At 38.0% G+C, this 101,478-nt stretch overlaps 1 long non-coding RNA gene and 1 other non-coding gene across 2 annotated transcripts; one reads left to right on the top strand and one right to left on the bottom strand.

Moving 5' to 3' along the window:
* Positions 1 to 13,740: 13,740 nt before the first annotated feature.
* LOC144225869 (uncharacterized) lies at positions 13,741 to 67,039 on the bottom strand. The gene is made up of 4 exons (XR_013333448.1): positions 66,998 to 67,039; positions 25,015 to 25,102; positions 14,764 to 14,871; positions 13,741 to 13,955 (listed from the first exon to the last, which is right to left on the bottom strand). It is a non-coding gene; the product is annotated as an uncharacterized LOC144225869 (long non-coding RNA).
* Positions 67,040 to 74,165: 7,126 nt separating this feature from the next.
* Positions 74,166 to 74,327, top strand: LOC144226047 (U1 spliceosomal RNA). The gene has a single exon (XR_013333511.1). It is a non-coding gene; the product is annotated as a U1 spliceosomal RNA (small nuclear RNA).
* The last annotated feature ends 27,151 nt before the right edge of the window (positions 74,328 to 101,478 follow it).

Raw genomic sequence — 101,478 nt, 5'->3', positions numbered from 1 at the left:
ATAACTACTTATAAAATATATAACCATATATTACAAATTTATAGATATATAATTACATTTTATATATAACTAAAATATATAGTTATATACAAATGTATATTCATACATAGAAACATATGCATAAACATATGCAAATATAGAAAATATATTTGTATTATTATTTATTCATATCATTTGTGCATTCATTCAGCAAATATCTATGGAGCACCAAGTACTGTCTAAGTGTAGTAAAATATTAAAAAATCAGTTCCCTGTGTTTATGAAATAGTAGGGAGAAACATTAAAAGATAGTGATAAGACCACAAAATGTAAAACAGGATAACCTATTAACAAGTGTCTGGGAAGAGGAGCAGTCTACTTTGGAGCAGGTCAAGGAAACCTCTGTGAAGGTTGCAGTTGAGTTAAGACCCTAAAGATGAGATGCAGCAAGCAACATGAAGCCATGGGGCAGAATGTTTCAGGCAGCGAACAGAGCAGGGATTCCAAGATGGAAAGGAAACTGGTATATTTGAACAACAACTAAAAAAACAACTAAAGCCAAAGAGGGCTAGAGAGCGATGAAAAGATGATATGATATGAGCTTAGGATGGTAGGAAGGGTAGAGATGATAGAGTGGCTTACAAGCTATGGAAAGGAGTTTTTATTTTATTCTGTAATCAGTGGGGAGCATTGAAGGGATAAACAGAATCGCAGTATGTTTTGCTTTGTATTTAAAAAAAAATATTGACAGTTATGTCTGTCCTTAAGGGGGCAGGAATGGAGGTGGGAAGATCAGTTAGAGGTTATTGTATGGTAGAGAAAACAGTAGCTTGACAAGGGTGAGAGCAATGATGACAGGTAGCACTGGACAGAGTCAGGATGTTTTGGAGATAGAAGTGTCAGAACTTGCTTGTGGATTATTTCTGGAGCGGAAAAAAAGAATCAGATACAGCCTGACTTAATCAACAAGGTGGGTTGATGCTACTTTCTGAGATTAGGAAAGAAAAGCTTTTTTTGGCAGCAGGGAGGAGAAGTCAAGTCTCCTGTTTTGACCATGATAGTCTTGAGAAAAGCCTGTGACACCTTTAAATAGAGATCCTATTAGTCACGGAAACAACATAAAGCCCACTGATAACATAAAATTGTTAGTTTTATGTCACTTTTGAAAATGTGAGATATTTAAATTGAAGAAACTGGGGTTACTGTGACTCAGAATTACCTAGCAAGCTGATCTTGGGAAACGAACATGTCTGAACTCTGAATCCTTGTCTTTAATAAGAGTTCAATGAGGGATATTGTTCTGTATTGATGGGTCATTATATGGTAAGACACATTTTAAAGATATATTTTAAGAAATGTTTATAACATAGTCGTAGGAAATTACAGAGGAAAAGATTTCTTTCTGTAATAATGGCATTTGAGCTATCGTCTGCAAACCAAACCGTATTCCAAGCACTGAATTCAAGATAACTAAAGAATGATGGGGGAAAAAGAACAGATTCTACTCTGGCAAATATTCACAGGAGTACATGATTGCTAGATTGTATTGCAGACAGAATATACCATATTCTTCGGCGTTCTTGCAGGTGTATTATATTTTGTTACTGTAAAAATAAGTTTAGACTTATTTAGAATAATGAACCACAAGGCTCAGTAACCTAGTCTTGCTTATAATATCAGAAATATGTGGTATTCACTACCAAAGCTTTTATTTTTATAGTGCTGTAAATGTACAGAAGACTTTACAATAGATTGAACTGTGTGCTCCAAACCAAAAAAGAAGCCAATCATTATAATTTGGGTTCCATGGGAAGCTGACTCTGCAATGGAGATGTGTATGCAGCTGACTTATTGGGACTGGTCTTGGGAATGGCACTTTTAATGGGAAGAGTGAAACTGGATTGCATAGAGGGAGAAGTTGAACTGCAAAGCAGTTGTAACAGAGCCCTCAAGCAAACTCACATGGAGCTCCCAAGCTGGAATGACTCCTTGGAGATGTCTTGGATTGAAGCAAGGAAGCTTTTGTAACTGTTCATTCACTAGTGATTTAGGGTGAGTGTAACCTTGGTGAAGGAGCTCCCCGTAGCTAAGCCGAATCCCTGAGGAGGGCTGTCATCAAACAATACGAGCAGCAGATGGGAAATGAGTGCCTCAGTTATGAAAGGGGATGCCAGAATTCACCTTTGGTGCTGCTCAGATTCAAATGCCTTACATAATAGGTACATCCTATCTAGGAATATCTCTAGGATTCCAGTTGATCTCTTTCCTTGGGGAAACCTACTACAGTAAGATTTGTAATATAAACCATAGCCACCATCACAGCCTCAGGGCTGCAACTTGATATCATCTCCCTCCTCTACAACCCCTTCTATCTTAGCCTCAACAGGCACCTCTGCTAATCTAGGTGGTTTATCTGGTGGGTTGACTCAGACCTTAACTCTAGAATGGTCACCACACCCTTCTAGGTCAAAGCTGGTATACTTTGCATTTATTTTCAAGTTAATGACACCTTGAAGAAAGTGGTTCCTTTCCTTACTTGCTGGTCACTTGCTTCAAGAGGCAAGAGTGCCTGGGCAGTGACTTAAAATATGGTGGGAATCTTGCTATCTCCACTCATGGAAGCATTCTATTTCAATCAATTCCAGGCAAGATGAACCGTTGCCAGCAAGAGAGAACAACACTGAACTCTGGATATGCCACAGTCCCTTAGGGAAACATTTTTTCCATGGCAAGGCTATTATTATATTGGACCTCTTTCATCTTGGAATTAACTATATTATACTGTTAGGATAGAAGGGTCCATTGTAAACTGACTTGCCACCATGTGATGTTTTATTTCTGTAAGGGAGGATGCCATAGTGGGGGCTTGGTTTTGTTCTTATTAGTGGCAGACTGTCCATTCAGAAGCAGAGTAACTAGATAAGCCTTAGTGAGTGGAGAGTCCATGATGTTTGGACCATCGGAGCCTCAATCCCACTAATGTGGCTATTCTACAAATACTCATGCAAATATTGTTCTGACACTGGGGTGGCTGATAACATAAGCTGTGTAGTATCCTCTACTTAAATCACCTTGTCTACTTTGTTGATTAGTACCCCTTCTAAGATGGGTGATCTCCGGGGGCATTAGCACATGATAAAACTACCTTTAGACTTTTTACCCATTCCTATATCCGCATATCTCTTGGACTCATTGTACTTATCTTTCACTCTTTTTCTTTTCAGTCTCCTGACCAACTAGCCAGACCATCTGCTACTTTGGGTAATATACTTGCCTCAGGCCACTTCATTTTTCACACAAAGTGGGTGACTAGTTGCACCACCTGGAACTCCACTGGGAAAATTTCCTTAATGATATTTTTCAAGGCCACTCTGAAAGTGAAGTGGCACACCATTTTTGGCTTGCATCTACATATTAAGCTAAACCACCATGATATTCTTCTTCATGACCTGGTCCAAAGGGGACACCCTGCTTTCCAAGCAGTCGCAGGCATGAGATGAGGAAGAGATGCTGTAATAGTGCTGGATGCCCTCTAAGGAGCTATGGAAAGTAGGGCTGAGCAGAGGGAGAAGTTAAACTTCTGACTCAGTTGCAAGAGAGCCTTTAGCAGACTCCATAGGGATCAGGGATCTAGAAAGCTAGTATGGTTCATTAAATACATACTGAATCTCAAATTGAAGTCACTGGATGTGGACTGCCTCTATGGAGAGAATGTATACCTTGAGTAAGGCAGTTTCTTTCAATTTAGGGGAATTCCTGGAGTGCAGCTAAGCTGTGAGTTCTTCAAGCAATACTCCAGATAGCAGGAGGAGTAAGCACCCAAGTCTTGAAGTGGGAGATCTTGGTGGCACACCAAAAATCAATTCTATTAACCCTAAACCATGCAAATTTTCCAAGGATAATTTATAGCATAGGAAGATATAAGATATATACTGGACTAGCTGAAGCCAAAATAACATACATACAAGTAGCACTTTGAATTTGGGAGACTACTGGGTATTTCAATCATCTCAATAATTGGACCTTATACAGGTAAATGAGGAGAACTAAAAGGCAGAAAAGGAGGATCAGAATATTAGGGTCAAAATGAAATGTGTTATCTATGTCCATCTGGAGTCTGAGCTACCTCCCCTCATTTTCAAACTCAATGGAAAGCACTGAGAGAGGCACCCCCATGTATGCAGTCACATGAGACAAAAACCTGGCTACTATCTCTCTTTTCTCGCCTCCACATTAGTTTCAATCACCATACCATGTGTATAGGCACACTGATTTTTCTTGAACTCACCCACTCTTTATACATATTGCTTTAGTTCAGGCTCTAACTAGTATTACCTGGATCATAAAAACAGTCTGTTTCCCTGCCTTCAACCTCACACCTTCCCTGGGCTTCTTAAAATACATTGTACTACTTTAGGTAGAATGATTTTTCTAGAAGGTAAATCTGATGATATTATGTCCCTTTTTAAAATTCACAAATGACTATTTATTGCTGACCTCATAAATCCCAGTTCCTTAAATGGAATACAAAGCTTTCCTGACCTCTCTCTGCCCGGCCCATTGAATCCTCACTCATTATTCCTGCCTTGTTCCCTTTTGTTTTAGCTTTATAAGGTTTGGGGTTTTACTCACACTTACTGTTCTCTGTGCCCTCTGGGCTTTTTCTTGGCTATTGCCTTTGCCTAGAACTCTCCCTCAGAAGTCAAAACAATGTTTCCCCGAAGACATCTTCATCCTTATTCCTGCAAGCTATGAATATGTTACCTTAAATGGTAATTTGCAGATGTGATTAAGTCAAGAGCTGTGAGATGCAAAGAGTAGCCTGTATTACCCAGATGGGACTAATGTAATCACAAGGTTCCTTATAGTAAGGAAGGTCACAGTCAGGAAGGTTAAGATGATGAAGGAAGCAGAGGTCAGAGTGAGGCTATCAACAAGAAGGGGGCTGTGGACCAAGGAATGCTGTAGCCTCTAGAAGCAAGACACGAATTTCCTGAGAGCCCCCAGAAGCAACGCAGCTCCATTGATGCCTTGATTTTAGCCTAGGAAGACTCAATTCAGATTGCTGACTCCCAGTTTGTAAAATAATAAATTTTTGTTGTTTTAACCCATGTTGTAATTTTATACAGCAGCAATAGGAAATACACCTCCCCTGTGATTAAATTCTATTAACTGTTTAAGACTCAAGTTTAGCAATAATTCTGGTATAAGATATTCTCCCCTATGTTTCAAAAGCTACCACAATATTCTTTCTACTCTTTGTAGTTATCTATTTATTGTCCCTCTCCCAAGCTCCCCTTTTCAACCTCCTACACCTCCTTAAGAACCTTATTTGCATCTGATGATCGTTCAGTCCCAGCAGCAACTGCCCAGCAAATGGGCGCAGTGAGGTTATAATGTGTCTCCTGCCACTGTCATTTCATTCCCAGGTGTCCCTCTAGGCTTTGAAGCCGACACTGCCTCCTGGCTGTAAGCCACGTTGTTTTCTGTTCTGAGGGCTCAGGCTTGTTTGGGATTTGTGCAAAAAGAGAGGACAGCAGTTCCTGCAAGTTGGCTCAGATGAGCTTAGAAAGTCTCAGGCAGAGCGATGGGTCCTTTTGTGGAGGGTTCATGGGGATGCACAGGCAGCTGCTGAATGGAAGTCCTCACTTCACTGCATCACAAAGACTACTCCACATGACTCTTTCTCCCAGTTTTTGTGCTGTGCTCCTGGAATCCTGAGCGGTGGCTTTCAGGTTTCCATGAGGCCCCTGGCACTGGCCAAAGCAGCTCTCCCCAGTTCAGGGTGACCTCTTCCTTTCTGGGGCCTCCAGGCTTGTCCTGCCTCAACCTCCATCCTATCTGTTTCTCCATTTCTTTATTCTTTCACCTGTTCTATTTTTATGGCTTGAACCTATTCGCTTCCCTCAGGCCTTCTCTTCTGAGCCTCTAGAGACTATTTTAGAAATTAAAAACAAATATCCAAAATTGACTTCTCCTCAAGGCTATGTGCTTGCCTCTGGCTGACTAGGGGGAAAGTCACAGGAGTTCAGAAGAAAAACACAATGTTCCAAAAAAATATGACTTGCTACATTCCAGTTTCATTATAAATAAATATTTGTGAAATGAATGAGTAGTGAGAGGGAATGTAAGAGAATATCAAGGTTTTGGGTGGGGAAGTATTTTTCAACTCTAGGCTTTTTTCTGGATTCCACCCGATGGTCCTTATGCCACTGGTTAATTACTGTTTTAGAAAGCCTTCAGACTGAACATTTTGGCTAGAAACTTATAACTTGGAGGATGCTGTCAAACGTTAGAGTGAAGAAAGCTCTGGTTTTTAGGTAATCAGATGGGAGAAGATACAGCATAGGTAATCTAACCATCCACCTCTTCTATATTCTCTTTCATGGATCACGTTTTTCCATATGATGGGAAAGAGGATGGTTTTTGTCTTGGCTTCTCTGTCCTTCTCAGCACCAAGAGCCCTCTCTGTCACCTCCCTTTCTTCTAGGCTAAGACTTCCTTTGTTGTGGTTACCCTCTTGGATTCCTAAATTGGGCTCAAGGTGACTCGATGACAACATGCTCTTTGCCAAGAGAGCCTGGCTGTGGGAAGTCCACATGTCTTATACCTTCATAATCCACACCACTGCCAGACTAGGACTAGAGGTGACTAATATTAAGATGGATTGAGTTAACTAAAAGCAACAACAACACAGCAGGGGAAAATGTGAAGCTGCTGTAGGCAGTTCCCATAGTCCCTCAAGGATGTCATCTTATATCAGTATTTGTGATCTTACTTTCTTCAGGTCTTTTGGTGAAATCAAGTGCATACTTATATGTCCATCCTGAGTCACTCCACCAGCTTTGGGGAATTCTACCCTGTATTTGTGAGGTTTGGTCTGATCTCAGAGTCTATCTTCCTCCTTCCACCCCCTTCCCTTCTGTAATGCAAAGATCCATTCCCATGACATTGAAATGACAGCCCGTCAAGACTTCATTACATTCTTAATTTGGGGCCCCCAGTGTCCCAGTCTGTCTCTGGGGAAGCAAGGGGAAAACTCATTCAGTCCTCCAGCTATATCTGTCTCATCTGCAGATGGCAGAAAATCCATGGTCATCGCCAAACCTCTGTTTAATTGTTTTTAGTGGGTAAGAGCTGAAGTTTTCAAAGGATTTCTCATCATTACACTGGAGGGAAGTGGGTGAAAAGTAGAACATAAAACTATGTTTTATACTCTGGTGAAATCTTTATCCAGAGTTGGGGGGAGGGGTCTTTCTTTCTATTGCTCAGGTGGGGCACTTTTATTCTGACAGTTGTCTAGCTTTGTTCCCACAGAGAATTTCTCTTGCTCTCTTTAAAGATGATAAGATTAGATGTAGAGTGACCCTCTCACCTCCTTCCTTTTCCTTTCCCCTACTGCTCAGAAGCCTGGTATTTCACCTAGTGATGTGGCCCTGGTGAGTAAAAGTCACAGTTTTATTGATTAAAATCTTAGTATAACATCCATAATTGGAGTTTTCCTGTAATTTGGTGCCAGGTTGCCTCACCATTTTCTCTAGGGACTATATATCAAATGCTATTTTTCATGCTCCTGTTTGCTGATAAGGGCTTCATAAAACCACTAGTTTGACCTGATATTAGATTTCCGGAGATGAAAGCATGGGTACAGATTGCCAAATGTCCTCAAATACACTGACAAACCATTCCAATATTTTAAAAATGACTCAGGAAAAAAAATCTTTAGGCTATCGTGTGTGTTTATGTTTTCATTCCCTACCTTCAGCATGTATTTTTATCCATTGCAAACAATTTTCAATCAATAATTAAAATTGGTAAACAGATCTACAGGGGAAAAATCCTTCAGTTTGAGTTTAATAGATTGCCTCTCAAAGTCACTCCCTGACACAGCAAGTTGCTGAGGGAGTTTGTGCCAGTAAATAGGCAAGGATGGGGTTGATTAAAGAGCGAAACAACACAAAACCTGACATCCTGTTGTGAGTTTAAAAATAAAGCAAAATGACTATTAGCAACCCATGTTGATTTCTGTCAAACTATCTTTATCTGTGCGGTAAAGACAAAGGAATAACACAGGGCTTCTTGTCAGAGTAACTTGGGGCTTTATGGGAATTTGTGATTTTTTTACCCTCAAACTTCTGTCTTTTTTGTTTTGTTAGGATGTTTCTCCTGCGGAGACTCGTGAGACACCTATTAGTAGTCTGGAGCCTACAGGTAGTATGTGAGTTGCTGCAGGAGGAGAAATGGGATGTCTTTCGGCTTTTCTTTCGTGTAGATTTGTTGCATGTTTACCAAGGTGAAAGGATTAGTGCCCTGGAGATCATTTGCTTTCATAAGCTTTAAACTAGAGCAGCAAAAGTTTCATGCCTTGATTCTCTTCCAACAGCTCTTTCTCTCAGCAAGCCATAGAGGAGCAAGCTGAGACCTACAGATTGCCAGCAGACTTTTCCAACAAAATTGCCCTGTCTCAATCGGTTAGACTGGGTGGGAAGGGAGAGCCTCTGCCAGTTTTCTCCCATCTCTTCCACCATGTGGAGAGACACCCGAAGCATTCCACAGGGCTTGATAATCAAGATGAAATTCTCCAGATTTCCAAGTCTCAGTAATACCCAAACCCCAGACCATATGTATGGATAATTCACGTACTTGCTAACCTTTGCGTTTTGCATATAACCTCCCTGTCAAACACTGGTTTTCTAGAGATTCATATAGAATTAAAAGTTAAGAAGCAAACTGAAGCTAAGCACCATTTCGGTTTAATGGAAAAAAAAAGTAGTTGGTATAGAAGCTAAAATTTTTGTTCTCTAGCACTTTATAGCAGGTGCTTTCCCATATGACTGGCATCTAAAAGATAATGATTTCAAATGCTGGTTTTGAAATGGAATATAATAGAAAATAGAATGACAGCTGCAAAACAAACAAAAACTCCAAATCCGGATTGAAGCAAATTCAAAACCAGGTAAATGCGAGCAGGCCCTATTCCTGAATTACTTTACTTAAGAAATACAATAAGGAAAGAAAAGCAAAAAGAAAGAAATTAATATATACTCTTCATAGTGACCCTCTCCCATCTCTCCCCTCCCTCTGGAACATAGGGTGTGGCAGCAGGAGTATTTATGTGGTAATGGCAGCATACTCCTTTCTACAACACAGTGATCTAATTCCCAAATGAACTGATTAAATGGCCGATGCCATTTTGAGCACTGGAAACAAAGAAAGTATAGGAAAAAGTAAAATAAATTTCCACTGTGAATTCCTCTAAGTGCTAAGTAACCTCCCACTGGGGTCTGATTAAAGTTAACTTACATACATATATAAATCACACTACTTATTCTGAAGAATTTTAAAGTGTATTTGTACCTAGTTGTCTAATAGTTGTCCCTTCTCTCTATTTCTCAGCTCCTTTACCATTTACAGCTCAATCCACTTTCAGCTGGCTTTTATCTCCATGTCCAACAAACTGGTTTTCTCTAAGGTCATTAATAACCTTACTGTCAAAATATCCAGGGGATGCATTTCACTCCTCATTTCACTTAACTTCTGGTTGCATTTAGCACTGCTGGTCACTTCCACTTTCTAAATACCATACTCTATAGGTTTTCTTCCTGCCCCACTAGGCTGTCTTAGCTTCCTTGGCTGGCTCCCCAGGCAAAGAAGATGGAAAACGAGCCGAATGGTTCATTTCTCCTGGACGACTTCCCTAGCTCACCTCATAATTATTATCTATTGCTCCCACCAGAAGATGATAAAAGAACTCAGAACCAAGCTCTGGAGTGTTCCAAAATCCAAGGTCAACTAGATGCCTAGGAACCAAGATAGGAGTCTGAGAAGGGTTGGTCAAGGAGGTATGAAGAAAACCACTACAGAGTGGAGAGCAAGGAGTATGTTTCAGGAACAGAGAAAACAGACAACCATATTAAATGCTACTGAGAACCCAATTAAGATGAAGTCAGAGAAGTGTTCAAAGAATTAACAATGTGGAGCTTGTTGCTGGTGGTTGTGATAACAATTATCAGTGCAGTGGTGGGACAGAAAATAAATGTCTGGGGGCAATAAAAGGGAGATAAGAATGTGAAAATTTTTTTTGGTGTCCATCTTCGGCACCGAGAAAGACAGAGTCAACTGCTCGTTTCATTTCAAAATTGGAGCATGTGGTCATGGAGACAGGTGCTCTCCATTGCAAAATAAACTGACCTTTAGCTAGACCATCGCCCTCTTGAACATTTACCGTTAACCCTCAAAACTCTTCCCAGTCTGCTGACGGCTTGCGCTGCGCCATGAGCGACATGGAGATGCAGGAGCACTATGACGAGTTTTTTGAGGAGGTTTTTACAGAAATGGAGGAGAAGTACGGTAAGGTGGAGGAGACAAACGTCTGTGACAACCTCGGGGACCACCTCACAGGGAACGTGTACGTCAGGTTTCGCGGTGAGGAATTATGTGTCTGTAAATTGGAGCAAAGAAATGAATGGATAGATAGAGGGGGATATGGGGTCAATGAGTGAATTTTCTTTTTTAAACATAAGCAACATTGGAGCATGCTTGCATGCTGATGAGAAAGAGCTAACAAAAACGAAGAAACTGATTGTGTAGTAAGAAGAGTGTTAAATCCTATAGAGGATGAAGAAGGGCACATTTTTATAACACTAGTAGAGTAACTGGCTCCTGAGAGCAACACAACAGTCCTTCAGATGAAAGAAGGGTGAAAAGAGAAAATGGTTAACTTGTTAATTTTAGAGGTGAGATAAATGTGGATCTAGTAATTTTTAAAACTACTGGGATCTTTAAGTAGCTGGAAGGAGGAAGAGTTTTGCCTTCTGTCAAAATTGAGTCAAGTTATCTCTGTCAGAATGCTGGAGGTGGGTTGCTACAGGTGCTCTTGGACAAAAACTTTCCTTATAATATATGAAACTGTGATGAAGAATATCAGTGGTGTGTGTGTGTGTGTGTGTGTGAAGGGTGTGAGATACTGTATATTCTGTACTTTGACAGGACTGGGTTAAGACAGACTTGTTTTGCTTATTAAAAACTTACATTTTACTGTATGATTTGAAAGGTAACTGTTTCAGTGGAAGGTAATAGTAACAAAAGATGATAGTAATAAATAACTCTTGATTCAATACAGTCACTTCCTTAACTGCCAGGTCAAATGACAGCAATGGTGATACCATGTTGACTGACAACCTTCTGTCCACATAAGAACAACCATGGCAGCTAAACAGAGGTAGGCTTAACAAGAGGAGTGTGCCTTGCTCTCTGCCTGTAAGAACTTCAACTGAAAAAGATGAACTGTAGTATTTTCCAAGTTTATAAATAAGTGGTTTTGCTACAAAGTTTACTGCTGTCATCACACAGGACTCTCTTGAGGGAATGCTTTTTGGAGGAGAATTTAAAAACACCAACCATAATTGGCCACTCCACTGGTTAAACAGTCTCAGGCAGCATCTTACTCTCAACTTTTTCTTCATTTTCCCTTTAACTAGGAACAATTAACTCTTAGTTGCATTTTCCAAAAACATGGGGTTTTTACTACCATTTGGGAGAAATAGAGCCAGTGTTTAAATTTTCATGCATGAACTTCCACTAAAGTATTTTCCCTCAAAGGTAACTAGATATTCATGTTACTACTGCTTTTCCTTAGAAACAGAAGTCTCTCAATCATAATTATAGGCTTAGAGCAAAGGAAACAGTAGAGAAGAAACTGAGAGCTCTATAAACATTACCGAAGAACCATGCCAAATATATATGTAAGTTCAGGTATGGGGTAACTCTGGGGTTAGCATTCTCAAAATGATATGTGAAGAGTATTTCAAAACATGGAAGTTTTAGAAGAGCTTTAAAATTTTTTGTTTTTAAAGGAAGTTTTAGCCTGTCTGGTTGTGCAGATAATCTTCCCTCCCTAAATCAGTGCCTCACTGTTTTGTTAAGTCCAGGGCCCAGCAGACTGAAACAAAAGGTGTGAAGTTCTTCTCATCCATCTTAATGGGGTGTTAATGACTGTAGAGGATGACTGTGACCATTTAAATGTGAGCACTATTAATCACCTAGAAAAAACACAAACACCCAGCTTAAGCCGCTGAAATGTAATTGCAAGGGACAGTAGGGCCCAATTTTGCTTTTGAATGAAGACTTGTATTAAGGAAAAATAGCTGCCCCCATGCCAGCCTGGCAGATTTAAAGCTAAGCCAACACGTAAAGGCCTTCTAACCTCTCATTGAGATTTAAAGAGCTGGTTTCTCCCAGGAACTTGCAGTTTAGCTGTTCTGCATCCAGTGAATAACTTTTGCCAGTGGTGTAAAAGCAGTGTTTCTGCAGGCAGTCACTTGCCAAATTATATCTCTTTCAGAGAAACTTTCTGTGTATCTTTTGATTTGAAAGTGTGTGCGCACGTGCCCGCGCGTGTGTGAAATGCTTCAAAGATATTTAACTCAAAGTTTTAAACAATTTTATTTCTACAAGGAGCTTGCTCTGACTCTTCCTGCAGTGTGCTTGTCTGCTTTTGAACTGTTATTGTTTTTCAGGTTTTTTTTTTTTCTTTTTTTTTTTTTGAGAGGGGGAAATCATGACTTTACCACTGGCAAAGTTGACAATATTTGCAGGACTCTGAATTTAAATCTGGAAGACAAGGTCTTTTATTGCTGCTGTTCTGAAGGTGGGCTAATGGAAGAGTAAACAAATCTAATTTCTAGAAAATCAGAGGCTTCTACGTTAGTATTTCTGTTAACATGTTAAATTAAGAGAAGTATGAGTGGAACAAGCTTTTTGCTGGGAAATGTGCAGGTCAGTGTGTGCCATCTAATTTGAACCTTGCCTAAAGTTTGAGTTTAGTCATCAAGGGGTGATTTCTGTTTACGTTTCTATAGATAGCCTTAAGACAATAGTCTTAAGAGGATGCCAGAGTGCACAATGTGACTTGGGGGACCTGGCTATGGGAGGCAAGGGGCCGCATCTGGTCCAATGTGACACTATGCCTCCATAGCAATAACTACCAGTGGGAGTGGTGACCCAGCCTGGCCTTATCTGATTCTGCTTCAGATACAAAATGCAAGTTTGGAGGGTATTTATCTCCACTGCTGGACATATTGTTGATTTTTATTTTTTGACAGGAACAGCCAAGCCACTTTTTGTTTCTTAAATTCACCCCTTGCATGTTGCCTAGGACAACAGGCACTTGGAAAGTTCACAGAAGAAATAAAACACTTCATTTGCCTCTAAAGTTAAATAAAATACTCATCTAGCGGTTACATGAGAGAGGCAGAGAAGCTGTGGATTTCAATAAGGCTAACATTCTAGGTTTGGAAAAGGTCAAGTGACCACAAATGCCTTTTGATGAAGTATTTGTTTTTTTCCCCTGTGTAATATTTGAATCTTAAAATGATACTTAAATTATTTTTTAGAAGTTTATTAACTTCAAATAAGTAGATTCTAAGGGGCTAGAAATGCCCTGCTCTCTCTGAGAGCTGTCACTGATGCTGCCATTGAGACTTCTGGGGGCGGGGAATTTAACACATTTGGGATACTGCTAGCTCCTTCCCCAACAGTTGGTGGGGGGAAGGTGGGGGAAGAGAAGGCAATCTGAGTTGGGACCAAGTAACAACAATGTATACATAAAGTACAAGTTATAGATTGCTGCTTGTCTTCATCAGTTGTCCATTCTGAAAGCTTGGTGAGTCTTTGGAAAATCCATGAATGTGACCCTCATTCTCTTTTCCTCCTCCTGTCCAATTGTGGGTTTCTCGAGTCTCTGAGTTGGTATGTTTGGAAGACTTCATATGATTCTACTACTTCTAAGTTGATTTTTAAAACTTCTGAAGTTGCTTCACTAAGGCTGTCTGTGTGGAGGGAGAGTGGAGGAAATGGACTTATTCACTTTTTCCACCAGGAGCCCTGGATTCAAATATTTGTTGGTTTCGTGGTTCTGCATCTGTCTCACTGTGTGGTCTTGGCAGGATGTTATGTTTTTGTCTCAGTTTCCCTACCTGTACAAAAGGGAATAATAATTACACTAGCTTACTCAGTAGGTTGTAGCCCTGGCCAACAAATGATTGCAAAGTACTTAAATCTACAAGAGAAAGTAGAAATTCTAAGTGTTAGCCTTATTCTCTTACAGAAGGTGATAAAGTAAAAGTGAGGTTTAATTAGTTAATATAAGCAAATTGAAATTCTCAGATGAAAGGCACTGGAGAAGTTCAAAGTCATTTTATTATTATTAATAATAGGTGTTGTACCTCTCTCTTTCACCTCCCTCATCTAATCAGCATACATTCCTTGGTTTAAAGGGAGTGTTCTCTCTCCAAATGACTTTTATCTACAGTGTTGAGACATTCCTTATCCTGTTTTATGGATATGGACTTTTAAATGACTATAAACAACTCCCTTTTTCATAAGCTCTTTTTTCTCTTAAAGAAGAGAAGGCAAATTGGCTCTTGGTTCACCTCTGTAAGCATGTGAAAGCGTTTATATGAGCCTCTTTTACAGATCTGTTCTTCTTTGGGATATCAAACGCCCCTTGCCTGCAGGCCCATGTTGTTCACCTCATGGACATTCTCAGGCAAGTTTCCCTCGGTCTACGTGGAAAAACCCACCTTTCTTTATATATTATTTATGTATCTAAATATATATGTAGATAGTCTTGAGTTGCATCTCTAATTTTAGCACCAAACCTCTAGGTCAGAATAATAAGTAGGGGGCATATATACTTTAAAAATTTGTATGAGTAGAGAATAAAAAGTCAAAATTTCTCAGGTGAAAGTAACTTGGCATATCTCTGACAAATGTGAACCTCACCTGGCTGAAGGGATGAGAAGCTATGGAAATAGCAGTGGCTTTAGTCAGAGTGAGAACTGGCAAACATAAATGCTCGGCTTCCAAACACTGTAGTTCTGGGTCTTTCACCTGCCTGGTAAAAACCATATTGAATAAGTATGAAACATTTATTTGCCCAAAAGAGTAAACAGTGCCTTATTTAAGTAGTATCTGGTAGAAGTTCATTGGCTCTTTTATTCAAAACATCAATAAGGATCTGTTTTATCCCATTGAATGATGCTTGGATTATGAAGAACAGAAGTTTATTTAAAATCTAATGAATAGGGGCACCTGGGTGGCTCAGTCGGTTAAGTGTCTGACTTTGGCTCAGGTCATGGTCTCACAGTTTGTGAATTTGAGCCCCGTGTCAGGCTCCGTGCTGCTAGCTTGGAGCCAGGAGCCTGCTTCAGATTCTGTGTCTCCCTCTCTCTCTACCCCTCCCCTGCTTACAATCCGTGTCTCTTGTTCTCAAAAATAAATAAACAAGAATAATAAAATAAAATAAAATCTAATAAATACAACCAATCTAATGAATCTAAGAGATAGCAAGACCATTTAGATGCGTTAAATAATGACAGGAATGTTCCAAAAGCAGATGATTAAATGTCACAGGACAGTGGCAGATAATGAACGCTGTGGACCTGACCTGGAACACTGTAGGTATTCAAGAAATCCTTCTGGATGAGTTCACAGGAAGTAAATGTCATGAGGGTAGGATAGCTGCAAAGTCTTGCCGGCAGATGTAATAGCTGAGCTGACTCTTGCTTCAGGCTTAGAAACTGAGGTAGAGAGAGGCTTTCTAAACTTCCCTTTAGATGAATCAGTTCTGGAGATCTAAGGTCAGATGGTGACTATAGTTAATAATATACTGTGTGGGAGACTTGAAATTTGCTAAGAGACTAGATCTTAAGTGTTCTCATTGGGTACCTGGGTGTACACACAAACACATGGAAACAGTAACTATGTGAGGTGATGAGTATGTTAATCATTTCACAATGTTACATGTATCAAATCATCATATTGTGCACTCCAAATATGTACAATTTGTCAATTATTTTTCAATAAAGCTGGAGTGGGGAAGTCATTCTAAATTGGAAGATGGTGAAGGGGAGTTATAAGGAGGGATGGTTACCGTGTGTTCATGAAAAATGAGTAAATCTGTGAGTGGAGCAAAGGCGCTGCAACTCTTTAACAAAGATGCTGCAGTGTGGACACTATCCGTGGAATTGTACAGTTTCTGAGTACTTCATAATTTCCCATTAGTTGCTCAAGGCTAAAAACCTACAGAATGGGTTGGAATAATTGTCTTTTGGGACACTGAAGCTGTGCTGCTGGCACTTAGCAGAAAGATGCAGTCTGTGGATTCCTATCCAGAGAAGTGATAGCTAATAATATGCAAGTGTTGGTACTTTAACAGGATTTGAAGCCTTAAGCTAGATACATTTCTCCTCTAAGGCAATTTCTTTTTTAATTTGAGAGAGAGTCAGAGAGAGGAGAAGAAGGAGAGAATTCTAAGCAGGCTCCACACTTGGCAACAGGGAGCGCACCACGAGCTGGATACCACAACCCTGTCATCATGATCTGAGCCAAAATCAAGAACTAGATGCTCAACTGACTGAGCCACCCAGGCTCTCCTCTGAAGCTGATTTTTTAAACAATTTGTAAGATTTGTAAGAGCATGCAAGTGAGCAAAGCAAAGTCATAGTGGAAGAGGCAAGGACGTTAGTCTTTAACTTTACTGTGACCAAAATCATACCATAGTCAACCTCCTACACTTTTTGGTATATAGAACCTTGCCTCACAGCCTCTGTATGAATGAAACGATATTGGGGAAATGGCTGATAATTGGAATCTGAAACCAGAATGAAGAATGGCTTTCCAGTGACCAACTCAGTATACCTGTTCTGAGTTGATTTTTACTAACTGAAGTTTCAGAATCTCATGAATGATTTGTTAAAAACAGTGACCTGCAAAACACTGTGTTGTTTTCTTTCATAGTTCTGTGGAAACATAGCCACCACGTAAAGAGTGCCTGTTACTTCAGGCTCTGCATATGTGCTTTCAGATATTATCTCCAATCCTTCCAAAAATCTCCAAAGGAATGTTGAGACTCTCCTTTTACAGCACGAAAGCTAGGAAAACAGCCTCAGAGAGGTTGAACAACCTCCTCATGGTTACCCAGCCAGGATTCAAAGCTATGTAAGTCCAAGTCAGTACCCTTTCTGCTTCGCCGCTCTGATTCTTCTCTGTGTAAAAATTAATTTAAAAACGTATTCTTACTCCTCTAAAATCTGAATGTGACATTACCTAGAGTACCACAAGACTACTGTTACTGTTATTATTATTATTGTATTCCTGTTATTTATTTACCGGTATATAAGTCAGAGGCATTTTCACACAGAAAGGCTAAATGTACTTATAGTCTGCACTTGATATTTATTCAATCCAAAGTTGTTCTATAGGTGGAGATTTAGAGGCAGGCACAAAAAATCCCTTGCCCCTCTCCCTGCTGCCGCTGCCTCCCCCAGCCTGTTGCACTGAACAGAGGCTGCCAGAACCCATGTGTCCATGCAGATATCAGTCTTTAACACAGAAGTTGGCAACGCTTGAAGAACAGAAACGGCTGCAGATGTTGAGGGCTGGGGAGTTCAAAAGCAGCCTTGCTATGTGGAATCCCACATTTGAGACTCTTTCTTTAGGCTGGGAAACTAATAACCCTCCAGTTTTTAGTTAAAACATTGTGCTTCTTTCAGCAGAAATATAAAAGAGCACTTGCCTTCTCTGCCTAGGCTGAGGCAGCCCTACCCTTTGTGGCTCGTGAACCTTGTGCTTCAGCCTTGGCCCCAGATTCACACCTCCTCCTTGTGACTGGCACTGGTTGAAAGGAAGGATTATGGCCAAGACGTGATCTGGCCAAACAGAAGGGTGTGGTGCCAGCATGGAGCCCCTCTCTCATCTCCAGCCCCCATCACTTCATCAGACATAAGCTATTTCTTAGGCTTCCAATTCTTCCATTATTTTTTTTTTCAGACTTGGCATTTTTAAATTCAACAGCGTCCCCATTATTTATTAAATACAATTCCTCAAATATGAAAACATCAATAGATTGCCTATGTTCCACCTAGTTCCTTTTTCCTTCTACTGCCACTCCCTTATCCCTCAGGAAGAATTCATGATCCAAAATCCACTGAACAAAACTCGATCCTGTTGTACTTTCCAGCACACCCACATGTTCCCTTGAAAATCCTTTCTCTTAATTAGGTGTTGGCCAGGTATATGTACTGTCTTTGTGGAACCTTGTGCCCAGTGCCTGTATGCGTATACATCTCAGTCTGGTCAACCAGATCAATCTCTCATCTGGGTGTCAATACATTAACTACACCACCCACTCATCCATTTTTGAGTTTCAGTCTTTCATTTCTCAATTTCTCATTTATGTTCAACTGCTCATACGACTCAGTGAATAATTCCCTTTGTCTCTCTTCTCAATTACCTTTTGTCCCAGGAATAAAATTGGAGGCTGTGACTTGGCCCTTGAATCAGCTTGAGGGCCATGTGGTAGAATTAGATGAGACCTATGGAATGGGAATCTGGAGAGAAGAGTACTTTTTCTGGTTCAGCAACTTGACTTTGAACATGCCAGTTTGCCTTTCTGAACCTCAGTTCCCCCTTCTGAAAGGGGGCTGGATGATTGATCTCTAATATCCATTAATTCATTCAAAGAGTGGCTAATGAGTGGCTAAGAAGTGGCTAATGAGTGGCTACCTTATACCTGCCCTGAGCTAGGTGCTGTGGATACAAGGGTGAGAACAAAGACATAGTTTCTGCCTTCATGGAGCTCACAATGTATGGGGGTCAGCTGTCAATGAATAATTCCATAAATAAACACGGATTTATCAACCATTCTAAATGCTATGAAGGATAAGCATAGCATGCCACTTAATAAGAGGCAGTGACCCAGTGGGAGTAGGCATGCGGAATGTATCAGGAGAGAAATATGGGAAGGTGTGAGGGGGATGGTGCAGGGGTTAATTAGGCAAGGAAGAAGAGAGAGAAGAGTCTAGGCTGAGGAAATGGCAAATGTAAACTCCCTAAAGCAGAACGGAGCAAGGTATGGGGAGAAATAAAGACCAGCAAGGCTGACAGAGACCACATCAGGAACAGGGGTTTAAAATGAGGCTGCAGCAGCTCCTGGGTGTCTCAGTCAGTTAAATGTCTGACTCTTTTTTTTTTTTTTTTAATGTTTTATTTTTTATTTATTTCTAGGAGAGAGAGAGAGAGACAGCGTGAGCAGGGGAGGGTCAGAGAGAGAGGGAGTCACAGACTGAAACAGGCTCCAGGCTCTGAGCTGGCAGTCAGCACAGAGCCCGACGCGGGGCTCGAACCCACGAACCGCGAGATCATGACCTAAGCGAAAGTCGGACGCTTAACCGACTAAGCCACCCAGGCGCCCCTGTCTGACTCTTGACTATGGCTCAGGTCATGATCTCACAATCATGATTTCAAGCCTTGTGTCAGTCTCCATGCTGAGGGTTGAGCCTGCTTAATATTGTCCCCCTTTGTCCCTTCCCTGCTTGAGCAAGTCCTCTCTCTCTCTCTCTCTCAAAAAACCAAAAAAAACTGGGGCACCTGGGTGGCTCAGGCAGTTGAACATCCATCTGACTTCGGCCAGGTCATGATCTTGTGCTTTGTAGGTTCAAGCCCCACACTGGGCTATATGCTGACAGCTCAGAGCCTGGAGCCTGTTTCAGATTCTGTGTCTCCCTTTCTCCCTACTCCTCCATCCCCATCCCTCTCTCTCTCTCTCAAAAATAAACTTAAAAAAAAAAAAACAAAAACAAAAAACCAAAGCTGCAGAGGTAGAGAGGCCAAGGTAAGCCAAGCTGAGAACCTTGAACTGTATGCTAAGTATAATTAGAGAGTTTGAAAATGGTAGAGTAGCATGAGACTTGCATTTTAAAAAGGTCACCCTACCTCTCTGAGAAGAGAATTGATAGGAGGCAGTGGAAACAAGAGTAGGGCATCCTTAGGATTTCTAGGCAAGAAAAAAGTAGAGCTTAGTGGTGGTGGCAGAGAATGGAAGTAGACTATGCTTCCAAGCTTGACTCTGATGCCCTTCCTTATGACTATGCCCTTCCAGTCACCATGGAGGTGATCCTGACCCTTCCTGCACTCCATCTTTATTTTAACCTCACATATGGCACATGTTTATTCTACTTTGTCGTGGTTACTCATTGTTTTATTTCCCCCACTGGATTGGAAGCCTTATAGTAATTACATCTTTACATTTTTTTAGGGGGCTTCCCCTTTCACAGATGCCCACAAATTCTACTACAGCACAGGAAATATGTGCCCATGGGTGTGACCCTTCCAGACTCATGTAGTGGAGACCTTGTTACCTGTCCTTGGATCTATATCTTCCTTATCTTTTTATTCCCTAAAAACAAAACAAAAACAAAAACAAAAACAAAAACTAGCCTTACGTATAATAGGCGCATAGTGAATGTTCAGGTGGGGTCTATGCTTATCTTCATGGACAGCTTTGTGAGTTGGTGTGACACCAACCCCAGAATGAAAGCCAAGGGATTCCTTGGCAACCTGAGTGGTCTCTGGCCTCCATATAAGTTAAATTGTCTCTGTCTTGGGGCACCTGGGTGGCTCAGTTGGTCAAGCATCTGACTTTGGCTCAGGTCATGATCTCCTGGTTTGTGAGTTCAAGCTCCATGTTGGGCTCTGTGCTGATAGCTCAGAGCCTGGAACCCGCTTAAGATTCTGCCCCTCCCCTGCTCATGCTCTGTTTCTGTCTCTCAAAAATATACAAACATTGAAAAAAAATTTTTTTTCTCTGCTTTCCCTGAGGAAACAGAGAAAGGGGAGGGACTGTGGTGGGGAGAGGAAGAGGAAAGAAAAGTGCTTTCAAGATCATATTTCAGAGTCATATTCTTCCCAGCTTCATGTTCTCCTGCAGTGTGCCTGCCTATGGTATTCTCACACACACAGTTGTGTGGTTGTTTCATTTCAAGTGTTGTACAACAGGGGGAGAAAATTCTGGAATGTCAGGATCATAGGCTGAGGCAGATGAAGCTCCCTTACCTGGTGCTGAGTTAAAGGTTCAGTTCCTTCTAGGAGGTTATTACTCACTCTCTGAGCTTCAAGGTGTTGTCCCGCATGGTTAGGGGTCCTAACCATGTTCACATTGTTCCTCTCCTCTCCTCTAACGCTAAGGTACCTTCTTCAGCTCCTTCATGGTCTTTGGCAGAGCACAGTCCTTTCTTATTTGGATCCCAGATCTAGCCCCTTGGTGTCAGGTTGAAGTTCTTGTTCAAGCTGCCAGTTTCTTCAAAAATTAAGAGCTCTGTGTTGGATTTTCCTTCATGAATTCCATTTGCTTTAAGTTTCTTCTCTCTTGTATTCCTAGGGACATATATTAGCCATTCCTCCAAGTTCTGGGATTTCAGGACAGCTCATCATATTTTTTTTTTCCTTTCCCTCAACTGCTTTGTTAAAAAAAGGAAAAAGGAGGAGAAACCTTAGCTTCCCTCAGTACCCCTCCTTTTTCCTCAGAGCCTACTTCTGATGCCCTCTACTATAATCTTTTTATGGGGCTCTGTAACAGATGATAATGTACTAAAAGCAATCTCTGTAAGACTCTGGGAAGTCCTTATTGTCTTCAGTTAGACTCTTTACAATTTTTAAGAACCCCCAGGCACATTTAAACTTAGAAAGCTGAGACCTTGTCTGAGATTACCCCTTATTCCATATTTATTTTCTGATGAGAGTGATATTTTTCTCTGGCTGATAGTTTTTCAGTCTAGAATTAGAAAATACTAGCATTAGAAGTAACCTTAGAGACCATCTAAATTCTTATCCACACTCTCATCCTATTGTTGAGAAATCCAAAGGCCTGGTGAGCCAAGCAGTTTGCCCTAAGTCATTTCATTATTTAGTACTAATCACTAGAATCTTTGTTTTCAAAGGCATAATTCTCTACCCTGTGCTTTATAATTCTCTTCTTTAATGCTCTACAGAAAGTCATGCAGCACAACAAAGGCAATGTGTACTCACAGGGCAGTGCATCATTCATTCTCTCAATCATTCACCAAGTATTTATTGAACACTTATATTAGCATGACGCCATGCTGATACACAGCTATTTCGCATAAAGAGCCTGATTTAAATGTAAACCACATATGATTAATTTCTGTTAAACCCTACTTATACACATTTTAAGTTATTTTCTTAGGAGCTGAAGAAGTTAAAAACAAAAGAAAATTTTGTAGTTCTATTATATACAGAGTGTCATTTTAGAAAAGACAAAGAGAAATCCATCTCTTTCTTGTACTGAGTTATAGATTTCTTGTGTTTTATGTAAATGTTTTAGTAAAATAAGAGACAGGTTAAGTTTTAGTGTTTGAAAAAAAAAAAAGAAATTAGTGGTAATTAAGGCCATTCTCAGAACAGTTACATGGTGGAGAAGAGGCTGTGAAAATTGAAACTTAGAAGGAAACTGCCAAAATGTTAGTTCTCCCAGAGAACTGTGATCAGATTGTCTATTTGTTTAATTATTTTAGAGTTCCCTTAGTACCGTAGCTTGAAAAAAGTGGTTATCCGAGTGCTGTCTGAAATTGCTCTTGACTTTATTGGAGGGAATACAGAAAGATGGATGTCTTTCTCAGTAGTGTCCCTATTAACTGCTCCCTTCAGATTTAGCTGTCTGTGGTCATTTTAAATAGCAAGGAATGGAGACAATAACCAAGTCTGACAGTAATTGCAAAGGTAGAAGCGACTGTGTCCAAACCACAACCCAGGGTCAAAAGGATGTTCATCCTTCTTAAGGTAAGAATCCTGATGTGATGCTGAAAGAGCACTGGTATGAAGTCAGAAGTCCAGAACTGACTGGTTCTCTCTAGTTCCAGCTCTTCACCACCGTGTGACATGGTCAGGCTACCTAACCTGGTTGACAACTCTCCTCTCAACTGTGGATGAAAACTCCTATCTTTCCATGACATGGTGTTGTTTTGAGAATCAAATAAGATCACTGATATACTAAAAGTGCTTTGAAAACTCAGAGACCTTTAGAAATATAAGGCAGTTTGTTCCAAAACTCCAGAATTTTGACCAGTAACAGCAGTATTTACCTTAAAAAAATTAATATTTCCTTCCTTTGTGTGTGATGGGAGTCTGCATGTGTATTTCACTCTGTTGAAGGGACTTGTTACCCTTGCTCTGAAACTGGCAGGAGTCTGTCAGTGCTGGTGGAAAGGGCAGGCTTCTCTTATCCCTTCAAAGAATTGAGAAAAAGACTGATATTTATTGGGAAGGTTTAATCCAATGGACATGCTTGAGGCGGCATCCATTGACTGCCACTAGTCATCTCCCATTTCTACAGAGGCATGAGAACACTTTGCAGATAAGTGATATGAGGTTCTGAGTTGTATTTACAATGTTTCCAGGTGGCAGCTGATAGTAAACTTTTTTTTTTTTTTTTTGCCAATGCTATAGAGTCAGTTGTATCATAGTAGAAAGGACTAAAAATCCCTTTGTAATGCTGGATTGCAAAAAACATGCTTTTCACATTCCATTGGTTCATTCAATGAAAATTCGTTGACTGGGCACCCATGCTGGGTGCTAGAGATACAGGTCAGTGTGGTTGGGACGTTTACAGGGAATAATCACATCACATGGTGATACAGTTCTGGGCTGATATAATTAAAGTTGGAATACATCCTCCATAACCTGGAGGATGTCCTCTAACCTGGCAATTTTATGTGTCCCAGAGAGTAGAGCCACAAGATGATGGAGTCTCTGTTAGCCTGACCTCTGTAGAACATATTTTCCACCCCTACTCTACCACGCTTCTGGTCAGCATTCAGCATTATAAAGATAACAGAAATGAGGAATAAATTTGGGGGTTGCCTGAAGTATCAGCGAACAGTTGATTATCTCAATACCTTTATTTGGCAGATGTATAATAAATAAGCAAGATCTCTGTCCTCAATCAGCTTAAATTCTTGCTAGGGACACAATGGTCACACAATATAGAAACTCCTAACCTGACACAGAAATTTTATTGTAAAGGGCCTACAATAATACACCAAATATATTCTGAACAAATGATATCCTTGTACATATATATGCTACTACTCTGTAAATGTAGGAGCTTTTGTGATTAATAAAATACAAATCCATGTAAAAGTTACTATTTGTCCGTTTATAATTTTGTATTTTACTTTTGCCTGTGTGATTCTTTTATTATATGTCTTTCCTCACCAGAATGTAGGCTCCATGAATCTATTTCTATACTCCATCAAGTCCCTGGATACTCAAAGAACGTTTGTTAAATGTTGATTAAGTATATTTTCTCAACCAACAAGTTGAGGAATTACAAATATCATGTGCTGCCCCTTGAAATTTTATAATGTTAAAAAGGTGCCATCCTTTGGGTTGAGGTTGAGACTCTGAGGGTGGGTCAATAAATGAAAGATAAATAAAATACAGAAAAAAAAACCCAGACCCAGATAGAAGGGGTAGGGTACAACGACATAAAACTAATGAATGGGTCAGAGATAATTGGCTATGGGGATGTCATCTCTGCCTTTGTCTCTCATTGTCTTGTATTGCTCCATACTTTTTACATTTCCAAAAATTCTGACAAATATTGCCTCAGATGAGCATTATAATAACGTACCAGGTGGGGTGGGGGGCAGACAGAATGGCCGCTGCCTGGTTCTTTTCTCTTAAAGCTTTACAAAGCTGCTTATGCTTGGAAGAAAAGAGTTGGCAAGCACTGAAGAGATCATCATACCCTACAAGCGTCATTTTATACTGAGGACACAGCTTTCCCCAAACACTAGGCTCCTGTCCAAGGTCATACAGCTAGATGGTGGCAGAGGCAGGACCAGAATCTAGTCTGACTCAGACTCTTTCCACCACACACTGCTGTCTCTTTGCTGGGGTTAGTTTCATCACCACTCAAATGTTTGATCTGGGAGGAGAATGTGATACAACTTATAAATTAAGGAAGTAAGGATTCGAATTTATAGTTTATGTCACCGGCCTTCTGTTTCACTCAGTCTGTTAAAATATATGCTCCACCAAGCTTGCAACAGCTGAAGAGCCAGCCAAAAATACAATTTTGATTGTAAACTTAATGTTAACATTTATCTAATTCTATAGATCATAATCTTTAGACTAGTATGTATTTATTCTGCTAATTCATTATAAATATGCTACTTGCCTTAATAAGAGTGAGTAAATATGTTCTTTCTTCATCATCTTTCTATACAATAACTCCCTTCTGAAGCCAATATCATTGCTAATTCTGCATTAAAAAAGATAAAGACATAAAATGCAATGTTACAATAAATATCTGGCTAGCCACAGAGACACTATTTTAAAGGAAAATTGTCTGAAGACACTTTAATGCTTTCTATTGCTCTGGTTGCAGAATTACTTGAGGGCACATTGCTAAGGGGACTTCTATTACATCTATTACTGAGATTTATAAGAACACTAATAGGTAAATCCAAAACTAACTCCATCAATAGTGATGCAGATTAATGTAATTCCTACTATTCAACTTGGAGTTATAAATATTTAGGCAAGTTGTCTATTATAATAAACAAAGATTCTGCACGTTCTAAGTATATGCAAAATAACATGGTGTATATGGGGCCATCAAAACAAAAAGCAAATTATTACCTCACAGAGTAAATATTCTGCTCTCAATTAAACATATAACTTCTAGAGACACACATGCTCTTATTGGTGAAGAAGTGTATACTACCAACTAGGTTTAAGGACAGGCAGTAAGAATATTTTCCAAGAACTTTCAATGCCATTGACCCAGAGTCTTTGTTACTAGCCCGAGTAGTACTTGTAAGACCATCTGCTGGGTTCAGAGGAGCATCCGTCATTTAGAGAATGTTCCAAGTCAGAATAATTAGGAGACTATACTATATTTTCTAGGTTTATGTTATTAATTGTGTACTTTTAAGAATTTTAAAATTATTGAATAGCTTCTTTTTCTTTATGGAATATTTTAAATATAATTTTAGAATACTATTTTATGTTATTATTAAGATGTGATTCATGTTTGGGTTGCCTGGCTGGCTCAGTTGGCGAAGCGTCTGACTCTTGATTTTGACTCAGGTCATGATCTTGTGGTTTGTGAGTTCAAGCCTGATGTTAGGCTCTGCATTGAGTGTGGAGCCTGCTTGGGATTCCCTCTCTTTCTGCCTCTTTCGCACATTCTCACTCACTCTGCCTCTCAAAATAAACAAATAAACTTAAAAAAAATATGTGATTCATGTTTGTTTAATGCTTTGGTCTGTGTTTTATCTCTAACAGCCCAATCTCACGTGGCATTGTGATTTAAAAGGTAGCCATTGGTGTTGATGTTATATGAACACACTGAAGAAAAGCCATGTTGGACACACAAATAAACACTCTTAAATATAAATCACTTGATCTGTGATTATTTATGTGTGTTTGTATCTTTTTTTGTATGCAGCCATTACTTTCTTTTTATTTTACACATTTTAAATCTCTTGTCTTTATCATCTCCCTCATGTTTCTTCTGAAAACGTCTTAGTTTATCTAATGTTCCTTTAAGGGTATCTTGCTCTAAAATCTAGCTAATATTATGTGTACTTCTGTTCCAGAGGGTTTCCAACCCAGGAAAGGCATCCTTCTCTACTCATGACAATACTCCTTGCAATTCTAATCCATAAATATCTGACTTGCAGATATATAAGACTTGCAGATAAATATCTGCAAGTCAGATATTTATGAATTTAGCCAAACTACCTAAATGTTAGAGACATACGAAAATGAAGGATAGCCAACTAGTTAAATCTCTTCTTACCCTTGGATTTTCCACACCTAATAATCACCACTGTCTGTTTAAATAAATTTGACTACAAAATGGATTTTAAAGAAGTAACTTTTATGTCCCTCTCCAGAATTCTTTCAAAGTATGTCCTTTTAGTTTTAAAAATATATACATCGTGCAGAAACAGCAGCAGCAGTTCCAAACCAGAAAAAAAATTATAGAAGAGAAATAATGAGATATAGTGAAAGAATCCCAAATCAGTACCAGCTGCTGAACAATTAGGTTCAACTGTTAACAGGTGTGTGGAAGAGCCCATGTACAATGTTACCGTCTGTCAATGTGGCTTCCAAAAGAACTTTTGGTTGTTAAATTCCCAGAGTGTTTGGACTGTTCAGAACAAATGCTTTGTGTGCGTATCTGTGTGTCATTATCCATCTAAGACAAAGCTTATTGAATAGAAATTAAATACCCATATCATATAGGTCATGGAGGCATGGGGTAGGGAATGGAGAGAGTGGTGGTATTCACAACCTGCGGTCCTTGATTCTGCAAGGTTTGCATGGAAGTCTTCTGGGATGAGAAATCCTTTGAAATGCATGTACAAAAATGTTTTGTGTTAATTCATGGATGAGGTTTCAAAGCTGTCATCAGCTTTCAAACAAGTTTGTGATTCCCCTAGTCTAGTTTAAACTGGTGGGGTAAAGAATATAAGAACTTTTAAGGTGATTAGCCCTGTGTTAGACTCTGCATATTACTTGACCTTTCTGAACACATATCTTCATTTATAAAATGGGGATAGTGTCACTGACCTTTTTACTTATTTGCTTACTTAAGGCAGTGTTTTTCAAACTTGAGTGTTCATACTAACCATTTGGGAGCTTGTTAAAATGAACATTGTTTCAGCAGGCTTGGGGTGGCACATGAAATTCTGCATGGCCAACAAGCATCTAGATGATTTGAAGCTGTTGGTCTGCATACTACCCTTTAAATGATAAGGATTTCAAACACCACTTCTCAAATTTGACTCCACATTGGAATCACCTGGAAAGTTAAAAACACAAATAAACAATGATATCTGGGCTTTACCTCCAAAGTTTCTGATTTAATTGCCATGGGGTGTGGCTGCACATAAGGACTTTTTAAAGCTTCCCAGATGCTTTGAATATGCATTAAAGTCTGAGAATCACTAACTTAAATCTGTTATTTACAGTGCCTGACTCATGTTACATGCTCCACAATCATTAGTTTCCTTAAGAGGGTCTTCAATTATTGGGGTAGGGTAATGAAAAATAAAACATTGACGTATTCTTTTCAGTGGTATAAGAACTGAAAAGATTGCTAGTGACTAGGGAAGTTGAATCTAATTCTGCAGGATTTGCTATGAGACCAGGGGTGTGGTTTCTTATCGTTCTTTTGTGTTTCTTATATTTAAACAATTGGGAGGAAAGGGATAATTATACTTTAACCTCACATATTTGTTAAGAAAATTAATGTTTATAAAATACTTTAAGACTCATGGATAAAGGGTATTCAAGACATTTAAAATATACAAAGGGAAAGGATGGATACTCTTTAAAAATTTTCAGTAATTCGTCAAAACAAGGGCACAGAGTATTGGAGAAATAAAGGAGGACAGTGGTGAAGGGCATGTTGACGTTGGCCATGTTTTCTTTAGATATTTGGAGAAGTGACACGCACAAAGTTTATACTGGTTCATTTTACTGGCCCTGATAATCTTTAAAGACTTTCTTTTCTAGTGGGAGCCTAAATTTCAACTCAAAATCTAGGTTTCTAAAGTCTTATCCAGGCACAGGCTGTGGGGAGCCACCTTTAACTAAGCTGTTGTTATTATCAATCCTTGCCAGAAAGAACTCCCAGCCTTTCATAAGAGATCCTTTGGGAGTACTTTAAGCAAATGCTTTGAAATTTGTAAGTGTTGATCTCATTTATGAGTGTCCAAATTCCTTGAGAGTGAAGTTATTTGCCATTACTATAAAACATCAAATATTTGGAAAGGCCATTTATTGAGGCGGGGTCCAACATGGTGTGTGTAAACGGGGTGAGCTCTTCTGTGCACCGGACTCAAGTTGATGGAATGTAGGGATAGGGATGCCAGGCCAGAATCTTCTATTCCCCTTCCAGATCAAGACTCCACTCTGCTGGGACACCTGGGTGGCTCGGTTGGTTAAGCCTCTGACTTCAGCTCAGGTCATGATCTCATGGTTTGTGAGTTCAAGCCCCACGTCAGGCTCTGTGCTGACAGCTCAGAGCCTAGAACCTGCTTTGGAGTCTGTGTCTCCCTCTCTCTCTCTGCCCCTCCCCTGCTTGAACTCTGTCTGTCTCTCTCTCTCAAAAATAAACATTAAAAAAAAAAAAAAAAGACTCCACTCTGCTTTATCCTGCTCTTAGATCTGTAGGCTGATGCTACATGAGTGGCTCCCTTGTCTTCTGGCCTCAGGTTGGATTTGGTCAATGGAGTGTCCTGACAGAGGAGACACAGGGAGCAAGGAGAGAGAGATGGGAGCTTTTGTTCCTCTGATTCCACTCCTGATTATCCCCTTGGGCTGACTGAACTCCTTGACTAAAAATCACAGCTTCTGTCAAGGTGACCCTCTCTATAGGGCACCCTCCTTCTTGGTTTTAGTATCCTTCCCTTTACTTGCTCCTTGAGATCTATGAAGATCTAATAATAGCTATATATTAATGGACCCAGAGTACTGCACTACTCCTTACAGCTTCCCTTCATGCTGCCCATGACTTTGTAAATAGCCTTCTATTAAACCCTCCTTAGGTTACTCTTATTTGGCACAAACAGAAATGCTGTGAGAGCAGGGACCTCATCTCTCTCATTTGCTGTTGTATATTCATCAGTATTTCCTGAAGGAACAAATAAACAAAATGTTTGAGCCTCTTTTCAATTGGCTGCATTTGTACACTTGACTTAAGGGTATTGATTAGTTATCAAGGGAGTAGCTCTGTGAGCAATAATGGTAGTCTCCCTGAGGTTAAATTTATCTAAGAATTAAGACCATATATAGAACTTCTCCATGTTCCTTTTGTTTATATTTATTTTTAAATTCTAAAAATTAAATGGAGTGGGGTACCTGCATGGCTCAGTTGGTAAAGCATATAGCTCTTGATTTTGGCTGAGGTCACGATCTCACAGTTTGTGAGACACCTCTGTGTTGGGTCCTTCACTGACAGTGTGGAGCCTGCTTGGGATTCTTTCTCTTCTCTCTCTCTGCCCCTCCCCTGCTTGTGCTCTCTCTCTCTCTCTCTCAAACCTTAAAAAAATTATGTTATATGGAGTTTTGAAATTCTCATGATTATAGGAATTACGCTAAAACAAACACTTGTTTTTATTCCTCTCACACACTTAATTCAGTAGGTTACCCTCTGACACAGCAGAACCTGCAGCAAACTCTGCAATGCAGCATCATTCAAGAAAGCAGTGGGGCCACATCTCTTAAACCCCATTGTTCTCAGCTGCCCCTTCAGCTTCTCCACTTACTTTTTTTCTCCTTTGGCAATAAAAGTTTTATTCACATTCTGAGATGATGATTGGCATGCTTCACTTACTCATCTTGAGATAAAGACAAGTCACATTTTCTTTGGTGCTCAAATTAAGCCACCATTTGTTCAAATTAACCAGAAATTCTAATATTTTCTAGTAACTCTCTTCCCAAATTTTTCTAAGGAGCAGGTTAAGCAAGTTTGTAAGTCAGGGCTCCTCCCAAGGAGCTTTGAGGCACTAGTGGAGTCAGGCTGCTGGATTTTGGACAGCCCCTTCTCTGCTGTTGCTTGACTCCCCTTAGCACCTCCTTGCCGTTGTCACCAGAAAAAGTTCTGCTGTCCATTGCTGGAACCTCATCTCGGGCGATTCTATTCTAACATTTGAAGATAAACCTGGTATTATTAACTGGATTATGTGTACCCAAATTCACACGTTGAAGGCCTAACCCTCAGTGTTTCAGAATGTGATTATATTTGCAGAAGAGGCCTTTAAGAGGTAATTAAAGTAAAATGAGGTATGAGTGGACCCTAAACCAATGACTGGTGTTCTTATATAAGGAGATTGGGACACAGATGTACACAAAGACCACGTGAAGACAGAGAAGATGGTCATCTACAAGGCAAGGAGAGACCCAGAAGAAATCAACCCTGCTAACACCTTCATCTTGGGACTTCTACCCACCAGAACTGTGGGTAGCAATAAATTTCTGTTGTTTAAGCCACTCAGTGTTTGGCACTTGGTTATGGAAGCCCTAGAAAACTAATACATCCGGTATCTTGAAGCCTCCATGATCATAGCCAATTCACTAAGACTTAGATGGCCTCTGCAGGAATAAAATGTGTACCATGTTACTCTTAAGCAGAGAACACTAGAACCCAACCACTATGGACCAGCCACTTTAGTTCAGGTAGGTGAATTTTATAAGGCAGTCATAAGAGCTTTTAGCATCAGACATCTGTTGTGCCTACTCCTGACATGGCCTTTCTCCTTGAGTGAGAACACAGATCCACCAGTGTTCAAAATACCAGTGGGGTTAGAACTTAGATATGACTCCTTGAAGATGGAGACTTAATTCACCAAGTAGTTTTTCTGCTGCTGCCATTACTAATATTGTCAAGATTCTATTTCTTGGAATCTGGATCCCAAACAGGAATATGTTCTTTCTCCCCCAGCTTTGAGGCCTGCCCTATTTTCTGTTCTATGGTTTACCATTACCCCTGATGACAGGGTGAATGCATCTTTGTTGTTCAGGGAAAACTGCCACTAACCAAAGTATGTTTGACACCAGTGTAATTCCCAAGGTATATACCTTTTCATAGACTTTAACTTCCACATTTAAATTAAAGGTCCTTAAAGTCCACAGTGAAAAAGCACAAAATCCTCCATTTTGTCCCACTTTTAATCTGGGTAATCTAATCCAATAATTCCTACTTTTAAAACTGATGCTTTTAATGGGTCCCAGATTTAGTTAATTAAGAAACATTCTCAGTTATCCTATCTTTGCATGCTACTTTTCTACCATGTCCTTTCTTCTTATCCTATGGAATTTCTATCAGATGACTGTTCAGATTCTCAATTTATGCGCCCTAGAAATTAGCTGCTCTTTTCCTTCTGTTGTTACATTCTGAGTGAATTCCTCAGCAATGTCTTGTAATTTATTTTTTTTTTGAAACTTTCTAGTCTAGAGTATAACAAGTCCATTGATTTTCTTGTTTTAATAACTATAATGTTCATTTCAGGAATTTTTGCTTTTTATATTCATTTGTTCATTTTCGTATCTTTTTTAATCAAGGAGAATGTTCCTTATTGCTTTAAGATTTTTAAAATATCTCTATTTTAAAATTATTTTCAGATTGCTTTATTATTTTAATTTGGTACTGAAATTTCAAATTGGTGATTTGGTTGGCTTCATTTTTTTGTAATAATTTTTGCTATGCTTTACAACTTTGGTGTGCAGGCTCATCTTGAATGGGATTCTCACCCCCACCACCATCCTCTTCTCTCTGGACACCCCTATCCCTATCTAGTGATTTTGTGGGTGTGTCCAACCAGCTTCCTAGGAACCTGTTTCCTCTAGCCAAGACCCAAGGTCCATACAATGTTAGGGCTACTACACATTCTGTGGCTGACTAATGGACAGCTTGACTTGGAGCCTGACTATGAGGCTGCGTTTGTGTCGCTTGCCTCCCTAGTCATTGTATTAGTTTGCGAAGGCTGCCATAAAAAAGAACTGCAGATTAGGTAGTTTAAACAACAGAGTTTACTTCCTATCAGTTCTAGAGGCTAGGATTCCAACATCAGGTTGTCAGCAGGGTTGGTTTCTTCTGAAGCCCTCTCCCCTTGGTTTGTAGACAGTCATCCTCATCAAATGTTTTCACATGGTCTTCCCTAGTGAGTGTATCTGTGTCCTAATCTCTTCTTCTTATAAAGACAATAGTCATATTAGAGTCTATCCCAATGATCTCATTTAAACTTAATTGTCTTTTCAAAAACCCTATCTCCAAGCACAGTATGAGGTACTACTAGGTGTTAGGCCTTCATCATATGAGTTTTGGGATAACACACTCAGCCCAGAAGAGGCATGATATTTTATATAAGCTGTAACCACAGAAAATATTAAGTTTCAGTTCTTTTCAGCTTCCTTTCATGGGCATGGAAACCTATATTGGCTCTGTTTTCAAGTAAAGTGACAGGCTTCAACTCCCATATCCAAATGGATTTAGTTTCATTATTCTGTGGGTATCAAAGTCCTGGTTGTCCCTGGCCTGTTTCTACACAGAATCTAGTGTGACTGTCACTTCTACTCCATTGACTTCTTTGTGCTTAGCTCATTTTGCCTTGTTTTGAGCTTAGCTATAATTTTTTATCTTTCTCTTATTATAACTGATCTATTATTTTTGTAATTTTGGATTGTGGCAGAGTTGTCAAAACATGACTTAATAGTATTATTATAAAAGGGCACCTGAGTGGCTCAGTTGGTTAAGCATTTGACTTTGATCTCAGCTGAGGTCATGATCTCACTGTTTCTGAGTTCAAGGACCACACTAGACTCTGTGCTGACAGTGTGGAGCCTGCTTGAGATTCCCTCTCTCTCTCCTCTGCTCCTATGCACACCCACTCACTCTGTCTCTCTCTCTCAAAATAAATATGTAGAAACTTAAGAAAACAGTACTATTATAATGAAGTTGTCAAAATTATTTTTTAAAGAGAAAAATTAAAAAATTTTTGAATCCAAACATTCACAGGAAATTCAAATGTGACTATTTGATCAAGTCTGTAGTTAGATGTATATTGAGATATCTTACCAAACCCACATGATTACTAAAAAACATTAGGAGATTAACTTGAATCCAATAATTTTCTTCCAGATATATATCCAGTTTATCGAAATACACAGTAGTGCAATTTGAAATTTTCAAGCATAGCCCAATTTTAAAACATTGCATAATGTAGTCAGTTATTTTACAATTTGAACAACTGGGGCACAAATCATTTTGGAAAGTTTGAATTATTTATGCTAATGGGGGGAACACTGACAAGGGTAATGCAAGAATGGTAAATTGCAAATAATTTATATTTTGTTCTGCTCTGTATTTCTGTACTCTATTTAATCCAGGTGTTTGATGTGTTGGGAGTTTACACCATTTCCATTCAAATGATGAAAACACACTCTGAATATCTGATTTGAAAAATTCCCCAGCTTCCTATCCTGTTTTATCATTTGCCAAGTCTTTCCTATTACTGATTCCACACTCAAGAGAGATGCTGGATTGCTTCTGACTGATTCACAACATCTGGAGCTCACCTTATCTCTTTCTAAGCTCATCCATTGTCTGACTCACATCTTCCTTAAGGAGCATATTGGAAGGTAATGATGTGTTTTGGCTTCCATGGTTTTATGCAATGTCTGACCCTAGGAGGAAGAGAGAGAAATGTTCTAAACTCCTGCAGAGGTTATATGTAAACTACTAAGTCAGTAGAACATAAAGCTTATTGTATCCTCTGTGAATAATCCACAAAGGGGCTAATTCATGTATAGATCTGACTGCTAAATCAGTGAGAGTTTATTGTGATGCTTTTGACAAAGACTTTAAATTACTGTGAACCTGCTCTAGTTCACCTGCACAATGAACAGAAAAAGACAAGTGAATAAAACCATACTCAGAGTAACTATGATGACCATAAACATTATATAACATCTTGACATGATTTACCACTTTCTGATCACAAACCACTGACAGGTCCTTCTTGCACATAAAAGAATGAATCCACCTGACTCTTTCAAAAAGTGCACAATGTTTGACCTTGATCTACAAAAATTTACCAACATAATATATACTCTTACAAATACATATTGAGCTCTTATTATTTCTCAGAACTATTCTAGGCACTGAGATACAGTAGTGAATAAAAACAGACTCCAATCTGGGAGGTGCTCAGGGCTTGATGTTTATGTTTTCCAACTGAAATATGATCAAAACATCTGGAACCATTAACAGAGCAAACTATACAATGCTTTTCTATAAAAATGCTTATTAAGTGCTTTGAGATCTGAATTTTTGAATTCTAGCTGAACTACTTTGATGTCTATGTAGATGAGTTGTGGTCAATTTTTCTGACAGAACTTTATGATTCTGATATTATTTTTCTGTAACACACAGATCCAGTCAGTGATAAATATAATGGTTGTGTAAATTAGAGAATCAAAGCAATTACCCAGGCAAGTTAGAAGAAAAGATGTAAGGAAAATCATATTTTCTAACTGAGAGTCAAGCATCCATTACTCAGATTCAGAGAAAATTACATAAATTTTCATTTTGCTTTATGCATATGGACAAAACCTGGGAGAAAAAAATGGAAAAGACAGAGGACAATGAGTTTTCAATTTTTCTAATGTAAATAACTCCTTTTAAAAATAACCTTATTAGTTTTACTATTCGACAGTATGCCAACAATTTACCATAGTAAATTTGTGCTGTGAACACAGTCCACGTGGACATTGGCTTCTGAAGTTAAAAATGCTCAGCCAAATTTAAGAATGGGCTGATCAAACTTTGCATGGAAATTTTATGTGGTTCTGAAATTGTGTATATGGATTTAGAATTTGACTTGCAATTAGTAATTTTTAGGACATTTTGTATGCAAAATATTGCTGAAACATATCATATATAGCTTTGCAGATCATAAAGTTTCTCCTGTTATTTGGTTATTAAACCTTAACTCATGTTTCTCAAACTGATTTTTGACTCTTCTGCTTCAGAACCACTTGGCCAGATGCCTAGGTTCCACGTCAGAGCTTCTGAACAAGGATCTTCACAGCTGTACTGATCCCTGGAATCTATATTTGAAATAAACTATGCTGACGATCCTAATGCATACTAAAGTTTAACCTCCTCATTTCATAAGACACTTATTTTTTGAGATTGTCTTCTGGCTTAATATAATTTACATTGTTTTATTAATTTAAAAATGTTAACTTCCATTTAGGCAATTGAAAAACATCAAAGAAAATATGCATTATTGAAGGTTTTTTTTTTACATATTAAAGAATATCGTGAAAAAAGGCTGCCTACCCTCATCCATATTTTACCAATGCTATCTAATTCTTTTATTTTTATTATTTTTTAATGCTTATTTATTTTTAAGACAGAAAGAGAGAGAGGGAAGGGCAAAGGAAAAGGGAGACACAGAAGCAGAAGCAAGCGCCACGCTCTGAGCTGTCAACACAGAGCCCAAAGTGGGGCTCAAACCTATGAACCCTGCGATCATGACCTCAGCCGAAGTCAGATGCTTAATGGACTGAGCTGTCCAGGCGCCCCTAGGTTGATTAATTCTAATAATTTAATTTGTAAAATATGGCTTTCTAAACTAATAATAGAATTAACCTCTTAAAACATGGGACTATTTTCCTTTGACTTGTGTGATAAAACGGGAATCTTTAATATGTACATTTGACTAGAGTAATTAAGCTTATAACTCATCTGTTTTTTAGTCAATTACATTCCTTTGTTACCCAAATAAATCTTGCAGCCTCAGTTGGCACAATTCCTATAGAGAATCATATAGTTTTTAAAAGAGTGTTCAGCCAACAAAGACAAATAAGGATGAATTCCAATGTCTACCTACCTCCTTCATAGTACTTTGAAGAGAATTTTTAAATTAGGTTTCTAAAAAGTCCTTCCCAAATTCTCCAGCTCTCTTGCTACCCTGAAGTTGTTACTTGAACATCCCACATCGTGAATTTGAAACTCACTTTCCATCACCAAAAAACACAATTATTTTCTTTTCCTTCCTGATTCTATTATTTACATAAAGTCTCTGCAAATATCCCCTTTTCTCCTCACTTGTATCTCATGATTACTGTAAGTCAGAAGATCTGAGGACTTGATTGATAGATGCTCTCTATTACTTGCTTCTAATACTTCTAATGTGAATAATTAGGAACTGACTGAAAATATGGTTACACTCTTGGAATGTTTGATGGTAGTTTGAGATTTAAAAATTCCATCCGTTGGGGCGCCTGGGTGGCTTAGTCGGTTAAGCGTCCAACTTTCGCTTAGGTCATGATCTCGCGGATTGTGGGTTCGAGCCCCGCGTCGGGCTCTGTGCTGATTGTCAGCTCAGAGCCTGGAGCCTGTTTCAGAGTCTGTTACTCCCTCTCTCTCTGACCCTCCCCTGCTCACGCTGTCTCTCTCTCTCTCCTAGAAATAAATAAAACATTAAAAAAAATTTTTAAATTCCATCATCAATATGTCCTTAATATTACTGTCAACAAGTGAAACTAGCTGTGTGAGTTTTCTGAAATAAAAAATATTTTCATTTTTGTAATTTTGGCACCTAGTAAGTAATAAGAAATTTTGTGGTGTATAATTTCAAAACCTACTATGATATATGATGTGTAATTAAATCTGGAATGCCACACAGTACATATTCGTTGTTGATTCCAGACTACAGCAAGAGTCTTTTCATGTTAATGTTGGTACTTTCACAGTTAAATGTGATTGAAGCACCATGGAACCATATATGGACCTCAGATTTTTGCCACGGGGAAATTTTTATTACATGCTTTGCCTTCAATTTATTTTAATAACATTTAATCATAATATATTGCATTATGTGGCACCTTTTAGCCAATGATCCCGAAGCACAATATAACATTAATTCTTAAAACTTTCTAGAAGATTAGTATTTTTAAACTCATTAAAAATTTTAATAAAAATATAAATGCATGGTATAGCTGAAGCTAACATATTAAATGGCTTAGTTTGCTAGAGAATAGAAGCTTTACAGTTTTAGCTCCCGGATTTTGAAATTCAGTGTTTATTAAAAATTTTTAAAAAGGGTTTTTTTTTTCCTTAGTGCAATGTAATATACATTCATTGCAGAAAAATTTAGAAAGTACTTAAAAATATGAAAAAGAATATAAAAATTACCCACATTCTTAACAACACAGAGATAAGCACTCTTAATATTTGGTATACTGTCTACAAATCCTCTTTACAGGCACATATACAGATATACTTTTGACAACATATTATCATTAGACATATTTTTCACCTAATATAGTATTTTCTAACATGTTGAAGTATTTTGAATTTATGATTTTTCAATGACTACATAATAAATCTTAGGTGAATACATAATAATTTATTTAGCCATTCACATATCTTTAGATACTTAGGCTATTCCAGGCTTCCAAGATTATCAGTAATCTAGTAAGGGCCATCCCTATGCAAACATCTTCCTCGCTGTTTATTTCGTTAGGGTACATTTTACAAGTGGAATTACCATGTAAAATGGCATTACAGTAACAGGCTATTTGTTAAGAATTTAGTTTCCAAAAGGATTTTACTCTTTTACTTAACTACTTGTTAAGTCTTTTACTTACAAAGTTAAAACTGGGTTTAAAACACATGATAAGGGGCAGCTAGGTGGCTCAGTAGGTTAAGCATCTGACTCCTGATTTCGGATCAGGTCATTAACCTCACGATAGTGAAATCGAGAGCCCTGTGGTTGGGCTCTGACCTAAGGATGGAGCCTGCATGGGATTCTCTTTCTTTCTACCCCTCCCAGTTCACATTCTCTTTCTCTCTCTCTCTCTCTCTCTCAAAAATGAATAAATAAATATTAAAATTAAAAAAACCCATCATAAAATAATCTGAAGCTAAAGAAAAATAAGATAATATCACAATGATTAAGAAAGCTGGCTTTGGAGTCAGTCATTCTGATGTTTGAATTTAACCTGTGTGGCTTCTGGCAAAATAATTAATTTCTAAGTCTCAATTCTACATCTGTAAATTGGGGATTATAATGCCTATTTTATAGAGTTGCTATAAGCTTTAAGTGAAATGAGATATACAAAGCAATTAGAACAATTCTGGAAATTTCTCACTGGTTAAATGTCTCTTTTATTCCTGTGGTGTTAAAATTTACTTATATGCTGACAAATCATAACGATACAGCTGCAGCTCACTGTTTTCTGTTTCTGAGTTGTGCATCCAGTTCTCTACTTGACATCTTCATTTGAATGTCTCACAGGCACCCCAGTCATAAAACTTCTAAAACTCTGGTATTTGGTATATTTTTTACAAGTCTTACTTACATGCACATATGCAAATATATTTTGTTTTACAATATCATATCATTATGAACTGTGTTTTTCAGGGTTCTCCAGAGAAACAGAGAAATCTATGTCTATGTCTATCTATAGAGTGAGAGAGTGAGTGAGAGAGAGAGAGAGTTTTAAAAATTGGTACATGTGATTGCAGGGCGGGCTAGCCCAATATGTGCAGGGTAGTTTGGCAGCCTGGAGACACAGGGAAGAACCAAAGTTGTGGGTTGAGTCTGGTGGCAGAATTTCTTTTTCCTCAGAGCTCTCAGTCTCTTTCTCTTAAAGCCTTCAGTTAGATTAGATGAGAGACTCAATTACATTATAGAGGATAATCTGCTTTGTTCAAAATCTACTGATTTAAATGTTAATCTCATCTAAAACATACCTACATAGTAATTTCTTAGGGAGATGGTAGAGCATGAGGACCCTAAACTCACTACCTTTCATGGATACAACTAACACCCACATCAGTGTAAATAACCCAGAAAACAACCTGAAGACTGGCAGTGTACATTCCCCATAGCCAAATGTAGAGAAAAAGCTACATCAAAGAGGGTAGGAAAGGTGGGGTCCTGACCCACCAGACTGTCTGGCCAGGGTCCTGGAGAGGGAAAGAGACAAACACATGCCAAGCAACCCTAGCACAGGGAACCCAGCATTTGGTTCTGAAGCCAGAGGGTATAATTTTGCAAGTTCTTACAATCAGTGGGGCTTAACACCTGGAACTTTAAAAATCAGCAGGCTCAGCTCAGAGAGCCAGGAGGGTGAAAGAAAACCAAGTCCCTGCCCTTAAAGAGACAGTAAACACAGTCCAGAAGCGATAAAGCATAGAAGCAGCAGCTTGAAAAATGTCTGATGTATATGGGAGGGAGATTGGTTTACCAATCTCAGTGCATGTGCTGGTGATCTTTGGGAGACTTCTCTAAGAACAAAAAAGCTGGGTGGAGCCATTTCCCTCCCCTGCCTCCCAGCCTAGAAGCACAGACACCTGTGGGAACCAGTGCAGTGCCAACACTCTCTATCTGACTTGCTAACCGTGAGCCTCGTGTTAACTGCCCATGTGTTCTCCTGTGGACACACCCTCCCTCCAATATGCCCTTGGCCAGAGCCCATGTGAATAGGGGCAAAAGCCTGGCAACGTGTAAGCAGCCTGACCGGAGCCAGCACCACTTCAAAGTGACTTCTGTCCCAGGGAAAGGGAAAGATAACCACACACCTCAATCTGACTGCAGCCCTAGTAGTGGGCTGGGGGCAGACATTTTGGTTTCACTGCAGGCCCTATCCACCAATAAAAGCTTCTTAGGGCACAACACAGGGAAAACACCCTGCAGTTTGGTGCTATCTCATCTCTGGCAAATGCCTGGTCTGATTCAACTCAAGCTCAAGGTGGCCCCAGACTGGCCCACTAACAAAACAGGGACCAAACCCTGCCCATTATAGGCAACAGGAACCATTGCAGACAATGGGACTGAAGGCAAAAGTAGCTCAGCCACAACAGCAGGGCATATACACACAGGAGACATATCTGAAGTACCAGATCCTGGTGAACAGGGGACATTACACTGCAGGCCACTACAGTACCTCTTCTTCATACAGTCATCACTTTCAAAAGCAGGACATGTAGCTGACTTTCCTAACATATAGAAACAAACATGGAGAGTTAGATAAAATGAGGAAACAGAAGAATATGTCCCAAGTGAAAGAACAGGACAAAATCACAGCAAGGGAACTAAATAAAATGGAGATAAGTAATATGTCTAATAGAAAATTTAAAGTAATAGTCATAAAGACACTCACTGGACCTGAGTAAAGAGTGGAGGACTTCAGTGAGACCTTTAACAAAGAGAGAGAAAACATAAAAAAGAACCAATCAGACATGAAAAACTCAATGAATCCTTGTAGCCAAGAATAATCTATCAAGTAAGACTATCATTCACAAAGACATAAAGAGTTTCTCAGAAAAACAAAAGTTAAAGACATTCATTACCACTAAACCAGCCCTCCAAGAAGTGTTAAAGGGACTCTGAATGGAAAGGAAAGATCATAAGCAGGAGTAAGAAATGTAGGAAGCACAAAAGCCGTAAAACAACTATATCTATAAAAATCAGTCAAGGCATTCACAAAATAAAAGGATGTGAAGTATGACATCATATGCCTAAAAGTAGAGGGGAAAAGGAATAAAGAATGGGTTCAAACTTAAGTGACCATCAACTTAACATGGACTGTTATATGCATTAGATGTTACATACAAACCTATCACAACCAATCACAAATCAAAAACCAGTAATAAGTATGCAAAAATAAAGAGAAAGGAATTCAAGCATATCACTAAAAAAGCCAGCAAATCATGAGAAAAGAGAGCAAAAGAGAACAGAGAAGAACTACAAAAACAGCCATAAAACAAGTAACAAAGTGGCAATAACCACATACCTATCAATAATTATTTTGAATCGATTAAATGCTCCAATGAAAAGACAAAGGATGACAGAATGACTAGAAAGCAAGTCCCATCTATATGCTGCCTTCAAGAGACACATTTCAGACCAAAAGACACATGCAGAATGAAAGTGAATGGATGGAAAAGTATTTATCATGCAAATAGAAGTGAAAATAAAGCCAGGGTAGCAATATTTATAATGGGGGAAAAAAAGACTTTAATATAAAGACTGTAACAAGAGACAAAGAAAGACACTATATAATCAATAAGGGGACATTCCAACAAGGAGAGCTAACAATTGTAAATATTTATGAACCCAACATGGATCATCCAAATACATAATTCAACTAATAACAAAGTTAAAGGAGTAACTGATAGTAATATGATAATAATAGAGGACTTTAATACCCTGCTTAAATCAATGGATAGATCACCCAAAGAAAAACTCAAGAAATAAGCACTTTGAATGACACATTGGTCCAGATGGATTTAACAGATATATTCAGAACATTCTATCCTAAAATAGTAGAGTACACGTTCTTTTCAAGTGTATATGGAATATTCTCCAGAACAGATCACTCATTAGGCCACAAAACAAGTCTCAATAAATTCAAAATCAGTGAAATCGTGCCATCCATCTTGTCTGACCACAACTGTGTGAAACTAGAAATCTACCACAAGAAAAAAAAATCTAGAAAGGACACAAATACATGGAGGTTAAATAACATGGTACTAAACAATGAATGGATCAACCAAGAAATCAAAGAGGAAATCAAAACATACATGGAGACAAATGAAAATGAAAACACAATGGTCCAAAATCTTTGGGATGTAGCAACAGCTATTCGAAGAGGGAAGGTTATAGAAATACAGGGATACTTCAAAAAACAAGGAAAATCTCAAATAAACAATCTGACTTTATATCAAAAAGAGCTAGAAACAAACACAAAAAACTCAAAACTAGTAGAAGGAAGGAAACACTAATGATTAGAGCAGAAATAAATAAATTAGAAACTAAAAAAAAGAAAAAAGAAAAGTAGAACAAATCAATGAAATCAGAAGCTGGTTCTTTGAAAACATCAGCAAAATTGATGAAAACATCACTTCAAAGTGACTTCTGTCCCAGGGAAAGGGAAAGATAACCACACACCTCAATCTGACTGCAGCCCTAGTAGTGGGCTGGGGGCAGACATTTTGGTTTCACTGCAGGCCCTATCCACCAACAAAAGCTTCTTAGGGCACAGCACTGAAAAAGACAATCTTTTTAATGGTGCTGGGCAAACTGGTCACCTACATACGAAAGCAAGAAACCAGACCGCTTTCTTATATAATACACAAAACTAAACTTAAAATGGACTACGGACCTCAATGTGAGACCTGAAACTATAAAATTCCTAGAAGAGAGCACAGGCAGTAATTTCTCTGACATCAATGATAGCAACATTTTTCTAGATAGGTCTCCTGAGGTAAGGGAAATAAAAGCAAAAATAAACTATTGGGACTACATCAAAATAAAAAGCTTCCACACAACAAAGGAAACAATCAACAAAACTAAAAGACAACCTACTTACCTGGAGAAGGTATTTGCAAATGACATATCCAGTAAAGGGCTAGTATCCAAAATAAATAAAGAACTGATATAATTCAACATCCAAAAACCAAATAATCCAATTAAAAAATGGGCACAGGATATGACCAGAGATTTCTCCATAGAAGACATACAGATGCTTAACACCACTCATCACCAGGGAAATGCAAACCAACTATAATGCAGTATCACCTCACAGTTGCCAAAATGGCTAAAATAAAAACTTCAAGAAACAAGTATTGTTGAGCCTGTGGAGAAAAAGGAATGTTTGTGCACTGTTGGTGGGAATACAAACTGGCGCCGTCACTGTGGTGAATAGTATGAAAGTTCCTCAAATAATTAAAAATAGAACTACCATATGATGCAGTAATTTCACTACTAGGTATTTACCCAAACAATACAAAAACAGTAATTTGAAAAGATATATGCACCTCTATGTTTACTGAAGCATTATTTACAATTGCCAAATTATGGAGCCAGCCCAGTATCCATCCATAGATGAATAAAGAAAATGTGGTATATATATATACATATACATATATATATACACATATATACATATATGTATGCTTTGCCTACATATATATATATATATACACACACACATATAAATGTGGTACATAGACACACACACACACACACTGGAATATTACATAGCCATGAAAAAGAATGAAATCTTGACATTTGCAACATCATAGATGGATCCAGAATACAATGCTAAGTGAAATAAGTCAGTCAGAGAAAGACAAATACCATATGGTTGCACTTTACATGGAATTTAAAAAACAGAAAAAAACTAGGAAAAGAAAAAAAGGAGAGAGAGAGAGAGAAATCAAGAACTAGACTTTTAACTCTAGAGAAAAAAACTGATGGTTACAAGGGAGGAGGTGAGTAAGAGTATGGATGAAATAGGTGAAGGGAGTTAAGAGTACACTTTCTATGATGTGCACTGTGTAATGTATAGAATTGTTGAATCACTATATATAACATTGTATTTTAACTACACTGGAATAAAATAAAATAAGTAAATAACAAATAAAATAAAAAAGAAAAGGAATACCTTAATAGAGAACTGATTCAACGACACCAACAGGTAAACCACCGAAGAAATATAAATGGATAATAAATGTATTAAAATATTCAATCTCATTAATCAAATAAAGGTTAATATGCTGTTTTCATGCCCCCCCACACCCCAGATACCTTCATAGCTATATCTAAACTGATTTGGTCACCATAAATATATGGGCACCATAACCTAGCCAAGCTAAGACATAAAATTAACCATCACAGTAAATGTCTGTGTGCCAATTACTAATTAAATGACTCCTTGTATCTTGATCTTATGCCTTTGGCAGTTTTCACCATCTCACTGTAGCCTCTGAGCATTTACCCACTTGTACAAGCCACTGTACCTAGAGCTGACAGTCTTCTCCCTTATAACCATAATATGTCCTTTACTAGGCTTTATATATTTCACTTTCTTTTCTTTTCTTTTTTTTATTTTTTAAAAATGTTTCATTTTTGAGAGAGAGACAGAGTACAAACAGGGGAGGGGGAGATAGAGAGGGAGGCACAGAATCCAAAGCAGGCTCCAGGCTCCAAACAGCCCAGAGCTCCAAACAGGGCTTGAATTTGTGAACTATGAGATCACNAGAGTGCTGCTATGAACACTGGGGTACATGTGCCCCTATGCATCAGCACTCCTGTATCCCTTGGGTAAATTCCTAGCAGTGCTAGGGTCATAGGGGAGTTCTATTGTTAACTTTTTGAGGAACCTCTACTCTGTTTTCCAGAGGGGCTGCACCCATTTACATTCCCATCAACAGTGTAGGAGGGTGCCAATTTATCCACATCCTCGCCAGCATCTAGAGTTTCCTGAACTGTTCATTTTCGCTACTCTGACCAGCATGAGGTGGTATCTCAGTGTGGTTTTGATTTGTATTTCTCTGATGATGAGGGATGCTGAGCATCGTTTCATGTGTCTGTTGGTCATCTGGATGTCCCCTTTGGAGAAGTGTCTGTTCATGTCCTCTGCCCATTTCTTCACTGGATTATTTGTTTTTTGGGTGTAGAGTTTGGTGAGTTCCTTATAGATTTTGGATACTAGCCCTTTATCTGAAATGTCATTTGCAACTATCTTTTCCCATTCCGTCAGTTGCCTATTAGTTTTCTGGATTGTTTCCTTGGCCGTGCAGAAGCTTTTATCTTGATGAGGTCCCAATAGTTCATTTTTGCTCTTGATTCCCTTGCCTTTGGGGACGTGTGATGTAAGAAAATGCTGTGGTTGAGGTCAAGGAGGATGTTTCCTGCTTTCTCCTCTAGGGTTTTGATGGTTTCCTGTCTCACATTCAGTTCCTTTATCCATTTTGAGTTTATTTTGTGTATGGGGTGAAAAAATGATCTAGTTTCATTCTTCTGCATGTTGCTGTCCAGTTCTCCCAGCACCATATGTTAAAGAGGCTGTCTTTTTTCCATTGGATACTCTTTCCCGCTTTGTCGAAGATTCGTTGGCCATACATTTGCGGGTCCAATTCTGAGTTCTCTATTCTGTTCCATTGGTCTATGTGTCTGTTTTTGTGCCATGTATTTCACTTTGTTAGTGTCACTCTAATCTATTTCCTTCTTTCATCCACTGCTACTGCCCTTGTCCAAGCCATCACTGCCTCTGGTGTAGACTACTGCACTATTGCCCTATCCAGTCAATTTTTAAGCTGGCAAACCAAATCATCCTTAAAATTCCCTGTTTTTACTTTAAAAATCTTCAAAAATGTATTCATCTAAGAATAAAAATTTGATTCTCTACCATTACCTACAAGGCTATTCATGCTCTGGTATCTGTCCATTCTTCTGAACACATCTCTTGCTTTCCCCCCTAAACTCATTCACTCACTCTCCAACACTGCTGTCTACTTTAGTTCCTGGAAATTGTCTCACTCTTGATTGCTTGAAGGCCTTTGCATAAGTTGTTTCTTCTGCAAGTTCCCTTGCTGTTTAATTCTTTGCATGCCTAGGTCCTTCAAATTCCAAAGTCTTAGTGTAAGTCCTACACTAAGAGCAGCCTTCGCTGGATAGTCAAACTACAACTTTCCTTCATACAGTACCTTATTCTTTTTCTCATTTAAGTGACTAAAATATATTGTATGTAAATATATATTTAGTTGTTTACTGGATATCTTTCATACTAGTCTTTAACTTCCATGAAGGCAGTATGGACCATGACTCCTTGATTCACTGTGGTACATCCAATGCCTAAAATACTGTATGAAGAAGGCATTTGTTCAGTATTAACTAGATGAAATAATGAATATAGACTTACTTAGTAGGTAAAAGCTGCTAGTTTTGTGAATATGACTTTATTTGGAAAAAAGATTTTTGCAATTGAGACTCTCAGGATGAGATCATCCTGGGTTATTCAAGTGGATTCTAAATCCAATGAAAAGTGTCCTTATAAGAAATAGAAGAGGAAAAGAAACAAAGAGGACAAGTTCATGTGAAAATAGAGGCAAGGACTGCAGTGATACAGTCACAAGGAATGCCAACAGCTACCAGAAACTGGAAGAAGCAAAAGATTCTTCCCCAGAAGCTGCAAAGGGATTATGGCCCTGCTGACACCTTGAATTTGGACTTCTGGCCTCAGAACTGTGTGAGAATAAATTTCTGTTGTTTTAAGCCACTTAGTATGTAGTAATTTTGTATGGCAGCCCTAGGAAACTAATGCAGTGGTAGAGCCTGTTAGTAAAGACTAAAAGTTTCTAATATTCTGGAAGACTAGCATTTTGATATTTTTAGCAACCTTTTAATATGAGAATGTTCATAGCATTAAAACCATTGGGGTCAGCTGGGTGGCTCATTTGGTTTAGTGTCCAACTTTGGCTCAGGTCATGATCTCACAGTTCATCAGTTTGAGCCCTGCATCAGGCTCTGCACTGACAGCATTAAAGCCATTAGAAGGGTTACATGTATAGGGGCACCTGGGTGGCTCAGTTGGTTAAGCATCCAACTTCTGCTCAGGTCATGATCTCACGGTTTGTGGGTTTGAGCCCCGCGTTGGGCTCTGTGCTGACAGCTAGCTCAGAGCCTGGAACCTGCTTCGGATGCTGTGTCTCCCTCTATCTCTGACCCTCCCCTGCTCACACTGCCTCCCTCTCTTCCTCTCAGAAATAAATAAAACATTTTAAAAAATTTAAAAAAAGAAGTGTTACATGTATAAAATCCTGACATTCCTAATTCAGAATATAAACCACTGTATTGTAATACTCATTATCATCACCACACACACAATCTTACTACCTAGTAGCTGAGATGAAGGAATATTTGCAATTTTCTTTATCTCTTTATATCACTAATTCCTATTTTTATAGGTTTTTCTTCCCTAAAATAAATGTATCAAATATAATTATAAAATGGGTTCCATTTTTCATTGTGCATACAGGGGAGCTTAAATAGATTTAGCCATAAGTTGTAATGAAACAACAATTATTGCTATTTAATACTTATAAGAATCTAAGGTATTTTTGCTAATTGTGTAAGAAAGAAAGCAGACATTCACAGAGATCCACAGCACTACTAGTCAGTGGAGAGTGGCACTTGGATAGGGGTCTACCTAACTATTCTGTGTTCCCAGACATCTTAACCCATGTAGTGGATGCTATGTCTCTTCTGTAACTCATTTGAAGTGACTTGAAAAACCCATTCATTTTAATTGGTTAGAAATTCAATGTAATAGTTCCTCTAGGGACACTTTTGATTTGAAAGAAAACCTAAGTACTAACAGCAGAACTTCTGATAGGGAAAGATATATTTAGGGCATTCCTTTTGAATTAAAGCCAATCTACAATATGAAATTGCTTACTGTGCACACATATAAGGTTGACCCTGAATCTGTAGGATGTGACTCACTTGAAACAGATGGAAAATTGAAATCTGATTCAGTGATCTGGGCTGACTGTACAGTTTTATTCAATGAATTAGCTTCATATATATTTGTGTGGAACATTATCTGTTCTATTTGAGGGAGGAGCTTAGAGATATCATGCCTATATTATAATGCGGACTGCCAAAGACACTTATGTGACCTGTGGCTGCACTGATTAATGCCACACAGCTCAAAGATGGGAGTGTGAGAGCCTTCTACCCTTCCAACCATTGATGTTCTCTTAATCAGTATATTTTTCTAATGATTGAAGCAATAAGCTCACCTTGCAAATCCAAAATCTTACTTGTAAAAAAAAAAATTCTGCTTTATGTACAAATTTTCACTTTGTCACTTACTAGCAGTATAACTTGAGCAGATGAATCAACTTCTTGGAATTTTGGTTCCCTCATCATTAACATACTGATGAAAAAATATCCTGGTGTTATTAAAAAAAAAGGGCCCAAACATACATGTATTGAGTAACATGTATTATATATTAAATTCAAATTAATTTCATTCTTTGAACCATTCAACAAATATCTTTTGAGAACCTGCTATGTGCCAGTCAGAAAAAAAGGATCATTAATTGACTTGTGGCTAATGTGGAAATCTAATCAAAAGCTTTTAGAGGCACCTATCCTTTCTTTTGCTATCTCTAACCACCCAGCTCTGGGGAAGTTGGAGAAAATTAACTGGAGTTCAGTGGCTTCAGTGGAAGACTGGCCCAGTAGACTGCCATCAGAAACCCAATGCCCCCTCTCAGCCAAGCCATCAGTGGGCATTGAGCTGGAGACCAACTAATGAAGAGTATTCAACATCACTTTGTCAGTAATGCTTTTTGATAGCTGTCAATTCCTAGAGAAGTCTAAATGGACAGGAAACTGTCTGTGTAGGCCAAATTATGTGGGATCAGAGACAGAGTTGTAAATGACACCTCAAATCACCTACCCATGTCAATGTAATGGAATTGGAAATGGTACTAAAAGATGTTGGCTGGATTTAGGTTCCAATACCATTTTTTTGCTTTAATGTTCTTCTTTGGTCAATGTTTTGGCTAGCTATAATTCCAACCTTCTATTCTGACTAAATCATATGATTATATCTTCTTTAGTTACATATATAACTTGGCCAAAACAAAAATATTTACATAAGTTACTAAAATTGCTCTGTGACAATAAAAAGCTCAAAATTGACAAACCCCAAATAGGTATACATTACTAACAGGTATAGAGTTGGCTTGTCAAGAATATCAACTGAATGAGTAGGGCATACATTTAATGAAAGAAGAAACAAGAAGCCTGGTTCCTCTGGGAGCTTGCAAAATAACACTGGCATGAGGAGAGTCCCATAAACATATATGTAGCCAATGATAACTTTTTCAAGGGTAATGAGTGTTATTAGAAGGATAGAATAAAGGCAATGTGAATCTGGGAAGGCTTCATGGAAAATCTGAGTTTTGAATTAGGGTTTGAATGTTTTGAAGGGATAAGGCTTGGCAGAAAAATTGTTTTGGGCAACACAGGCAATGAAAATGTCGCAGGCAATCTCTTCTCATTTTATATCCTTCCTACATCCCTAGGCTACATCATGATTTCAAGCACTTCTTATATTGAATATCCCCAAGCTTGCATATACAACCCAGTAGATCCAATGGACTACTGATATATTTACTTGCCTTCTCCAGAAGATTCATAAATGCAACCTATTTAAAACAAAACTTATCAGTATCCTGCTCCCTACTCCACTTTCATATTGCCTCTCTCAGTGAGGGGCATTACTATCCATCTATTGGCTTAATGAATAAACTTATGACTCATTATTGACACATTTACTCCTTCACTTCTGATTCCAATCGGTGGGCAAGGTCTATCAATTTTACTGCAGAACTACTTCTATTAACTACCTACCTTTCTCCACCCTCCCAGCCACATTACTAGTCCAAGCCACCAGCAAGAACCTCCAAATTTGTCTTTACGTAATTGCTTTCATCTCTTCCAATTCACTTTTTAGCTTTTACTCAGAGTGATCTCTAAGTGCAAATCTGATCATATTTTCTTGCTGCTTAAAACTTTCACTGTCTTTCCATTTTTAATAGGTTAACACTCAAACTTATTACCATGGACTTATAAAGTTGCTTCACGATATGGCTTTACCCTCCTCTTCACACACATTTAGTGCCATGCTACCTCTCCCTCTCTTGACTCAGTTATACTGGATTCCTTTCAGTGCCACAAATAGGCCATTATCATTATCTTCTCTGATTTCTCACAAAATCTTACCTGGAAATACATTGGTAATATTGCTTCATTCAGAAGTAAATAATTACAAACCATGATGAGGGCGATAAAAGAAAAGTACAGGGTGTGATAAGAGAATCTAATGAGAATGGAGGCTGGTGGAAGCTGATGAGTATGAATTGGCAAGTGTGGGATAAAGAACATTCCAGAAAAAGTGACAGAATGTTCAAAGGTTCTGATGTAGAAAGAGCATGTCAAGTTAAAGGATATGTAGGGAAGTAAAAGGATAGTGAATAAGAGGGCAAGTGGGATGAGTTGAGGCCGAAGTAGCTGTAAGCCAGACAATAAAGGATCCCCTGATCAGGCTAAAGATTTTAGGTATGAGGAAATATAAGTTGTTTCTGTGTGATGGGTAGTTGGGATCAGGAGAATCTGGAAATAGAGATATTTGTTTGTAGGGTCACAGTATTACTGCTGACAGTTGTCATTTAGTTAGGGAAACAAAGAAGTGGAGGTGTGGCCACATGAAGTGCAACTTAGGAAGGATGAATTAGTAGAATTGGTGCTGGGTCATGGGAGTAGGTGAAAGAAGAGGGACTGAAGAGGGCTCTGCAATTCTGTTGCTGGTGTCCAGGCGGGTAAGGGTGCCCCTTGACCGTAGCAGACAAGCTGAAGTCCGGCAAGGGTTCTAGAGAAAGGATGCTGGTTCAATTTGATAATAATTAGTTTTAGATCTTGGCAGATGACCAATGAAAGTTATTTTGTAGACAGCACAAAATATGTCATGAGAAAGAGGATGAGGGGTCAAGACCTGAGGTATTGATCTAAGAACCGTCTGTGTTCAGCAAGGAGTAGTTATGTTGCTTTGCAGTAAGCAAGACAATGTGACAATATAGAATTTATTAGACCAGGTCATCTGGGTTCCTGGATTTTCATTAACAGTGCTTAGTTGCATCAGCACGGGGCACAAGTATGGACAGTGGTGCTTACAAGGGAAAGGCAAAGCTGAAGGAGGGGAAGGTTAAAGAGAATAAGGAGCATATACAAACCCAGTGTTCACTGTCAAGGGTCAGCTTTAGGGAACAACTAAAGAGAAAACTGGGTTCACATCAACATTTAGGAAAGACATGGGGCTCCTGGATAGCTCAGTTGGTTAAGCGAATGATTTCAGTTCAGGTCATGATCAATCAATTTGTGGGTTTGAGCCCCATGTCAGGGTCTGTGCTGACAGCTCAGAGCCTGGAGCCTGAATCAGGTTCTGTGTCTTCCTCTCTCTGGCCCTCCCCTGCTTGTGCTCTGTCTCTTTCTCTCAAAAANACTCCCTCTCTCTCTGACCCTCCCCTGCTCACGCTGTCTCTCTCTCTCCTAGAAATAAATAAAAAAAAAAAAAAAAAAAAAAAAAAAAAAAAAAAAAAGAATAAAAAACATTTAAAAAAATTAAAAAGGAAACATTTAGGAAAGCCTTGAATAGTAACAGAAAGAATGGCAGTATCAGAACAGGAGAGCACATGGGGGGAAAAGTGTATGCAGGTGGGAAGAATGAGCTGATGATCAGACTTTGAGTCCTGATAATGTGTTGATTTTATAGTAGGGCTATGTGTGTTTGAAGTATTACAGGTAAGTTGTCTCTTCCTTCTTAGTTTTTTTATATGTTTGTTTTAGTGAGAATCTTGCCAAGACATTTATTAGCTTGGTGATCTTGGTCAAGTCACTTAATCTTTTGTATTTAAGCTCCATGTGTTTGAAATTAAAGAAGAGAATGCTATTCTATTAAGTGGCTATGAGCTCTAAGTGAGCCAGTGTATGATGAAGTGACCAGCAGTGCGTCTGCTCCATTCTGTCCCTCCTAGTTCCAACAGTCATCAAGGGAGTAAGATCACTGCTTCTAGTTTCTACTACTGCTGCTTTGTTGGTGTTGGAGCCCTTACACTATTTTACAAGGCTTCTTCATTTAGGAGGAAATCAGATGCCATCTGCTTGACAACTTCTTAGATCTATTTCCATGAAAGAGATTATTGCCACAATTTTTGAATTCATGAGGATTTCATCGAAGCAGCAATGAGCATCAGTGTCCTTGATGATTCTTTCATCTCTAGGTTACACAGAATAAGACAGCACCTGTAAACTCATTGTAATTTGCAGAGCTGCACATACCTTTGAAAAATGATTTGTAATTCTCATGGCTAGCTCTCAAAGTATTTTTTAAATGACTGCGAGCTGAACAAGGACAAGCCAACCATGTAAGGCTTTAAAGAGGCACCTGACAGACACAGATATCACACATCTGTTTTGATAGTCACTGGAACACTGGGAAGAGGTCTAATTCCACTGATCACAAATTTATTTCACAAGGACTTATACTTGGATTTTTTTCATATCCCTCATATATTCTATAAGGATGTGTTACTTTTTAGTATTTTACTTTCTTTAACTTATGGGAAAAAATAGGTTAAAAATGATCTTAGGTTTTTTGTTTTTTTTTTAAAGACTGCCATGGATTCCAAAAACATTTATAAGCATAATAACAATGGAAACAAAGATAATGTTATAAAGGCTTGCTATGAATGGATGCTTACTTATTTCTGACTACAGCCAAAAGATACCAACTATTAATCTCCAAATGTCTTCGCCATAACAAGCTTATTTATTTATTCAGTTTTTTTCTGGGAACATTTAGAGTTTCTACATTAGGTTGTCCTAAAATACATTTTATTTTTTTGAACTTGAGATCAGGGCAAAAACATATGTAAATGACAAAACCTACATCCTTGAATGATCAGGACACATGTAGCATTCAAGTAGGAGTTACTGGAGAATTTGTTCTTATGGAGGGTGAGAAATGGGAGTGTTTGATAGTCATGTTGTGCCAAGGCCAGGGGCTGTACCTGACCTTTTTCAGTCGGGCTTGGATAGGGAGTGGGGGTCAAAAAAATCTTAAACCTCACCTACTACAAAGAATTACCCTTAATCTTCTTTTTAAATGTTTATTTGTCTTTAAGAGAGACAGAAAGAGAGAGAGAGAAACAGAGCATGAGCAGGGGAGGAGCAGAGAGAGAGAGAGAGACAACACAACTCCAAGAGAGCTCCAGGCTGCTGTGTCAGCACAGAGCCCAAAGCGGTGATCAAATTCACGGAAATCCTAACCTGAGCTGGTGTGGACCTTAACCAACTGAGCCACCCAGGTGCCCCCAAACAATTACCCTGAATTGGCTCAAGGCAAAACTGGTTCCTGTACTTCTTCAGAGAAGCCTCAGGCAGCAGATACAGGCTTTGTTCATGTTTTATTTGAGGTGGTCCCTCATCAACATTACACTCCGTATTCTCTCGTGTAAAAATGTTGGAAGGATGATGAGAATTAGCAAAAATTAACTGTCAGTTTTAAAACAAACAGGATTTTTGCCTTGAATATTGTCTTCATTCTTAGCAAGAAACTATAATAGTTTTACCTGAAAAATATGGATTGATGACTATTGTCTCACTCCCAGAGTGATAACTTTGAACTTACTATTAATTAGTAGCAAAAGGCATAGCACAAAATAAGAAACACAAGAGGGTCACCCACATAAAGATTTCCTTATTATTACCTTATGGGTCTAGCCGATTAAAAGTCATATTGTTCCTAAAGATTCTTTGACCAGCTCTTTTTTATTCATTGTCTTCTTTTGTAATCTGTTTTCTTGTTTCTAGCTAAATAATCTATTTAAAGTATAGTATTACTTAAAGCATATGATATTAGCATGATTTGCTCTGAGGGTGTTAACCTAATTTTAAAAAATTTAAATTCAGTTTTAATATCTCAGTGGTATTATGCTTTGTTAAAACTGCATTTCTGGAAAAACTCAGTCATCTGTAACAGTTTAAACATGAACCCTTTACCTTATATACTATATTAGCTGAGTAAAAAATGAATTTCCTTTTTACTGTTTTTCTTTTCAATACATCTTGTGAAATCATAAGAGAATTCTGCAATTTATACAGAGAAATTTGGCTGCCATTTGCTTGGACTGTGACATATGACTATAATTTGTAACTTTCCTTCCAACACTTGGTTATTTGTTATCTGAATATCTGAGTTTCAGTAGTATGAATTAGTGCATGAACAATGGAAAAGAAAAAAAAGTACTCTATAATTCTCAGGAGTATGGTGTGCTACTGTACTTAGAAATATGGGCTGAGAAACACATTTAGGTACAGAATTTGTATTCAGCTTATCTGGATGATTTACATGACTGTGTGACTTGCATCTTCATTTGATATTTACATTTTTTTATTTGTATGTTGTTATTCATTCTGTTTTGTGTTTGGGACTGTGCATGTCTTTGGCTGTTTCCAATTGTCTTTGAAACTTTATCAAAATCACAACCTTATTTTCAGGGTGCATTTGAAAGGAAAATATATTAAAGGCATATAGGTCTTATAGTATAGCACATTTATTCCTTTAACAAACATTTATCAAGGAGCTGCTATGTGTCAATTGCTGTATTAGGCACTGGGAACACAGATTTAAAAGGCAGACATGGTCCTATCTCAAGAGGAATGGTTTAGTGGACATTACAGAGGAGCAAACAGGTGATTACACATATGATATGGTAAGAAATAGGTGACAGCACTAAGGCATATAGGAGGGGCACCTGTCCCAGAATTGGTAAGTAAGGGAGGGCTTCCAGGAGGGAGTGACTCCAACCAGATATTTGAAGGATAAGTAGGAATTAGGATAATAAGGAGTTTAGGGTTTGGAATAGAGGTAATGGATGGGAGGATAGTGTTCTAGTAAGAGGGATAGCTTTGTTATACAGAAGACTAGAGGTGACAAAGAACATCTTTATGCTTCTGAAATATTAAAATTAGTTCACTTTAATTGTGGCAGTAGAGTAGTAGGGATACAGTTGTGAGATATTTGAGAAGTAATATTCAACAGAAATGATAATTATTGATTGGATATGGGCCTGGGAGAGGTAAAAATTAAGGATGATGCCCTAATTTATTGTTTGAACAACTGGATGATTTAAGAAGAGTAGGTTAACTGGGAACAAGGCTGGTAAAACTAGTTTGGACATGACAAACTTTTCCAACATTGAAAAACACTGGGACACTTAGGTGGAGATGGTGTAGGCAGACATGTAATTGAGATGGGGCTCGACTTGGATGGCTGAAATTCCTTATCATACAGATGGTATTCCTTAGCATATAGATGGGAAGTCAGTATAATTCAATGACATTTAAGCCTGGATAATAAATGTATAAAAGAGCTGGTTCAGAGTCCTCCAAAACAACTGAGGTTCATGCTTTATGGGACCATGCCTTAGACAGTTAGAGTAAGTTGTCATCAAAAAGCACATGAAAACCACAGAGGTTCTCTGATGGTTCCTACTTAAAGGTCCACATGAACAGGAATGCTATAGCAATATAGCTTTAGCTTTGGTTTATGTTACAGATGGAAACTACCCTCAAAGATGGAGATACAAGCATGATCTGAATTGAAGTCTAGAGATCCTATTGGATGGGTCCATCAGAGTGCCTGCCATATCAATAACTTCCTTCTAAGGGAAAGTGACTTACCCACAAATGGGCTGTGGGAGCTGCCTTGGGTGGCCACGAGTCCCCTTCTTACTAATCCATCTCACTGGACCAGGGTGGTCCTACCCCTAACGAATGCCTAGGCTGGCTAATGTCCTATGAGATGGTTTGGCATGAAAAACTACCCAAATAGGCAAAACGGTCATTAGTTGGGTCAGATGTTCTGGCTCAGGAATTTGAACTAGGGCATCTGAGGAGGGAGTCAATTAGTTGGTTTGGGGAGGGAATATAAGCTAAAAAGAACCACAAAAAGAGGACTTGTGGCAGCAAGAAAGATGAGTAAACTGATGGCATAAGTAAACAGAATTTATGAGTAAGTAGAAACTGAAACAGAAATGATGGAGAACAGAGGATAAGGTGGCTAAATGATACCAGTGGGAGGCAGAGATCCAGTCAGAAACGAGCTGAGTCACCACCAGAAAGACGATAAACACAGTCCTGCTACTAAAGGGCCAATAAGGTAGCTACTGGAACCATATTGGATTTTTCTTATTACCAAATATTCTCAACACGAAGGGTGTTCTATTTATTCCTTTTGTGCCCTTGAATATACTTACAATAAGTTCCTGTTAATTAAGGTAACCAGAATGAGTATTTATTTATTGGAAACAAGTTACTTTACTAACAGAATCCTTCAACCCCCAAATTTCTTGCAGGCTTGCCTGACACACAGCATGATGAAATACACCATTAGAAATGCAGTCCTTTGGGCTAAGAAATTGGGGGCTCAAGATCGTTTAGTAAAATGTAAATGTTACTGAGTGGTGTAATGTAGAAAGTCATTTTTCAACATAAGAGCAACTGTTGAACCTCTAATATGTATTGAGTATTTGTGTGTGTGTGTGTGTGTGTGTGTGCACGCACATACGTGTGTGCTGTGCTCTTGGGCACATTCTCACACTGAGATGGGGGTGGGGATGAGGGGGGAGAGGGTGACAGAGGTAGGAAGCACTGAGAAATATTAAGTATGCATAAAATAAAGTTCTTTTCATTAGAAGTTTACAGTTCATTTGGGGACATACTCAGGACTGGGAAGAATGTTAAAGGTAAGCTCTGGACTAGGGATGGTAAACTTAATGGTCTGCAGGTATGAGGTTAGTAGAGTTGAATGAAGTGGGTGAATAGGGAGTCATGGTGAACTGCAGGATGGGCTATGCATGCAATAGTTTCTGGGCAGAAGGCCTGCCCTGTGTTTATACATCAAAACTTTCAAAAGAGACTCAATTTTTATACAGAATACCCTAAATTATAAATGTTGGTATGTACTTCAAGTACAAAACAAAACAAAACAAAAATCTTTGGAGCCAAACAGAAAAACTCTGTAGGCAGGATTTGGATCATGGGTCAGTTAGTTTATGGTTTTTGTTTTACTGGGTTTCAAAATGTTTAAAGATTTAGGACCTGCATGCAGAAGAAATTTTATACCTAAATCTAACACATAAATATAGAAAAGCAGTAGTACTGGGGTTGAAACTGGGTGAGGAGGCAGAGCTTTGCTACCCTCATCTTTCTTTCTTTTTAAAAAATTTTTTTAATGTTTATTTATTTTTGAGAGAGAGAGAGAGAGAGAGGAGGGGCAGAGAGGGAGGGAGACACAGAATCTGAAGCAGGCTCTAGGCTCTGAACTGTCAGCACAGAGCCCCACATGGGGCCTGAACTCACGAACCGCAAGATTATGACCTGAGCCAAAGTTGGACACTTCCTGGGCACCTCTCATTTTTCACTTCACTCTAATCAGGCCCAAAAGGAGCTTGACTAAATTTTGAAAAACCACTGAGATAATTCAATCCCTTAGTTTTACAGATGAAGGACAGGGAGGATCCAAGAGTCAGTGGCCTAAGTAACAGCATTTTGAGGATAACGTCCATTTTTACACAATGAGGTATAAGCTGTTGTATGGTGGTTAAGTGTTATGGTCCTAGAGCTACAACTGCTTGGATTTGAACCCACTTCTCAGGAGCAAATTTAAGAAAGTAGCATTCAGTCACTCTGCCTAACTTTCCATATCTGTTAGATGGGAATGATAAATAATATCACTAACTTCGTTAAGCTGTTGAAAGATTACATGAAATAATACATGCACTGCATGTAGTGTAGTACCTGGTATACTGTACGTGTTCAATAAGTGTTAACCATTTCTACTGTAGAGTATTGTTGCCAGTCATTAACATCATAGCAAGATTTACTGCATGTGGCAATTAGCTGTCACCAACAAAATAGTCTTGGAGAAAAGACATGAGTTTCGATGAGGGCACTTTATATATGGAGCATGGGGATCTTATAGAGAGGACAGACACTGTGTGTAACCTCAACCTAGGAGGTTTGTTTGTTTGTTTCCTCTGTAGCTCTAGTCCTTCCAACTCCTTGGATTTGAAGACTTCACAGGTTACTGGTAGGTTTTTGATGTTCATATGAACACACAACCCATCATTGATCTAAATGGCTACAAAGCTACCTAGAATCAGATTTGATAAGCTGAGCAAAGAGCTTAAATATTTGAGGATTAAGTCTTTATTATACAGTGAGTGGTTTAACCAAATTTGTAGGTCTATCCCTCTTCTCAGCCCATAAAGGCACACATGGTCCATTACACCCCTTGTCAAGTACCTGTGGAAGAGAGCTGTAATTGTTTAGGAGTCCAGTTTAGAGGTCTTTCTCAATAGAGATTGTCTCTGTTGGTAGCCTCCATGGGATAATAATCAGTGTGGACATTCAACAAGTGATTCTTGAATACTTTCCATCTGCCCAACTTTAGGGTTCAAGTGTTTCATTGTTTCCTGATCAAGATGGCTTTGTCAGTCCCTAGTTGGTCTGGATGGTAATTCCAGAGCCTAGTGGGCACCACCCTGCACCGCACCCCTCTGCAGTGCTAGTCATTTTCACGGCAGTCACGTTAGGGGCATCTGGTCAAAGAAGAGATTGGAGTTTCTTGGCAGAAGGAAGCCTAACAAACAACCATAAAAGGATTTTCTAAATATGTCCACAATCCAATATAACCCTCGGTAATTTGATTTGTAGGAAATGGAGAGCAGAACATTACACACAGAGTGCTTATCTATAATTCATAATAATTACTGTAATGGGGAATCTATTGTATAGATAGATGTAGGAACACAAGTTACACCCCCAGAAGAATGCACTGCTGGCTGACAGAGCCGTTCACGCCCTCCTAATCTGCCTACCCTTTAGTGCACATCACTTAGCTGCCCAGCAAATTTAAAGCTTTGGAGGTTACCTGTTGAAAGCTGAAGAGTTTCTCCTTTTGATTAGAGAAATCACTGACCCATTTTGGAGGAACTCAAGCACTTCCTTAGCCTGGTTTTTCTCTAGTATTCTGGGTTTTGAGCAATCACAACATAACATTTGAGAACTTATTTATTTGTGATATTGGTGATCTAGTGTTATGACAGGGACAGTATCCCTTCAATGGGAGTGATAGGGCCTCTTCAGTTCCTTATGCCCCTGAAGGTTCAATCAAGCTGAAGACTGATATGCCATTAGGGGATGTGGCCCCTTGAAAGGGGGCTGCAGAGAGAAACAAATTTGTGAAGAACAACAACAACAACAAAAAAATGGAAAGAGGTAACTTTGTGTTGAATGCAGACTTTAGAACTGCATATTCCTTTACCATATAAGTCTGTTTATCTTTGTTGAATTGTGAGATACCTATGCCTATCTATAAATAAATACATATTTCCTGAGAGTAAGGGTAGAGTATGCTACATATTTCACAAGAAAATAATTGTGGTATCTTTGTTCTTTTACTTTAAGCATTATTTTCATAACGGACAGCTCTCTTTCCCAGATGCCCCTTCTGACCCTTGAATTCCACCCCAAAGGGCTTTGTATAGCTGCTACTTCAAACACTGATAATAGTCTCCTTTAGTTGTTCTTTTTACAGTTTATAATTGTCCATCATCATTTGCTTTTGGTCTGTCTGGGAGACATTCAAAATCTGGCCACGACTTTATTTTTAGTGGCAGAGCGTGTCTACTCCTCAGCTGTTGGGAATGCTGGTCCTGGCTGCGAATCTTGTTTGCTTTAAGTTGCAATGCTTTTTTGCCCCATGTGTTTTAGTTTTTGGAAGCAGCTGTATTGGTAAAGCTTCTGGCTGAATTACCGGACAAAGCCCGCATTATAAAAATCCTCAACTTATTTGCTCTTCACTTCAAAAAGGCTGTGGGCTGCCAGCTTGTCATACTCATATTACCCACATGCCTGTTTAAGTTTTCACCAGCAGGCATGAATCTCTTGGTCTCTACTTTTTTTTTTTTTTTTTTTCGCAATTGGTTGGCCTATAGCTATTTGGTTTGATACTGATCTGTCAGAGACAAACCATGAAGTGGTTGCCGTAAGACAGCTGGCAGTCTGTGGCTCTCCCATTAGCAAGGAGAGGGATTTGGATAGAGGATTTTACTTTTTCCTCTGGTCATCGTCTTCCGAATGGAGCTGAAACTGGCATAGAAGACTTCTATTGGCTTTTGTAAAGCTGACTGCTCAGTCCTTAAACTTGAAATGCAGGTGGGGTGAGAGTGAGTCTGTATGTCAGCATCAGGGACTCTAAAGCAGTAAAGCGGGATATGGTAGGGAACAGTCTTATGTGCCTATACATAGAGAGGAGGAAGAAGTTTCAGTTGGTTGGTGGCCCATAAAAGCACCGGCTCTCATGCTATGTAGTTGTTCAATTGCTTAAATTGCCACCATCTCACTGCTTTCATTGCCTCTAAACTAATCCTTCTGTTTCTCTAAATCTCATAATGCTTACTGGGCCTTCACTGCCATTTCTGATTTTTATTACCACCACAAGCTGTCTTTCATCTATCCTTATGATTGTTTTCTGTCTTGGAGAACTTCTGGATAGCTAGAGAATTTAGTGGATGGAAGCTGAATTGATCTGCAGTTGGTTATTGGTATTTATATCGGATATCATGGATTCCATCCTCCAGTGTTCAAGATAAATGATAGGTGACAAGAGAATTAGCTTTCTCTGGGTCTTTACAGAGTCTGGCTCTGACAAGGGATGTCAGTGCAGACTTAAAGAGCAGACCTCTGGATTTAGCTTTTGGAAGTGTTCTCAGCATCAAAACCTTGGTTTAAATAGTAGTAAATCTTGTGCTTGAATTAAAAGCAGAAAAAAATTTTCTGAGCTTTGCCAAGACTAGAGGTGCAAACTCTCAGCCTTTGGAGCTGCTCTGGTTCACAGATGAAATTTTGTTTAGCCTGAACGTTTATACTCCACCAAATGATTGGTTTTTCCCCCCTTTCAACTGAGTTCGTTGTCATCACCTACAAACCTAAAAATTGGGAGACTCCACATAAAACTCTTAATTTCCAGCTTCTTGGGAAACTGTAAATTCTGGCAATACTGGGCTTATATTTTTTCCTGCAAACAACTGATGGAGTTTCATAGTTGCTGTCCCTTTTAAGTCAACAAGTTCAGCCCAGGCTCCACAAATCCCTGTGAATTCTCTGTTGCTAAGGCAAGTGTTAATTGCCACTCATCCTAGTTGCAATTTTGCTACTTTAAAGATAGTGTTAGGAATCTTTAACACTGTGTTCAAGTCACCTTGTTTTCTTCTCCCATTGTATTTACTTTCTTAGCCCCTAAAAATATTTGCTTTTGTGGTGTCTACCTTCATCTCTCTATGAAGAATAGGAAAAACAGAGCAAAAAATGACAGCTCCTCTTATCAAGACACTCACAAAATGGGTCTGTTGGATTTATTTTGTGTGCTGTGTTTCTGTAAAATTCTGGTGTCTGAATACTTGTGGTGTCAGGAATAATGTCTAAGGCAGATGCAAAAGAGACTTTGTTATCTCTGTTAGATATAAGCGATTCAGGATGGCAGTAATACACTGGGTGAGAAGTGAGTCTGAGAGGTCACAGGATTGTGGAAAGCTTAAGTATAATGAACTGTGAATCCTTTGAAGAAAAACAAGCCCTTCATATCCTTCCCTATGCTGGAGATTACAAAAGAAAACCCAGGCTTGAACCCTACCTCCTTTCCAGACTGCATCAAATAAGGAAATGTGAGTCATTGTGTATTGTCTTGAGGCTCACTCTATGTATGTAGTGCAGACTTCCCAGGTGACTTCTATGTGTGTATGGAGGGAGAGGACCATGGATGGAAGAACCTGTTAAGAATTCATTCACTATACCACTTGTCCCTTGGTTTTGGGACATTCAATGCCCATGGAGCCTCTTCGTGGGAAGAGACACACCAAGGAGAAATCACACAAAATATCCTCTGGGTGCTTGATAAATATTTCAAAATGAATGTGTAGCACAATGTTTGTTTGTTTTTAACAAGGAACTCAGAACAAAAAGTGATCAGCTCCTGGCTTTTTAAAGATTGGCTCCTTAGGAAGACATTGCCATTTGAAATTACTTAACATTTTTACCCCAGTATAAATGCTTAAGGCAAGAACTAGATTTTATACCTAGCAAAAAGCAATGTAAATGTCAAAGAACATATTCCAGAGCATTACACTTACAGCTCTTAAAATGGCATCTTAGAATGGTATTAATCACTGTCAGTTTTGCATACAATGTTTCATCAATTAAATAGCAGGAGGACCTGTCCTTTCATGGAAAGCAAATAACACATATGGATTTCCTCTTAGCAATTAGCCGAACATTCTGCATTTCCTTCTTGCTTGCAAAAAGGGTTTGGACTGAAACCATCAACATGTTTGTGTTCTTCATCGGTAAAGCAAAGCAGATGTGTAACAGCTTCAGTAGAATCCAGATTCATTTATAAAGCATCTTGTGAAACATCTTGATGTGGAAGCATTTCTGTATCGTTAGATCTTTTAGAGTTGGATAGAGGGTGACACCCTATAAAAGTTGCGAAGTGCTTTAAACTTTGTCGTGTCTTGAGCTGAGGTTTTCAAGACTGTGTCATTCTGTGTTTGTAGAGGGGAGTTTAAAACTTTCAAGCTTAATGTGAAAAATTTGTTTCCAGCAGGGACTAGTTTCAGCTAGGTCTATGGATTTATAAAATGATGAGGCAATTTTATGCAGCAGAGACTGATGATAGAAATGCAGTTTACATAAAATGGCAATGGATTAGCACTTAAACCACTCTCCACATATGTTTAAACAATCTTCCACGACCCTCAAAAATCTCCTTTTATAAACTTCATCATTTATCTGGGATTAAAAGGGCCATGTTTTGACAACATTGTTGATTTACATGTAACTCATCATTTGTTTATCATTTATCTGAGATGATTAGTGCCTGAACTTCATAGGCCTGGAATGTGTATTACACTTGTTTACATTTTTGGTAGCTGATGCCCTTTTTAATGTACTTTTTAGGGCTCAGGACAGTTTGGTGACTTTGATGATCCTACTAGTACAGTCCCATCTAAGCCTGAGGGAAGTTGGAGATTTATAACTTTTCAGCACAGCTGAGTTTTAGTGATAATCCATCAAAGTTCTTAGTATTCTTCTCAGACCCTAGTCTCAGACCTAGTCTGACAAGATGCATTGGTCTCTGAAAATTGGCCCTCAGGGCCATGAAATCCTATAGAGGGTCAGGAATACAGCACCAGGTGTAAGTATTCTCAAATGTGAAGATGTAAGTGAACAAACAGAAATGTGGAAGAGATACAAAAACAGAAACTCTATATTCGTAAATTACACACACATAAACACACACACACATATATTCTAGGTAAGATATAATTATTATATTATACTTTAATTATCATCTGCCCATCTAAAATAGCTTTTGCATTCATTTATATTTCCAATGATAGATAATGCCTGTTGCCAACTATTTGTTCTTATTTTTCCCCGCCTAGGACCATCTTAAATTGATACCATAGCTTAAAATAAGGAGACATTCAGAGGAAGTAACTGAAAATAATTTCTATCTGTAGAACAATTTCAGTGGTTAGGTGAATGATTGTACACCTACAGAAACTTACAGTGTAACAGGTGGTGAATTTGTATTTTTATTTCCAACAAAATCCTTGTGAAAGCTGTCTATTAGGAGAAAAAGCATTCTGAGCAGAAGGCAAACTCTGCTCTGTGGGTGCTGCAAAAGGTATGGGGATGCACACGTTGGGAGCTCTAGATGTGTCAACTATGCTGAGCAGAGTAAGAAGGAGAACATGGCAGGAGGTGAGTATGGAGAGAAATGAAGAGAGAGAGAAAGATGGAGGAAGAGGCAACTCCCATGAGAGGGAGAACTATGGTGAAAGGCATCAAAAAATAATTTTTAGGAAGAATTCCTGTGACATTTGTGTAAATTCTCCACATTACCCATTAAAGACAATTCACAATCAAGATTTATGTAATACTTCAGGTCTTCTGTGGCCAGAGTGCTGTTTCATTGAATAGAAGGCTATTCAGAGACTGATCCAAGTGGGAGTCAGCTATATACCTAGGTTACATATGGGGTTTTGGATACAAATCATTACCCTAGAAATAGGTTCAAAGCACATCTTCACTATGAGCATTTATGTTTTGTTATTACATGGAAGTAAATATTACAAAATTTGGACTGTATAGTTATTTCAAGTGAACAAAATACAGAAAATATGGACATATAGGAATGTTTCTTCTATTGTGTTATATATCTGCCCATAGAAATATATCTGTAATGGGGAAAGGTAGAGCAGAGATTTTGGAGAGATTTAGTAGTAAACCATTTAGTTCTATAACTGGATCAAAAACAGGAAGAAGTAATCTGTATCAATATATACAATGCCCAGACAGAACTTAGAGTCAACAGTATCTTCTTAAATGATGTATTAACAAAATTATTCATAGAAGAAGAGCTAACTGAAAGGACTCAGTCTGTCTTCTAGGAGATAAGAGCCTCTGGATGAAAAGGTCATGAGGTAGCAGTAAGAAAATGGTAAAATAAAATATCCAACAGCTAGAACTTAAGGTGACACGGATAGAGTGGTGAATTGCTGGTGGAGACATGAGGTAAGAAGAGGGAGAGAATAATTTCCTTGTATTATTATGTATAAGCCAAATCATTCATTCACTGTGTCATTGATTCTTGGCCAGATTCTAACCGGCTAAGGACTGCTCTTAGAGATAAAGCTCTTAGACAAAATAAAGTTAAAGTAGTTCATGTAATGGCTACAGTTTCTTAAGAGCAAATATGGCTGTTGCATCTGGCTAGCTTGGGAACAGTCCTCTGGTTGGGGTTGATATGGTGCTATTAGTCTGTGTTCTATAGCATGTTGGTTGGTTTGAGATTAATGGCTGAGAATCAACAGAGGAAGTCTTAAAAATTCCCTCGTGAACAAACAAGCTAAAAATTGATTTTTAACTTAGATTCAATGGACATCCATTTACTGAGAAAATTGGAGTTGCTCTTGGTAAGGAAGAAGAGGTCAGTAACAGCCAGGCTTGGGCTTGTTCAATGCTTTTGAGTTACCTCAGTTGACGAGAATAAATCCCTGGGGACTTGGCTGTAACCGTGGGACTGGAATTAAGCAGGCTTTGAAGCCCCCCAGTTGAGGCCAACTCTCCTAGAAACTTGAAAAATTAGTAGGAGGTGCTATGCCAGGCACTGGAATAAAGGCCTCTAAATGCTGTTAGAGAAGCCACTGAAACAGAACAAAGATAAATAGCCTCAGAGCACGGAAATGCTACAGACTAAGTGAGAGTCTATGGTCTTTCAGGTTATCCAGAGATGCAAACTCACCACCAGGCACTGCCCCAGAGAAGAGCTGAAATTCACATTTTGAACTGACAACCATGAATCAGTGAGACCTCAGTGTTCAGGCTGAAGCAACTGGAACTGCAGGCCATCCACCAGGGGGCAGTAAATTGAAGCATGCATGGTCAATCTGACTCTTGAAGGAAATTTACTATTCAATAGGCAACTTTTTGGATTTTATTACCAAACCAAGGAGCCATCACAATTTTTCCTGGGAGAAACAGAGGCAACTCTAGGAAACCTCCAGGAACACAAAGGCCTGACATACTGACATGATTTGGGAAGCCGGAATGACAGTTAATGCTTTAGTTTTATGGTGTCTGATTCCCCACAAATAAGGTCTACTTAGGCCAGGACAAGCAGCTTGCAAACCCTGAAGAGGCTGGTTATGACTGGGTTGGAGATTTGCCTCCTTGTTTGTTTCAGGCGAGACACAGTGATAATAAACAAAGTTGCTTTGCTTTTCTAGCCATCCACTCCTCAGGGTTTAGCAGACCTCAGGGCACAAAGGTTGCTCAGAAATTTGGGTAGGGGGAGGAAGAAGAGATGATCCTATCTTTGTTTTTGTTGTTTTAGAAAGAGCTTCCAGTGGCTATCAGCTCCCCGAGGGAAAGAATTAAATGAATACACCTTTTTCCTTCTATTACTAGCAACACTGACTCTGCAGGAGGCTTGGGCGGCCTCAGAAAGCTGACAAGTTTTGCTTCTGGATAATGCTTAGAGGAGCTTCGAAGGGTCACAGTGCCTGAGAGGAATCATGAACAGCTCAGTAAAGGAAGGGGAATCCAGAAACTGAGTATAAGATTTCATGAAACATGAATAGGAAGGGTCCCAGGGTAGCGCATATAGAGATTGGGACAGTCTTTGTGGAATACTACCATGATATAACCAGAGAGATGCTGTAATAGTACATGCTAACTAACATTTATTTTGCATCTGCCATGTGATGGGCACTGTTCTAAATGCTTACCTATAATGATTTATTTAATCCACACAATCCTAGGGTGAGATACTATCATGAATGAATTTTGTAGATGGAGAAACTGAGGCACAGAGACATAAAGATCTCCCAAAACAGGGCTCAGTGACTCAGGCTGTGCTTTTAGTATGCTGTTCTGCTTCACAAACATGGCAGACGATTCCTTCATCAGGGTTTCAGGGGGGCAGAGTACCAGAGTTTACTACGAGAAAGGTAACTGTGGGGCACCTGCGTGGCTCAGTCAGTTAAGCATCCAACTTCAGCTCAGGTCATGATCTCACAGTTCATGAGTTTGAGCCCTGGTAGGGCCCTGTGCTGACAGCTCAGGGCCTGGAGCCTGCTTCAGATTCTGTGTCTTCCTCTCCCTTTGCCCCTGCTCCATTTGCACTCTGTCTCTCTCTCAAAAATAAATAAACATTAAAAAAAAAACAAAAAACAAAGAAAGGTCGTTATAAATTTGGGGTAGAGGGAAACTCATCAAATAAGATATTTAGAAAGCATTTTATGTTGAATACTATGTATGCCCTGTCTCTGACACCCCTATACTTCAGTTTTAAGAAATTATGACTAAAAAAACTATATTATTTTTCAGTATATATGGAATTGAATTTCTCTTTGAATGTAGCACTGTGTAAAAAAAAAAAAAAAAATGGTCCATGACTCAGGTTGCAATGGTTGTCTAACAGAAAAACTTCTGTCACTAGTTAAGCAGTTGCTATTTTTCCTTAAAGTTATTAAAGCTCTTTAAAAGTTGGAACTCCAGAATAATAAAGACTGCAACGTGAGGTGGCACCACTGTGGCATAGTAGTTCTAAGCACAGTGTGGTGTCTTACCCTGTTTTGTGCCCCAGGTCCTCTTCTGAATAGTTGTGTGACCTCAGTAAAATCACAAGAACTCTCTGAGCCAACGGATCTCTTCTGTAAAAGGCAGGAAATAATCTTTACTTAATAGGGTTTTTGAGAATATTAAACGAGGTTATGATTGTAAAATGGTAAAATGCCTGGCAGATAGTTAAGAATATAATGTAATATATTACTCTTGTTATTCTTAGCACTTCTCTTTTTTGATTGCTAGTATCATCTTTAGTCTGAACTTCAGAAGCACATGGAGTTAGGCTGGATACCAGGTGATCTGGCCGTAGTCACCTTCTGCTGTAGCTAGTCACTAACAGTTGTCAACACTACCAGACATATTGACAATCCTCCATTTTTTGAAATAAGTTTTTCACCTGGCTTCTGATGTCCCCTCTACCACAGTGGCCACTTATCTCACACCTAATTCCTATTCATCATCCCATCTTCTTAATATCAAAGTACGCTAAAGCTTCGTTCTTGGAACTCTCCTTTATCTGCATTTACTCTCTTTGTCTATCTCTTGTTTTATAATCTGAATGTCTTAAAAAATTGATTAATTAAATCCCAGTATAATGAACATATTATACTGGTGTTATATTAGTTTCAGGTGCACAATATAGTGGTTCAACAATTCTGTACATGTTACTCAGTGCTCATCATGATAAGTGTACTCTTGATCCTTTTCACCAATTTCCTACCCACTGTCCCTCTGGAAACCATCAATTTGTCCTCTATAGTTAGAGGTTGGTTTTTTTTTTTTTTTTTTTTTTTTGGTCTTTTTTTTTTCTTTGTGCTTTGCTTTGTTTCTTAAGTCCCACACAGGAGTGAAATAATATGGTATTTGTCTTTCTCTAACTTATTTCACTTAGCTTATACCCTATAGGTCCATCCATGCTGTAAAAGTCAAGATCTCACTCTTTTTTATGGCTGAGTAATAGTTCATTGTATATACATACCACGTCTTCTTATCCAGTCATTTGGTGATGGGACACTTGAGTTGCAACCATAACTTGGCTATGGCAAATAATGTTGCAATAAATATAGGTATGCATACTCAAATTAGGGTTTTGGCTTTCCCTGGGCAAATACTCAGTAGTGGAATTACTGGATTATATGGTAATTCTATTTTTAATTTTGTGAGGAACCTCCATACTGTTTTCCTGAGTGGAAAAACCAACTTTTCTACCAATAATGCACGAGGATTTCTTTTTCTCCACATCCTTGCCAACAGTTCTTCTTTCTGGTGTTTTTGATTTTAGCCAACTTGACAGGTGCAAGGTGATATTCTGTGGCTTTGATTTACATTTCTCTGATGGTGAGTGAGGTTGAGAATCTTTTCATGTCTGTTGGCCATCTGTAGGTCTTCTTTGGGAAAAATGTTTGTTTATGTCTTCTGTCATGTCATTTTTTACTGTTTTTTGGGGTTTTTTTTTGGTATTGAGTTGTATAAGTAATTTCAGTATCTTTTTAATGTCACGTTGACATTGCTCCTAACTTTATATCTCCCAACTAAAACCCAGTTTGGACTCACATAGTCAATTGTTTATTAACATCTCCACTCAGATGTCTAAAACACACATCACACTAATTATGCAAAACCCTTGACTTCCCTCAAAAACGTACTCTATCCCACTCTTCCCTATCTCTAGTTTCTAAAAAAGCAACAACAAAAACAAGTAAGAAAAAAACCCAAAACACCAGAAAACCTGAAATCATTCTTTCCTTCATGTACTACACATCCATTCCATTCTATCAGAAAACCCTACTGACTCCATCTTCAATATTTCCAGAACCTTACTTCTTCTCACTCAGTAGCTCCTCTGATGCCATCCAGGTCCAAGTTACCATCATCTCTTGTCTTCATTTTTGCAAATGCCTCCTACTTGGCTTTATTGCTCCCACCACTGCCTCCCTCAGTCTGTTCTCAACACAGTATTTGAAGTAATCCTCTTGAAACTTAACTAAGATACTGTCATGCCTCTGTTCATATCCAGTATCACTCAAACCAAAGCCAATAATAATAACAATAATAATAATAATTATTATTATTATTGAGGCTGCTTTCCTCTTCTAACTTCTCGGACTTTCTTCTATTGCACACTCTTTAGCCATATTGGCATCCTTGATTTTCCATGCATATGTCAGGCTCACTCCTTTCTCAGGGCATTTGCACTGGCTTGTCTCTCTGCCTTGAATACTTTGCTTACAAATATTGATAAAACTTGCCTTTTCACCTCAGCGTGACTACTCTATTTATAATGGTAATCCCTCCTTATCTCTAACTCCCTACACAAAGGTAAACTGGACTAAGATACTTGACTACACCCTTTTTCTGCAAAACAATTAACACCTGTTAATAGGCTTTGTATTTTATTATCGATTTGTCTATTGTCTGATTCCTCAACTTGAATACTTCAGCTCCACCAGGCCAGCAAATTTTGCTGTTATGGTGACTGCTACATTCCCAGTATTAAGAACAACAGTTTTGGTAAATGGTAAATATAGCCCTGAGTGACATATTAGGCATTCAATAAACACTGGTTGAATGAATGAACAATTTGCTTATTTCTTATGAATTAGACCGTGCTTTGGTACCTTATTGTACCAATTATTGGAGTCAATAGGTATGGCTGCAAACTATAAGTAAATTTCAGCTCATGTACAAGGCTGATTTCAAATATTTGGTGTGTAGATGCATAGATCTTGGCCTCTGTCATCTTTAATGTTTACTGTACCATTTTCTTCTGGGGGGTGTGTTTACCGAAATCATCTTGGTCCTCATTCACTGTTCTCCACCAAAAATAATGGAGAATTCCTCAGGTGAGAGGAAAAATAGTATGTAGTTTTTTAATCCTCTCTTTAGTGTTTAGAATTCTTTTCATTCTCACTTGTGCAAACCAAAGAACCCAACATTAAAATTTTCCTGCCATTTGGAATTCAGACAATAGCTGCCTTGATCCCTTTCTTCTCTTGCCAACAATTGGAGAAGCTATTATATTACATGCATGGACTGTCCAATGAACAGAAGGCCAGGTGTCACTTTGAGTGACAGCCTTCCAGTTTGCAAAAACTGTAATTCTGTTCATTCAACTGAGTGATTGTGTGGCTGTATGTCACTTTGCCTTCAAAATATCTCCTCCTAACTTCCACTGTTTTGACTGCATTGTGGAGTTGATGCTGTAAGGAGAGGATGGTATAATGCAGAGAGCACTGACAAGTTTGAAGCATGTGCAAGCAGGAGCATATCTCCCCCTGCAACGTTTATATCTTTGGCTAATAATGATATAATTCCTCTCTCCTTTTTAAGTGATGGGTAGTAGGATTTGTGCTTTTGTTCTTCTATAAAAGGAAAATCAGGTTCGTGTGGTCTGTAAGGATAGGATTCATCTAGTTTTAAGATTTGGATCTAATTCCTCAAGAACATTCTTATATGAACATAGTTGAATGGAAATAATAAAACTATGGCTGTGCTAAACTGATTCTGTCATCTTACTCAAAATGGAGATCATCGTGTGGCTGATTTAGCTGCAGTTGTTCTCATTTGATGTTACTGTCAAGATAGCCACAACGATGAGCTTGGAAACAAAGTGGTCTGTTTAATTGGCCACAGGTGACAGTCAATGGACTGGTGTTTTTCTTAGCAGCATCTAGCAGGGCTGTTTTTTCTCAAGTGTCCTGTGACGTTAAGTAAAAACATCTATATTGCCACTCACCCAGACAGCAGTATAGTTGCTTTAGTTAGTTGAACAATTTCCTAAAAGTTGGGAAGACTTACCATTCTTCAGAGTCAGCCCTTGAGTGGGAAGAAAAGTGCCTCTCTTTGCAGTATAACTGGATTAGGGCTCAAGCAATCTGTTCTTTATCCAAACAACAGCAGCAGCATATTATGAAGGTCTGGGCCCTTAGGATGGGGACTGAGACTCCATTCTTTTAGAGAAGACTTTTCTCTGGTTCTGAGTCCTGTTTTAGAGAGATGAATGTGTCAGAGACTGCTATGCATTGGCAAAATTCATTTTCTGCCCTTCCTGGGGAAACGGCTAGACCTATTTCCCAGTCTTTCTTTGGTTATGTGAAGGTATATGATAAGAGCTTTGGCCTGTGAAATTTGAGTACACTGTGTCACTTCTTGGTCAAAGTGGTAAAGATGTAGGTGTGTCTTCCTTGTCTGCTGGCTGAACAGAGGCACTCCAAGAATCTAGATATGGGTGGGGCCATGAGACTGAAAGATCCTGAATGGAGACTGCTTGAGTAGAAACACCTGTGTTGCAGGGTAACATGAGTATGTAAGGGTGTTTTCAGCCATTGACATTTTAGGATTTACTTGCAAACAACAGCTAGTATTACTGTCCTAATTAGCCTGTCAGCCACAGGCTGAATGAAAAGGGGAGGCTTTGGAGGAAATAGGACCAGTTGGATTGCTCTTACAGAGATAATTTTTATCTAACTCTAATTCTAGAGTTGACACGATAAAGAATAAAAAGAATTCTGAATAAGTATTTATTATCTTACATGTAAATGACAAAAGTGACAAAGATAACCTCAATATTTTAAGCTGAGAAATTAGAATAGTACTTACCTCAGACAAAGAGTGAAAATTGGGAAGAAGAGCTCAAGTGGGGTTCATGATTATGAAGTGGATGCAGTGAATGCTGTTTGGTATGTGAACAATATGAAGAGCTGGGAATACAGAATGGGAGATTAGGTGAGAGGTTAGAGTGCAGCTTTAGATTTATGAGTTGTTAACATCTGCAGAAAAACTGAGAGGAAAGGTAAACAAGTATAATGGTAGCACAAACGAGGATCCTACTGTTAAAAGAGAAACAGGAATCAGTAAAGGCAGCAGAAAAAAAAAAAACGAGAGCAATATAAATGAAAGACAAATTAAAGAGCAATATAATATAAAAGCAGAAGAGAGTTTGCTAAGTAACTTTGCTTTGACTTTTTAAGTCTCCTTCCTGTGGACATACATTTGCATGACTGTGATAGATTTATATATCTATAAACTGCTACTTTGTAAATTTTTAAGGGATGGTCACTGGGCTGGCCTACTGTAAGCCTAGGGCAAAGGAAGCTTGGAAAGGCATAGGACACATTTTGGCTTTAGTATATGTTTCAACCTCTGTAAGATATTTGTTGAGCATCTTTGATATGGTAAGCATTAAATAAAACTGGTAAAATGGGAGATGGTCATACTACTAGCCATAATATAGAGTCATAGGTGCCCTGATGTGCTTTGAGGATGCAAGGCTGGGGGTGATGAATTGTTTTTCCCCTGAAAGATGTGTCAGAGAGAAGGTAATATCAGAGCAAAGTAAATTTCAAACAGAGAGTGCACAATGAGCAAAGGCAAACAAGCACATGGATGGGAAAGAACTGAGGAATGGTGAGAGGTCATGTGTGGCTACTGGGTGATGAGGCTGGAAAAGGGAGGGTAGCTCTACTAAGGATTCTAAAAAAAGGAGGGACAAAGATCTCTGCTTTGGAAACATGGTTCTGGTAGACTCGAGGAGGTCAGATTAGATAGATATGGGAGAAACAGGAAGCATGGATGACCATTAGAAGATTATTACAATTGTCAGGTAAGAAATAATAAGAGTTCAGTATGGAGAGTGGTAGGCATAGGAAGGCAGGAGGGAACAGATGTGAACATGTGTTAAAACTGGAAATGGTAGAATTCTCTGACAGACTGGATGTAGAAATGAGTGGAAAGCTTAAGAAAGTTCAACAATTCTGCCTAAATTTGAGGAAGCCATTAAAGGCATAGGGTGTGGGGAATTGGTATTATATATTTAGATTATTATCCACTACATCTAATGGGGGGGGGGGGAATTGCCTTCAGCTTCAAGGAATATCCAGAATACAACTGCTTCTCATCATTTCCCCCTCTATTACTCTAGGCCAAGCTGCTGTCCTCTTTTGCCTAGATTACTACAATGCCTTCTAGTGACCCTGCATTTACCCTTGGCTTTTGATAGTCTATTCTCAATGCAGTAGGCAAAATTATCCTGCTAGAACGTAAGGACAAGCATCTCCTCTTCTCAGTATCATTCACTAGCTTTCTACCTTCCTCAGAACAAAACCAAAATTCTCATATGATCTACAAAGAATTATCTAATCTGCCATCCTTCATGTTCCCCTCTCATGCACACATACACACCCATTATCTGCATCTGGCTTGCTTAACTCCAGCTTGATTGGCTTTCTTGTGATTCCTATAATAGAACAGGTATATTTCTGCCTCAGGCCCTTTGCACTTGCTTTTGTCTCTGTTGGGAATGCGCTCTCTTGGAAACTTGCATGGTTCTGCTGCTTCACTTTTTTTCAGGTCTTTACTCAAATGTCATGTTTACTGAGAGGCCTTCCCTCATTATTCTACTTCAAATGTAAGTATGCCTTTCTTTCCCTTCTCTGCTTAATTTTCATTCTTAGCACTTTTCACTGTTTAGCATTCTTGATTTTTACTTAATTACCTTAATTTTTAATGTGTTTAATGTGTCTTCCTCACTAGAATGCAGGCTTCATGAAGGTGGGATTAAAACAATTATTTTCATCTCTATCAGACACCAATGGTATTCATTAGTATTTCTCCAAAACACTTTCAATAATATTCAAGATACATTACATAAATAATGAAGTTATATAACTTATAACATTATATAACAAGATTATAATTGTTTTTAAATGTTGAAACTGGGATTATAGAAACAGTTTTGAGGATATATGTTATAAAAAGCATGGTCCAGAAATGTCTCTTAAATGAGGTAAGGAGCTGAGGCAGACATCAGCCATACCATTTCTGTGAATTCCAGATCTACATTGGGAGGCTGGATGCACATGGTTGGTGAGAGGCTGCAAGTCATTGAAGGACTCAAAGATCTCCTTAGACTTATATATCTTTGAGACAGTAAGAAGGAATTAATTCTTAATTAATTAATTAATTCTCCACCTTTGAACCATGATACTGAAACTCCTATGGCTACATACATCATCACTCTTGTAACATCTCCAAACAATTCACCAATGATGTAATATAAACTGTCAGCTTTGGAGAAATGTGTTTTAGACAATAATGGAAGTGTATGTGGAGAACATGATGATTATGTAACACCCAAACTAAATAATTCTAACAGTGAAGAAGGTAAAGGTAATAAACACTTGGCCATGGAGATAACATGATCACGAAAGTGGTTCTCTCAGGGTGAGGCTCATCAATTGCACTTCAGACTGTGCTGACCTCTGCAATTTCCCCAAATGTGGGAAACTTGGTGCGTAATTGGTTAGTGGTAGACTGCGTTTGTGCTCTTAAAAGAAAAAAAGGTGAAGATAATAAAGTCAGTCTTGTGAATTACATGATTGATTCATCTACTTGTCAACACTGATTGAATCTGTCCTTTGTAGGCTCTGTTTGGAAACAGGGATGCAAGATTAACGAAAAATTATGCTCATTGCAGATAAAGTTCACAGTGTAATTAGGAACACAGGCAGGAAAATGAATAATTATTTCACTGTATAAAATATTATGACAGAGTCATACAAAAGATGTTATGGGAGGCAATGAGAAGAAAACATCCAATCACAAAATCTTTTGTTTGTAGAGATCCAGGATACAACTTTGAGGAGAAAAGCAGTATACATGATTTTGTGCATATATTTATAGTAATATTAAATGTAAAAATAAATATAAGGGAGCATAAGGTTAAACTATTTTTTATTAATCAAATTGATAGTTGAATTTAAAGATGATGCAGTGTCTTTATAGATGACTGTGTTCAGCAGCTGAAAATTTGACTCTCAAACTCAAGATAGAGGTTGGGGCTAGAAAGCAGCATTTGATATTGTTGATTTATAGGTGATAAAGTTATAGCAGTGAATACGATTACTCAGAGAGCATACAGCAGGATGGTCCAATATCTATCTATCTATCTATCTATCTATCTATCTATCTATCTATCTATCTATCATCTATCTATCTATCACTGGGTGGGGAAGAGAAGCCTGTGACAGAAATGGTGGAAAAATATCATGGGAGTTGGAGACAATCCAGGAGACCCATTTTCAATATCAAGGAGGAAAAAAACTGGAGAAGGAAATTCTCAATCCTGTCAAATGCTTTGTAGCATCAAATGAAATGACTGAAATGAAATATTATTAAAAGAAAATACTGCAGATAGCTTCTTTAATTGATGGGTAGACTCAAAGTTCTAAGTTGGTTTAATACTCTTTAGAATATGAGGCAACTTCATACCAAAAAAAAGTAACTCAGGAACTAGAGAAAAAAATCATCAAATATCAAGTTTCCATTATAGTCTTTCCATTGTATCAGCAAACATATTACCTGGTTTTTATTAGTCCAATAAAAGCGATGGCTTTTTCAAAAATTCAGGTTTGGATAAAGTCCACATGATTTCGGGATTTTCAAAATCTATTCGACAAGACCATAAGGAGGATATAGCATGGATCCAATTTTATGCTATCTATATATTTTTCCCAGGTCACTTGTTTCTTGCCCTCTTCTTTCCTAATATTTCCTATAGAGTTTCTCTGTGGTTTTCAAAATCCCACTAGCATATTTTTGTCATACCCGACATTCATCTTGTTGTAGGCTTAGATATTTCTGGAAGATCAAATCACCGAGCCTAATAAAACACAGATAATGGCATTTTTGACGATCTGGTATATCCATTTCTTAATGAGCTTAGGGGTCACACTGTCTGGTAAATGGCAGAGCGGGCACTAAGGCAGATTTGGGCCGCTGGTGGGCATCGATGTGATTATTGGCTGGAAGAAATGTGGATGAGTTGGTCTATGTCTAATCCTTTTGTGGCTTTCTGTGTGACACACTGTAGTGAAAACATTGCCGCAAATGACAAGAATTGTCAAAATGGGCTACCAGAAGATGTTTTTCACTCTAGAGTCTGCTAACCAAAAATGTACGGTACATTGTGTTATATCTACATGCTGCTCTTACTCAGTGGATGTACACAGGAGCTGAGCAATTAAGGTGTGGTAAGAAAGTGAAACCCTCTTTGAAGTCAATGTAGTGGGGGTCTAAAGGATAATTGTTTTATTGCTGCAAATGTAGAAATAGGTTGGAAGTCAAATTTCACTCCTGGGGCTAAAGTCTTATTTGCTTTTGAATGCTAGGTATTTAGTTTAAGTATTAAAGATAGTTATACTGTTTCTATACTTATTATTTGTAATTTTTGGGTGTATGATTTAACAGTTAAAAACACACAAACTCTCTTCTATTAAACTGTTTAATCATTTAGATCCTTCCAGGAAATTTATATATAAACATTAATTGTTTGCTTGGGCCATGCAATGTAGATTAAAGTTCCTGGGAAAATTAAAAGATCTTAAACAATTCACTATTGAAACCACACACCTAGTGTAATAAGTGCTTTTTAGTGATTTTCTCACCTACTCCTCCCAACATCTTTAGAAATCTGTACTATTATTCTCCCATTTACAGATTAAGTATCAGAGACAGACATACAGAGGCAGCAAACTCAGTATCACGATTCAAACCCAGGGAATCTAAACTCCAGAGCGCATCTGGCCACTCACCTAGCTTTTGCTCACCTATGCATAATTTGTGCTGCCACATATTTTATCTCATTTGAATTTCTCAGCACTGTGAGGCAGGCATGGAAGGACAACTATTCCTGTTTTGAAGATGAAGATCCCAATTACATGACTTATGCAGTGTCTCATAAAAATAAATGTGTGACAGACTGGACTAAATTCTAGCTTTCTTAATTCTATTTCAGCCACTTTTTATCTGTTAATCAACTCACTTTTTTTAGAAAAACTAGAATTTTTCCTATTTAAAAAAAACAATGAAATGTTCTTTGTGTGCTTTAAAAAATGTCATTAGCATTTCTCTTAAGGAGAATAAAATAGGAAAGCAAATCTACTTTTCTTTGATGCATTACTTCAACAGGTAGTTGCAAGGCAGTTTTGAAGGGCCAGAAATAGGGTTTATAGGTAGTAGATGAGGTCATCAGAGAAAAATGGCATCCCTCAGGGTGAAGTATTATGAAAGTACCATGTTATGGTCAACAAGAAAGGAAGCCCCCCAAAGATTCTGATGTATATAAATTTCAAATGGCTACTCTCCCCAAACCTAAAAGACCAAATCAATGAAGTGCACACTTAATGCATGCTTCCTATGTCCAGAACAGTAGGTAGAGGAGGTCAAAGATGACTGAGACTGGGCCCCAGCTTTCCAGGAAGGTCTTGTAAAGAAGGAGAAGGCAACATGGCAATAGCTTTAATACAAGACAGAATGAGAGAAGTGCCATAAGAAAAGTAAAAATTACAATGGGGTTCAAGAAAGGGTGAGAGCACATCTGGTTGGGGGCTATCCAGAAAGCTTTGTAGGGAAACACGTTGTAGGATGGGTAGGGTTTTGGCACCGGAGAGAAATATGTGGGATGAGGCTAGTATGGAATTTAAACAGGGTAGCTTTTGCCTAAGGCTATACCACCCTGAATGTACCCGATCTCATCTAAACAGGGTGGCTTTCTTTTTTTTTTTTTAATGTTTTATTTATTTCTAGGAGACAGAGAGAGAGACAGCGTGAGCAGGGGAGGGTCAGAGAGAGAGGGAGTCACAGACTGAAACAGGCTCCAGGCTCTGAGCTGGCAGTCAGCACAGAGCCCGACGCCGGGCTCGAGCCCACGAACCGCGAGATCATGACCTAAGCGAAAGTCGGTCGCTTAACCGACTAAGCCACCCAGGCGCCCCAAAACAGGGTGACTTTCAATCCACAAATTGAGAAAGCAAATGAAAGTTTGTATTTTACCTTAATTTCTTAAAATTACACTGATTTTTAATGGTTCTCTGCAAAGAAGAGAAGCATCTACTATAATTAAATCTAAAAACTCCTTATTGATAACGCTTTTCTTCCAAAGAGGTTACAGAATTGTGCAATCTAGATCATCTGAATGACTGTCTTTTGCAGTAAGTAGGAACTTAAAAAAAAATGAGTGCCTAAGTAATTGGCCTTTCAAGAAAAAGTCACTAGTAAGTTAAAAATAGAGTTAGTACCATCTTTGGAATTTCTTCTACTTCTCCACTTCTTAGTACAAATGACAGAGATTATAAAAGCTTAATTCTGGAATTGAAAAATGGATATTAGTGAAATGAGTAGAAAAGTGTTTTCGAATATAGTTGCAATCTACAACTTTTTATAACAGTCTATTCTTAAATATGGGTCAGTGAACAAAGGTCCTCTGCTTTTCACAAATATCCAAATGCTATTTTCTACCTGATAAAAATCTCTCAGCTCATCATGCTAGAATGTCTGAGATTCATTAGAACATACCAAATCCATTCCACTTATGAAATGAATGAAAGTACCAGAAGGTTGCTATGCTGAACACAACCTATATGACAAACATGTGTGGCAACTCCCCATGGACCTACTGCATTATGGTGGGAACAGCAGGGAACTCAGCCCCTAACCTAACAGTTTGAGACTCTTCCTTCTCTCAGGGCACAAAGCATTTCCTGGGAATTCTTACCCAAAAGTGTTAAAGTTATTAGCACTTAATTATGTTTTAGCTAATATAGGCACCATTACAGTACAAAATAAAAGAAAAAGGAGAATGGGGAATCTGCAGTGAGTAAATCAGTATTGTCAGACTGATTTAGGTGAAGGCTGAAGCTATTTTAGTAGACTCAAACTTTAATTCCTGAAAAGGAAGAATGGAATTTCCTTCTGAGCGAAAATAATGCTCTATTCACATGATTTAGGGCCCGTCTAATCTGGTTTTCTCCAGATTTGCTTTTAAGAATTAAGCGTACATTGAAAAAGAACTAACTGATTCTACAATGATAATAGAACACTTAGAAATTCCTATGTTTAAATGGCTCAAGTTCATTATTTTAAGAGGTTAGGAAAATCGCTGAAGGAGAATGTTAGGGTATTTTGTTATTTCCATATTCAGTCCCTGGTTTGCCTTTATTTAAAGACACACTTTATTCCTTAGAGCAATTTTAGGTTTATAGCAAAACCGAGCAGAAAGTACAGAGCTCTCATTTACCCCTGTCCCCACACATGCACCACCTCTCCCAAAACAGACAGTCCACACCAGAGCAGTGCATCTGTTACAATCAATGAACCTACACTGACCATCACTATCAACCGAAGTCTACAGTTTACACTAGGCTTCACTTTGGTGTTGTATATCCTATGAGTCTGAACAAATGTATAATGACATGTATCACTGTAGTATCATTCAGAATACTTTACCATCCTAAACATCCTCTATGCTCTGCCTCTGTCCCTAACAACTATAAATCCTGGCAACTATAAATCTTTTTACTGCCTCCATGGTTTTGCCTTTTCTAGGACATCATATAGGTGGTATTGTATAGCATACTGCCTTTTCAGACTGGCTTCTTTTACTTAGTTGTATGCATTTAAATTTCCTCCATATCTTTTGATGACTTGATAGCTCATTTCTCTTTAGCACTAATATCGCATGGTCTGGATATACCAGTTTACCCATTAACCTACCGAAGGACACCTTTGTTGCTTTCAAGTTTGGGCAATTATGAATAAAGCTGCTATAAACATCTGTGTGCAGGTTTTTGTGTGGACTTGGATAAACACCAAGGCACATGATTGCTGGATAGTATGGTAAGAATATGTTTAGTTTTGTAAAGAAGCTGCCAAATTATCTTCCAAAGTGGCTGTATCATTTAGCATTCCAAAAACCAGTAATGAATGAGAGTTCCTGTGTTCTACAACCTCATTAGCATTTGGTGTTTTCCCTTCTGGAATTTGTCTGCTCTGAGAGTAACATAGTCCTAAGATTTTGTCTAATAGTTTGTCAGAGATTTTGTCTGTTCTAATAGTTTTACTTTGCATTTTTCTAAAGACATATGATGTGGAACAACTTTTTATATTCTTATTTGCCATGAGTATATTTTCCGTGCTGAGGTCACTATTTAGGTATTTTGCCTATTTTAAAAATCATGTTTGTTTTATTATTGCTGAGTTTTAGAGTTCCTTGTATGCTCTGGATACCTGTCATGAGGGACCCTAAAGCAAGCTGAGCTCTAAGCAAATGCCATCAGTACTGCCCCCGCCCTCCATCAAGGGTGGGATATGTGTGACATTCTTCAGGCATTCCTGGCTGCCCAAGGACAAAGACAAGGGCAGAAAACAAAAGGTTAAACTGATAAGAGTCTCCATCAGTTTACAAATATTTTAGCAAATTATAGGAAAAAAACAATCTTATTAATAGTTTAATCTCCAGAAACCTACATACTCAGTTTTCTGGAGCCCAACATCTCTCTCCCTTCTATAGTGATGTGGGGAAGAAAGGCAAGAAGGGAATGGTAGGTAAAACTGAATTTCCTTATAACTTGCAGCCCATTGACAAATCAGTCCAAGTAAAAAGTTTCTTCAGGAACTCCCTACTGTCTTAATGTTAATGCCTTGCTAGAGGGAAAAACAACTTTAGCTTGACAATAGCTAGGCCTCCAGTAATCTGTAAATCTTTAGCAGATGAAAGTCTCTTTGGAAACTCCCTCTTCACTTTATCTCCCCCAACAACCATAATGGCATAAAATGGTCACCTTCCCTCCACCCCCAAACACTATTAGTGCGGCAATTCCTGCCCACGGTTCTGTCCCTGTGCTTTAATAAAATCACCTTTTTGCATCAAACACATCTTCAAGATTTCTTTCTTGGCCATGACTCCAGATCCCATGAACCCCACCATCACCCCAAAACCTCATCAACTGTCCTTTATCAGATATGCCTTTTGCAAATATTCTCTCCCAGTCTATGGCTTTTGACATTATCTCTCACAGAGAGTAAGTTTTTAATTTTAATGAAGTCCAGCTTATTGATCATTTCTTTCACGGATTTTGCCTTTGCTGTTGTATCTAAAAAGGAATCAACATACCCAAGGTCATCTAGATTTTATCCTACGTTGTCTTCTAGGAGTTGTATAGTTTTGCATTTTTTTAAAAAAATATTTTTATTTATTTCTAGGAGAGAGAGAGAGAGACAGCGTGAGCAGGGGAGGGTCAGACAGAGAGGGAGATACAGACTCTGAAATAGGCTCCAGGCTCTGAGCTGGCAGTACAGAGCCCGATGTGGGGTTCGAACCCACGAACCGCGAGATCACGACCTAAGCGAAAGTCGGACGCTTAACCGACTAAGCCACCCAGGCGCCCCTAGTTTTGCATTTTACATCTAGTCTGTGAACCATTTTCAGTTAATTTTTATGAAGGGTATAAAGTCTGTGTCTAGATTCATTTTCTTGCATGTGGATGTTTAGTTGTCCAGCACCATGTTGAACAGACTATTTATCCATTGTTTCCTGTAATACTCAGACTCTGCACTGGATCCATTAACTTTCTTAAATTCCATCTACTTCAGCCTAGGGCACAGAAGTCTTCCTTGGCTAGAGGCTGGGGCTCCCAAGGTGAATTTGAATGTTAAAGCATCTGCTGGAAAGAAGGTGTGGTGGGAAGAGTTTCCTTACTCCTAATGCTTGCCCAAGGGTGGGATCAGGAGGGCAGAAGCAAGTGCAAACTTCTCTTCTTTCACTACCTTTTCTCCTTTTGTTCTTCCTTCCACTTAACTAAGAATTCCTTTGCAAATACACTCACTGCAAATGTAGTGGCTCTATGATTTAAGTGTTCTTGAAACATCTTTTTCAAAATACAGATTCTTAGGCTTCACCATCCAGAAGTTAGGATTCCATAGGTATGAATGGGTTACAGAAATCTCCCTTTTGAGCAAACTCCTGTCAGGTGTTCTAATGTGGATGGTTCCAAAATGCGCTTTGAGGAATTTTGTCATAGAGTAGTTCAATATTAATAAATTAAGTGCTACAGTGTTACAAAAAAAGTATATAAAAATAGGCAGAAAATATGAGCTAAATAGCATTTAAAATTCGAGATTTCGCCAATTATAAATGCAAATAATCAAATAAAATAGCTATAATGCTTCTGAGAGGTTATTACTTCTAAGATTCTGTCAGCAACAATGAATATACAAATATATATATGCCCATTTATGTAAATAACAGATCCAGATTGTAACTGGGCTCATGAGAAGGTGCTACACTTGGTGTTAGCATTCACTGACATAACTTGACCATGAATTTTCTTATTTGATATTGCTTATTCTCCTTAATTATGTTTTCTAAGTAAACACATCATTAATGGGCCTAAAATAGAAATTAAATTTTTAGACAGTTTGTTTCCAAGCATTGGTACTTTCTAGGACAGAATTTATGTTAAAGCAAACATAGATAGAACATGAGGGTGGAACTCATTTCACTATTCCATGAGTTCATTTTGTGATTGTGAAATATTTTGATTTCATTTGTTTCTCTTTGTTTTGATTAAAATTCCACATTGATTATGTCCAAGTTATCTCAAATGTGCCTCTATCTTTCTGATCTGTATGTGTTTAGCCAACATGTATTTTCAACCTAATACAGGATGTAATTCTTCACCGAAATGATACTCATCAAAAGCTTTTTTTCATTCAACAATGTACTATCTTTTCTTTGAAAATTTATTTTGAAAGATGTTAAGAAAAATGTAGAGCTAAACTTTTTATGTGTCAAATTGAACACACTGAGTATTCTCCATTTGAAAACACTATGATCTTTAGTATTTTCCAAGGAATATATAAAAAAGTATCTCCACTGATGATTAAATATATCATTAAACCTATTTTGGTAATAGTTAGCTTAATTTTATTATTAGCTTTTCAAGAACAATATGAACAAAGCTTTTTATGATTTGTCCCTGGAAAGTGACTGTCAGCTGTCAATTCTATCACAACTCAGATCTCTTTATGGGTGAAATCCAACATTAGAAACTTCTCCTTCTTCTCGTGGACTAAGTTATCAGTTCCGAATGTAATAACTTGATTTATTCATTTAACAACCATTTACTGAGAGCCCATCTTGGGCAGAGCATTGTTCCAGGCACTTCATGCAAATGAAGATGTTCCCTTTTCCATCATTCAGTTCTAATAACTTTTTCTATTAAAAACATTTACAAGCGTGAAGCTTTCACACAATTAAAAAAATTACACAATGTGTTACTGTTGGAAGGGGAAAATAAAGTCTTCTCATCTTATCATGTTTGGATCCAACTCTGCAGGATTATTTTCCCAGGTATTCAAAAGCATACTTTTAAATAACCTTTCATGCACATACAAGAATACAAATATACATACAGACACCTCTGTATACACTATTTATAACAAAATGGAACACTAAAAGTACTATTTAGCAATCTGCCTTTAAATTTCAGTAAACATAAAATGAGTATCTGCATATGCCAATCATCTCACTCTTACTAGAAAGCTTCCTATTGTTGGACATTAACTTACCTTAATTTTCTTCTTTTGCTATTTACAATAATAGTATAGTGAATGCAGTTCTGCATATAATCTGATACTCTTGCTAATATTTATGTAGGATAAATCTTAAGGAATTTTAGAATTGTTAGTTTTCAAACAGATACATATGAAAGTTTTGATAGGTACTATCAAATGATATTTAAGTTTTCTACTTAAATATTTGTGGTAATTTGTTAAATTACCACAAATTTACCACAATACACATTTATTTTCTCACAGTTTCCAAGGACCAAGAGTCTAGCATGGTTTAGCTAAGTCCTTTGCTCGGGGTCTTACAAGGCTGTTATCAGTGTCAGATGGGTCTGGGGTCTCATCTGAGGCTTGAGGCCTCTTTCAAATTCACATAGTTGTTAGCGGAATTCACTTCCTAGTAACTATAGAACTCACACTGGCTTGCTTTTTCAAGACCAGAGGAGAGATTCTCTATGTCTGACTCTGACCTCTAGTCCTTCTATTAAAGAGCTCCTGTGATTAGATCAGGTCTGCCTAGAATATCCTTCTTAATTAACTTACAGCGGACTGAATAATTTTACCTGCAAGTCCCTTCACTTTTGCCATATAATGCAATATAATCGCAAGAATGACATTCCATAATTTTTGCCATATTCTATTGGTTAGAACAAGTTAAGATCTCACCACACTAAATGTGATGGGCTATACAAGGGCATGGGCTTTTGAAAGTCATTTTAGAATTGTGTGTACCACAGTATTCTAAGAGTGTTATAATAATTTATATTCTCCAAAAAGCAGAAACAGATCCATAAATGGTTTCTGTAAACCAGATCCCCATGGTTTCTAGAGGGGAGTGGTGTGGGTGGCAAAATGGGTGAAGGAGAGTGGGAGATACAAGCTTCCAGTTATGGAATAAATAAGTCATGAGGATAAAAGGTATAGCACAAGGAAGATAGTCAATGGTATTCTAATAGGGTTTTGGTTTTCTGGTAACAGTTGGTAAGCAGACTTGTGAACACAGCATAATTACATAGACTTACTGAGTCACTATGCTGTACACTTGAAACTGATGTAATATTGCATGTCAACTATGCTTTAATAAAGAAAAAAAAATCTATATTCTCACGAAACTTTCTGAGGAGGGCTTTATCAGTCAAGGTTTACTCAGGCAAGGAGAGGCCACTCTATGAGTTCCATGGATGAGCAATTTCAGTATTTAGAATTAGAAGCTTTAAAAAAATTTTTTTTTAATGTTTATTTAGTTTTGAGAGAGACACACACACACACACAGACACAGTGTGTAAGCAGGGCAGGGGCAGGGAGAGAGGGAGACACCGAATCCGAAGCAGGTTCTAGGCTTCAAGCTGTCAGCCCAGAGCCTGATGCGGGGCTCGAACCCATAGACTGCGGGATCATGACTGGAGACAAAGTTGGACACTCAACCAACTGAGCCACCCAAGGTGCCCCATAGAATTAGAAGCTTTTATAAACATGGAAGGACAAAAGAAACATCTAGATAGCTGCCAGAAATGATTTCTGGCTGTTGCAATAACATGGGTGGTTCTTTACAAGTTTCTTAGCAATTTGCCAGGAAATTGCTAAAATCTCCCAAGAATCTCTGGGAAGCTCTGACCAACTAACTACCTCAGTCAGCAGCAGGGAAATAGGTGGGTCTCTAGAGCTAGTCAAAAATCTCACATCTGTACAATCATCTGGATGCAGCAACCTCCAGAGAATGATGGTCCTGCTGCATCTCCAGCTTCCATAATCCAGCACGAGTGTGTCTTATTAGCATGGTACCTGGAACCAGGCAATGAAAGGGATTTGGAGGAAGGTAATTCCTGGCTTCTCGTCTTGATGAAAGGAACTTTAAAAGGGGGCTTGGTGATGCTGAGCTAACACCAGACAATCGAGTGCCTATTCTCCACATTTATTTCAAGAGTAAAAGTGATCAGTCTTCTTAAATTTTGCCATTCAAGTAAGTGTGAAATATAGTTGTCTGTGGTTCACTTTAACTTTCGTTTCCTTGATCACCAATACGGTGAATCACCTGTTTGTTCTAACATCTTAATCCAATCTGTTTAACAGTGCATATACTATCTCTTAGAAGACACTGATACCAAGTTGGGATGTCCAAACCTTTTCTACATAAAGCATTCATATTGCCCCCAGCCTCCCCATTCAACCACTGATTTATTTTTTTAAATTTATTTATTTTTTTACAAATAGTTTATTGTCAAGTTGGTTTCCATATAACACCCAGTGCTCATCCCCACAAGTGCCCTCCTCCATGCCCATCTCCCCCCTTCCGCCGTCAACCACTGATTTAAAAGGAAAAGAAAACAGAACCAATTCTGGAAATCCAGCTTCATCTTTCATTTTCAGGGTTTTGTTAAAACTACTCTATCATAAAGAAAATGCTTAAATATTGGAACACGCCCAGGGATCAGATGGCACAGATAACTCTAATGAGTTATATGGGGAATAATTAAAGGGAAAAGAACATTTTTAAATCAGTGTCTTAGTGTTAAACTTAGAAGATATCAATATCGATTACTGTATTTTACATTTAAAAGCTCATTTGAATTTCCTCCTCTTCACTTCATATCTAGCGATAAACTGCTGTTTCAGACAAAAGCGGGTAACACACAAAAAATGTTTTATAACCAGACCCCTATGTCATCAATAACTCAAAGGCTAAAAACGGGGCCTACTGGCAATCACTGCTATTTAAAAAAATCATTATGTTTAATCTCTACATGCTGCACAGTCAAACTTGGAAAGCATATACTAATATTTCTTTTATATAACATTTTTTGTTTCCTATATAGTTCAGGCTCATTTTAGCTATTAAAATTATATGTTGTATCCTCTCAAGCTTTGCTTTTATTTTAGAAATGTTTATTATGGATTCAATGTTTAATGTGATCAACAGAAAACTAGGTGAACAGCAAATAAATTGCATTTCTTGGCAAGCCTAGAAATAATTGTTTTTCATTTTGTTCATTATTGAATGTGTTATATGTACTCTACAAAAATACTATCTCAATTACTATCCACTGAACAAAAATTCAACCCGTTGTATCAATAAAATACAGTAACATTTTTAGAATGGCCCTGAGCAATTGATTGCATAAGGTGGAGAACTGCTAACTATAGTAAGAAATAAACCCCTAAAGCTCAATGGCTAAAAACAATAGAAGTTAATTTTTACTCATGGAACAGTCTGATGCAGGTGTGTCTGATCTGTAGGCATCTTTCCCCCTTTATAGTGATTTAGAAATCTAGGTTTCTATTATCTTCTGTATACATAATCTTTCAGAACATGAGACTTGTCCTCTGCATCTAGCTTGCAGTGGGATATTCCCAGTAAAATCAGTTGATTAAATTGCCTCTGGGAGAAGGCCAGAGTAAATGTATGACGCCTAGGAAAACCATTTGGTTGGACAAAAAAATTCAAGGAACAAAGCAGATTAAAGACTCAACTTTCCATAGGAAAGCCTGCAGTCTCAAGGAGTGCCCCTTCAATTGAAAGAGTAATATGGGATTTGTGTGTGTATGTGTGTATGTGTGTGTGTGCGTGTGTGTGTGTATGTGTGTGTGTTAGAGAGGGAGGGGATGATGGTAGAGTGGTGGTGCTGTGATTGAAAAAACAGAAATGAAAACCAAAAAAAGGAAATGTGAGACCATATCTTGCAATGAACTATGGTCATTTCATCAAAGAAACATTTCACTTTTTGGGGATAAATTCCTATTGCCAAAGGTTCCATGAGCCTAGACTAAAGGCCTATGATTGCTCAGGATTTAAAAGAGGTCTTTGGATTCCATCCTTCTTATGTGCAGGTGACTGACAAATCTGTGCAGTCCACATGGGGCTTATTCTAATGATTACTTCAATAGCCACCAAAGACGACACTGAAAAAGAAAAAAAATCTCTTATAGGATGAAACCGGGAAGATCTTCCCAAGGTGCGAAATTAGGGCTTAATGAAGGAATATCCCCATACTCTTGACTGGAAAACATACTATTTGCATAGTAGGATTTCAGAATTGCTATAGGCCAGTGGGCTCTGTGTGTCTAATAACTATCCTATTTTCATTGCAGTTACTATTCCATCACTGTGCAGTGAGTGGCTGTAGGACAGATGGATTCACATTTGAAAGTGATTTAGAGGTGACTACACATCCCTCAGAGATAATGGACTTTGATGAGGATGCCAAGAGAGTGGGCCTTCTGGCTTTCTCCCTTGAGGAGGAATTGAATGGGATCCATGTGTGAAAAGAAGGGAGCAAAGGAATGTTTGGTGCTCAGAAAGGCAGACTGACAAACATATTGATGCTCTCCCAATGTTCCATCTGCTCCCCCATGATTCCTAGCCTGAGTCCCTGACTGTATGGAACAGAGTTCCTTGCAGAGTGCCAACTCAGGGCAGGGCAGGGAGCATGGAAGGTAAGGCATGGAATTGAGAGAAAAGATAAAAAGTAGAAAATCTGAACATGTTATGACACATTTTGCTTATATTAAACTAGGAATAATACAGAATCCATCATCCATCTGATAGAAGTAATAGTAGCTAACATTTACCGAGCATTTATGTATGCCACCTTCTGTATCATTTAGTCATTATGCCCTATGAGTTGGTAGTATTATTATTCCATTTTACAAATGAGGAAACTGACTTAGAGTGAAGTTAAGCAGCTTTTCAGTAGCACACAGCTAGTAAGTGGCAAAGATGGTATAAACAACCTCAAGCAGATATACAAACCAAGCAGAAGGCAAAGTGAGGAAACGTTCAAGAACCAAGGGCAGAGTACTCGAAAGCTCTGTCGTTAACATAATTGATATATTTGCCAAAAGAGGCAAAGTTAAGGGTTGGAAGCACCAGAGACTGGTTATTACCAATTCAACTTTTGTGGATTTGTCTAACTAGGTGAGAGTTACCAGTTACATGATGGGAGTTGTTTTTGTTTCTTTGTTTCTTTTTTGAGAGAGAGAGAGCACACACATGAGCTGAGAGAGGGGCAGAGGTTGGGGAGTGAGGGAGAAAGACAGACTTCCAAGCAGACTCCCCATGCTCAGCATGGAGCAGGACACAGGGCTTGATCCCATGACCCTTGGGATCATGACCTGAGCAGAAACCAAGAATTGGACACTCAACTGATTAAGCTACCCAGGCACCCATGAAGGGCAAATTTTATGATAAAATTTACCTAGGCCTATTTTTTCCCCCTTTCTCTCTTTTTAAATTTCAATCATGGACACATGTGAAATGTTTACTTGAAATACATAATAGGCATATTATAAGTCAAATTTCAAATCCCAGACACTAACATAACACTACATAAAATTAGAACAGGTCTTCAAATTGTACTTAAAAAACATTGTATGCATAAGATACATTAATCTTTGAAACAGACTCTTTAAATTTTCCCTAAATGTAACATTTTTAAAGGAAAAACAGGGACAAAATACAGCAGTTTACATTAAACTGCTACTTGTTTGGTAATTTTTTTGCTTTGAGTGAAATACGTTATTTTTGAAACTGATTTGCTCTTGGTGCTATCAAACTATAAATGCCATTAAGAATGAGGTATTATTGTTACTACATTTTGTTATAAGAACCACCAAATTTAAATGCGTCATGGATGATATTTCCTTTTTCACTAGATACTTAATTTATTCATTTTTAAAAATTGGAATAGTAGTTATCTGTTGCTCTGGATTCTTTTCCTTATTTTTAAATTTCAAATTCTACTATTCTACTATTCACATTTCTAGAAATTTAAAAAATAAGAAGTGAAGAGTAAATAAACTATAACGACACTGTGGTCAAGTTACCTTTTGTCTGATCCTTTCCATTGAAAATATTCATAATTTTAAAAATATATGCAACCTCTACATATATATATATATATAATTTATGCTGCTGCTATATTATTAATTTTATTTTCATTTTCTCCATGAAAGATGTCTTCCCAAAGTCCCATTTTCCCAAAGTCCCAATGTAAAAACAGAATCTAACCTAAAAGATATGGCTTACAATAAACATTTGATTTTGGAGTCCTTCCTTAAAGCACCCTAAACTTCATAAGAGATGCCCTATATGGTATCAGACACAGATTCTCTTGTGATGGATGAAAACATTTCTATCCTTTTAGTTATCATGAGAAGTTGCTCACTCTAAGATTCATGTTCAGAACTCACAGTGCCAACTAAGAATAACACCTATTTTAGTTCAAACAAATACCTCTTGTTTCAGAAATGACTTCATTGATGTGACCTAATAGGAATGTCATGCCCCATGGAGCAATCTTATCTTGGTATGGTTTTTCCTACATTTCCCATCACTGTTGCACAAGGGTTGACTTGTGTAATATTAATAATGTTTTCAAAATCTATGCAACAATGTAATGAACTCAGAGAAGGCTGCACTGGCATAAAAAGTGCTGAACACGCTCACTCCAATTAACACGGGAATCTTTTGTGATTCACATCAGTACTTCAAAAGCAAATTATATGCGTCATTATTTTGCATTGTATTCCCTGGGATAAATCTAACAATATTAATGAAATATCCAAGGAATACCCTAAAATTATAAAGAATAAATAAAATGTCATCTTCCCTCTCTGCATATACATTTTGTTGCCTCTACCCAAGGAAATTATGGCTCTAATGAGTGAAGGACTTCTGAAAAAACAATTCCATAGCTGCATTTTGAACCTGAAATTACACTTAGTGTTACATGATTGGTAACCCTCATAAAAAATACAAGGTTAAAATTATCCCTCTGACCATTAAGGAAATATATTTTTAGGTTTCCTATAGCCCCTTTAAACAATCATATAGAAAATGAATATTAAAGAGAACTTGATTAGTTTTTTGAAACTTTTTAACTATAAACATCATTAAAAAATAATAGTGCCCTTTTAAAATATCTTATTATTGGATATACAATAATTTTTAATTTTTCTTAATATTTTAAATAATTCAGAAAGAGATAATATAGGTAAGCTTGATGAACAAAAGATCATGATGTATTTCATTTATCTAATCAAGACAAATGAATAAAATATGAGTTCACCCAAGTAAACATCCCAGGTAGACTGTAAATTTTAGCTGTAAATAGATTTTTAAAAAGTGAATTAAAGAAGGGGTGCCTGGGTGGCTCAGTACATTAATCATCTGACTTGATTTTGGCTCAGGTCATGATCTCACAGGTCATGAGATCATGCTTAGGATTCTCTCTCTCCCTCTCTGCCCCTCCCTGCTCATGCTCTCACTCCCTGTCAAAATTAATGAGTAAACATTAAAAAAAGGAAATGGAATGTTATAGTAGAGATAGTCTAGGACCATTAACTGCTTGAGTGATCAGCACTAAAAATAATAAAGCAGACAAAAAGATTTATTCATTGTGTCTAGAATACTAAAAAATATTGGGTGACACAGAAAGTAATATTAAGCTTGTGAGCAGGTGTCTGATTATTAATTTTATCAATATTTAAAAAACTGTATTTTTTGACCATGAAAAGATACATATTTAAAATGATGCCATAATCTTTTCAACGTCTGCCTTCACTTCATGAGAATAAGATCTAGCTGTGACTCCACAGAAAGGGGCTGACCCTCCCAGAGGGTCAGGCTTCCAAGGCATGAAGCCTGTGATCAATGCTTCAGCACACTCTATTAAGAAAACGATTATTAGGAACACTGGCTGGAATGTGCATTTTGGCGGAATTTATTATAGATAACATTGTATTTCTGGTGGCATTACAAGGGATGAAAGCTCCATTAACCTGTTAAGCACAGAGGGTATAAAAATGCTAATAAGTAGAAAATCACAGAGACTGGGAGGAAAGGTTTTACTGCAGTGCTGTGTTCTAAATGGATGAGAGAAATCCAGAAAGCTGTTTGTACATGGAGCTAGGTCTTAATCTCTTTGTCATAGAAAGGGAGGGACTTTCCGAAAATGGACACCTGCTTAATCTCCTCCCTCCTCAGGAAGCCCTCTGGCAGCAGAACAAGTTATGTGACTCCAACGTGGGCATGTAGATGTGGACCTTGGCTACACTTCCCAGCACATATTGCTCTCCGCAGAAGTCTATGCAGTCGTATGGTTGTCCCTGGGTGGCCATCTGTGGCCATTCTGCAGCATGTCAGTACTCACAGAGTGCCTCAGATGTTATTCTAGAAAACTGGCAGTTTCATTTCCATTCATGCACTTTGGGAGGTAAATGTGGAGAGTGTGTAATAGAGACAAGGTGCAAAGGCGCAGCAGACATCAACCTATGTGGTCATATCTGAGGGGAAAGAAGTGCTCTCAAACATCCAGTCTTGTTTCAAAGGTGCCATGAAGAATGAGAATGAACGAATATGGTCTCTAGGTGTGCTGATGTGAAAAGGCAAATTACGTTGGCTGATCTCAGGGCAGCGAGAAATGTTCACAGATCGAAAATCTCTCCCTTTTTTGACACTCCTTGTTCTTGAAATCAAGTGTTCATTCCAGGGAATAACACTTTGCCCTTTCTAGAAATATTAGTACATAACTTACTGCAGTGAGGGAGAATGTTTTTTATATTAATTGTTACTCTTTTTTTCATGAAAGACAGGAACTTGAAGGAAAAACAATTTGAGAGGGTGAAGATAGAAGAAAATAATGGTTCCATTTGTTTCCATTCATTTATTCAGTCATTCATTAACAAATGCTAGCTTTTGTGTAGGAGATAGAAAGATTAAGGCTATGGAGGACCTCAAGTTCCTACCATACAGAAGAGGTACTAATAAAAGTATATGAATAATAATAATTCAAGGCAAAAATACAATTATTGGTATTACTTAATGGTTGTCCCAAACAGGTCCAGTATAAAATTGTTTACTACCACCAAGGATGCTTTTAAAATAATTTTAAATACCATGCCTATTATCTGGTAACCACTATCCTAAGAGTTTTCCTTGGATTAGCTCATTTCACTCTCACATCAGCTTTAGGAAATAGCTGTTTTACTAGCTCTATTTTACAAAGAGGTTAAATAACTTTTCCAAGGTCATACCTCTAGTGAGAGAGTGGGCATCTAAGCCATGCCCAAACAAAATTCTCTTGACATCAAAACAGAAACAGAAAAAAATGATTGGAGCACTTGCCCAAGAAGACCTAATAGTTGCTGCTTTCAAAGTACTCGATTATTTGATTGCATTAAACTATTCTCTCCTAAATTAGAATCCTAATTACATTCTTAACCAAAGGCCCCTAGAGAATCCTTTTGTTGAGGTCAGTTTGATAAATCTAGTGGGATACACTTCATTAGGGTCACCCAAGACTCCCTTGTCCATGTAGAAGGGTTCATCTTTTGCATTAATAAAATAAGTCTATTTGAAGGAAATAAAATACTTATTTTCTCAATTTCCTTCCCCTGCCTCTTACTTTTTCCTCTACATTTTCCTGTTGATCGTACTAGATTCTTTTTTTTTTTTTTTTTTTTTGNTTTTTTTTTTTTTTTTTTTTTTTAGAATTGTTACTCTAGATCAGGGTATGGTTTTAAAGTCTCCAATAAATGGTTGTAATGTATATCTATTGCCTTTCCCTGTTCTGAATCAATTTCCGATAACAGTAATTTTTTGGGAAGCACAAAAACAAAACCCAGGGGAAAAAAAAGAAAACTTCCAGTTGAGGTGGTTTGGGGTGGGGCCAAACTCATTTCCTGGTGGTCTATCACCCATACCTGGACAATGTGTTATAATTTTTTGTTATCCAGGCCAAGGCAATGGCACTCAAGGCTGGGTTTCTCATCAAAACTTCTGGAAAAAGGAAATTCTTTCCTTGTTTTTAGAGAGTAGGGGGTGAGATTGTAGCTACTGGTGGTCACCATATATTGGTGGACACTATGCTCAAAGAACTTCTAAGAGAATAAAGATGACAGAGGAAAGCAGAAGCCTGGGAGGAGAAGAGGTAACTTTCTGACAACCATTGCTAGACTACCTAAATCCAGCTCTACCTAGAAAATGTCTGTAACGGTCCAGTTAGCATGTCAAAAATTCTTTCTTTGTATAAGCCAATTTGCATTGTTTTATTGTTGTTGTTGTTTTGTAACTTAAAATGTCCTGACTGATAACAATGACCATAGCTTTTTGCAAATATAGCACTGGAGACCATTAGAAGCCATTAGCAAAGAAAGATTCAGATTTGCTCAAATGTACTAGGAGAGTTGTTGGCCAAGAGCACAGGAGAATCTGGATATTTTCTTAATAAAGATGGAGTAGTGGAAAAATCTCCAGATCATGGGCTTCTGATCAGGGCAAGCAGGACCTTGAATGAACAGGGGGTAGTCCTAGACTTACACTGTAATGTAAATTCTAAGAGAGTGGGAGCTTCATTTTACTCATCGATAGATATATTCCCATCACCAAACACAATGTATGGCACTGAATGGGAAGTCAATATATCACTGATGAACAAAAAGATGAGGACATGATGCTGAGGGAGAAATTGGAAAGTCCATTCACTTCATCAGGCTAGATGATCTGACTACTCTGGTTATTGAGAGGAAGGGAAGCCAGGTTTAATCTTCAAACAATGTAGCAACTTTGTAGCTAGACTTAGTGAATCACATCAGGGAGGTTGGAGGGCAGAGTAGTTAGAACACATACTTAAAATAAAGCAGAAAATCTGGACCTAGGCAACATAATTTACTTGCTCTATGATCTTAGGCAATCTAATTTAATTTTCCTGAGACTTAATTTCCTCAACTGTAAAACTGGAAGCATAATATCTCATGTGTTGTTATGGAGATTAAATGTGGTAATGAACATAAAATTTTAGCACACTGTCTGGCACATAGGAAGGCCTGCTATCATTTTTTTTCTTATTTTCTTGTTATTCATGTCATTATAATTATTATTACTATGAGTCAGAACAGTAGAGTGAAAAGAGCTCTAGGCATTACAAAAATACCTTTCCTCTATTTCTGATCCTTTGAAAACATTTCAAACTATATTTCTAATCTTGGTCAACTAAGATCTCTTAAGTATTGTCTTTCTGTAAAATATACTTGTGGAGAAATGTGGTTACATATAAAAGCACTTGGTAAACTGCAAAGCATAAAAAGAATCCAAGGTAGTATTATTTTCTTCTACTTTTGTAATATGTGCTTTTGGTATTTGTTATTGGGCTCACCTGACCTTGGCTCAAGAACCAAAGTATTCATAAGACACATGGAGGAACTTTTAAAAATGCAGTTTCCTGGACCTTGCCCTAGGAGATTCTAATTCAATAGGTCTGGGGTGGGGGATGAGGCTGCATTTTTAACAAGCTTTTCTGTTGATGCCCATGCAGGTGAACTGTGGACATCTTTCAGGAAGTACCACTCTGTGATGTGTAACAAATCTGAAGGCTGCCATGAGTGCTCTGGAATACTAGATCCTGTTTGGTGCTGAAGCAGTGGTTGGTGAAGGCTACTATGATCGCTGTGGCCCACTGTGCATCATCATTTCTATTTGTAGCTGAGTGGAATTGGCAGCAGGCACAGGCTGGCAGCGGCTTGCAACACACTCCTTGTCAAAGCACATACTGTTTCTGCAGCTGGCATCTATTCCCTGTACATCCCAATTATAACAGTATTACTGAGTCTTGTGACAGTCACACATTTCATCACCTTAGGGGACTGGGCAGAGCAGGTTTGCCGTGGCATGGGTGCCCTGCTCCCTCCTTTCCTCATATTCATCATTGCTTAGGAATCTTGTTGGTCTCGTTTGGCACCGAGTGTCTGCTGTTCCTAACTGGGGATGTTTGGAGCCCAGACCAGGTCAGGGATTATGTACAAGCTGCAGGTTGTAGTCTACCTGCTGTAAAACACTCATTTTTGAAGCATTTTTACTATTAAAGTTGTCACTATTACAATGATCACCATGCTTCTGCCCTCCTTTGCTGGGCCTGTATGCCTCAGCAGACCATTCCTACCCCTGGATGCACACGGCTGGCTCTCTATAATTTGACAGAACTATAGGGTGCATTTCACTGTACCTGTATAATGGAGAGTTTTGACTCCTGCACAGCTTTTCCTCTTAAGGGAAGTAAAGGGACCTAATAAAATTGATGTTGTACTACTGTATGAAATATACTGTTGATATATGATACATACTCAAAATGCCTCTCCTTAGTAACCTGGTTAAAAAAAAAACAGAGTAGCAAGTTGATCCACAAAGAAATATGTGTTGAGAGTATCCATCATTTGGATTATTACTGGCTGTATATTATATCGGAAGTTTACAATTAAGCAAGATATCAAAAAATAAGCTTTCTTCTTTTTATTTCTTAAAGCTATCCTGACATGTATGTGGGATCAATAAACGTTCCTGATCAAACCTTCTCTGTTAGATCAGTGTAACATTTAAAAGCTACTTAGTATAAGCTGGAAAAAAATGATTGCTGAGACTAAAATCTGGGATAATAGGCTGAATATAATCGATGTAAATAAGAATAATGACTGGCAAATGTAAATACTGACGGTAAATGTAGTTGTAGCCACCTCGGAAAGCACAAGGAATCTTAAGCTATACATGTTTGTAGTAGAATATCTCTCATGAAAATATTTGCAATTGTCCTAGAATGTAAGAAAATGCAGAAGTTAATAAAATAATTACTTTGAGTGTTCTGCCCTCTATAATTTAAAAGAAATAGGTGGAGATTGGCAGAGAAAAAGAACATGGTCATGGACTTGATAAGAATAGAAACCCAAACATATGTGTTGAAGTTAAGAAAATGAGGGTTCTTTAGCTGTACAAAAGACAGCTAGGATCTGGTATCAATTTAGCAATGGCCTTCAAGAACTGGATGTAAAAAATTAATACAGTAGGTGATCAATTTTTACCCCCCATTAAATTTTAGTAAGAGCAAAGGGAAATGTGCCTTAATATAGAATCTGATAGATTTAGATTTGAAGTTGATGTTTCTAGGAGAACAATTCCTGAAGGATGGAATTACAAGAGAGAGCTTTAAAAGACAACACAATCTATATTGTTTGTTAGGATGGTTTTTGAGGGGCTGTGACTAATGTTGGAAAGGTCACAGTGCCTTTTAAGGTTCCTCAACCCTAGAATCCTATGATTAAACCTAGTTTGTAGCATGGTACCCAGGAGGAACAAGCAATTGCTGTGAGAGAAGTTCTTAGAATTGCCTCAAACTCAAAGGTTAAGAGAAATGACAGTGAAGTTTTCAGTTTAACTTGGAGCACATAAGCTAGAGCTGTAGGAAGGCTAGTGACATGTCCTGATCTGAGGTAAATTTCCTGTTGGAGAAGCACTGCACAGACTGTGAAAGAGTGGCATGGTTGAAAATATCAATTAGAACAGTCACAATCCAGGGGAGCCTGGGTGGCTTAGTCGGTTAAGCATCCGACTTTCGCTTAGGTCACGATCTTGCGGTTCGTGGGTTCGAGCCCCGCGTTGGGCTCTGTGCTGACTGCCAGCTCAGAGCCTGGAGCCTATTTCAGAGTCTGTGTCTCCCTCTCTCTCTGACCCTCCCCTGCTCACGCTGTCTCTCTCTCTCTCTCTCCTAGAAATAAATAAAATATTAAAAAAAAAAAAAGAACAGTCACAATCCAAGAAGTTGAGAAGTCAATGCTCATCCTAATTTTTATCCATGATGATGAACAGTCATTTCTTTGAATGCAATAGGCGCCCCTGATTTCCTTATTCTTTTAAAACACTGACAGAATCACCTTTTCCCTAAAATTAATTTTTTTTATTGTGGTAAAAGACACATAGCATAAAATTTACCATTTTAACAATATTTAGGTTTACAGTTCAGTGGCATTAAATACATTTGCAATGCTGTGCAGCCATCATCACTGTTCATCTCCAAAACTTTTTCATATTCCCTAGCTGTAACTCTGTGTACTTCCCCATCTCTCCTTCCAATGAAGTTACTTTTCTAATTAACCGTATTAACAAACTGTTGATTAGCGGGTATATAGTACTTTTGCCTAGAGGAGAAATTTAATTATGGTTCTCCTATCATAGGGAAAGAAATTGTGAAGTGTTTATTACCATCTGAAGGATATGATCATTCATGGTTAAAAGTTCTAAAACTGGAAGAAGGAAAATCTATTGGAATTAAAAAAAAAAAAGCCTTAAAAACAGAAGGGATTTGAAACTACAGGGGTGATTCTCTCCATCTCCCAAATTTGTACACATCTGAATATTCAGGCTTTGGGTGGAAATATCTTCTCACTAGCCTGTAGCTATAGTATAGTTGATGATTGGGCTTACATTAGTAAATCATTGGCTCACAGATGACAAGAAGATAATGAATTTTACATTACAGAAACACATCTTTAGACTGCTGTGCTTTCCAAGTGGTTATGTTTTGGGTTTCTAATGACCATAGTTTAGTAATAGATATAAAACATGAGTAACTTTGATGGAGAGAATTTAGCATTCTGGATTTAACTTTATCTGCTGTAAAATGTTTGTTGTTTATGTTTTTAAAAAATACCAGTGCTCTATTATCTTTGTTTATTGGCTATAAAATCAAAACAAAACTGGCTTCATTAACATATACAACTGTCTGTAAGATAGACACAAAAATAACTGAAAAACTAGAATGGTTATTTAACCATCTAAGTAAAGGTGGGCCTATGTCAAATTTCATTCTTTAAAAAAGTTATTTATCTTCTCACTAGCTGTTAACATTTTCTATTTATCCTTTGTTCCACAATTCCACAATGCTATGTCTAGTTTGGGCTATTTTTATTTATGTGTTTTGCGTTTTAAATCTTGGAAAACCTCAGTTATTATCTCTCTAAATATATTTTATCTCTCATTTCTGTTTGGTAGACCACATCAATCTGTCTTTTGGTGCTGTATTCTGAATGGGTTGGTTAACCAGTCCTAGCTTTTAATTAACTGAATCTCTCTGTGTTAATAAGGAGGTTTTTTTAAAAAATTAAATAAATACTTTTGTATTAAATTTCTCATTGGTTCTATTTTTTATCTGTTCTCAATTTGTTTATGCCATTTTTGGTTTTATTCTTACTTTTTCACTTTTTATTTTACTATTATTTTTTAAGGTTTGTTTTTGAGAGAGAGAGGCCCCGTGCAAGCGGAGGAGGCACAGAGAGAGGCAGGGACAGAAGATCCAAAGTGGGCTCTGCCATGACAGCAGTGAGCCCTATGCAGGCTCCAACTCATGAATCACCATATCATGACCTGAGCCCAAGTCCTGCTCAACTGACTGAGCCACCCAGGTGCCCCGACTTTTTCACTTTAAAGATAAAACTGTTTTTATAAGGAACATAAAGACTGTTTATTTCAGTCAGTTTGAAATTAAAAGCAAAATTCCAACTTATTGATAGTGATAATTCTGATGGTTCTGAGATAATCAGTCCTAAATTTATCATGAGTAAGCAGGCCTCTCAGCCTACCTGCCTTCTGCCCTGCAAACTCATTACTGCTTGGCTTCTGATTTTGGGGTGGTTTTGCCTGCCCTGAGATAGCTGGTGAGAAGCACAGTTCAGGTCCTGCCTAAGAGGATGGTATTCCATCTTCTGACAGGTCACAGCTTTAGGTAAGGGTATCCTCAGGCAGTGGAGACTTTTGACAGCATCCTTTCATTGGCCAACAGCTTAATTTAATGATCCTTCCTTATTTTTCCTTATTTCTCTGTTTGATTCTACACAGGAAGATTCATCCTCTACTTTTAAAAGTATTTATGGTGCGGGGCGCCTGGGTGGCTTAGTCGGTTAAGCGTCCGACTTTCGCTTAGGTCATGATCTCGCGGTTCGTGGGTTCGAGCCCCGCGTCAGGCTCTGTGCTGACTGCCGGCTCAGGGCCTGGAGCCTGTTTCAGAGTCTGTGACTCCCTCTCTCTCTGACCCTTCCCTGCTCACACTCTCTCTCTCTTTCTCCTAGAAATAAATAAAACATTAAAAAAATTTTTTTAAAGTCTTTCTGGTGCATAAATTTTCATTTATTTATTTATTTTTAGTGCATTAGTCAGTCTTTTCATTATTCTTTCCTTTCCTTTCCTCCCTATCTATCTATCTATCTATCTATCTATCTATCATTATTGCTCTCTTTCAACTGAAGGAAATAACTCAACGTTAAGCTGACAGTGTTAACCTGCCTATGAAGTCAAGGTCTACATGTATAGACTATCAAGAAAATTAATGTTAAAATCTGCTTTTGAACTTAACAATTTGACAAATCTCTTTGAATGCAACATTAAATAACTTTTTTGTGCATGCTCTAGCTTGAAATTTGGGAGGTGGACCAGCTGATATATAACAAAGCCCCTTTAATTATTAAATGAGTATTTCAGTGAGAAGACAGACATGGCTGATAAGGGGCTATATGGCTTCTAATAGGTAGGTGAATCATAATTACAAATCTAGAGTCCGTTATTGTTATATTTGTGTATATTTTATGTAAAAGTAATTTTTGTCTTGAATGACTTGGACAGTTATCCCAGATATTTTTAGAAAAAAGTGTAAGTTTGGGAAAAAATATTTGGTGATGCATATTATGATAAGGGTAAAAACTGAAATGGCTATAATAAACTTTGATATTAATATTGCAGGAAAAATTGAAATTACTTAGGTTAAAATCTGAAGTGGGTCAGTGCCTCGAGTCACTAACTTTACAAACTTTTTCTGGGTATATTTCTTTTTCTAATGCGTTGTCACATGTGCTTAATGTCAACAACCAGCAAGGCGCTTCTTGTGTGATTCAAAATGCCTGAAATACTGCCTGAAATGTTGAGCATATAACTCAATTGATAAAACTTGAACAATAATTAAATTGGAGTAAGAACAATGAAGTATAAGCTAAATTTAAGAGTGATGTTTTGTTGAACTGCCAAGAAAAAAAAATTCCCACATAACTTTATGAATGATATAGAAATCTTTGACAACAGTGTAAGGCTGTTACCCCATTTTTCAATTCAAAGTTCAGCCAGATGTCAGCAAATCTGATGATATGGAACTGAGAAAGTCTTATGTCTTTAGATTTCTTTTTAAAAATATTATCATTTTAGTCCTTAAAGACTCAGTTTTGCTAAGACATGATTCACCAAAAACTTTCCTAAAGGAAACCTTGTGTGTGTAGAGCAGAAGACAAGTGAGGCAGGCTATGTTTTTTTGTTGACTGAAACATACCTGTTCTGGGACTGGATAGAAAAAATGGGGGTTATATAAACGTGTCTCTTTCTACCCTCCAAGAAGAGGCTGGGCAGCTGGAAAAAAATCTTTATGCATACTGCTGGCAGAGAAATTCTAACGGCACTTTCAGCCTGATTTGGCACACCATGTAACTCTTCCAGGCACAATGCACAATTTTCATAAACAGATTGAACTGAAAGATTCCTGCCATTGTTTCTCCATTCAGCTGACCCTGAGTGTAACTATACAAGATACTTCAGCCTAGGTTTTATGCAATATTTGTTACAGAAAAAAGACTGATAAGTGGGGATTCACAAAAGCTATAGACATGATTTATAAAAGCAACAATCAATTGTTTATTTTTAAGTGTAAGTGGAAAAATTCCTAAATAATTTTCTTTGGAAATCTCTATGACCCAAATTGCTCATGTCATCAAACCAGCATAATTTATTTTTTTAAGAAATCATTAAAATATTCAGAAAATCCAGTAGCTAAGGATTTCTGAAATAAATATGGTTTTGAATTCCCCATCTTTTCTAGTAAAAGGTCATTAAAACTTTCTGATCTGTTGTTTTTTTTTTATGTTTTCATTGGAAATATTCACTTGTGTTTCCATTATGTATTTTTTGTGTGCATTTCCACAGGATTTTGTTTTCTGGCAATTTTTTTTAATGTTCTTGACTATGTCAAGCAAAACGAATATAATCAACGGGTAAATAAAAATAACTGTTTCACGTTTTTCACTGGAAAAATTTAGTGTGCCAACATTGCTGTATGCTTCTAAAGAAATTCAAGAAATTGGCAAACAAGGATAGTGGGTAGAGCCTTGCAAAGTGATTAGCTTACTTTTCTCATCTAAGACATGGGAGTGATAAGGATCTCTTTGATTAATATATTAATAATATTATTAAAAACTAAATAGTTTAGTTTAAAATCTTCTACCCATTATA

Source organism: Crocuta crocuta, unplaced genomic scaffold (genome assembly GCF_008692635.1).
Source record: "Crocuta crocuta isolate KB4526 unplaced genomic scaffold, BGI_CrCroc_1.0 scaffold131, whole genome shotgun sequence".
Lineage (NCBI taxonomy): Eukaryota > Metazoa > Chordata > Mammalia > Carnivora > Hyaenidae > Crocuta > Crocuta crocuta.
This window is presented reverse-complemented; position numbering and strand designations above follow the sequence as displayed.